Raw genomic sequence first — 144,179 nt, 5'->3', positions numbered from 1 at the left:
CTAAGTGTATATACACATATTGGTTCATTGTAGGTTTGTCTACGCCAGTTAGGAGTTGAAGGCAACTTAGTTGTCTATCCCTAGCAGAATGGATAGAAAAGTATTGTGATTGCTTGTGGTGGAATACTCTGTAAAAGTTAAAAGCAATGAACTAGATGGACATATAACATGAATAGAGGTTTCATGTATTGAGTTTTAAAATCAGTATTTAGATTTAAACGGATAGAATGCTAAAACACATTTATAGCAAAACACAATTAAAACATATAGGTTTAAAATAACACTGTATGTTTTTTGCAATATATGCATCCAAACTATAAAATAGATCACAACATATAAAAGGATTGTGAGGTGTGTGAATGTTGAGCAGAATAATTTATTTGTCTTGAGATGAGGGGTGGGAATGGATCCCAGTTTACAAAGTTTGGGAGGAATTTCTATAAAAATAATTAGGTGCTATTTATTTATTTGGTTATGTATTTGGGGGGATTTTTAAAAAATAGAATCAGTCTGATAGAACATTTCCAAAATAGTACAAAGAACTCCCATATCTGCAACCCTCCATTATCTAGAGTCCCCAAAATTCAGAATTTTACCATATTTGCTCTGTTATTCATTATTTCCTAATTTTGAATGCACGGCACACATCAACCCCTTAATACTTTAGTATGTGTTTCTTAGGAAGAGCACTCTCCCACATAACCACAATAAAAGCATCAATCTCAAGAAATTAACATTGATTTAATACTACCAGCTAATTTACAGATCCTGTTCAGATTTTGCTGATTTTCCCAACAATGGCTTTTATAGATCTAGAATCCAATACAAGATCTTTCATTGTATGTTGTCACAACTCTCTGGTCTCCTTCAATCAAGAAGAGTTCTCAGTCTTTCCTTGTTTTTCATAATCTTGACATTTTTGAAGAATATAGACATGTAGTCTTTAGAAAGTAGCTAAATTTGAGTTGCTCTGCTGTTTTGTCATGATCATACTCAAGATAGGCAACCATGGTAGGAACACTATAGAAGAGGTACTATGTTCTTCTCAGTGTATCATATCAAGAGGCACACTTGATAAATGTCAACTTATGTCATTTGATTTAAAGGTGTAGGCTAGCTTTCTCCATTACTAAATGATAATTATCAGCTGGCATTCTATTGATTTGAAGAGCTTAATATTCTAAACCATTAATTTATTTGTACATTTATTCATTTACTTATTCACATCACTAAGTTTTATGGGCTGAACTGTGGCCTCTCAAAAATTTATATGTCACAATCCTAACCCCTAGTACCTCAAAATGTGACTGTATTTGGAGACAGGATCTTTACAGAGATAAATTAAAATTAAGTCATTACAGTTGGCCATAATCCAATACGATTGATATTCCTATAAGAAGAGGAAATTTGGATACAGTCATACACAGAGGGAAGAACATGTGAAGATACAGGGAGAAGATGGCCTTCTACAAACAAAAGAGAGAGACCTGGAACAGATCCTTCACTCACCATCCTCAGAAGGAACCAACCATGTCGACACCTTGATCCTGGACCTCAAGCCTCCAGAACTTTGAGAAGATAAATTTATGTTTTTTAAGCTACCCAGTCTTTGGTATTTTGTTATGGCAGTTCTGACAAACTAATACACTAAAGATTCATGGAGAGCCAGCCCTGATGGCCTAGCAGTTAAAGTTTGACAAGCTCCACTTCAGTGGCCAAGGTTTAGTTCCTGGGCATGGAGCTACACTACTTGTCTATCAGTAGCCATGCTGTGGTAGGGGCTCACATAGAAGAACCAGAAGAACTTACAACTATATACAACTATGTAGTGGGGCTTTGACGGGGGAAAGAAAGGAGAGAAAAAAAAAAGAAGATTGGCAACAGATGTTAGCTTAGGGACAATCTTCCCCGGCAAAAAAAACCAAAAAGGTCTCATGGATTATATTATAATATGTTATTATTATTTATTTTAATCCTTAAATTATCTCAGATTTCATCAGCGATAGACTCTTAAAGCTGGCTTCTGTGTATTTTAGACATCTTCATTCATTGAATACTTTCTTAATTTGTGGCACAGTAAGAATCTGGGGCCCATTTTATACTTTTCTTGACTTGGCCCTAGAAATCCCAGTTCTTTCTAGTGAAGAGATTGTTCAGAAACCATGATCTAGGCACTGTGTTACTGGTATGTTGCTACTTCTAGGACCTCTTTGTAGATAGAGCAGCTAGGACACTTATTTGTGTATGTACATCATCATCATTTCTCTCTCTCTCTCCATACATACCCACACACACACACACACACACATATGTAAATATGTATATCTATACTTATTTAAATCATAATACTATTTTTGATCAGCAGCCTTCAAGATGATCTCCAATGATCCTGATGCAGGGTCGGTGAGCAGAGGGTCAAAAGAAAGATTTCTTAGACTCTCAAGATCTGGCAGTAGTGCTCTTTTATTTAGAGAATAGTGTGGAATAGCATGGGGACAGGACCCATGGGCAGGCAGAGCAGCTGCTGCTGCCCCTGCTGGCATGGGGACAGGACCCATGGGCAGGCAGAGCTGGTGCGTGGGGACAGGACCCACGGGCAGTCAGAGCTCCTGCTGCTGCTGCATGGGGACAGGTCCCATGGGCAGTCAGAGCTCCTGCTGCTGCCCTGAGTTGAGGGTTAGGGCTAATTTTATAAGGCATGGGTACGTGACTTATTTTTACTAGAAAAAAGAAAAGATGATGTAAAAGTCATTAAATGATTTCAGTGCAGATGGGGTCTGGTTATTGTGCGGTCATATAACTTTAGATACGAATCTGGCCATATAGATCGGCATGCAGGTGAGGATGCCCTGGGCTTCTCTCCCTGGGGCAGTCCTAATTCATACCATAAAAAAAAGTCCACTGGGTCATATAGTTTGGCATGTAGGCCAGGTCACCTTGGGCTTCTCTAGCTGGGGCAGCCTTAATCCACATCAATCCCACCTCATCTTGAGTCTTCACTCTCACCCTCTTGGCTCATTCTCTCTGGGGGAAGCCAGACCCAATGTCATCAGAAAGCCTTGTGCAGAGACCCACATCAATGAGCTTGGAAGTGGATTGCCTCATTCTCTAAGGGAGCATTCAGATGAGACTTTAGCCTGGACCAACAGCTTGAATGCAACCTCCTGAGAGACCTAGAGCCAGAGGCACCCAGCTAAGCTGTTATCAGATTCCTGAGCTCCAGGAACTGTGAAATAATAAATGCTCGTTGTTTTAAACCACAAAGTGTTGGGGTGATATTTTTATGCAGCCATAAATGACTAATATATCACTGATGGTATGGTCAACAGTTACCTCTTAATTGCAAATATCTAGTGCATTCTTATTGAATTTGAATGTTCTACAATATCATACGTAAGTGTTTAAACTTGGAATCATACGATAGATTGAATTTAAGCTCTGCCATTGACTTGCAAAGTTACCTTCTCTTTCTGTACCACAATTTGTTAATATGTTAAATAAGAATAATAATAGTAGTGAGTATCTCATAGTTTTTGTAACTATTAAGTGAGATAATACATGTAATGAATTTAAATACAATGTCTGAAAATTGCACAATAAATATTAGCTTTACTTGTCCCTGTTATTACTTCTTGTCTCTTGAGACTGTCTTCTCCTTTTGCTTCTATAACGTAACTTCTCCTTGGTTTCCTTCCTATCTCTGAGTAGCTAGTTGCATTTCTTTGAGATATTCCCCAGGAGGCTTTCCTTGTCCCTTTTAATTTGTCATTCAGAATAAACTCACCACCTATTGTCTCAACCTTAGATATTTCACAAGCACTTCAAAATTAACAATTCTACACCTGCAAATCTACTTGTTTCTCTATAATCTCCATCCTATTAAATAGCTTGGATATCTACTTGGCAAATCAAAGCCCAAAACTGAGTTTTAATTTAGTCCCTGTCAGTTAACCAAATATTTCAATTACCCATTATGTATGTAGTTCTAGAATTTAAAAAAGAAAAATAACGTGAATCTCATACCTTTGAGAAACGTACTGTGCGATGAGTATAGGGAGAGGTGTGAATCATGTGTTGAGGTGATTTCAGTATGCCATAATGCAGAATGGTTGGCAAGTAGCCAGAAATGAGGGTACAAAAGCTCCTGGTCCCAAGTGAAATATGACCTGGTCTACCTTTGTAATTTATTCAACAGAAAAACATTGGAAGATGTTAAGTATGTGATTTCAAAGATCTGATACAGCTTCACCTCTCTTTTAATCACAAATTAAAATTTTGCTAAGTCCCATTAAGAGTATTTTCTCTGTATTTTTGCAATCAGTCTTTCTCTCCATAACCATGGCTGCTTATTTACATTCACCTTTATCACTTACTGCTGGAATTATTGCAAGCATCTTCTAATTGGTTTTCATTTTTAAATTTACTCATTTTCCTACTTAAAACCTACTCAGGTTAAGATTCTAACTCCTTAGCTTGCCTCCCACAAGAGGAAGGCCTTTCATTATTATTCATCAGCTTACCTCTCAAGGTCCATCAACTACTTCACTCACACCAGCAGCATAGGCTTTGTCAACTGCAATGAACTGCAGATTTCCTGTAGGGGCCATACATTTCCATACTTTTGTGGTTACATATATTTTGATAGCTTTGCTTGGAATTTCACTTTCCTCACTCCATTTTCCTCTGCTGTTGCTCTTCAAGACCAGCTCCTGTATTACTCCCTTTCTCAGTAACCTCTAGTTTTTCTTAGGTGCTTCTTTTCCACACTTAAATAACATCCTTCCTGTTATGACAGTAATTGAAATAGTGCCTACCTTGTAAAATCTGGGTGTTTCAAGGAATATTAGGATTATCTATATTTATCTATTACTACTTAACTAATTACCCTGAAACATAGCAACTTACAATAACAAATATTTATAATTTCATAGTTTCTGTGGGTCAGGAATTCAGGAGCAGTTTAGCAAAAAGATTCAGGCTCAAGGTCTCCCACGAGGTTGCAGTCAAGATGTGGGTTTGGGCTGAATTTTCTGAAGGCATGATCTGAGCAAGAGGATTCCCTTGCAAGATAACTCACTCAATATCTTTTGAAAGGAAGCCTCAGTTCTGTCTATAGACAGAAAGGTGCAGTTCTTTGCCACATGGTCTTCTTCATCATGATAACTCAAATGTCCTCACTACATGGCTGTTGGCTTCTCCCAGAGCCAATACTCCAAGAGTGACCCCAAAATTTCAGTGTTTTCTCTGACATAGACTTTGAAGTCACAGTGCTTCATTTTTTCAATATCATATTGGTTACACAGATCATCCCTACCCTGGGTGAGATAGCACTATACAAGGTGTGAATACCAGGAGGTGAAGATCATTGTGGACTATCATGGAGGCCATAAAATTGAAAAATTTTAATATTATAGAAGATTATAGTAGTCATTTAATAATGCCTTAGAACCTCCTTAATTGTTCTATTTTAATTGTGGAAGTTTCCCTAAAAACTTTTGCCCTCAGGGAGATCCCAGTGTAAAACAAAGGGGAGTAATTTTAAACATTATTAAGATTTTTATGTGATATATGTGTATATACGTTTTACATATATTTCAGTTTTACACTGTATTTTAACTTATGAGTAATCATATACTTAATGAAAAACTTAATCTATCATGAAGAACAAAGTAATAAGAGGACGATATTTTCTTTCAAGCAGCTGTGTGACCTTGGATTATCTGTGGAACTTCATTGTGCTTCAGTTTTGTCACCACTCAAATGGATAATATGACTAATTGTCTTTACATCTCAAGAGACTACTGTGAGTGTAAAGACGATTACTGATGATCAACAGCAATGAAAAGTTACATGACTGTGAAAAGGTGAGGTGTCTTAAGTTATTTGCAAATATAGCTCATAAATGGTATTTGAATACGTGTAATTATTTAGCATACATTACATACAAATAATACCCAATATAGTCATTGTATAATGCTAATTTTGGATGACTTTTACCAAGGCACCTTCTTTTCCCACCAGATTAGCTCATCAAGGAGCTAGATTGACAATGCCACATGTAAAAACAATATGGATCTTCAAGTATCTTTTATTTTTATTCAAGCTCAATGCAGAAATGCAAGTGAAATGTGAAGACTGGAGATGTATATAAAGATTCTCATTTGCGTGTCTACAAGCCACAGTATTTTTTAACAGTCTTAAAATATTAGTCGTATTGATCTATTCTTGAATGCAAAATAGCAGACTAAAGAAGGCCATAAAGGTAATTCTTGGTTCTTAATAAAGCAAATATTCTATTTTTTCAAAGTTCAATTTATGAACATCCCTCCAAGAAAAAATAAAGTTACTGATTGATAATGTTTCAGGGAATCCACAACCCGGTTTTAACTTGGAACAGAGGCAGGTAGTTTTCAGAGAAGAACTGAAATCAGGCATACAAGCTACGTGCAACATCTTAGTCATATTTGCACTGTGGGCCTGGGTTGGATTTGTTCCTCTCTCTAAAGTCAGGTACCCATCTAGAAGGAAGGTTTGACTCTACAAATTATTGCTTCTACGAACTACTTTTGAATTTATTCCACAAAGTATGTAGTGACCTAACATTAAACATCATTTTTATTGATTTATCACTGGTAACTTAGTTTGTTCCCCCTTTAATTTTGTTTAGAGCAGAAAGTATGTAACCACTTGACTTACACAAAGGACTTGCCCTTACTTTGAGGCATTGTTGATTTAAGTCCCTGAAATTTGGGAGATTATTTTTTTAACTACTGTATAATCAGGCTTGATATGACTGATACAGAAATCGCAAAGCAGATGGGGATGTGGTCAAAAGAAAAATATAAAATCTGTGACCATCCATCACCCCAATAAAAGAATATTAACAGATCCTGAACATGGAGCTTGACGCCACGGCTGGTTAGGACTCGGAATTGTCTTTCTTGGACAATGGTGAGAAGAATTTCTGTTTAGAAATGAGAGTGAATTGAATATTTGGTAAACAGAGGAAGGAAGTCTAGTGGTTATTAATACTTCTGCAAGATACCCTACCTTCCCTTCCTAGCTAGACAGCAGGATTGGAATACCAGCTGGTTCAGACTAAGGTTTTACAGAGATAGAATCAATTCCCATCAATGTGTGTGTACTTGGTTTCAGAATTAAAAAAAAAAAAAAAAAAATTATTTGTAATAAGGCTGCTAATGAAGCCAACTTGCCTCAGTCATCTTTCTTCCTCTCCTTTAAATGGTGAAGTATTCAGGGTTCTTCTCTAGCCCTAATCTCATACTTTTAGTTCCCTGAGCGACCTTTTCTAATTTTTTGGCTTCAGCTTCAACTGTACTTTGGATGAATATTAAATTCCATCCTAGATTTCTCTAATAAATTTTAAACTCAACTATCCAATACCTAATAGACACTTCAAACCTGTTATTCCTCTAAGTTGAACTGATTATTGTTATCACTGCACATACAGTTGTATTCCCAAATTTACCTTCTCGTTGGTGGTCACTGAAGGTCAGAAACCATGGAATTCTTCTAGATTTTTTCTCTGTATCTAATTGCTCACCAAGTCATGCTAATTCTATTAACTAAGTAGCTCTAGATTGCATCCAGTTTTCTCCGCTCCCGCTATTACTTAATTATCTTAGGGCTCTGTCATCCACTGCAGTCCTTGATCCAAAGGACTCAAAATATTATTTGAGACAAAGAAGGAACATCAGTGATTATGATAAAATATAATTAATTCTGTAATAAAGGTTTGCAGGAAGTAATATTGAGAAAAGACATTGAAACCCACCTCACTTTGGGAGATTAGGAAACACTTCTAAGAGTATTTTGCTACTTTCGTTCAGTTCATCGGTATTTATGATGTGAATTCTCTATGACAGGTCATCCTTTCGTTTTGGACCGGGCAACTCTACTGTAGACTGGGATATAACTATGGACAAGGTCAGGCAGCATCTCTTAAATTCACTGAAGGAAAAGGTGGGAAATTATGATGTAGGTACAGTGTTGGAAAAAACATCACTCCCTGGCAGTGTAATAAGGTTGAATTGCAAAGCACGTATTGGAAACTGTGGAAGATAAATTTAGAAATGTTAATGTTGGACTAGATTGTGAAAGACCTTGTATACCTTGCAATACTTTTGGAACCTTGTCCTTATGACAAGAGAAACCCTAAGAAAAATAACCAGCTTCTAGAGAATGTTTTGTATGGGATGATAACTGAATCTTCCCTGTGTCCCAGCCCTCGGGAGCAAACAAATTTCTTTAGTTTGGTTTAAGGCAGGCTTTACCTTAAGATAACAGTTTAATGCATTTACTCAAAATGAAAATTATACAGTGAGATTAAACTAAAAAAAACCTCAACTGGAATAGGAGTGAGAGTGATACTCAATACAGATGAAAATATGCCTTAGGAGTGTTCTGAACATAGAAATAAGTAAAAAAAAAAAATGCTGGCTATAAGAATCCAGAGAATGGAGCAATGAAACACAACATTTTATCTATTGGATTTTTTATAGATAAAATAATCCTTTTATAACTTTTTATATTCTGTAAATTTTCCCAAATGCACATGCAATTTTTTATAATCAAGAATAATAAAGATACTAATAAATGTGTTTATGACTTCTCATAGACGTTCTGGGAAAACAAGTATCGGATAAAAAGTAAATCATTTCTTAGTAAACCTGACATATCTTAAGAAACAAACAGTTATATTAGAGTAAAATTTATGTACTCACGGCCTCCAACCCTCTCTACTGAGTTATGAGCTAGTAACTGGAATAATGCCACTAGTTGTTCAAATGTGGTAGGCTATTTGTCATGTTTTACTATTTTTTGTTAAATTAGGAGACTTCTAACAAACAATGGGTAGAGAAAGTCGGAAAAAAGAAACAAACCAAGGAAATACTAATATTGAATCTACATGATCTTGAAAAATTTGAGAATCTAACAACGCATTTCTAGGCAAGTCTCTTTGTCAGTAAAATAAATAAAAAGCTCAAAATTATTTGGCAAATCTAGTGAGTTTATACAGACACTGCAAATAAATAGCCAACATTATTTGCCAATCATTTTCCTTGAACAGACACTAAGAAGAAAAATTATAAAGATTTAAATGTATAAACATTTTTAAAATTATTCAAATTGATTCCTGTAATGAAACCAAGCTACTTGGCTGATTATTGGATGTTTAAATTTTAACTGTATGCTACACAAAAACCTGCACATGAATGTTTATAGCAACTTTATTCGCAATTGCAAAGCTTGGAAGCAACCAAGATGTCCTTCACTGGTGAATGGACAATAAACTGTGGTACTTCCAGGCACTGGAACGTTACTCGGCACTAAAGAGAAATGATCTATCAAGCCATACTGAGAAGGAAACATAAATGCATATTGCTAAGTGAAGGAAGCCAATCTGAAAATGCTACATACTGCATGATTTCAACTATATGACGTTCTGGAAAAGGCAAAACTATGAAGATATGGAAAAGATCAGTGGTTGCCAGGGGTTGGGGAGGGGAGGATCAATAGGTGGAGCACAGATGATTTTTAGAGTGAAAATACTCCACATGACACTATAATGATGGATACACATCATTTGTCAAAACCAATGAGCGAACTGTAAACTGTGAACTTTGAGTTATTAAGATGTGTCAGTGTAAGTCCATCAATTGTAACAAACGTGCCACTCTGGTGGGGGATGTTGATAACGGGGGCGGCTATGCGTGTGTGGGGGCAGGGAATATATGGGAATATCTCTGTACCTTCCCCTCAATTTTGCTGTGAACCTAAAACTGATCTAAAAAAATTGCTTTCATTAGAAAAACTTTTAATTGTATCAAGTACAAGTATTTTTTCTCAAATATTTTAATACTTTCTCATACTACCAGTAAAAATAAAATGCTAAATAACACCTGAAGTCTTTAAATTATTTAAATGTTATTTCTTTCTTACTTTACTTTGAGGATGAAAAAAATTTAGTCACTTTTTATTGAAGATGATTTAATATCTTAGGCCTGAAAAAAAGACAAAAGAAAGAAAAAGACAAAAGAAAAAGATAAAACTTGAAGCACATTTTAACCTTAAGTGTAATACTTTAATAAGACAATAGAAAGCTTTAAGCCACAGACCTCCTTGGAAGTATTGCATAGGTCCTGAGCATCTAGGAGAACAAAGCAAGATTCATCAGAGTCACATATTTCAAATTCAGCATTATGGTTTAAGAATTATCCTTTTGACACAAGGCTGAGGAAACAAGGTAGAGAAAGTCCCCAGGGATCAGCCCTTATTCAGCATGTGACAAGCCGGGAGAAAATACATTATATATGTAACTTTGTATTTGCACACACTATGTTGTACAGATCTAATTCTACCTGATGTGCCCCAAGATGAAAAAGCAAGTAAACAAAACACACACATACACACGCACACACTCACTCTCACTCACACATAAACACTAAACAAAAATAAGAGGAAAAGAGCCAAAGGATATCCTGAAATCCTTCATAATAGGATGGTTCTTGGTATTCCTTGTTTTCACTTACACCCTAGTGTCTTTTCAATTTTCCAGATAACAAACTCAGGCCTTTAAACTCTTCTTTTGTAAAGTAAAAATGTTCTGTTCCTATTGCTTTCGTTTCCCTCTGTCTCAAGAGACAACCAGAGAGATGGAAATATGAGTTTTTCATCTTTGATCCTTTCCTCCTTACAAAGAAAATGCACACAAAAAGTATACGATAAAAATTCTCCTTGTCAATAATAGCATTAAATAATGATCTTCCGTTAACTTGTTGTAAATGTGATATGTTTGATTTTGGTTTACATATTTATGTAATAAATTAGTGAGTGTATATTTTATATGTGATATGAATTTTAAGTGTTTTTAGGGTTGGTGATAATTGCTCATAGATAGAAAATGGATCGCATAAGGAATCATGAACCCAATATTCCTGTAAGCATGCATGTGCACGTGTGTGTGCACACACACTCACACACGGGAAAACAACCATTGGTTTATTTGGAGTTTCAACCATGAGTGCAGTGGTTGCCTTTCCTTATGCCTATGCCTCCCTGCCTGTATCTGATTGATTGAAAAAGAAAGTTAGGATTTGGCTAATTTGTTGGCATCCATGGCATCCTAGTTGTTAAGGGTGAAAAATTTAGTTAATTCAATATTTTGTTTCTGATTTCTTTTTTACCTTTTGTTTTTACCTTTTGTTGAGAAGTTCTTTGGCTTAGTGATTTAATCAAATAAAAATGAAAGCTAATGCTTATATAGCTATGATCTTAACCAATAAAATTGGGGGATTGGTAGAAAACGCCAACAAATATTTTCGGCTGATTTTCGTTCATTGGGTAGTATGAGTCGTTATGGCATTGTCGCCCTTATTTTATTGGCTCTTCACTTATTACTGCAGGACTCTAGCCTTCTGTCAAATCCTGCTTGGTTTCCGGGAATCAACAGAGGTTTAAATTTGCTCGTAAGAAGGTACACTTATTTCTCACCTGTTTACAGAGTGCTCTCTCTGATTAATAGAAATGCATCCTCATGGTTCTAATTTTGTTTAGTTATGGTGAAGAGGGGAAACACTTTCTGTTTTAGGTTGTCCTCATTTAAGAATGATTAAAGCTATACCGCCTTCTTCTTCACCATTTTAGAATTCCAATGGCAACTGCTTTCTCAGATCTTACTATGGATCCAACCATGGGCTCAGTGTCAAATTTGAATGCTAGATTCACCAGGTTGTGTTTAGAATCACTCCTTTTTGATGAGTACGTTTTTGTTATTCTGATAGATTTTCTACTTTACCTCTTTCTCTTAGGATGACTTTTCTAGATAGAAAAACGCAAAAGTGCTTCTGGTTGGCTTATTCTATAAATCCTCATGACAAGAATAGGCACTTTGAATTTGTTTTGGTGGACACAGCTGGAATTCTCTACCACATAGAGCAGGGGTGTTAGATTTCTTAAATAAAGATGATGATCATTCTTTGAAATAAATGTATGGCAATTTATCCTTCTTCACATATCTACTTTTTCCATTGGGAAATGCGGTCTCCCTCCTGAGTGTAACCAGAGCTGACTGGCTTTGTCTTACTATTTTCTACCTGTACTTAGTCTCACTTATATTTAATTTATGTCTCTGATAGTAGTGTGTATAATTTATAAGCATTATGAATATAATCCTAGCAAATAAACAAAAGAATGACTAAACACATTTCCTTAATTAATTTAGATAAGTCATATAATAGCTCAATTTACAAATAGATAACATGTTGTTAGTAAAAAGTAGATATATAATTAAAATACGATGATAGTATTGCTTGGGATTTAAACTTCAATGTATAAACATCTCTCATGATGCAATTAGGTTTTATCAGTGGTACGTCAGTAAATGTTTAATAACTGGTGTAGGGGAAGAAGAAATATTCCTCTACCCTTTTAGGTTCTTCTGGCTGGTCTAAGAATTAAATTGACAAGAGATAGAATAATAGGAGAAAATTAAACAAATTTAATAAAATGTATACACGGAAGAAACCAAGGAAAACTGAGTAATCCACCAAAATGGCCAAAGCCACCACCTTCAATACCATCTTCAACTAAAAACAAAGGAGGATGTTGGGGGTAGTAATTTGGGACATCAAAGGGGAGGAAGGCAATTCACCTGGAGATAGAAACGGAAATGTTTGGTAAACAAATGTTTGCCATGCCTCGCAAAGACAATGAGACATGGAGAGCACTTTGATCAAATGGGCTTTACTAAGTTGCTCCCTGTCTACCACACCTGGATCTTATTATACTATAGTTATCTATGGTATTAACTCTTTCCTGGAACAGGCCTTCTATCTTAAATTCTTGTAGGCAGTTAGAGAGTGAGGTCAAAGTTTTTTCCTGGGTCTTTTGTTCTTAAAAATAATCAAGCCAAACAGACACACTTTGGGGTAGCAAATTCGGCGGCCCTATACTGGCTTTTCAGGGAAAAAAATAAGCCCTGATTTATAACATTTGCCAATTTTCATGGTGTAAATACTCCCACAGGGACTAATTTCAAGCTACCAATATGACGTCACTTAACATGCAGTTGGGTAGAAATGTACAAAAGAACCACTCTCTCACACTAGTTGGTGCAAGCCAGTGTGAGCCTCCTGCAAAATATTATTGCTTGTTTTTGCATATCCTTCAATAGGTATTTGTAAAGTTTCCATTTCTGAGCTAATGTATTTTCAATTTTAAAATATAATTCAGTATATTTTAAAGGCCAGTATTTTATAATAGCCTTAAAATGTCAGTCACTAGGAGAAGCAGTTGCAGATAATAAAAATCTCATATCCTGGACATCAAAGGTAAATATTCCTTTACATTTAATAAGCAAAAATAATGATACAAAACTCTATGAGAAGCATAATGCGTATCATGATGGAAACACATGAATAGGGGTTTTCCTTAGAAAATCAGTCCCAAATATTTTCCTTAACACATTTAAGAATGGCCTAGATAACAATTACATTGCTTAGAAAAGAATTTAATATTGACCTCAGTTCATTTTACAAGAGAAAAGATTTACACTATGGTTACTGAAATCTTAAAAAGTTCCTTGTTCATGAAATTCTAGCTTCAAATTTTGCAAAATATACATATTTCAATTTTATGATTCAAGTACAATCTTTCAAATATTTCTGACAGAAGATCTATGATACACGAGATAAAGCAATAAACCAGAAACTTTTATTTCACAGCCTCTCACACTCACTTCCCTCAATAAGTCTGTCGCGTGAGGAGACATAATCGTATAGAACTTAAGGCTTCAAAGAAAGACTTCCAAAAAGTAATGCTGATTCACGCAGTTCCATGATAGGATCATAGTCTCTCAAGCTTAGAAAGGTCATAAATTTCATTTATTACATCTATTCATTTCATATTTAAATAAACGCAACAAACACATCTCTAGTTTAAAACACTTCTGTTGACTGGCAACTTTTATCCTATGTTTGGACAGTTTTGAATGTCATAAATGTCCACTTATTGTCTTCATTTTGTTCTTAACTTTATCCAATGGGGAAACACAAAACAATATCGTAATTCTAAATTCTTCAAATACTGTAAACAGCTTAACGTTGTTTAGTCTTTCTGTACCTATCTAAACCCAGTTTCTTCAGCCATAAATCACAAAAAAATACACTTGTATTCTTTTAATATCTTGATTACTTTCTTCTAAATGCTTTCTGATTTTTGATAGTATTTTTAGTGATTTATTTCCAGAACTGAAAATAATTTTCAAGATATAGTATTGCCACTGGAGACTAGAAAAGGACTTAGATCTTATCTATCATAGGCAATTTCTAGCAATTCTGCTCAAGAAAACTAATGGTCTGAAAAGTATAATTTAAACTTTCATAAAACAAATATACACACACACACACTTCACACATAGAACTTTATATTTGCAATTTTTGTGTCTAGGACAGCATGCACACCACACCCTTTTCTCTTGTAATTGGGACTTTCTAACAATGAAAATGGTAGAATCAAACCAAAGAGTAGTGGAAGCTAGGAACAGTAAAATAAGAAGAATGCAGTGATCTTTCCCCTAGATCCCTCTGGTTTTTCGATACGTTTTTCTCTCAGATATGAATCTTCTAAGATTCTTCCCAAAGAATGCCAAACACATTTTAAATGATAACAGCTATACCCATGACATCCTTTATGCAAAAAGTAAACAAATTGATGACTTCACCTTCTCTATCCTAGCTATCAATTTTACCACTTACTTATATACATGAAACTCTTTTGAATGGCTATCTATAATTTAGCAGAGATTATAAAACAGACTTACACAAAATACTGGTCATTGGTGTTACAGAATATAAATATCATATTTCAAAAGATCAGAATAACACCGTCCTCCTCTTTTCCTCTTTTTCTTTCCACACTTTGGCTATGCTCCTGAGAGGTCAGATAGCTGATGTGTGATCAAAGGGGCAAGGTCCTGCTTCTCTCTCTCTTGCCTGTCTCCCTTGGGATTCTTTACTATTAGACCCTTACTCTGTATATTTCTGTATTCTGTTTTCTATTTAGCTGTGAATATCTAAGTTCTACATATCTAGCTTCAATGCTGTTTAAATCAGACAGAATACTATAATATTTCCCTTATTTGTGGGTGTGAGTATGTATAAGGAAAATGGCTGTCTCCTTAATAAGACTATGTGGGAGATAATTCAAGAATCTTTGAAGATAATGATTGGAAACATCTTGTATTCTTTTCCTTACGTGAAGTTTTGTATTTAATATAAGGACAGTATTAAGTGTGAGTTTTCCATTCGTTAAATTAATAACACAGCTGTGAAACTAAAATTGTGAGATTTGCAAATCGTTGCTAAAAGATGTTAAATTTCCACAAATTCCAGGGTGTTTGATTACATTTTAAATCCAGGATTTCCTGAATGAAAAGTAACCCAAGTCATAGACCCATTACTTGTACCTGAGAGAAAGAGATCATGCACCTAACTTTACTCTTTCTTCAGTGCATCCTGGAAACTTCTTCCTGCTCTTTTGCCAGTTCTCAGCCAAAATTACATTAAAATACTCCTACGCAATTTTTACCATAAGTTAAATCATACAAGAAGTGACAGCAATGTTATTTCATATATTGATGCCACTCTGTGTAAAGATGAGAGCAAAAATGTAAAGATCAAAGTTTATTTTGATAAGAGCTTGTGGCTCAATTAACGGTACCAACTTTTTTTATGTTTTTAAAATTTTAACTCTGGACTTTTTTATTCATATTCTATTACTCTCTTGCAGTCCTGGTTAGCCAGTTCTCTACACTGACCCTGGATAGATGTCCTTTGAACACTGGGAGGTTCAAGGGGAAGGTTAGACACTAGAAGTTCAAAAAGACGTCAAAGAAATGATGTGCTGCTAATTAGCGTTGAATCTCATGCCTGCATTTCTCTTGGCCCTTTTTACCAGTTTTTATTCTTTGACTTTGGATACATTCTCCTTTCTGTCTTCTCTTTTTCCCTCTTTACTGCTATCCTGCCATATTGATTATAAGTGTTAGTTTCAATCATTTGTTTTCTGCATTCCTGGTGGTGATATATCTCACTGTGATTCATGTTAAGCTTCTACTGGCTGTATCTTCTGCCACAGGGCCCTTCTTTTGCTGACATACATGCACCAGTCATCTATTCTGATTTAAGATGAGTCAAAAGGTATTACCTACAGAAAGGAGCAGGAAAAATACCATGACTGCCATGCTTAGGTTGTTATATATAGTCATCATAATGTTTGTCTTGCTAATGTTTTAACTTTGTTCATATTTCAACATCTTTACAAAGATGTTAGGATCAATTAAAAGCAAGAGGGAGGATGTGAGACCATTAGGATGAATGGTATGTGCCAGCGTTCTTATTTTAACTTTGAATTATTTTATAGGCAAAAATTCAACAATTTTCATTGAAAGAATACCTAGTATGTCAGTTGAGTGTTTTATTGTACGTTGATGTTTTGAGACTTTATCCACAGTTTAATATATATGAGCCTAAAATAGCCTTTAGCTAGAAAAGAAATTAAGTGTGAAAAATTGCATTTGTAAACTGAAAACAAGAGTGAATATTCTTCCTTCTTTATTTGCAGGGAAGCACTGGTAAAAATGTGTACTTGAGATTTGCCCTCTGCCTTACATTTTTTCCATCATGATCTTTTAGCCTCAGTTGGATAATGTGGTATTTGTTACTAGGTAATTCAGCTGTTAGAATGTGCAATCTGGGGGTTTATTTGTTTTTCTTTCAACAGTTTAAACAACTCTATGTAGGTAATAGAATTACCTTTACTATCTCCTCACTAGTTTGAAACCTAAAAAAAGGATTTTATGCCATAATGGTAAAACGTGGTAAAGAAACCAATTCAAAAAGCCAAATGAGTTCTAACATGTGCTGAAAATATAATATTCTTCAAGCCAATGCAACTCAAGCAGACCATAATAACCTGTTGGGGTTAGAAAAGTTCACGCCCAAAACGGCTGATTTCCCTAGAGCCAATCAAAATGATGGAAACATTGGTGCAAAATCACAGCTGAGCAGGTTTAGTCCTCTCTTCACTAGCTACAGATGGCATGTAATTTAGGAATGCCCATTTGGTGAAATTTACCAGTTCCTCTAGAGATCACACATACGGGTTTGCATTTAAAAAGCAATTGCACCATGAATAGCTTTTTAAACAACAGATGTAAGTATTGACAGTAAAAGGATGTCCAAAATGCAAAGTGTCCACATACGAGAAAAGGGAGCTTATGTTATACTTTACAGCACTTTAAGTGGCCTTTTAACTTAAAAAAAAGACGGAAAATAATTATGAAATCAATGCATACAATGTTTGCCAACCCATGAATTAGATATAAGACTCTCTCTTCTCACTATGTTACTTTCCTGTGTTTGACTCCTTTTTTATACCTTCATATATTACAACCAAACTCTTAAATCCCCAAAGAATAGAGAAGAACCTTAAGAGAAAGTTGAGAACCATGAGGCAATGTGAGCTCTCGGCTTTTCAAAGCACTGTTTTCTGTTTTGTTGCTGTTTGTTTGATTGATTTCTTTAGGACGTTCACAATGAATCTGTGAAAACACCATCATCATTTAAAAAATGAATGCCACGTGTGTAAGCATACACAGAGGGGGATATTTGTGATTGCAGATGTGTGCACTAGTTAGTAGAGAGTTTTAGTTATAAGTCGTAAGGTTTCCAATTGCCTGTCCTTTATTGCTTCCTTTAAAGAAGGAAATTAATTGTGTGAAATTGCCTTGCTGGTAAAGTGGAACCAGATTGCAATGGCAGCACTGACCTAATCTAGCAGTAAAACAGGCAATCACTTCCTCAGTGAACACTCACAGAAATATTTGATGTCAGGAGTATGCAGGACCAAAGTTTCCCTGGAGAAACAAGCACGTAATTTCTATTCTTGCATTCAAAGGTAGTTCTGCTGTGGAATTCTCCTGTAGAGTACAAGATCTCGTTGTTTTTACTGAAGGATAAGGCTTTGCACCTCACAGCACAATCCCATATGGAAGGAAGCTCTAATTAAAAGGTTAGGTTTGGACATTAGGCTTTTGACACTGATTGTTTCTTGATTGAATAAAATACAATATTACTTTTTCTCTCATTCTCTGATGCAATGATGCACTGGAATACTAATAGCTATGCAAATGATGATATTAACAGGAAGATTCCATTTTTCTGGCTGCTTATGACTAGCATCAGGTGAAAAATTGTGGGAGATTGGATTGCTTTTGTTTAGAGGTGCAAAGAAGGGAAATTGGTACTATCCCAGGAAGCAAAGGAAAATGAAATTGCTTGTACAAAGGGATGAACAGATTCAGATTAGTACTCAAATATTTATGACGCCATTAAATGGGTGTACTGAGGATGCAGAATATGAAATGCCCATAAAGTACATATTCAAATAAGAGAACTGTTGTTATCATGCATCTTCTTCCATATTTGGCTTTATTTTTGTACTGAATATTTACAAAGAAACTACAACATTGCCCAAGCTATATTAAATTTGTGTATTAAATTAATTCAAGTGTTTTCTTATTTCACGGAATAGACTATATTAGAAGTATAAATGCTTGTATATATTACATATAGAACCATAAATGCAATTGATTGTTGTATTCCCACAGTGTTCTAACTGCTACTGTGCAGTTAGATAAAGAGCTCTGATTTTAGAAATTTACAATTTGAGAAAACAAAGAAACTACATAAGGCTTTCGCTTTGGATGCAAAATTATCAATTGTTTTCATTAGATATGTAATAGTTTATGTGTAATTTCCTGGATACAGGAATATGCGGTATAGTCAGTTTGGAATGAGGAGGGTGTCTGCAGAAAGGAAGACAAACTGAAATTCTTTCTAGGCATACAGGAAACTCCAGAGGTGAAACAGAACTAATTGCATGATTAGTGAGGCAGAAAGATGGCAGTGGGAACAGCTATGAGAGAGTTGCTCCATTGTGCCGCACATGCTGAAGGGGCTTTGTGGAGTATTTGAAGATCTCATTTTTTCCTATACTTCTGATTACTCTGGGCTCTCTCCATTGCCTACAGGCAGACTGCCAAAGCAGACCCTAAAGTGAATACATACATTTTTGGACTTTAGACTTCAAAAGTGACACATCAGGTATAGGAAAAGACAGAAGTTTCAAGAGTATCATTTCAGGTGCAGGAAAATACTAGGAAATGGTTGGAACAAATATTTGCTACCAATCTCCTTTTCTCTACTCTCTGCCCTGCACACAAACATAAGACACACATAGGTCATTTGAGAATCATTTCAAATAGAGAGAGAATTGAAAAGGACAGTGAAACAATGCAGGTAGGTGCTCGGGAGTATCCCTGAGAAGAGATCATGTGTCCATCCACCATGGTGAAGGGGTAACAGTGGCCTGGGAGAGTAGAGTATGAGAAGGCAGGTATAGGGCAGCCTCATGGCATCTCTCTGCTCCTTGAGGGAGAGAGAGGAGAGCCCTCTCTTTTTTCATGCCCGAATGTGGCCTGAACTAGCAGACCATGTCTTTTCAGCTGAGATAAGAAAACTATGAGGTGTTCAGACATCTGCCTCCCCACACCAGGTCACACAGATTTCTCAGAACCTAGATGACTTCCTAGGGAGAAGTTGGGAGGGTGTAGAGCTGTGATTGATCAAATTTGTCCTGAAACAACTGGGGAAACTCTCAAGCAATTCAATTTATCCTGAATTGGTGACATGAAGTTTTTTTATTACCAGGTAAAATGGCTCATTATAAAAATTTACTTCAATTAGAGAAAAAAAATAAAGCTAGATTTTTGCACATCTAAATACATGAATGAAGAATTCACACTGCTATGTAAATTAATCAGTAAATAAGGATTTTGGAAAATAGCTGTGGTTCCTAATTAAGGTTTTTTGTGGAAGTAAAATTGGTGTACATAAAGATAATTAGGGAACAATCCATGATGGCATATAAGTAGGTACTAAAGTGTGATACAGACCACTAGTGCTGTGGACATTTAGAAAAGAGAAGATTAGTGAAGATTGGAGAGGTCGCAAATGACTTTCTGGAATTTCTGAAAAAATGGTATAACCTGATAGAGAGAACATTTGAGGATGGAAGAGAGACTAAACTGTAATCGTCATGAGGAAAAAGGCCCTGCCTTCTACAAATACTATGTAGTCAATACTCAGTCTGACATATGGTAGACATTCAGTAAATATCGAATTATTGATTGATGCTAAAATATGATCACCATAAATTCAAAATACAATAATATTAGCCCTGAGTTTCTCAATGTCTATGCTGTGGACATTTTGGACCAGATAATTATTTGATGTGTGCAGCTGTCATGTGCATTGTTGCATATTTAGCACCACCTCTGGCCTCTATCCACTAGATGCAAGTAGCAACCCCTCTCCCTCAAGTCATGATGATCCAAAATGACATTGCCAAGTGTCCCTTCAGAGTCAAAATTGTCCCCCATTGAGAATTATTAGGTTGTCCTGACTACACCCTGAGAAGTAAATTAGGAAATGAGGTATGATAGGTAGCGTAACTGAATATATTTTTATAGATATAGGTTTACATGTTTTATTTGACCGAGTCATTGTTTTTTTCCCTTAATATGGCACCATTTATTGAGTTCATGGTCTGTCCAGGCATTATATTAAGTGCTTTACGGTCATTATTTAATATAAGAAATATATATTACTATCCTTATTTTGCAGACAATGAATTGCTAAAGGTTGCACAGTTAAGTTTGAACCTAAATCTGTCTGATTCAAAAGCTATGTTCAACATTAGGCTATACTGTTCCTCTATAGTGCTATAAGCTAATGGTATAGTCAGATTCTTAGATAATATATTTACACACATATGCATGCCTATCTGTAGACATATATATGATAAGTGGATGGATACGTACATACATTTATATACATACATAAACATATTTGCTCCATGTCTTATGACATAGAACACATTGATTACTTTGAAGATAAGATTATCTGGAATGAGATGTGTATTTCAATTATTACCTGAGCCAATATTAATCTTGCTTTATTCAATTTGAGTACAGTGTTGACTAACACTTCAATTAGTTCCACTTTGCTTAATTTCACACCCCATAAAAGTTAATGCCAGCTGTGTCTACACAGGCAAAGTGAAGATGAAGTGATTATGGCAAAATCCTAAGTAGGAAACACACATTCTGTTATTGAAAAAAGCTGGCCTGATAATCCTGATCTATTCAGATTGGCTTTCTACATTCAGGGCATAATATTAAAAGACAGAAAAATGTTAATTGACTCTTGGCAGACCTATTACGTGTTCTATTTACCTCAGTGAAAGAGAGGAGGATGAAATGAAGAGTATTTCCTACTCTGCTTTACAACTCATCTTGAAGTAACACAATTCTAAATCTCAATTTCACATGCAAAATACAGAGGCTTTGAGAAGTAAAATTTTGGGGCGGGCCTGGTTGAATTGTGTAATCCTGTTTTACTCCTGACATTTTCTTAAGCCAGATGGCTGTCAACTCCTCCAGTTACTTTACAGACTGCCTTCAAGTTCCTCAGGCCTCCAAGGTCAGACAAATTGAGTCTTTTGATGTAGTGACCACAGTACCCTTTGTTGTGTACATGGCACAATGGTCATTCACATTAGAAAGTAACAACCTGGTGCTGGGCATTGCAGCTCTCCAACTTGAGCTCAGAAGGCTCAGTTATGCAGTCTTCGAGTTCCTTTACTCCAGCTTTGTCCCTAGTCTGCAGTTTTGTCACTTAAAGCAGTGAATCTGATTGGAGTCTGTTCCAAAATCCAAAATTTGCCATCTTATTTACCATTTCCTCTTTTATTTGCCTGTTAGTCTAATCTTATCTTGCCTCTCCTTCGGTAGAGGTACGAACATAGCGTGGTTACGGGTATGACCTCCAAAGTTTCACGGGGTGGATTCAAACTGTGATTTCGTCCTTACCATTTGAATATCCTTGAGCAAGTTATGAAAGCTCTGAATGTCAGTTTTACTCATTGGAGTAATTAAAGTAACAATAATACATAACTACATAGGAATATCGTAAGGAATAAACAGCTGAAAAACAATACAGCACTTATGACAGTGCCTATTACATAGCCAGCCTTTACTTAGCATTTGCTATTTTATATTACATCATAATATTAGAGAAACAGAAGTTCTAGAGCAGAGATACACAGACAGCTGGAGGGTTGTGAGGACAAACATTTCATATTATAAGATTAATAGGCTTCAAGCACATACATCATCACGTCTGTTCTTTCTATTCCAAGAAATATGTGTGTGCAAAACCATTTTATAAACTTTAAATGCTATGAAAATTAACTCAAAAACACCAAAAATTTTCAATGCCCTGGAAAGCGTTAACACCTCATGTTCATTTTTAAATCACCACTTTAGTGGCATAAAGATACTTCCTTCAAGTTTCTTCAAATTCCTTGAAAAGATTTATTTTTTAGGGAAAGTGAATAATATAGGTATTTTGTTAAATAATAAACTGTTTTTATTTACCAAGTTATTTTCTTACTGAACTCACTGTTTCTCTAAAATTCCTTTATGAAGCAGAAATTCCAGCCCTTTTTGTCTTTGTACGAAAGTTCCCAAAGTTACTGGTTTCCGTAAAGAAGAAGGAGAAAATTTCTTATTCCTGAAATAACTACAAGAGGAGCTTTCATAGCACACGGGAATTCAGGTGTTGAGTAACTCCAAGCCGGGGTTTACAGTGACCACCCTTGTTTCTCATCTCCAGGTTTCTTGCTATCTGCTCTTTTTCCTCCCACTATGAAATTAGAAATTTTTGAGACGGAAAACTTCAAATAGTAGTGTATTAGACATTCATATCCCCAGAGTCAGTAATTAACATTTTATCTAATTTCCTTAATATCTATCTTGAATCTTTTAAAAATAAATTGCAGCCATCTTAACATTTAACCCTAAATACACATCAAATCCAAAACATAATCACATTGCTTTTTATTATGTTGTCTCTTTGGCCTCTTTTTGACAGAATGTGCTCACTAAATTTTCTTTTTTTTTAAGCAGGATATTGAATTTTAAAGAAACCAGGCCAATTACCTTTAAATATCCCATATTCTGAATTTGCCTGATCGTTTCCTTATAGTTTCTTTGAATCTATTCCTCTATCTCTGGAATTTTCTGTACAGTGAATGTTAGGTTTGAGATCTTGATTTAAATTAAAAACATTTTTTTTGGTAAGAATATATCATACATAATTCTGGGTCCTTTATATTACATGTATCAGGAGGCACATGACATCACATTGTCTCACTATTAGTGATGCTAAGTTTGATGGCTCAGTTAAGGCTAAGACCACAAGATCTCTGTTGAGAAGACTTTTTTCCCCCTCTGCAACTAGCAAATGATTATTTTTCTGACAATTTAATTGTGGAGATGAGAGTTCAGTTTTTGAATGTATTGAGTTTAAGATATCAGTTAGACATAGCAAGTAGAGATATCAAGCAAGGAGCTGGATATATGGAATTGGAATGTAGAGAGAGAGAGATCTAGGCTACAGCTGTAAATTTAGGAATCATTTGCACATTGACTAAAGCTGTGAGACCAGAGGAGACCACTAAAAGAATGCATATAGGGAGAGAAGTACTCCAAAGACTAAATTCTGAGGTGCTGTAGAATTGAGTTTATGGAGAAAAGTAGAAATCAGCAATGATACTGAAGGATCAATCAGTGTCAGAAAGAAAACCAAGAGAGTCTTGGAATCCAAGTAAAGAAATGTATCAATGAGAAAGGACAGAAGTGATCAACTACATGAAATGCTGCTAGTGTAATTGACCATTGTATTCAACAACCTGGAATTCAACTTTGGATTCTGCACCCTTGCCAAGAGCAGTGTCATGGGAATGAGAGAAGGGAGAAAAAGCCTAATTGGATTAGACTTCAGAGAGAATGAGAAGAGAAGATTTGGAGACAGAGTATAGACAATTTGTCCAAGGACTTTCATTGTAAATGGGAGGAGCAACAACAAAATATGCAATAACTGGTGGGGGAAGTAGGATCAGGAGAAATATGTTTGCGTGTGTGTATGTGTTTATAAATAACAACACATTTGTTTGCTAATTGCAGTGCTCAACAGAGAGCCAACCATTGATGATTCAGAAAAGAGTGACAAGAATCGCCTGGAGTGAAGTCCCTGAGAAGATAAAATTTGATGCAGAAATGATGGAATTGGTTTGCATGGGAGACCTGAGGGATCATCCATGGTGACAGTGAAGGAGGCAGAGTATGTGGGTACATATGCTATTTTCTCCTTCAATTGCTCCAATTTTCTCTTGAGGCAGGAAAAAACATCATGAAGTTTGCAAAAGTACTTTGATACCTGTAAAGAACTATTAAGGATATTATGATTTCTTATCAGGTCAATTGCCTTACCAATCCACTCTGTGTGTTACTCCATCACACATTATGTGTCTGATGGGTAGTTTCAAAAACCTTTCATGATCAACTTCAGTATGAAGTACAAACTCATAACAAAGCATTCAAGGTCATCCAAATCTAGCACAATTTGAATATTACATTCTAGTTCAACCTCCCACAGTCCATATTCCAATCACATAAATGTACTTCCTAATATAATAATCAATGAAATATCTTCCAAATAATCTATAACGTATCAGCCAAATTTGCCTTTGCTCTTAGTAGTCCCTTATCCTACAATTTTCTTCCTTCTTCCTACTCATTTAGTCTCATGTAGGTCTAGTTTGAATAGTACATCCTTTAATTCGTGAAGGGCTTCTCCAACCCCCTGCGTAGAATTCATCCAGACAAAGGGAACATATTCATGAGACAGCACATATTTCAAAACTGGGCCTTGGTTAGAATCTTGTGTGGATTAACTTGTCTAAGTTTCAGTTTTCTTACCCATTAAAAAAAGAGAGAGTGATAATAATATATAACAAAGCATTTATTTTTAAAATCAAATGGGGTAAAATATGTTAATTGAAACAGTGTCTCTCTCCACCTTCCTTAGTACTTCTGTATACAGTTGTTATATAGCTAAGATTCTCTTACGTTCATCATCTTTTTATTTTACATAGGATCTAACATATTTCCCTGAAGCTCAGCGTGAGTTTTTTGTTTGGAAATAACTTCAATTATAAAGGGATTACTTAATAATCAGCACTACCATTTAAAAAGAAATTACTATGAACCAGGCACTGCGTTGTATGTATATTATATCATAAAGATTATCAATTTTATCTGCATAATAACCTAATGAAGTAGGCATAATCATATGAATGAAAAACTGTAACTTAGATAATTTAAATAAATTGCTCAAGTTCACTCCATTTGCAAGAGCTTGAAGTAGATTTGCACATGTATCCCTCTGATTTCAAAGCCTGTGCTCTTAATAAATGATCTCTAATTATATCTCTTATATTTGAAGTGGAGAAACTTTTAGATGAGAATAAAATAAAAGAAATGAGCATTTTAGGACTTATCCCATAATGAATCTCAAATATATTCACTCTGCTTGTTTGCTTCTAGCCCAAGTGATGGAACTGGTGAAATAAATAAATATAGATATTCACATTGTTCAATATAGAGAGATAATACAAGCTCAATGTTTTTAAACTAATTCTACACATGAGATACGAAATTTAAAATGTGTGGAACAAACAGCGAACAACTCAGCACCCAAAATTCTATCTCACAAATGAGATCCAAGGGTATCCAGCCAGCAATGGCAAAGGTTATAATTCAATAGCAAATACAAGTATTTGGTAGAAACCCTCACTCAATGTAACACAATGCACTACTTTGGTATAAATATTTTTTTTTTTTCCTGAAATGTTCCCTTAGGGACGACCAGATCTGTTGTTCAAACACTGCCACCCACATCCATATGTATCGTCTTCCCTGCCAATGTTTTTCAGTTAGTTTTTACTTTGTTTTGTTGCTTTGCTTTTGGCCACCATGTAGACCTTAAACAGCCAAAATATATAGACACACATACATTATGAGATACATGTGGCACATATGACATAACTTCAGAAAAAGTAGTTTCAACAAAGTGTAATTGGGGAATGCTTGCCATACTCAGGACATTTGAATTCATTGCTAGTTACCAAGTTTCTTAGCAATATGAAGTAAGACCTTCTAGAATCTAGATAATTAATACAAATAACACATTTGGAAAACATGCCAAATTATCACTTCCTTTTGAAGGAATCACTTATTTCCTTGGAAAAATATCTGTCTTCTTGGAATAACTTTCACTCTAGTTTTAGCACATTGTTGTGGCAGTTTATTAAAACTTTGTGTGGGAGTCATACAGATTAGTCTATCTTATTTTGCTTTAACACTAGATATTTGTTAAAACAGAACAGATCATTATATCCATTCATCATCATTTGACTGTGAGGCTGCTGTAAGCCAAAAATAGTCAACACTTGTGGAATATATAATAATTGAGAGCAACAGTAAATTACATTTTAAGGGCTCATCAAGGTGAGAATGAGACACTTCAATGCCACTTCTTGCTTTCTTGTTAGGAACTTTGCCAAAATGAAGAAATATAAAGATTTGTTAAGCAGTGCCTAATTTCATTGACCTTTCCTCATTTAGAAGATCAACACTTCACCTCAACTCCTTCTCATCTTGTGGAGGTTCCCTGCATGGCGCTGATGTGCTTTTTTTCAACTGAATTGTGGATAAGGCTATAAACTCTGCTTATATTCATGAAATCAAATACAATTGCTAAAACTCGATCATGTGTTTCATTATGTTTCTATAGTACATTCTATTGTATCTCACAATTTAAGGCTTATATTCTGGAGAAAATATCATGAGGAATAGGATAAGGAGAACAAAAATAATTTGGACAAAAATAACCTCAGGATATTAAAATGACCACAATAAAAGATTCCTTCTATAACAGTTTCTCTCAGTTGGGACCCATATGTTCTCTAGGATATGCAGACATATCCTTGAATGTCAGAATATTTTCTACCAGAGTTTTCAAAGTATAGTGTTTCATTTTTAAAATCATAGAAAATTTTAGTTATTAAATTCAGACCTATATAACACTGTGTTTATTGCAGGAAATCATTCAGTGGGCTCATACTTTTTGACAGTAATCAATCATTCCAATAAGAAATTTCCTATTAATATAATTTTCTAAACAAGTCACAATTTTTCAGGCATCCAGGTTTTGTATGTGCTGCTTCCATTTCATAGAATTCCATTCTTTCCACCAATTTTTCCATCCATCCATTCACTGTAGAGACTTCTACTTAACCTTTAAAACAGCTAGGTAGTTACTTCCTGTGGTAACTCCTTTCATGAAGATGTTTGGGAGAATCAACTTATACATGCCTTGGACACAAAATTAATTCAGGTTACATTTCCCAGCCTGGTTCTTGACAGTTCTAAACCAAAACTACCATTAAACAAAGTGTCCCTAAGCACTGACAATATTGTGATGTACCACCTGCATTAGTTAGGGTTCTCCAGAGAAACAGAACCAATAGGAGATAGATGGATAGAGAGATAGATAGATAGATAGATAGATGATAGATATTATATGAAATTTACACACAAAATTAAACGTAGTACTCCTTCATATATAATTCAAAATAAAAATATCATAAAAACAGAACATATTTGTGAGGAGATCCAGTAATCATTTTACTCTCCCCATAATTAATTTAATCCTTTAAAAAATGTCAAATATGAAAATCACCATAAAACTTTCTCTTCATTTTTACACACAGCTTTGCTGATGTTCTTAACATGGCCATAGCCTGCTTACTTGGAGATCTAGTGTTGAATGTACCATGTACACCCCCAAATGATCTCACAAATGTGGACTTGTTGAATTTCCAAGTACTAAATATTAAGTTGTGAACTGCATGTCAAATTTAGCTGTTATTTCTTGAGATCTCTGAAATGAAACAGTAATGAGAACTGAACAAGCATAGTTTCCTGAGAAAAGCCTAAGCCAAGAAGCTGAAATGAGATAAAGAAAAACAGCAAAGAATCTAACATTTAATGAGAGCGAGCATATGGACTTTGTAGTAAACGACTCATGTTTTCAAAGTATTCAGCAGAGTCTATCGGTGGATATTTAAAAGTGCAATACCGTGCCGGCTCTGTTGTTCTCAGGTAAGGTCTGGAGCTCTGACTCTACTTGGTGATGCAACCCTCTCCTCCCCTCCCACAATGTTCAGAAATGCCTAAATGATTTTTGGTCAGCAGACCTGAGAGCATGGTAAGAATTAAAAGGGAATATTTAGAGAAATATTGCTTTTCTGAGATGGTCATTTTCTTTTTCTTGGAACTGGCCTTGCAGGCACATATACATTGATACATATATATTTTTAAAAGTCTAATTTGGTCTTAAAAGAAATTAAACTACTTTTATTGAGCAGAAACATTACTAAAAATATGTGTCTCTTAAACCCAAATTACATTTTATATTTTCAGAAGGTTATTTTTTAATACTTGATATACTTTTGTAAAATGCGATTGAAAGTGCATGGTTATATGACATTTTATATTTGGGTTAAAAAATCTTTCATTTAACTCTTCATTTTTATTTAAAGTGAGTCACGTATAAATTGCTCCGAAGTGAACTATTACCAAGATTTCTTCTTCCAGATTCCTAAAAGTTCAGATGTGTTAAAAATACAATAAAATTCTCATAGGGATTTTCTTTCTGCATAAGATTATAAGAATATTTTACTTTTCTTTGGAAAACACAATGGAACAGGTGTTAGGTTTCAGGATTTGGGGGAAATCAGAAATTAAGTTGCTTTTTCTAGATTAGGTACTGATTTTTTTAAAATAATGCTGACTTTGCCTATGGAAACTGCACTTAATCCTACGCCATTATTTTATATAGGCATTTAAAGGTGTTTTAATGAGCTTTGCAAGAAAAGGAAGCTAAACTCTAGCAATTTTTTCCTTAAATTTCCCCTCCCTTAGCATCTTTACTACTTATTTAAAAATAATTTTATTGACCTCCCAGAAAACTTACTAAGCTTTTTCTTTGGAGTTATTCTTTTTAAAGAATTCAAAATAAAGAACTATTTCCTTTTCTTCTGTTAAATTGTCTCTTCCTAACTGTTTTTACCCTCCCTCATTTTCCATTTTCCATTCTAAGCAAGTCTTTTCAAGTTCTTCTCACATTTGCCACCTCATTCATTTGTGATCCCCCTGTAATTTCCATGTGCTTAGTTTCACAGGTTGCGTATGCTACACAAAGCTGAAATAACGTATTGTCAAATGCTTAACGCGGTACTTTCAGTGGAACACAATTATAAGTGATTTTGAACATAATCTGAGGAAGGGCCAATTTGTTATTTTAAATCAGAAATAGTTGCGATGGTGATACATATTTTTCTAAAATTCCATTAAAACAATATTCTTTTCTACCCATTGATTTGACTTCGAAAGCAAATTCATATTTTTAACAACTGTCTGAGTTACATAACAGGACTCAATTACACCAGGTGGTATTGACTGATGTATTTAATAACGTGATAAAGATGCCAGCCATGACAGAATTGGTTAGTTTGATATTATGGCAAAATGCCATTTCTTCCACAATGTTGGCTAATAAAAAATATTGCTTACAATGTGGTGAGACCTGTCAGGTAAATTTATAGTATGCAAGAGTCATAAGCTCTCAAATATTTCTTTGGAGTTTGGCAGCGTGGGCAGCCTATAATGTGCTCTCTGTGTAAGAAACAACCAAATTGAAAGGAGGGTTAACTGGCTAGTAAGCAGTCCACGTTACAATGAATTAACTGGAAATATTTCATGTTGTGTATCCATCTATTATCTAGAATGTTCTTCTTTGGAGAGTTCTATATTTCCCATTCAATTTTTATGTTCCCTCGCAAGTTTCTCTGCTCTCACAATTCAGAGAGTCCGTTGAAGGGGAAATTAGCGGCTGTGATTCAGAATTCAGTGAGTCTAGCCCCTGCAGAAACTTGGCAGAGGATAGAATCAGTTCTTGGGATGCCAAATTTAGTGGCCGTGGGCCAGATCCTAATTTTGAATGCATGGCACATATCGCTTTGTGTCTCGATTAAGCCATGTCTGTGAATCCCATGCAAGCCCAGCAACAGATTTTATGCAACACATGTATTAGCGTTCAGCACATCGTAGATTGAATTCCGGCTTTAAACGTGTGACAGAAATTAATTATTTTACATTATAAATTCCACCTCTTTAAAAAAAAAATGAACAAGGAATTTCAATGGACTTTTTTAGTCCATGATTCCTTATTTAAAATTTAATAATACCAATTTTGGTCATTTCTTGTAAAGGCGTATTCAAGAAGAAAGAACTAATCTTACATAAGTGTAAAAATATGGCAGAGATAGCATAAGATTATTTTCCCCCTCCACTTCCTTCCTTCTTTAGTATGTGTTAGATAGAAATGTATTCATTAATTTGGATTTGCTCATAGGCTAATTCAGGAGTCTTATGGAAGACTAATAAAAATTATGGAGCAAAGAAAACTAAATATCAATGTATAAACCTGGGTTAAAAAGTTTTATTTGATTATCAATATTTCTACCTTATTTGAATCATACTGCTGTTTTATCCCCTGGGTACCTTACCAGAATGTTTTCTACGTTGGGAAGCTAAAGTTTTCTGCATATCTAAGCCCAGAAAAACGACCTTTTCCACGGAAGTAATTTTGGCATCGTTCTTGTTTGGAGTCATTTGTAAATATATATACATGTGTATTTTTAAGTGTAAAAAACATTTGAGTTGCTAATATAGATTTTTAAACATGAGAGTTGGAGCTATTGAGGGATAGAGAGGATTAATGTGCTGTCTTAATGTACTGAAGATGAAGTGTGCCAACTTTCTCTGTTTTCAGCCCAGATTAAAAAGACCAGGATGAATCATACACAGCTGGCTCTGTGAATTACAATAAAACATAAGATTCTTGTAAATGTATTATCTGAGAGCTCTACACAAGAGTCTTCTATCTAGGCTAATAATTGAAAAAAAAAATCAACTGATGTGTGAGAAACCCTGACGTTTTGTTCAGAGAAAAAGTCCATTAGTTAAATGATTGATTTTGTGCTTAATTTTTTTTCTCTACAGCATTTTATTTCCTTTCTGTGTTCCTTTTGAGTGTGTTTTATGCAACTCTGAGTATTTAGTCACCATTGGATACTTAGAAGAGAAAGGAGAGGAAAAGGCAACGACCAAATTAGAAACTCTTTTTGAATTGTTGGCTCTTATTCTAGCCAGTCTTCTTCTGAGTAGGAAATAATGTTGCTTGTTTGTAATTAAGGGGAAAAAAAAGATTTCAGTGTAAATTATATCGTTATTTTACAACATGCTTGCATTGGCCTAAGGGAAACACAAATTGAAACAGAAGAAACTTTTGAAGCACAGTAAAAAATCTTGTTTTCATCCAACACTGGTTTGACTTTGAGTGGATCTGGTCTAAATTGTGGGTACTGCGGTCATAGATAATGGAGATGAGATTGGGGAGGCCTGACATCTCTTAATTTATTTATTCTACCAGTGTAATGCTAGCCACCTCCTGTTTTTATTATACCAATTTAATGCCAGCCATTTCCTGTTTTCATTAGACCATTGTAACGCTAGCCTCCTACTGTTCTCATTAGTGCAGGACTGTGTAATGGCAGCCACCTCATGTTTTCATTATAACAGAGCTGTATGGTGCCAGCTGCCACTTGTTTAACTTTACTGAGAAGCATTTGACCATGGACTACATACTTCTACAAGCTGGTGGCAAAGAAGGGAAAGGCGTCGAGGGTTCTGGTGAATTAGTGGTAAGTGCATTAAGCGACTTATTAGATATTAATGTGCGAGGAACAGAGTTGCTGGTAATGGCTGGGAAACTACCGTAAACTGAGTAAACCCTTGAACTGTTTTGTTATTATTGTTGTTTTGTTGTATTTTGCTTTAGAATAATTTGTCTGACCAACTCCTTCAGTAAGATTTTGAATTATGTTTTATGGTTATGTGTGGATAGATTTGCCTTACTGAGAAAAGAGTCCATTTGCAATAATGGATAGCATTCATTGAGAGTTTATTGCGTGTCCAAACTATATCTAACCTGTTTATGTATTATCTCATTTATTCCTTATAATTGCCTTAGATGATATTTACTCTTATTCATATTTTACAGATGGAGAAATTGAAGTGTATAGTAGTTACATAATGCAGGGGCTGGCAAATTTCCTCTGTACAGGGCCAGGTAGTGAAGATTTTCTGCTTTGTGGGCCGTATACTTTGTCCTAACTCCTCAACTCCGCTGTTAGATTGGAAAACAGCCATAGACAATATGTAAATGAATTACTGTGGCTAGCTTCCAACGAATCTTTATTTACAAAAGTAGGCTGGGGTTTGGATTTCGTCCAAAGGCCACAGTTTGCCCACTCCTGCTATAAGGTCACATAGCTAGAAGGGTGGGGGGTGAGAGTCACAGCTCTAATGGAGGGAATTCAGCTATGCAGCCTATGACTGTAACCACTATCCTTTATGTCTCCGTAACTTTGGAAATACTTCCAATTCCATTTATTTGGGAACTTTTAATGTACAATGCTTAAAGTTTTCAAAGACAAAAATGACTTTGCTTAAGTATGTGCTTTTAAATTCTTTTCTGTTTTATTCTTTATATTTTCATAGTTCTGCCTCTAATGCTTTTACTTACGAAGCATCTCAGAATTCCTTTGAACAATAACATAAATATGAAATTTATTATTGAAAATAAAAGGAGTATTTGCTTACGGATTAAAAAAGAAAACTTTCAAATATGTTTTGACCTGCATTTTCTTTTCTTTGTGTTAAAACGTTACGGAATAAAACTTTTTAAAAAATCCAGCACTTCGTCACCTCAGATTGCTGTATTATTAACTTTACCAAATAGGGTAATTGACAGATGTGTGTACGTTTGTTGAAATGATTAAAAGCTGTTGAGAATTGTAACCTGTCAGTGTTCCCTGGGAAACGAAGTCATATCCATCTGTTAGGGGGCTCTCTAAAGGACTGTAATGAGTCACCTTTAAAATGGCAGCTGTCACCCTAGGATTTGAACCTTGAAGCATGAAAAAAAGTGCATATATCTATAAGGATGCATGTGCTTCAACCAAAAGGGAAAACATATCCCCAAATTTCACGTTCTTGATCACAGAAGGAGGTCAGAAAACAATGCTGTGTTATCTATAATGGGCATTTATAGTGGGCACCACCGTCTGTCTGAGGCCAATAAGCGTCAGGCAAGCAGGGGTGATGTTGAAGTTTGGTGAGACATTCTATGTCTGCCTGTAACTTTTCCCTTGTCTTTAACATTTCTCAAAATGAATATACCCACACAATGAACTTTGTATGGCTCAGCACCACCCGTGGAAATTACCTTCGCTGAACTTCAACAGTAAAGACACAAAAAGAGATTGAAACAGAAAGGCACTGCATTTATTAGTGGTGAGGGGAGAAAGCATCAGAGTCTTTCATGCCCTTTCCCGGTAACCAGGTTCAGTGTTGCCAAATGGGGATGGGTAGGTGAGAAGTTTCTTATATTCATTCTCTTCTTTAACTGTTTCTATTTTCTTCCTTAGTTTTGATGTTTTATCTAAAATAGGGCAGGTGGACTCATAACATTTGCTGCGAAATAAAATGCAAATTCCACTATGCAAATAGGCCATTAGGAAGTAAATTAGCTTGAACCATAGTGGTATTTTAGCAATTATATTGCTTTTTAATATAGAAAGATTCAGCATAAATAAAACCCAGCATGTTTGTGTCTGTGCTGGGGAGGTGACTGAGTGCCCGCTGGAAGACGAGCGTCCAAGGCTGAGGCTGTGGTTTTCTTTTTGCCTCTCGAGTTCATTTCAAAGTGTTCCTGGTCTGTTGGTAACACCAGCATTCACTTCAGTGTATAATAACTTTATTTTTCACATGCTTAGTGCATATTTAGTCAAGTTATACTAAATAAAATCTCACATGTCGATTGGCTATGGTAATCACTATTTATATTAATTAGCCTGTTAATGTGCAGACTTTCAACTTTGCCACTGGAGTTCCTGTCACCCTTTTAACACATTACCATTATTATTTTTAAACCAGAGTCATTTCAAGTTCAAATTCATAAAATGTGCACTGGAACCACCCACCCTGCATTACAGATGGGTAAAACAGAATGTGTCAAGAGAAATAAAACTTTTAAGAAACCATTTGCACTCACCTTCCCCTCACCTCATTTAGAAAGTGAATCTGACATTTTTTGGCATTCCACATATTACTTTGAAAGAATTAAAATCTGTATTTATGGTAGAAAGATGCCTAAGAGATCAATAGAGACATTCATTCTACAGCATCTAGGCATATTTATGGTCACTTAGCTTCTGCTTGAATGTTGCCATTCCTTGATCTGTCCCCTCCCCACCATCATCACCTTTTCTCTCTGGCCCCCACGAACTCCCGATGTCATGGTAGAGACAGAGTCCTCATACACCTTAAGGACAGGTGACTCGAGGTTGGAGGATAAGTTGATCACGCCAATTGACCTGTAAGGCAAAGTAGGCTAGACCCTCAAGATAGTCCCAGAGGCAGACTCTTTTCCCTCCCTTTATAGGCATGGAATTTTGTTTTCCCTGCCCTTCTTAGGGAATCAACTTTAGACTGCTTCGGGAGGCGTAAACAGCCAACCCAAGCAACACCTTTCTCTTTCATTTGATGGAGAGTCTTCTGTTACATGTGTTATTGGTACTGATTAGAGTTTGAGATAATATTCTCAGCTGCAGGGAGACACTGGCCCTGGCCCTGCCAATCTCCAGAGCAGAATATACCCACAAAAGTTGGAGATAAATTCTTATGCAAGGTAGTTAAGAAGAATTGCTAAGACTCCTCTTGAAACTCTGGAAGAAAATATGTCAATCCATTTAATATTCAGTGCCCATTATGCAAAGCCCAATGTTGTTCACTCCTCTTTGCTTAACTACATCCTTTTTCCCTAAGGCAGGATTTCTCAATCCCGAGCATTACTGACAGTTTTGACAACATAAATCTTTGTCGGGGGTGAGGAAGGCAATACTGTGCATTGCAGGATGTTTAGTAGCTACTAGATGCCAGTAGCAATCCAACTTCCCCATCTCTTGACAACCAAAATCGTTCCTAGATACTACCAAACATCCTCGCGGGGCGAAATTGCCCCCAGTTGGCAACCACTAATCTTAGGTTATTATTCCCTATTTCAGTGCCTAAATAATGAATAATTATAAGCCCCTCTACTGAGATGCATAGAACATTAAGGAAGCACTAAGATAGGACACCTATATCAGTCTGGGAGTTCCTGGGACAGTGGACATCGACAAAAAATTCTTAGGCATGGGGTTATTCTGCCTAACAGAATTCACACAGCAGATACTAGGAGATGCTGGAGAATCTGAGAATGCTAAAAAGCTACTTTTCCAGGGATGAAAATCATCCCCACTCTTGATCTTCGCCTTTCTCCTCTGTCTCTCTTTGCTTCCTAAAGCTTCAAACATGATTGCGGATTTCAAAGGAAGAATTATTTCTGGGAAGTGGGAAACATATACATAAATACTCTGCTGAGGGCTTGAAGCTGAGAATTGCAAGATTCAGCAAAGTTGGCACTGCCTCTAGATAGTTGGATCCGACCCAAGAACAAGGTGCTATTAGGCAGCATCTTATGAAGAATGGATCACCAGGCAGCAGCAAGCTGTCCTAGTGTTATTTTCCTGAATTCACATTCAGCTTGGCAAGACTTTCACAGAGCTCTCCCAGCTAGTGAGCCTAAGTCAGGTGTCCTCGAGTGTGTTCTTAAGCTCGGCATTGAACTAACCCACCTTTCCAACCCTTTCTAACTTTCTAATCAGAAAATACTGTGACTTCATTGAAATATTTTTGCACACACTGCCTCTCTCTTCTTCCGGAATGCATTTCCTGTAGATCTCCACTGCCAAAATCCTGTCCCACCTTAAATGTTCAATTCAAAAGCTGCCTTTTCCAAGAAGCTATTACTGATTCCCTCCCCAGCTTCTCATTTCCTCAGCTGAAAGTACTTGCTCTCTCTATTGTTTTTTTTTTTGCCCATTGCAGCTTGTATTTCTGTCACAGTACCAACTACAAACTGTATTTGTGTAAATATCTTCATTTCCCAATATATGTTAAATTCTATAGAGACAGAGACTGCATTTTATTAATATCTGTGTGCTCCATTCTATTCAAAAACACACTATATGCTCCACAAATTAGTGTTGAATTGAATTGGGACGTCACATTCTCAGGAACGAAAATCACCAGAGAAGCCAGGGTTGACCCTTCATTTATTTCTTTCCTCCCCTGGATTATGAACAGAGAGTAAATTTGAGTAGTTATCTAAAATGAAAGAAATGTTAAAATATGTATAATAGTTGAATTTTAGAGGTGTTTGGGGGAAAAACGCAGATTGAGAAATCATAAGCACATAATTTCAGCGGTAAGGATCTTTTCTTATCTTTAATCAAAGCCAAACATTTCATATGATGAGATATTAAAATGAAGATTTCTTAACGTATAGAAATTAGTAAAGACAGAGTAAGATGATCCACTTTCTATTACTTTTGCAACCTTTCAATGAAGTAGCTAGGCATTTACACAAAGATTTTAAAGAAGATCCTGCATCTTAACCTATTTACCTCTGTTACATTTTATTATGCATTTTGTCCATTTTAACACTCCATGTAGGTTACATCTGAAAAATACTGTTAGTTTTCCTATAACTAAAAAAAAAAGTTTGGACATTTTCCACCTGATGCCATTGAACATATGTATATATATTTATATATATAAACATATTTAATGGAATAATAGATTAAAAAGACTACATAATAGGTCATATTGAGAGAAAATTATGAAATGAAGATGCAAATAAGAGCATAGTCACATGCAAGGCCGTAGACAATTATAGGATGTTTAATACTACAAGCAGATATAGACGAAAATCTGATTTTAAAGGGGGAAGGATAAAATAAAAGTTCAAAAATCTTATCTCAAAGCAAATTATTATATTGATGACATAGTCTTTCAACTGAAATGGTAAAGGAAAATAATATCAAAATCTGATTTCATATTGCTAAAGAGGTAGTACTGAGATATTCAGGAGTCATATAACAAATAAACGAATAGCATGTCCAATCTATTTGAATTTAGATTCCCAAAACACAAAATAGCTAATTAGTGTTAAAAGGACATTAAAATTTACTTCTGGGCCTCTTGAGAATAAAGCTGGTTTTCTGTAAGTTGTAAAGAGAGATACTAAACAATGTTTTAGTATTCAGCTAGAATCAGAGCCACTTCCTTTTTGATTAATCAGTCTGAAAATGACTTTGACAGCAATTGCAATCTCTCTTTTTCCTCTGATCACTGAAGAAGCCAATAATATGTTATCTAACACGGATGAGGCAAGCCATATATAAAAAATGTGTTGCTCGTCCCTTAGCTATATTGCTACTGCTTAACTTCCCTCTCTCCTTTATTTTGTGATCCTGGTTGTCGAATATTTGACTCTCATTCCCTCAGATGTGTATATTAATCCATATGTATGGATGTAATATTTCAATGTCTCTTCAATATTGCTAGACTTTATGTAATTATTTCTAAGAAGCCAATTTGTAATCCTATTAATTTAGTATATGCAAAACTTCATGATCTAAAAGAATTCAGTAAAGCCTTTATGATTGCTTCCAGGTGAGGATATACCAAGTTCATGGACAAAACTAATGTTCCATAGCATCCTTTTAGAATATTTTGGAGTACACACCATCAATGTTGTGAAACATTTTTATAGATGGCAATAAAAAGTTGAGAGCACTCAAGAGAGCCACGGTTCTTATGACGTCTTTTCACTTTCTTGGAGACTATAAATCCTATTCTCTGCTTTTCAAATTATTCAATACTGCTATGAACTATTAATACAGAGACAATCTAAATTATATGATGTGACTGTCAATATAAAGGGAAAGCCCTATTACTGGCATTATTTAATTTTTTCAGATGATAAATTTAAGATACTAGAGAGGCAAGATATTAAATAGGGTGAAATTGTAGAATTCACAAAATCTGAAACAAGCAGAGGAACTGGACTTTTACTTTAAGTGTTGGCTTAAGGCTTCCTAGTTAATTGACGTTGGATAAGTCCATTTTCCTCTTTGAGCTTCAGAATTCTTAATTCTATGATGTCTGTAAATTTGTGAAAGTGCTCTATAAATTAGAAAATTCTCTACAAACAGAAATTATCAGTATTAATTTAGGTTTGTGTAATTATTCTTTTAGTCAGCCTTCCTGATGCTGTAAACCCCTAAGGAAGTAAGCAGAATCTTGATATCAGCAACACTGAACACACACTATGTTTCAAAGAAAATACAGTGATAATCTGTATAAGGTGAACAAAAAGACGCTTCCAAATTTGGCTCTGTTTGTTTTTGAACAATCTTTGAAAAATACTGTGAAATAATTTGAGTAATATAACTTCAGGGAACCAAATTTTTAAATATAAATCATAATCAAAATTTAGATTATTAAAATGCTATAGATATTAATGTGTATAAGAAAAAAAGAGTGGAACAAATAATAAGTTGTTCCTCTCAAAGTGAAATATTTCATCTGTAAGATAAAAAGTACAAGACCTATCTTGAACTAATGGGTGATAAATCAACCTGTGTAATATACAGTTTATAAAAATTCACTGAAATCTTCCCTCCCTGATTCAATCCTTGCATGTAACATACTCATTATTGATGAGGATTTTAGGCTGGTTAATTTTAAAACTGCAGATGAGAAGAAGGCTCTGAGGACTGGAGTTTGCTTGCCCTTTGTTGGGAAACATTTACATTTGTAAGGGAAACCTCCATCTGTAAAGATGCCTCCCTCTCTGTGCCGGGAAGAAGGCGGATGGCCTCATCTCTAGAAACTCTTAATTAATGCCAGAGGCAAGAACTTAAGTTGTTTATTGCCTGGCAACTTCATGTAACTGACCCCTCCCCCCAAAATTCTCCTTTGTCTTTGGCTGAGGATAATATTTATATGGTGGCTTCTGCCATTTACTCAATCCGGTTTGATTCTTATCTAAAAGTTGTGGGACTGCCCAATGGCCTGACCCTACCGGCACTGAGACCATTTTAACTTTTTTACATATTCTTTCCTTTGTCTTGTAAAGAGATAACTCATGTACCTATGCCTTAAATTTAGCCCTACTCTCCATCCATGTTGGCAGCAGAAGCGGCAACAGCAGCAGCTCCTCCTGCCCGTGGGTCCTGTCCCCATGCAGCAGCTCTGACTGCCCATAGGTCCTGTCCCCATGCTATTCCACACTATTCTCTAAATAAAAGAGCACTACTGCCAGATCTTGAGAGTCCAAGAAATCTTTCTTTCAACTCCTCGGCTCACTGACCCCACATCATTTCTGATCTAAAATAGTTTGAAAAAACTAAGTTATCTTTTGATAATTTTTTCTGATATGTTAAAAGGGGGAAATGGTAAAAGAAGCCACATTCTCTTTTAAAAATACTAAGAATTAATCCTTAATGTACAGTGGGTTGTCCAGCATTAGTAGTGTCTAAAATGAACAGAAGATGATGTATTTCCTTGGTAACCATGCGCAACCATCTCCAAAGGCACTTTATAGAGTTTGAAGATGGTCCATTGACTTGCTGATCTATCTCTATGTGCCATATTGATGCAATAGTGACCTTTAAGAATTTGTTATCTTCATATCCTACAAAGAATGTTCCCTACGATCGTCAAATAATTGTATCTTATGGGCATAGCTTCTTTAAAAAAACATAATTTGAGGGTCTTTAATAGTTCGTTGACATGGGGTAAGCCTGTAATATATCTCCCATCACGATTTCCTCCTAATTGCAGCATGGCTAGGTAAAGCTCTTCTTTTGAATGGCTCATTGCTCCCTCAACCCTGGTCAGATGGTTCAGGTGAGTCAATTAACAGGTTGGTCTACTCTCACACTTGACAGCAGTGAATGGCATGGTAGGCATATGGTTTTTCCTATTTTTTTTTTTTCCTTTAGATTGGCACCTGAGCTAACAACTGTTACCAATCTGTTTTTTTGTTGTTTCTGCTTTTTCTCCCCAAACTCCCCCAGTACATAGTTGTATACTTTAGTTGTGGGTCCTTCCAGCTGTGGCATGTGGGACGCTGCCTCAATGTGGCCTGACGAGCGGTGCCATGTCCACGCCCAGGATCCGAACCAGCAAAACCCTGGGCCGCCGCAGTAGAGCATGCGAACTTAACTACTTGGCCACAGGGCAGGCACCAGGCTGGCTTTTCCTATTCTTAAAAGTGAAATTATTTTCATTATGAAAAGGTAATAGTGTCAAGGCAACATAAAGCCATTTCCTATGTTAGCAAACATCACCTAGGTGCAAATTATAAGTACCTTGAAGGCAAAATGTACTTGGCTTAGTTTTTTGTACCTTAAGATCCTTGTACAGCACCTGACACTTAAGTGGTGCTCAGTGAAAAAGAAACAGACAAGTTTACAAATCAATGAGTGAAAGAATGAATAGACAAGCTATTTAGCCTATCCCAATAGGTCTCGCCCATAAAGATCTTCTTAACTATGAGAAAACAAAGCACTCTTCTTGATATATGTTATTCTGTCAGAAGAACAGTAAAGTCAAAAAAAGAAACTTAAATGGGTAGAATATCATGTTGGTTTGTAATTTAGGAGATGCCACTCACTGAGGGTGAGATGGCAGAAATGTGGGATGTGTGGAGTAACTGAGGAAAAATGCAAACAACCAAATCCAGTTTATAAAGAGGAATGTGTATCAGAACTTACCTATTTGTTTCTCCCACCAGACTGTGACCCAGGTACCATTTCTTGTTTACTGCTTACTCCTGGGGCATAGTAGCCCAGGGCAAACACACAGTGGGAATTCAGTAGATGTTTGTTGAATGAGCGGAAAGAGAGGCTCATTATTTTAAGATGCCATGATAAACATGCATTTACTTTAAAATGCCATTTATAAATATGCGTTTTCATCAGTCATGTAAGATTATGAAGGGGCTTATAAAAATTACTTTTCTTCAGTCTTTAGGATCTTGTACCAAATTGTCTTCAAGCCAATTGCAAATATTAAAAGCCACAAGTATCATTAGGTTATGATTCCATGGTGATTATTTGACTAGCCCACCTATGTAATCTATCCAAAAGATAAATTATTAAAGATAATTCTTAAATACATTTTTTAAAAATCTTACTTTACAGGCAAACAAATAACTAGCAAAAATTGTTGTGATGCCACAGTTGCTTTCTAAAATAATTATGATCAGGGTCCCTGTACGCAGTGTGTAACACATCACTTGTCTGTTAATGAATTCAAGGGAAGGCAACACCACTATTAGTAATAGCTTTTTATTCGGAGTCCTCATTTTCCAGATAGGTCACATTAAACACAGCCATTAAACAATAGCGTTGAGATAAATCCATACAATGTATGCTGCTTTTGTTGTTGTTGTCCTTGTTCACCAATCTCTTGGTGCAGCTAAGAACCTTATGGAGCGATGGGGCTGATAAATGGGAACAGCAAACCGGCAAAACACTGGGGCCAGGAAAGTCAGACTTTAATCAGGTCTCTTTCAATTATGTTTCGAATCAACACATCTTGATAGCCAAAACTCTCATTTGAATTAATGCTCTGATAAATGCTGTCTGTTGTCAAAAGAATATAATTAGACAATAACGAGTGGGCATATATTATGCCAGACCTCAGTCTACTTGTTGACCTCAGCAACTTCTACTCCATTAGGCAACAAACAGCTTTTAACCTGGTTCTAATCAAGCATACTGCTCTATTACTACATACTGCACTATTGACTATTTTTTATGGTGTCATTTTTTAAATTGAGCAGTGCCTAGATCCTTTAAAGGGAAGTCATGTTTTACAAGATCTCAGCTAATTTAGGAAAACAAAACAAGTCAATTTCCCAACCAGGAATTCAATTAATTTATGGAGCAGTGAGCCAATCTTTGTATATTGCCTGCAATAAGGAGAAGTATGTGAGGTTAAGAAATAATGTGAAAGCGTTCTTTGAAATTGCATGATATGTCTTGGAAATGTTTACTTTGGCATAGGTATAACTAACACTGATTCTCACTACTTTTAACTTTGATGAAAAGATCTTACATCATTTACATTTAATGAAAAGACTGTTTTGTTACTGATTTCTTTTTATTTCATCAGTAAACAATTTTTAGAGCTTTGACTTTCTTAAGAAAATTTCTATAAATTCTTTTCCTGTGCTTGACTTCAGTTATTTAAGGACCTAAAAGGCAAAGTATTATCAGACTATTCATTTTGAATGTGTGGGATTTTTCTGAGGGGTTAGTATTTGGAGGATGTGAATTAAGACAATTTTTTCACATTCTGAATTATGCTGAAACCCCTTGAAAGATCACTGTTTGATCATGTATCTCCCTGGAGAGCAAGTTGCTCCCCAAAGGGGTGATTTTGGCATCTCATAGACTTCCATGGAAGCCAAGCACCAGAGGTCTATGATAAAGGCAGTTGCCAGCCAAACGAATAAAAGCGAGATTCCCTCAACTCAACAATAAAAGCTTAGAGTCCTGACTGCTGAATTACCACCAACTTGTAAATAAATAATCTCTACTAAATACAGATAATGTGTTAAACAGCTAACACTAGTAAATCACTGGTGACAGAGAGCCTAAAGGTAAATCCCTCACACATTGGCACAACCAATTCTGAAAATCTTATAGTGTTTTAATATCTTTAGACACATATAACAAATTGAACAACTGGTTACTCAGCGTTAAGAATGTTTTAAAGAATAAACCCTACTCTCTTGATTGATTTCATTTACATACTGCCTTAGATTTTTACTAAGTGGCTAGTCTAGTAAGAGAGAGGCAACACTTGGTAAGACTAAATGGAAATCAGTTTTCCATCAAATTTCAGCCAACAAGCTAAATCAACCTGTAGTCTCCTGGCAAAAAGTAACATCATATAACAGAGACAACACATTTCAGTTACATAAATTGTCCAAAATATAGAGAGTCAATTAGCTTTCACATGTACAAGATCCCTTCTTTTCTAATTTAAACATTTACGAATAATAAAAACCACGAGTAGAGCTTTGGAAAGGCTGTTACTAGGAACCAAATACAGTTCTCAAGAGAATAAGGCTGCTGGGAGGTGTCCACTCTTCCCTTTCGAAGCAGTTTTGCCAACGAGGTACAGTCTAAAATCTGGACGGCATTTGACGGAAATATTTTCAGTTGAATTTTTTGAGGTTTAAAATTACAAAACTTAATTCAGTTCAATATTTGTTTTTGCTTTTGTTTGTGTTTTTAATATACAGATTTTATGACATTTATGCTGTTTCTACACTGGCGTGGTGGCCAGAAAAGAAGGCACAGAATTCTCCACCAGTTTGCAAATAATGCGTTTTTCTACTCCAGTGCACAAACAGCCTTTATTTAACTCAGCACCACATTTTCTAAGGTATGGGCTGGAAACTGTTTGTCATGAAGCTGTAAAATGCCAAAAATTTTAAACTCTGAAGGAAAATGTCAATCAAGGCGTTTTCCCATCTGCTGTTACTTCTGCAAGTGCTAATTTTATTTTTTCCAACTCCTGAAATTTGAGGTTTCCTAGCCTCATATGGAAGAAAGTTTGAAATGTGCTAAATGTCACAAGAAAAGGTGCGACCAAATGAAGGAATAGAAGGTGTATTGTTCTCAAAGGACACCAATAAAAAGAAGCAGAAAAGCATTGAGAAAAAGGAAAAACATTTTAAGACCCAGACCTCTTGAAAAACACTACACAGTGTAAGTAACCAATGCTGGTACCATACATGCATTAAAGCATTTTTCATGGTTTTGAAATAGAATGGGAACACGCATCTTGAACCACTGAAGATACTTTTGAGAACCAATCAACAGTATGATATCTACCTAGGCAGAAGCTGTATGTTATTGAGAAAACATGAAAAAGTTTCAGGTATTGGTACAAATGTAATTCTTGTGATTTAGCATGACTTTAATAAAAGCTTCTACAAGGACTTGCACATAACCCTGACTGACGGATGTATTTTTTGACCTTTCAGTTAGCTCCATCAGCTCACTCAAACACATTTTGAACAGATTATGTACTGTAGTACTTGGTAGACTATACATTAAACAAGAGACTCTGCTCTGAGGCACTGCTTCCCACACTCCATGGGGAAAAGGAAGCAGGAAAAAACAAAACTCATAGAGTTCGACAGCTACTGAGGCAACACTTGCCATTTACAATATAAGCCCAAATATTTTTGCAACACAACTATATATTAATTTAATAAAATACACAATATAGCTCTTATACACTTAACAATTTGGCTCATATGCACTGAATCTGCAATAAATCAATAAAAATATGTCATTTGATGTAAACACGTTGAATCTTCTTACACTTGCACATTTAAATGGTCATGTGATTTGTGTATGTCTAAGACATTTTCACTTTCCTGAGCTATTTTAGTGTCCACCAATGAATAAAACATATTAATCATGTTAATTTTCTCTGAATATTATCACTCAATGGCAACTATTTTTCAGAACTTTCCTGGGTCAGATTTAAAACATAGCCATCATTATTTATATGTTTGTTGGACACTAAAATGCTTAAAGAGACATTTTAAACCTTTAAATTTTCTTCTCCTTTCATGAAGTGAATTAGTCTATGTGTGTGCAGGACAAAATGGACTATATCTTTTTACACTTAACTTTTATACGACATGAGGTGTCTTACAAATGACCAAGTTTTTAAGATTTTTTTCGACTAATGATATGGAATGTTCTTTGTGTTTATATGTGTGGCAGGTAACTTTATACAGAAATGTTTACCACAAATATGTGTTAATGTTTGGTGTAGCTTGGACTACTGCAAGGTCTTTTTGGGACTTTCAGTAGAAGCCTATGATGACTGCTAGAAATCCACCACAGATCACAAATTATGACCCTGCTTTGTATGGGGTTTATAGGTAAACAGTTAAGTCAGCATAAATCACGGAGGACAGTCTTAAAGTGATCAGAAATACTTCAATTCTCACACCGCATACCTTCCTAACAGATTGTCAAAAGGTAACTCGCCTCCTCATTCTTGCCTCCTGTTTCTTCTCCCTTTTTTCTTCTCTCTTTTTCTGTTCTCTTTGAGCATTGTTATTTCTGTTCTAATATAAGGTTGGTCAAAACAAAACCATTGTTATCTCTGAAAAAGAAACAGCAGTGAAAAGAACATACTTGTGGGCACTTCAGATGTTCACTAAAAGCCTTAAAGCAGCATTGGTCTTTCTTCCTCCCTGTAAAATGGGTTGTCACCAGGAGGGATCATTTTTAAATCAACAGAAGAGACAAGAAAATGCCAATGCCTTTTTTTTTGTTTTTGTTTTTCACTTTCTCACAGCCACAGGGTCGTTTCCCCGGCAGTCCTGCAAAAGCTTATCAATTTCTCTCACGACTTCCTCTGCATCCACCGACTCTCTGCCCAGATCCCTGTTGGGGTGGTCAAGCTGCTCAAGAACAGCACCCATCTCACTGGAATCCCGGCTGGCTCTAGAATGCACATCTGCGAAGACCCTTGCCATCTGATCCGAAGCCATGAAGGAAGGGTCTCTTGGTTGCTTACTAGGCGACAGATACTGACTGTCATTGGGCAAGTACTGGCTACTTGCTTCAGCCAGGGCTCCAGCTTTTGCCTCGCAACCATCCAGAGAGCCTTTTGTTGAGGTGCAAGGCTCAATGCACGCCTTGGTTGGGCTGCTTGATGCTGAGGGGACCTCTTGGAGGAGAGGGCTCAGGGCACGTTTGGCTTTTAAATAAGGTTTAACATTGGCAATGAGAATAGTGTGCTCTCGCTTGTCTTTTCCAAATGTACAAAAAGTCTTTTTCCCAGTGGGATTCACAGTTTCATAAGTCTCAGTCTCGACATTAGCTTCAACTGTGGGTACAAAGAGATTTGTGCGGTAATCTGCATTTTCAGCTTGATTGGCTGCAGGGAACTGTGGCATCCAACACCTGTCAGAATGACCAAGCACTCGGCATTCATCTGTGCAATTAACACACTCTTCTGGTTCTGCAAAACAAAAGAGAAAACAGCAAATCCAATCATTAGAGTTGCCTTTAAATTTCTACCAAGGCTGCAATCAGCTCTCAGTGGGCTTACTTGACCTCTGGTCTCTTAATTAAAAAGGAAAAGAAAACAATAATTAAAACATTTCAGGACGGTTGCATAAACCTGCTGTTTGAGACAATGGTTTTATTTAAGTCTATCCTCTAGATATTAACGAATTCCCATAGCCTGGGAAAAAGTAAAAAGTGGCCATTAGAGAATCATTCTCAGTAGAATAGAACATCACTGTAAGCTAATCTCCTGGGGATATCAGTTTGTCTTTGTTCCGTATAACTCATCCTGGAAACGGTGAATTTCAAAAAGGATTATCAGGATTAATTTTTCAAATCAAATAACAGGGCAAAACTGGATTGCAAACTTCCATAACAAGTCCTAAGCTGCCTTTTTTTTTTTTTCATGTTTTAGCCCTATTTTGCTTGTAATTGTTATTTTGGTGATAGTCATAAAATAAAAGGTTTCCTTTAAAAGCCTGCTTTTCCTACGGAGAGTAGCAAATGGAATTTTCTATCAGAATGTGTTATGAATAAGCTTGTCAAAAAGTGCACATTCCTATTTTATTAGATATGCGTATGGATCATGTAATCAGTTTTCTTCACTTCAGCTTTTTGTTTTTGGTGTAAGTAGGTGAAAATGGATTTAGTCAACAGATACAGTTGAGAATGAATGACAAATCATGGATTCCTATTTTTAAAGATAATGCTTTCTGTGAGAATTTTTGCTTCTCTTCTTTGTCAATAGGCATATAGAGAATCTAAATAAAGCATTCTTTAATGATCCCTATTTCAAAGATGCTGAACAGGAAAATATGAAAGAAAATTCCTTCATTGTGACAACAGCTGCATACTTCCATGACCCTAATATTTTAAACTATAACTTTGAACTACATCTTCCCAGTTGTCCCTTCATCTACAAATGGTTGTTCCCCTTATGTGTAACAATCCTTTTTAAATCAGAGACTCTTTTTTTTTTTCAGCAGAGGATATTTACAATTTACATCTATGTGATGGGAATAGAATTCCCTGCACATTTAGGAACACTTGGGATTGCCTCTTAATTGATGCAAGAGGATCTCTACAAATTCATAGTGTCCTGTGCAAGGAAAAAAGTCCATGTGAAAGATATTTAAAATAGAAAGCAGTAAATTTTAACAGTAGTGATAAATTTATACTGCTACTTTTTAAAATCATATATAAAGTCTGAATTTATATATAAAACATATAAATAATTCCTTATCCAAAAGGAAAAAATAAACAACAATCTATTTTGTCTCAAAAGATTTTAGGATAAAATAATTTCGTACGAGACTAAAAGGTTTTAGAAAGGAATCAAAATGACGTCTTGACAGAATAAAAAGACTGTGGCGTGTATCAGTCACACTTGTGAAATGTTAAAAAAATATTTAGGTAATTTGCCTCTATTTTAATTTTGTCATGTTTTTAAAAATTTATTTACCTATGAGTGAATGAAATATGTTAAGTTTATCATGTAATGCAGGCAAGAATGCTGAAATGTGCTCTCAAAGCTAGGCATATAAAATTTTCGAAGAAGTCTTCCTGTACGGATTTAAAGTACAGCAGAGATTAAAAAACCAAAAGGATATCAGAAAAGTTTAATATCAGGTATCTCTCTTCTTTGCCTATTCTGAATGGGAATCATAAATATTACCTCTGTATCTGTGTCAGTAAGTGTTAGAAAAAGATAATATGTATCATTTTATTCAATCAATTTTATCTTTCAAAAAGACAGTAGAAAACGTTACTATCTATTTCACTTGGTAATAACTTTTTTATCTTATAGGCTTGTGATTTTTAAAAAATTCGTTTACAACCCATACACTCAGTTTGAAATACAGCAACACAGTTTTATATTCCAATATTGACTGGCCTTCCATTTCAGCAATTTGGATAGACTAGCATTGAATAAATTCAATCTGAATTGAAGAAGAGAGTGAAAGAGAGAGAATAATGCAGATGTATGAATGTGTAAATCGACCTCGAATTTGAAACCATCAACATAAAATGATTGTTTGCACTTCAAGGCTGAAAATCTGCAGCTTTTTATTTGACTTCTTTATGTCACATCCTAGGGAGCAAATTTTGAGTATTGATTATGATACATTATAAGCTGTTCACCTAGCGATTAGACTGTAATTTTGACGGCAGCAGTTCACACACAGCGAAGAAAATCGAATGACACTTTTGTACTAGAAGCACAAACTGTGAGCATAAAGTGACCTATAGCTGCCAAGGGTCAAATAAAGATTTATGGGAGAGTGGAATTATTTCTGAAGTAACATAAATAAATAGATAAATCAGTAGGCACATGAAAGAGATATAGGTAGGATATAATGAATGACTAGCTAGACAAAAAAAAAAAATAGACAAAATGAAAAAAAAGAAGAAAAAAGAAGGAAGAAGGAAAGCTAAGTGAAAGGAGAGAGGTAATCAGGAAGCGAGGAGGGAGAGGAGAGGGTTTTAAGAAAAGGGGAATTGTATTGGCAGGCTTTCTGCCATGTGTACCTCCTAGTATATACGTTTTTAAATCCCCTCAATAAAATAAGGGTCTATAATAAAGAATAATAGTGTGGAGTATTTTCTCAAGCCCTAGAGATATAGAGGTAGATAAATCAAACTTCTTTCTGTACCTCAGGGAAAACGGATCCCTGAAAAGATATGTTAAAGTGTAAGCTATAGAAATTAAAAAGTAGCAAATTATATAAACAGCCACTATTTGCATAGATTACACATTTGTATCCGAAACCAAATTCAGAAACCCTGCACAGAAGAAATCAAAGCAAAAATAATTGATCCAACATTCATTTTTTTTCTTCTGGACCAATCTGGGATAACAAAGAATTTATTTACCATAATTTTCATCCTTGCCTCAATATAATATGATTATCCTTTCACAGAATGCACCCTTTGCCAAGAAAGATGGTATAATCCAAATGGTGTGAAAATGAGAGAAACTGAGAGATGAGCATGTTTATGTTGCAAAGAGAAAACAATTCTAAAGTCCAGCAGCTGGAATTCAGGGCAGTTCAGCCTATAGGGAAAGCTCATAGTGTTTAATTTTTAAATGCATGATTCCCTGAAGGATCAGGTGACAATCAGATAAATTTAAATACTTGTTTAGTATTAAGAATCATTTTCTATCCTCCTATAGTCACATCTATTATACAAGCTCCCAAAGGGAGGGATCTAAACACAGTCATCTTCATCAGCTAAATTTTGCATCTTAATTTATGTGATAATTTTTGCAAAAGATATAAAGTCATTCAAATGATGATCGTACTTGCAGTTCAGCTGCACCACAAACCATACACACACGTGTATAGATCTTTATTTGTATATGTGTGAGTGACAAAATTGAGCTTTCTCCAAGTGTAGTTGAAATGAAATTTAAGAACTTAAATGCTTATCCAATGCATTCCTGAAAACTAAATATTAGTAACTGTCATAAGAGAAATAAAGTGAATCAATAAAATACACAGGAAAGTTCTAGATTCATAATATTTGGGATAACATAAATACATATAAATACATATAAACATATTTTTATATATAATGTACATGTATATGTATAAATCTTTTTATTTACAATCTCCAACAAACAACATTTCAATCTTTCCCTTTGCCCTACTACTGTGAGTGTGAAATCTATGCTTGGATCAACAAATTGACTACCTCCGATTTTAGAACTTTATATAATTCACATTGATTTAGACATAAAGATTTCTGAAACCTGCATATTCATATTGGCTGACATATCTGAAAGCTCCCTCTCCCTTTTTTTAACCTAGACTAAGCAGTTTAATAACTTAATCTTAGAAATATTAAGCAAGTAATCGTTTTGTGCCAAAATATACCTTCAAAGGAGCTGTCACTGTGGAAGTTACATCCAGGTGAGGAAAAAATATTTAGTTAAAATATCAAGTAATCTGCCCTTAAACTATTGAATTTTAGCCATCTTCCACAAAGATTACCTTAACTTAATGTTTACAAAGTGATTTTAATGTAATGTTACTATATATCCTTAGGAGTGCCAAGTCATTTCAATGATGGGTAAAAGGTGCCAACAATTACTATTTGTAAGATTAAAATTTGAAGCCAAAACACTTTGTAAACCAGCAAGGATTAACAAAAATTAAGGGGCCTCTGTTGAACATAGTTGTTTTGAGAAAGGTCAGAGAAAAAACTCCTCGCGTGTTATGACTCAGTGGTGCTCACTGTAGAGGAATCATGTTGAGGAAACAGGCCATAAAATTTCTTACTTCAGAGTAAATCAACCTCTGTATTCTAATCTGTCTCATTCTCAAGCAGGAAATATCACAAAGGAAGCAGTCAAACTTATTTGCCCATCTTCAAAGCACTACACCATGCCATCCAAAGAAAGATACTTGGCAACTAATTTGTTACCACTTAGGGAAATATTAGAAAACATGAAAGGATTTCCTCGCCTTAGTTTCAAATTTGCCTGCTGCCTCCAGAACCCACATATTTGTACATCTGAAAACATGCATATAGTTTCTAGAATAAGAGTTTCAGATACACATCTGATTTAATTTTTTATAATGAAGAAATAAATGTCTGTGTCTTAGAAATTTGAAAACCAAAATCTCTAAATCCGGGCATCACTGGGAGGTTCTGAAGTGCTGTGGCCATGGGGGAAGGATATCTAGGAGTTTTCTCTGCGTTATGACTGTCAACAAAATGGTTTTATTTCTGCTTGTAAACAGCTTTAAACAGGAATAGCACTCTTCTATTGGTGCCGTGGTTGCTACTGTTTCTAACAGCATCTTAAAATTAGAGTTGTTTCCAAGTAGACAACTCTATAAATGGAAGTCCACTTTTTATTTGTTCTCATTTTTCTTTTTTATTTCTAATTTACCTTCTTTCACTAACATAAGCTTTCATAACACCTAATTAGTTGTCTGGAAAAGGAGAGAGCAGACACCCATCTCTATTTATGGCTGGCACAAGTGTTCTGCAGAATAACTCTACAGAATTTAAACTAGGCACCCATCACAGATTATCTACCAGCAAACAATGACAAGCAAGACCTTAGACTGGCAGTTCATGTTTACCAGTTTTCTACTGAAAGGTTTTAATGGTGTAACCACAACTTCCTTTTACTGTCTTTTTTTTTCTTCAGCACACACACACTATTTCACACGTGCATACATACTTCTCTATCAGCACAGTAAATAACTTATCCAAATATATTCTAAAATATCACAGAAAAATATCAATACTAAAATAGAAATCTCATCAGAACCCAGTCTAACAAACCTCTAACAAAACTTTTCTTTCAGTAAATTGACATAATTTGCAACATCCTGTGAAGTGACACTTTTCTAACATAAATGGTTCTTTCTTTTTTGGGGTGATATTGATTATTATTCATTCACTTCCCTTTACCATCCTATAAACGCCTTACACTTGTTATGATAGGGGGAGTCATTCCATGTAAATGGCACCTTATATTCATTCAAATTATTTCCATTTATGATTTCTATGTCCCATTTACTACCATAATAGTTAAAAATAAATTTTCTGATTTCACTCTATCTGACTATGAGAGAGAGAAAAATTTCACTTTCATTATTATTTCTGGAGACAGTGTTGGAAAGTTATCTCAAAACTTTTTTCCTTGTGTCAGAATAAAAAAGAAAGGAACATTCTTTTACAATTACAATTATTAGAATTTTACCACATGCTTTTTTTTTCTGCTAGTGTTCACATAATTGCCAGGCTTAATTTTAGCAAAATTTTTAATAAGCTTGGTGCATCTCTTAAGCAGGGAAAAGCAAAGAAAAATGTGGCATCAGAGAACTACTCACTTTATTTTAGCTAAATGATCTTTCATCTACTGCATTGTATTTCCCATGTTTCTTAACTGTGCACGGGGATCTATGTTAGTTTACTAGTCAAGTAACTGATATACACATACACAGATGTGAAATGTGTTTTTGCTTCTTTTATTTTTCAGTGTAAGGCGGATCATGTATCTGGTTACCATATGCTCATTTGCTCATTTCAGGAGGATGCCCATTCACATAGTGATATAATGATAAAACACTAAGTATAGAACTCCAGGAACTTAAATTATTTCCTAATAATTGGCATAAGAATCAGAATTTAGAAACGTAGTTCACATAATAAAACTACTATGACAGAAATGTGTGTATTTTTAAGTGGATGCACTGCCAATCTGTTTTCCAGATTTTACCTCCATTGCGAAATGCCATCCTATCTGCTTTTGATAGGCAGAGAGCATAGTTTGAAGGGAAGTTATTACAATATTGTCAAATAGTCAAACCGTGACAGCTTTGAAGTACCGGTCTTGTACTATGCACCTGCATCGCACAATGCTTCTGCGTGTATTGCCACAGCTGCATTCAGACACCAGAAACCACTGGCCTGTATCGTTTTCAACTGAATCCAATTGCAGCTGGGTATCTAGAGTGCTTGGAGCATCTGCACTTACCATTCAGTGCACCGGCACACCTTCAGTGATGGTTTTAAGTGGTTGTGACCCTTTGGACATACTAGCATGTCTACCAGAGTGAACTTTCTGGCATATATGTTAGAAACACGTAGAGAATGCTCTGAAATGAAGAAAACTTAAATGGAAATTCATGTTAAAGAACGTAATGCTCTGGCATGAAGAAAACTTAAATTAAATGGAAACTCATGTTAAAGAATGGAAGCAAAAGGATATGAAGAAATTTGATATGGAAGTACCAGGAGCATAAAAAAATGAAAATCTAAACCATGCATTAGGAATCTATGGCACAGATATAACTGTGTCCCATGGCACACTGCTCTGAGATGAACATTCAAAATTTAGCTGACTCCCTGCCCCAATTCTGTACTGTAGGCACAGTCATCCCCTGGGGCAGCAGCAGATGCTTGGAAGTGAAGGCACAGATAAATAGGACCATCTCTTTCTTAACAGGTACCCTGAGGAGAGCCGGCTCTGTAGCTTGATAATATACTAATGGAACAGGGTTTGTATTTTTTGTGTGAGTGTGAGAAAAAAACTCTAACAGAACCTTTCAAGAAAAAAAATACAACTCAAATGTCCCACCAGAGTAAAGACAGCTCAAATTCAGTGGGTGCATTAGATGCATAGATGTGTGTAGTTTAGCAGTTAGTTTAAAGGATTTATACTCAATCATTCATAAGGTAAGAATGAGTTAAACATCAACTTCGTGCCTAGGCATTGGAAGTTTTCCAGCAAAGGAATCTGGAATAAAATGTTGTAGAACAGGTGTTATGTCAAGTAAAGGTTTGTGGTAAATCAACCTATGTCTATCTGCCTCTAAAATTCTCCAGTCTGGAAGACTACATCTCCTCACCAAGGACTTTACACCTTGATTGGAAACTAGACACTAGATTTGAAATCATCATAGGGGAAATGATGTTAATCAATTACATTTTGAATCATGTCATATGAATGTCAAGCAACAGATACAGAGCGAAAAGTGTAGACTGTAATACTGTGAAGGGCTCTGTACAAGGGTGGTGCTTAATGTGCAATTCAAAGGTTGATCAGGGTTTCAACAGATACTGGAGAGCAAGGAGAAGGAGATCCTGGTGAAGAGATTAAAAAATGAAACAATCACCACACAGGAGCGTTCATTTCACAGAGTAGTAAGAGCCCAGCTTTAAAAGTCAAAGGATGTATGTTGCAATGCCAAAAAGTAAAACAATTATGTAGAGGAAATTGGCTAGGTTTTAAAAGAGAATGAATGGAAAAGCTCCTAATAAAAGACCAAATTTAATGTAGCAGGCAATAGAGCACTAATATAGGTATTTGAGCAGTTTATTGTATGTCTCAGAAGATTCTTGAAATATTTAGGTGCTTTATTGCAAAAGTATTGGATGACATGTATGAACATGGGGGCACAGGGCAAGTACTATTCAAGTCAGCATCATTTGTGGAAACAGATATCTAGAATTTTGGCTCTAACCAGGCTATCTCCATCAGAGCACAATAGGCTTTGGCATGATTCAATGGCATAGTCATTCAGACCCCAAAGCAATGGTACTCTGCTTGCATCTCATCTCACTCCAAACCTAGAGAAATGTATGATGATTCAACTGGTATTTGATATGAACTGTGTAAACCCTGCATTTTATAACTCTGCATTAGAAAAATATTTCTTGCTACATCTACTTTATCTCTCTTCCCTCTTTCTCTAATTTGTTATTATTAATAACCAATCATAAGACTGCATATGATCACATACTTGAAAGATTAAAGGATTTCTTTAGAAGATCAGAAAAGAGAAAGTTTGGAAGAAAGAAGATCTTTATAGATATCTAGGAGAGAGGTAATAAATACTCCCACAAGACAAGGAGAATGGCCACAGATAAGGTAAATGTGGAATCTCAGAAACCTTTCAAATTTGATTCTGGATATTCAAGAATAAATAATGAAAGAAAATTCCTGAAAATTTTCTCCCAAACAAGCATTTCTATTTTGGATCAAGATAATACCACCATTTTCCCATTGAATTATATATCCTAGCCTTGCTGGCTAATTCTTATTGTCTTTTAACTGTTTGCCTCATTGAGATCCTTATATTCTTTGAGGATCAAGATATCGATACCATGGTGTATTCTTTCATGTTCTGTTCCTTCAGTACACAGAACACAATACTCACACTTCTGAATTTGAACAGAATGCTGTCACTGACGTAAAGAAAGATTAAATTTAAAAGGTATCAAATATTATTGGTAATCTATAATAGGAGCGACTATGCCTCACAAATTACTCAAACCAAAACCATTCCTTTTTCAGGCTTTAATGTCAGTTTTCAGAATGATCGCAGGACCTAAACAAAGTTATTCCTAATAGTTCTCTTTTGCTATGAGATACACAGACTTTAAAGTAACATCAGATCTGTCTGTTAAATATCATGTTTATATAAAAATCCAAAGTTCTCTATTTATTATTGAGGGTACGATTTTAAATAAGATAAGTAAATCCTGTCTGACAGACATCCACTGAAACATGGAGGTCAGAATATATTCCCCTAGGGAATTTTTTAAACCAGTGACTCTGTTACTGAAATTATAGCTTATATTTAAATAATCACCTCTTTATAATTTTAAATTATGGAAAACAGTGAGTATCCTGAAAACCTACATCTCAGCATCTACAAGTCTCTTTCTTCTCTCCTAGGTTTCTCCTTTTGTCCTCTTTTGATTCTATGGCATTCAAATGTGCCAGTTTCACTTTTGTGTTAAGTTGGTTCCCTCTGTGTCTTACACTTTAACAGCTATCATCAAAATGTGAAGTAACTAATAAGCCCTTGTAATTTTAGAGTCTTCAAAGGGTTAATACAGCTTCTAAAGGAACCTGATTTATATGCAGTGAGAAACCTATGCTGTGGCATGCAATAGTTAGTAAAAGCTGTTTGGTTTACAAGGACAAATTTAAAATTCTAACAACTTAAATAATACTGTGAATTTCAGACCCAAGACTATTTAAATATGCTACTCTTCTTCATCTTTAGAGAGGATGTTTTCCTCATGCTTTTATTACCTTTGTAAGCTAACCTCATCTCTGATAATAACACCATTTTTTGATGACATGGATGAATACATAGAAAATTGAAGTCATCCTCCTAGCAAAGTGGTAATCCTGTAAGAAAGGTCAATGAAAACATGCCTATTAAGCCAAACTCCTTGTAAGAAGCAAGCAAGATAGTCTTATTAGTGTTTTCCTCTCCTGCCTGCTATCTGATGTCTACTAGGATATATATCTATTTACTAGTTTAAATCCTGCTGTTCATCTTGTTTCTAGCACTTGTTTGTGTTCAATTGCTAGAGACAAGTAAACAGAATCGGGTGTCATTTTTAGCATTCTCAGAAAACAGAGTTAATTCAGATGCAACTAATCCTCTCCTGCTTATTATTTAGTAATCATGCCTGTCAATAGGATTTGGGAGTCCCAGAAGATAGATTTTTATGAAAGATTTTAATATTTTTATGTTTTTAATGACATTCTAGTCTCCAAAAGCTATTCATTAAATTCATAGAACTCTACTCTAGAGATAGAGCTAAAGTTTCAATTAAGTTACCTGAAATTAGATGGACACGGTTCCAAAAGAACAGATGGGTGCCTTGCTTAGATCAGTATTTTTAAAAATATGATGTTTTTAAAGAAAAAAGTAATACAAAAGATGTTTTCTTTTAAGATTTAAAGCAGTGGTGAATATATTTGAAACTATCCTTCTCCATAAAGGATTTCTACAAAAATTATTTATATTATAAAAATTAAAAAATTAACTGAAACTAAATATCCTCAATGTGCATGCATGCACACACATGAATTACAATAAGTATATATTTTCACCAAAATTGTTTCCTGTGAAATGAAGTCTCTGAGAGAACTATTAAAATTGACGGTATCCCGAATGTAACTTTAGAACAAAATACAGGCCCTTTGAACCAAAACATTTTGGCCTTGATCTTACTAAAGCAACATCTCCTATCACCCAGCTGCTAATACCATCACTATTATTGCTACTATTAGTCTACTATTATAGATAATTTAAAAATATATAAAGAGTAAGAAAGGAAAGATAATTGACATTTTAAAGAAAATCTGTTCTTGGAATTACTTCTCTAAAACCATTCTGTTCTTCTACCATTTAGTGAGCTGTAAGTTTATTGGAAGCTGATGTTTTTTATCTTGTATGATTGGGTCATCGCAAGAACAAAATTTTAAGCAAAATCAATACACTCAATATCCATGTTCTAGAGTAAATGTACAGAAGTGTTTCTTATAATGGATTTTACTGGCAATGGCAAGCCATTTTTCTAGTAACAGCTTTAATATTTTGTAATCATTAAAACACACTGAAGCAATGAATAAATTGGGAAAAGAGGTCAGTAAACTCACATACAGAAAGATAGGGGATGAGGCCCTCTGAATCATTCTGGTTTGTAGTCAAATTGAAGGCCAAAATGCTATTGGAGAAGGCTATCCTTGAATCAGAGCAAAGATAAAAATGTGGTTTTAAAGGCTATGAAAATCTTTCCATACATAATGCCTTATATACATCAAAAGGTGTCTACAGTAGTGTTTTAAATACTTTCTTATCTTGGAGAGTACTTTCTGTGATTTAATTGATAACCAGCTATACCTGGAGCAAGGAACAGATCATAAAAGTGAAACATATTCCCCATGAGTAATAATAACAGAAAAATAAATATAAATATATGAGAATTTGTCTTATTTTCAGACTTGTAATCTAAATCTAATCTAAAAAGAAATTCATATTGACATCACAGGGAGAATTCACTGAGACAGTCTTTTTTTAATTCAAGCATGCTACATTTGAGTTTTTCCCTTTAAAAACATGTCTGCTCGATCTTAGAAGGAAGCAATCCTTTGTACTGGCTAAGCTATTTTTGAGGAACTGCCTGACAATTTAGAGGGTCATTACTGAAAAAGGTTATAATCTGAACTACTCAGTTTGGTGTTCAAAGTCCTCCATAATCTGTTTCCAATAAATTCTTTAGGCAATTCTGTCATTAAAGAAAAAATAAACTTAAATTCTAACAACTAGTCAAATTTGTACACTTTCTTTTACAGCAAATCTCTTTGTAATCTTTCAGAAAATAGTAGCATAACTGAATCCTAAAATTCCTTTAGAATGTTGTGATTACTTAAGTCAATTACAGAATGTGGAACCTGCTACTGGGCACATATTTGGGATCACAAAGAGTCTTCTCAAAGGAGAGAACAACTTGAATTTGAGAAAGTGTCTCTTTAACCTTAAATTTTTAGATAACATCTAATTTTTTAGATTCAGACAAGTTTTTTTTCCTTGATCTAAAATTATTCAGTTTTGGGGCTGGCCCCGTGGCCGAGTGGTTAAGTTTGCACGCTCCACTGCAGGCAGCCCAGTGTTTCGTTGGTTCGAATCCTGGGCGCGGACATGGCACTGCTCATCAAACCACGTTGAGGCAGCGTCCCACATGCCACAGCTAGAAGGACCCACAAAGAAGAATATACACCTATGTACCGGGGAGCTTTGGGGAGAAAAAGGAAAAAAAAAGTCTTTAAAATTATCCAGTTTTAAAATACATGTTCCACCCAGAAATGGAATGGAAATTAACTATTTAATTTGACAAATTTCAAATAAAATGTTTACTTTAATGTTTATTCATTGAATTGATAAAAACATACATGACCACAAGAGAAAATTATCCAGCTAGTTATTACTGTAAATATTGTCCTTGTGGTAACCATTATTGCAAAATGGAAAAATTATTAAGTTAAGAGTACTTGGGAAAGAGAACTGTCTTATCTATTGGATATGGTTGCTTTATTATTAAAAACATATGTATTTGCACATAATTTTGCCTAAAATACCAGATATAAATGATGTGTTGTGAGATTAGGCATTTATTTAAAAAGTATACAGTCTAACATATATAACTCATTGATTTACATATTACCCAGAAAGATAAGTGTTGTATCTTTGTGAATCATATATTTGGGAGATAGTGGTTTAAACAAAAAGAAAAAGATACAGTTACTTTTTTCTAACATACAAATAAACTTATTATATTACATATAATAATTCTAGTATAATAGTCAAAGAAATATATATGTACAAAAATAGAAAAAGATTATATTTAGTAAGCCCCAATAACTGAGTTCTAAATTCAAGAGTTTTATTGTAGCATATACATCAATGGAAAATATTCACAAGCTTCACCATCTTGATACTTTAAGTGAAGAAAATATAAGTTTTGAAATGATAACATCAAACCTGTCAGATAAAACTATCAACCAAAAAGTACAATTAAAAAGCAGGCGTGCATATCCTTACATATGCACCCTTTGTACACATGATAAAAAATCACATTCCTATTCCAGATAGAAATGAATGGAAGGAGGCTTGCCTAAGGGCGAAAATCTTCTAGAACCATTTAGTAAATGTAACAATAAAGGCCTGATCCACCTAACGACAGCTTCTGGTTTTCCCGGTGCTCAATCACAGCTCGCGGATTGCTCTGTGTTTCAGCTTGTTAGACGGCCATGGTCAAGCACAGGTGTGTAAAAGCACACACATGTGCACCCACCAGCTAGCGTGCGCGTGCACATGAGCGGAAAATGGATGGCAGACCAAGAGAGATTTTTAAGAACACATAAAATAATGTATAGAAATTTACATTCTGAAAGCTAAAATGCTTTATTGGTATAAATGTGATCCTTGAATTTAACTTTTACAGAATTGAAAAACAAAACTCTCATTCTCAATTCTTTATACTATAATGATTGTGAAATCACAAGTATTTAAGGGTAAACAGGAATATTTTAGATAAATGTGTGTGTGTGTGCGTGTGTGTGTGTATGCACGCAGACGTGCTTTCAAACTTCCTATTTCACCCACTAAAATGAGGGAAGAGTCTAACTTTCCTAACTCTAATGCCATTTATTTAAGGCCTTTGCTCGCATTTTCTGCATTTACAATTTCCATTCATTTCCATACAGAAAATAATGCAACCTCTTCTCTTTCTCTAGCATGAATAAAGCAATACAAATAAATATAACAGTGACTGTTAGATTGCTATAACACACATGTATATTTTTCAAGCACAGCAACAACCTGATACAATAATTTTCTCCCCTGGTTTATTTCCCTTATGTAGAGATTAGACTACTCAGAAACCAGAGATTAAATTACTCAGAAACCAATCAAATCTCTCAAAAGCATTCAAATGACTCAAAGACTTGGACTATATGTAATCCGAACGTAGAAAAACATAATGTAATGAGCTAAAATTTCACCTGGGACAGATTCTCCTTCCTGCTTTTCACATAATCTGTTCCGTTATTTCCAATTTTAATGTGTTTTCCCAGATTATCTGAGTCACATACTTAGAGCATACATAGAGATTAAAATATGCGGGCAAAATTTATCAAGTTCAGGGGATTTTAACATTGAGCTTCACTAGCTGTTGTAATTTATATGAATTTGGCTCTGCTCTGCCTTTAAGAATCTATATTAGGGAGATATGTAAAGATTGCACAAAGTAATGTGTAAAGAAACCTTTAATATATTTCCACAAAATAACACTTATCTAATATGGAGTGTAATTGCCTGTTCAAAAAGAAAGAAGAATTTGGGGATCCGGTTTCTCAGGGGAAACACAGTTCTTCAGGTTGTAACATTGAAGCAGCTTACACTGCACCCACAACTAACATCCAAGGAAAAGAATCAGTCCTTTTTTCTGTACCAGCCCACTTTTAGTCCATCAGTTTCTTCCTTCACATTTTCTATATTATCTCCAAAGTGAAATTAGTGTAAGTGCTAGATTTTTTATATTAAATAGTTCAGATTTGGACCACTTAAACTTACCTAAGAATAATAAATATGAAAAATTCTGCTATAAATAAATATTTAGATTCTCTTTTCAGCCCTTAACACTACACAACTTTTCCTGAAATGCTAATAGTACCAATGCAGATATAATAGGATAAGTTACTTATTTACTATGCTATTTTCCTTGAAATAAATAAAGCCTACAAGTTCCGCACATATAGATGTATGTATGTATATGTATATATACTATATAACATTTATGTGTGTATAGTCTTATGAGTGCCATCATCTAACAAGTAAAATTCGGATCACAGAGAAGAAAGCTAGCAGATGAAGAAATTGCTCACCTGGAGGAAGCTGATCAACAGCCTGAAGTCTACTTGTGATGGTGTGTAGGGTGAGGATAGCAAAGGAAAGCAAAGTCGGGAATGCTTGAAAAATAAAATATTTTTAGTTAACAAATAGAAAAAGCAAGTGGGTAAAAAGGGCCAATTGAATCAAGAATCCTTCTCTATTGATTTCAAAGTTAAGCCTAAAATTACTTGGATTGACAAGTCCCTAGAAGATACGGTCATTGGTATTTCCCCAGATACATAAGACTTAGTCTTATTGGAAGAAAATTATTTTTTGGAGTACTTCAGTTTAGCTGAGATAGAACAGAGCAAAGTTACTATATGAATGCCTGGGTCAATGGGAAAAATACTCTCGTGATAACGGTGGATTTACTTAACCTAAATAAAATAGATACTTTTCTGCAATAGTGAGTAGGTAGAAGATGTGAACAAGCAGGCCACCAAGATTAAACTTGCAAACTGTCTATTTTTTTAATATCCCTAGAGGGCAAGGTTTTAACAAAAATTTTTACTGCATCTTAACGTTAGTTACGCAATGTGTATTGTCTGGAACTTGAAACAGCACAATAGTTGTAATTTAGCTCTTTACTCAGTCATCTAGAAACCTTCAATTTTTAAAAGCGCATTGACTTTAGTAATGAGAAAAATACATATATATATTTCTGTAACAATTTCTACTCTTTTTTTCATCTGATGTGAAACATTTATGTAATATGAAATTAAGAAAATGCTGTCCTTTTTGTTTTTGTTTTCCTTTTTATGAACTACTAATTTAGGGATACTATGGATGTGTATAATTGATCAATTTCTTAGACTACACAAAAGGGAGGATTTTGTTTGTATTAATGTTATTGAAATGTACAGTGAATATAAGAAATCGATTGTCTGAAAGTCGTGCGAAAAATATACCTGTCAGTGAGCAAAAGTAGCTTTAATTTTTAAATAGTCTCATTTTCTTATTTTCCATCTTTATTCAACATCTGTTGTTTGCCCCTCCCCTGGAATGTAATTATGCAGGATTCCAATGTAAAACGGGTTGAGTAGTTAATAACAGGCAGCTCAAACATTTTTTTCCACACTGTTGCCCTCCAGATGTTTCTTTCATTTTTTTTCTTTTTTCCCCTGGCTTCGTGTTTAATTTGTGTATGTTTCTTTCCTATTCTTAAAGTACCTTCCTACAACAGATGGAAACACCTGAAAATAAGTCTGCCTCATGCACATGTTTAAATGATGCCTATTGTGATATTTAACACAGTAAAGGGAATACAGAATATACAGAATATTTGTTTAGGGGAAGGAAAATAATTAATCTGTAAGTCATCTTGTTATTATGTTCAATTTAAAATTCTGAAGAGACAATCTACTGCTTGCCAAAGACATATGAAGAAAAGTTTATAGTCTACAACCTTCATTTGTTCTTATTTTGTTAACAGATTCATTTGCCTTTTTTGCATTTGACATAATTTTCTTAAATTTTCAGTGCCACTAGATATCGTACTTTTTTTTATTCACTGACCATTTTACACATAAAAGGCACTTTACATTCACTTGATAATAATCCAAACTCAGTAAACAGTACGTGACATATTTTAGACATATTGAAAATATGTCATATATTTTTTAAATAATATAATCAGAGTCACACCAGGTATAGAACGCCTTTATTCAGAAAAATATACCTCATCCAAAGAAGAAAGAACAGATATACGCTGTGCACTAGGTTGGATACTGTCCCCTCAATATTCATGTCCACCCGGAACATCAAATAGGACCTTATTTGGAAATAGGGTCCTTGCAAATGTAATTACTTAAGATGAGGTCATACTGGATTAGAGTGGTCCCTAATCCAAATTCTGATGCCCTTATAGGAAGAGAAAACTGAGACACAGACAGTCGCACAGAAAGAAAGCCATGTGAAGATGGAATGAGAGATTGGAGTGTTGTGTCTAGGATTGCTGGGAATTACCAGAAGCTAGCCAGAAGCAAGAATGAATCTTCCCCTAGAGCCATCAGAGAGCATGGCCCTGCCCATACCTTGGTTTTGGACTTCTAGCCTCCAGAACTGCAAGAGAATAAATTTCTGTTATTTTTAAGCCACTTAGTTTATGGCATTCTGTTATGGCAGCCCTAGGAAGCCAATACTGATTTTGGAACCAGGAAGTAATGTGCTGCTGTAACAAATACTTAAAAATGTGGAAGTGACGTTGGAATTGGGTAATGAGTAGAAACTGGAAGAGTTTTGAGACACTTGATTAAAAAAAGCCTAGATTGCCATGAGGAGACTACTGGAAGAAATATGAACATGAAAGGTGATTCTGATGAGGGTTCAGAAAGAAGTGAGGAGAGCTGTAGAGAAAGCTTCTATCATCTTAGAGGATACATATATGGTTATATCATCATGAATAGAAGGTGGGTAGAAGTAAATGGTAAAGGTGTTTCTCATGAGGCCTCAGATGGAAATGTTACTGGACACTGGAAAGAATCATTATTATAAAGTGGCAGAAAACTTGGCCAAAGTGTTGTGTGGAAAGTAGAACTTTTAAGCAATAAACTTGGATATTTAGCTGAAGAGAGTTCCAAGCAAAGTGTGGTAGGTGTGGCCTGGTTTCTCTTTGCCAGTTATAGTAAAACATGAGAGGAAAGAGATTAATTAAGGAATGAACTTTTAAGCAAAAAAGAACTAGGTTGATTTGGAAAGTTTTCTGCCTATCCAATTAGTATGCTCTGGAAACACAGATAAGAGTGTGGCTGGACAGTCATTTGCTGTAGAGATTAGCCATGTGATTTATGGATCCAATCAATCATCTCAAGACAAGTCAGGATTGGAGAAGTGGTTATTGAGGATGGATCTGTGGAGGACAGTCTTGTCTAATGGTATGGATCCCCTCAGCAGCCACAGAAGACAAAGTTTCTGAGAATTTTACGCTAGCAGAACCACTGTCAACTTGGACTGAAAGAGACAAGAAAGGGGACAAATGAAGGGAAAATGACTCCAAGGGTACAGTCACAGATACAGGGACCCAGAAGAATGGGAGACTTCCCCAGAGGGTCAAGAGGACTTAAAGGCAGAGCATTAAGACACAGAGGATTATTTTCAGGCCTTGAAACTTAGTGGAATTTGCCCTGCTGCATTACCAACTTCCTTTAGACTAGTAACCTCTTCGTTCCTTCCATTTTCTCCCTTTCAGAATGAAATGTCCATCCTATGCCTTTTCCACCATTGTATTTTGGAAGCAGGTAATTTATTTTCTAGTTTGATAGGCCTGTGAAAGGAAAGGAATGGTGCCCCTGGATGGACCATACCCAGAGTCTCACCCACACCTGGTGCTGATGCTGAGATTTGGGACTTTCTGAGTTAGTATTTAGACGAGATTTGGAACTTAGAGTTCATGTTGGAAAAGGTTAAGACATTTGGATGATGTTGGGAGGGGATGAATGGATTTTATAAATGGGACAACTGTGAATTTAGAGGGGGCCAGAGGGTAGACTAAGTTGAATAGTGTCCCCCCAAAATTTGTTCACCCAGAAAATCAGAATATGACAACAGAAATAGAGTCTGCAGATTTAATTATTTAGGATGAAGCCAGTTAAGCTAATATTAGGATGGGTCCTAATCCCATGACTGGTGTCCTTATAAGAAGAGAAACAAGAGACACAGGGAGAGTCATTCAAGAGAACACCATGTGACCTTGGAGCAGAGATGAGAGTGATGTGTCTGGGATTGCTGGCAACCTCCAGAAGCTAGGAAGAGGTGAGGAAGGATTCTTTCCTAGAGCTGTGAGAGAGCAGGGCCCTGCCGATACCTTCATTTTGGACTTCTAGTCTCCAGAACTGTGAGACAACAAATTTCTTCTGTTTTAAGCCCCCCGGTGAGTTCTATCTTGTTACAGTAGCCCTAGGAAACTAATACAGACTGTCAAGAAAGACTTTAAAAATATAGATACCCAGAATACAAAAAAATGGCTGTTGAGAATGACAACGGGGCCAATTAAAAAGTAGAGTCTAGAAAAGTAAAACAAGATTGATTGATATAACTAAATTAAAATGTTGTCTTCTATAGGATGGTTCATAAATAAACTAAATTTGGCATAAGAGATAAGTACATATGCCAGTAACATTGATGCCGCTGAGTATAAGACTGAAGTGAAATCAGCCAGGAAAAAGGTGTGTGTGTGCATATGCGTGTGTAAGATTGTTCCACATCTTACCAAATACTTTGAAATTGAATATTTCCTTAAAATGCCTGAAAATGAATAGTTCTTTGTGCTTTATTTTCTAAGATTTCTAAGGCTTCTCTTTTCAGTTCATATGACTTGATTTTTATGTATACTAATCACGTTTTTGGTACCATCTGCGCAGCAACTTTTACTTAAAATCTCCATGTCTATTAGAGGACTATTAAATAAAATGTATGACTGTAGGTATGCACGCATATGTGCATGAGTATTTGGATTAAAATAAAAAAAGAGATAGTCCTTTGTAAGTAAAAAACATATCTCCCTATTTGTGAATACGGCTTCAAATCACCCACGTTTTTAGGAAACTTACTATGGATAGTATGGAAAAGTGATTCAAATTCACATATACTCAGAATTATCTCAATGCATATACTAATAAATTTTTCTACTTCTTTCAAAAATGAATACATAAACATTAAAATATTCAATTTTTATGTATTTATTGGGAGGCATTTGACTACATTTTTTATTTAAATGGAAGAAATAAGGCAGAAATATATTTCCTTTAAGAAATACAATGCTAAATTTCACCAAAATATACTGTACATTAGCAATAGTTACATGCGTTATTAGCGAAGACATTTCTTTTTAAGTTAATATAGTACGCGCCCAGTGTGTTTCTCTTGGGTTTTATGTCCCAATTTATTAATATTAAATCATCTTTTTTTCTGTAAGACACTCGCTTTAGTCTGTTTAGGCTTCTGTAACAAACTACCATAGACTGGGTGCTTATAAACAACAGAAATGTATTGCTCACAGTTCTGGAGGCTGGGGAAAAGTCCAAGATCAAGGCACCCGCAGATGCAGCATCTGGAGAGGACCCGCTTCCTGATTCACGGAAGGCTGCTTTGACCCTGTGTTCTCACATGGTGAAAGGAGGCCTCTTTTATTAGAGAACTAATCCCACTCGTGAGGGCTCCACTCTCATGGCCTAAGCACCTCCCAAAGGCCCCACCTCCCAATACCATCACATTGGGGATCAGGTTTCAACACACGAATTTTGGATGGACACACAAGCATTTGGTCTACAGCAGCCCTCTACTTCATGAAAGAAAAGAAATGTGGGGGGAGGGGAGAAGACCAAATGCCACATAGATCTAAAAAGAAATTGAGCCAAATCTCAGATCTAGTCTGTTGTGGAACTACCTAAGAATGAAAAGAAAAAAAAAAAAAACCCTGCTACATTCTATATATGTGTATATATAGAGAGAGACATACATATATGTTAGTGAGTATTCACGTGCCCTTTCCAAGTGCAAAGCCTAAGAATCAATCCTTCCATGTTATATAATATGTCTCACAGTAATTGAATCTAACAGTGTGTAAAAACTGACATCAGTATCTCACACACAAATGCAAGAAAATATCTCACTGTTTTGTGATATTGTCCACGTGATGTTATTTCAGTTTCTTTACACGAAAAATCAATGCATACTTTATTGTAACATAGCAAATTACCCCTGGTCACTTTGTTTCAAATAGTGTCTTCTAAGTACCATACTGACATCTTAGATTTCAGTGGGTTCTGAGCAGAGATTTGAAGCACCGAGCCAGGTTTTACAATAGGGAACAGCTATTAAATTAATTTTTTCCTGATATTTGGCTCTCAATCATTAGGCTGACCCAGAAAAATAATGTAAAACTAGATTTTAAAAACTAATTTACCACAACTAGAAGGACCTGCAACTAAGATATACAACTATGTACAGGGGGGTTTGAGGAGATAAAGCAGAAAAAAAATAAAAAAGAAGATTGGCAACAGTTGTTAGCTCAGGTGCCAATCTTTAAAAAAAAAAGCTAATTTATATTATCAGAACTATAATCAAAGAGGAAAAATGCTCCATACATTTTGGGTTTTCTGCAAAATTTCTGCTCACTACCATACTGCTTTAGTGAGCAGATTTTGTAATGTGTAATGCCTACCAAAAAGTCACAAGGCCACAATAAGCCATCTAATCAACATTATCCTTGATGATGGTTACAGAGAAGAGGGAAATCATTTAATCCATATGACTTTGATGTCAAAACAAAATGGCACACTGACAGGTGCAGGCCAGGTTGTGATTAAATTTCAGAGATTACAAACCCGGGTAGCTGAATTCTCGTTCATTTTAGTCTTGAAATCAAAGGACAGGTATTGAAGAGTATTAAAATATCCAACTAAGACAGAAACAGATCTTATCCGAAAATTTCTCTGTAAATTTCTCTAACAAAACAGTAACAATGACAGTAAAAAGAAAGACGAGTCAACATTCTTATTATGACAGAAAGCAAACATCACTAGTACATTTCCATGCAATCAAAAATACTGAGCTTATTCCACAATTACAAATGAGCTATGTTCTGAAAGTTTATTCATTATACTGACTCTGGGAATTCAAAATATATTGTACTACATGTAAAAGTCATGGAGATTCATAGTTTAGTTTACAAAAACCTACTGAACATATGGAGTGGCTGAACTATAGTACTATGAATATCAACTCTGACATTAATTTGAAGTCCTAGCAACAGGGAACAATAAAGATAATAGGAAGTGGAGGAGGTACAGCTAGTTCCTTGCTTCCCAGACACAAGGGACTGTATGAAGACATACGGAATAAGAGTTTGTTTCACTCCAACCTCCTTTGCTCTCCCTTCCTTCTCTTCCATCCACTTAACACTCTCCCATCCCTAAATTTATTAGACTTCCTTTATTTTCCCAATTGGCCAATTTTCCCTTGGCTAATTTACTCTCCTTGTAAGTTCACTATGCCTCCAAATCACCTATAGACTTTTCCTCCTTCAAGAAAACTTTACTTCGTGCCAAGCTGTTCACATCTGGTGTATGCTATGCCTAAAAGCAAGCTCATTGAATATATCTAAACTCATCTGACTTAATAAACCCATACCACTCTCAAAATTTAAAGAAAAATAAGGCACCTTTTATGAACTTTTTAAGAAACTTCTTGGCCAAAGAGACCATGTCTTTACAAATTTGGGAACATTAATAAAACAAGTTTGTCTCATTTGTGAAATTTTAATAGAAGTAAACTGGTGATATGAAAACATAAGACAGAACACACAAATACACATGTGCACCTGCACACACACATACGTAGAGACTTTTGCAGAGGCACAGAAAGGCCAGTGTCATGTGGCAGCCTGTCAGCATCCCTAGCTGTGCCTGCTTCTAATAGCAGCTTCCTTTTCTCACTTTTCGAAGGCACAGTCAGCAGCAGGGGTTCAGAATGTGGCAAAGACAGTGAGGAAGGGAGAGTGCCCTGCATATGTGGGTCATTTATAAGTCAGAGACTGCCTGTGCTGCTCCCTACGGCTGCATATTATACTGCCGAGCTCTTGGTGTCAATGTGGATACCAAGTCAGTTTGAATACGGAGCCTCGTGCAAAGGAAAGCCATTCATTTTGGGATTCTACGTTTTAGCATCACAAAGCAAAACATAAAGGTATTCTTGTTTTTAATATGGTCATATAATACTTCTCACACCAAATTTAAGCACATAATGAGTAATACACATAATCACTTGGGGGTGGTATTAATCTACAGTTGAGGTGAAAAGGTCATAAATATATGATTCTTTCCCTCTAGGTCATTTTTGTAGTGAATGGAGACAGAATTCCAGGGCCGTTGAAGATCTATTTCTACGTTTCTCTAACAGGAATGTGTGTTTGAGATACACAAAACCAAAAATAGATAAGACATGTTTTTCTGAAGAATAAAATTACTAGACAGAAAATAATTTAAATCATTAATTCTCTGTTAAAGCAAATATTATTACAAAACAGAAAGCAAAACATGGGTATTACCAGCAGTCCTCAGAAGACTCATTAGTATTCATTATTTATCCTCTGCCTTCAGGGATCCTTTCATGGAAAATCTGAGAAATACCAGAAAGATAAGGGGCTTTGACCTGTGTCACATGCAAATTAGAAGCAGATTGGAAGTCAGAACCACATATATCTATTTTTCTTTTTTCTTTTTCTTTTGGTGAGGAAGATTGGGCCTGAGTTACCAACATCTGTTGCCAATCTCCCTCTTTTTTTTTTTTCCTCCCCATGTCTACCATACAGCTTCTTTTCCACCCTCCATTTCTACAGTTTATGTAACAAAAATCAGGGAATCAAAAGAGATACAGTAATACTGTGACAAGGTAATTTGATAAACTACAAAAAGTGATGCTAGCTTTTGTCTTTCTTTGAGTTTTTAAATAAAGTAAATTCCATTTTTAACAATTGTTTTCTGCCTGATCTCAATAGTGGAAGAGAATGAAGAGGAAGATTTATTTTTAGTTTGGCCTTCTCTTCATTATTTACCTATGGTTCCTTGACATTCTAAGAAATAGTGACACACAAAAAAATTATATCTCATTTAACTCTTAGTTGAACATTGTGGGAAGCACCCTATTTCTAGAATGGCTTGGCCTTCGCTTTTCTTAGAGCCTAGTTCAGGTGTCCATGTGTATGAGTGACTGCTCAGACAAAGAATGATAGTTATATTAATAAATTTGTTTTGTATTTTCCAAATGTAATTGGACAACATCAACATAACTCCAAATAGAAGAAAGCAAATATTCATGCCTGCAATCAAGCCACCTCTTCAGTCAAGTATATCCATCTAACCTTCTTTCCTTGCAACTGTTGTTTATATGCATAAACAATCTTCGAATAGTTTGAATCTCAAAGGAGATGCACTTGTGTGTGATAATTTACATTTTAGGGGTGAGAGGGAGTCTAGATAATACAGGAGTCTATGTAATAAAATGTCTTTATATTCCAGGTAAGAAAATTGAAGTTCAAAATAGTTAGTGGCAGACTAAAATTATTCTCCTAATCCTAAATACAGTTCTCTTCCCACACTACATCCATATATTTTTCTTTTCTTTTCTTTTGTCTGGTGAGGAAGATTGGCCCTGAGTTAACATCTGTTGCCAATCTTCCTCTTTTTTTTTTTTCTCCCCAAAGCCCGAGTACACAGCTGTATATCCTTACTGTAAGTCATTCTAGTTCACTATGTGGGACACCACCACAGCATGGCTTGATGAGCAGCATGTAGGTCTGTGCCCAGGGTCTGAACCAGGGAACCCCAATCCACAGAAGTGGAGCATGCGAACTTAACCTCTATGGCACCAGGCCAGCCCTCATATATATTTTTCTTTCTATGATGTTTTGTTGTAGTCACCCATAACACAGTGGCCATATAATGTATTGTCCAAAGAAGGGTGTTTTTGAAAGAGATAGGAGCCACTATTGATAATTATGCCTGGACAAACAGTGTAGGCAGAGACTTTTCTGAGCAAACCACGACTAATGATAATCTACACAGAAAGTAAAGAAAGACCAAGGTTAGCAATCTTTGATTTGTTCTGAAAAGGCCATTTAAAAAACAAAACAAGTAAGGGGCCAGCCCAGCGGCACAGCAGTTAAGTGCTCATGTTCCCCTTCTGGGGCCTGGGGTTCACTGGTTCAGATCCCAGGTGTGGACATGGCACCATGTGGCAAGCCATGCTGTGGTAGGCGTCCCACATATAAAAGTACAGGAAGATGGGCATGGATGTTAGCTCAGGGCTAGTCTCTCTCAGAAAAAAGAGGAAGATTGGCAAATGTTACCTCAGGACTAATCTTCCTCCAAAAAAAATAAATAAATAAAACAAGTAAAGGTTTCATTTTGGATCAATAATCATAAAACTTTAGTAGAAAATAATATGAATTTTTATCCTTTAAATTTGGAAAACAATTTCATATTTACTGACTGAATTAAAAGATGTTTCATCTATGTACATAGAAAAATGCAGTAGAAAAATCTTTATTGTTTTTGTTAGAAACCAGAGACACCACCATGAACAAAAATAGGGGACTGTTAGGGAAATCCATATAAAATATTAAGCTAATCAAAGCCCTTTAAACCAAATTAAGAGTTACAAAATAGTAACAAAAACATGCCTTGTAAAAAATCTAATAGATAAAGCAGCTAGTAAAGAACAACACACAAAAATAGAAGAAGGATAAAAAAGCACTAGATCCAGAATGAAAATGCAAATATGCAAAGAGATTACGTGAATTAATCATACAAAACCGAAGGGAGAAATATGACGTGCAAATTCGATGAAGGGATCCTGGTGGTGCTCACTTGAGCAATCAAAGAATGAAAGATCAATAATTAAAATTAGAAAGATAGCTGAGAGAATAGTCTGTTAAAAATTCAGGAAATGAATAGAAAAGAACTTTCACCTTTTTTTAAATTTAAGGAAGAAACAACCCAGAGATGTGAATTATTTCATACACACACACAAACTTTAAAAACACAAATCAATGAAACATAACTAAATATAGACCTTCTAATATCTCTTTTGACACAACATCAATGCCTACAAGGGAATGCACACATCACAGTAATACAAGCTGAAACCATTCAGATGTACCATGGCTAGTAATTATCTAGGACACTAAAAGTTCCAGGCAAAAGTTAATCTAATAAATCTGCCATTATCTCTAATACTTCAACTGTGTGCCTAGAGCTAAACAGTTGTCAAAATGGAGATCTGTTTACATAGAACTGAATCAGAGTGGGGGAAAACAAGATGTCAAGGCTTGTCTAATAATTTTTGTTTCCTTTCAGTTGTTGGTGTGAAATAGTTAGCTGACCTATTTTATTCTGACTTTCCACAAGGTGCCAAAGATCGCCTATTTTCTCTCATAAATATATGCTACATAACATGAGGGTGACTGCTCACTCGAATTCTTTAGATCTTAAAGCCAGCTTTGGCAGTGTTTAGGGCCATTCTACAAGACAACATCTCTGATTATTATATCTCTACGACCTGAATGAATCAACCTCAGAGGAAAAGACAATATGTTGGAATATTTTTTGAGGGAGTCATATTATTCAATGACTTCTGTAAAATAGGTAAATTCATTTCACTAGATAGTGCTCAAAATTAGTAATTGAAATTGTGAAAAACATGATACGCTGCTCTTTAGTGTTTTCTGTAACGTGGGCATGAATAGTTGCCTGAACTCTATAATCACCCCCTGTTTCTCAGGAAGGTTAGGAGAGAGCAGTATGATCTTTATAAACCACTGAAGCCCAATATTTGAACCCTGATGTTTCTTCAAAACTGTGACTATGCACGTATCTGCTCTGTAGCCTCAATTTCTCTATCAGGCCAACAAGAAAAGTTTGCTCCTGTGAATATCTCCAGCAATGGTTCTTAGAGTAATCATATGAATGGAGACTTTTGTTATTTAAAAAAATAAACAAAAGAAAACTAAAAAACCCTCTTCTCCTCTTATATGTATCCCTCTATATATTCTTTCTGTAGTTATATTAAAAAATGCAATCGGTTCAATCAATTCAGACATTTTATAGGTCTACAACGGCACAAAATATATCAAGTCAAGGTAAAAATCCACTTGATGAAATCTCCGTGTACACTGTTACACCAAAATATACATTTTACTACCTTATCCAAGTTATGGATGCTTACTGTCATTGAATTTTGATGCTCCACCACTATGACTTGGTTATCTATGAAAGGAACTAAAGAACATGTAGGATACTAAAGTATATTGTAATATATTTGAAAGAATGATGGAAACCAAAGTAGAATTATGATTTATTCTATTTCATATAATAAAGATAATTTCAACTCATTTAATGTGAAGTACACTAGACTTAGAGTCTTGGCTCTGTTTTGTTTCTGACCTTTCCAACTTTATTTGTAGCCTTAAAAAAAAGTCGCCCTTTGTTTTAAGATGTAGGATGAGGATGCTCAACATATAGATGCTGTGTTTTAGTTCATTGTTAGTATTCTACAATCTTTAAAAAAACTTCTAGAATATTTGAATTTGACTCTACATACAAAGTGTACAAAGACAAGCATTCTTATCCAAGCATTATGATCTGGTAACAGGTGGTTCACAGATCACGTTTTGTAGAAACATGCTATATTAAACCTAAATCACAGATAACATGATAACAGAGCCATTCATTCATGTTGGATATAAGAGACAGTTGGCTTCTTAACATCTTTTTCCCTATTTTGCTTATTTGGCAAGATCTTCGCTTTTTTTTTCTATGTGAGTTGTATATAGTGGATGTTAAACATATTAAAATAAATCTAAAAGGCTAGCTTAAAAAAACTAATGTCTCTTCAGGAATAAAGAAAGTCATCTTAGATTTCTAGCATGAAATGCATGCAAAAATTTGCTAAATCACTCTTCCGCAACATGGCTAATATGCATAAAAATCATTTTATTTTGTGAATAAATAAGGACTACTTTGTATAGTCTTGAAGGTCTAGAAAGAGTAGAAAACCAGGCTGAATTCATGGGGTTTTCAACTTAATGAAAACAAGTGCATGCAGCTCAATGGAGAGAGGGGCATCTGAAAACGTACGCAGGTGCCTAAATGAATAGAAGACTGTCTCCATAAAAGATGGAGCCCCTACCATAGAAAAAGCAAATGGCTGCTCTAAAAATGTAAAGTTTTAACGATAAATAAATAAATAAATGATAAAAGACAGAAAAAACCACACAAATGATTCCACTTGATGTATTTCCTAATGATTTCTTCAAGTCTACTTAAAAATCCAAAAAAAATTTAAGAATTATTTAAAACAAATCAAGTGGGCAATTATCAGTTTGTTGAGAGTGTCAATCAACTGTGGACGTGGGAGGAATTTAAGCAGATGAAAGCACTGCCAACCTTCATATTATAGACTCCTTTCTTCTACTAACACAGATAAAATCTTTCGCAGTTTCACTGCCATTTAGAAGGAAAAATGGTTTTTCCCTCACTGTGATTTCAATTTATAATTCTTTTCTAAATTCTATTGTTAGTACTCAAAATGTGTAAAATCCTATACCTTGCTTGAAAAAGAGAATGACTAACTTTCTTTATCCAGTGTAAATGACAAAAATAAATTTTAACCTCACTATTAATGCTTTGAACTATGTAATATATTTTGCTGGATACAGTATGAGATAGAATTAATCAATTCTAAGGCATTTAAAAACAATCCAATTATTTTCCTCATTTTTTTGTTTGCAAAAATTTTATATCTGTATTTTTCCTTTACTAAAATATCTGTTTGAAATAACATTGACATTTTCTACCAATATTCTATTTTAATGTATTTCTCTATTCATTGAATATGGTTTTCTTTCTTAAAAAGTTAGGGCTAACTACAATTAGTTTATATGAAACTGTAAATCCTCTTTTTTGAAGATTTATAAAATAAGAAGAATTTGGCTGTTTAAAACTAAAGATTTAAATAATTTTATACCAACTGCAGTTTTCTTTTTGTATTCTAGAAGCAAGATAGTATTTTCATAAAATGCTGTCAGTTGAAACTTAAAAGTAACTGGTTTGGAATATCAAGGTAATAGTTAGAAAAAACTATAAAGATCAACCTTTTACTCCTATTTCTTGTTAAAAACAATCATTATTATAATATCATATGTGTATAGAGTTACAGAGTTTACACATTGTGTTTACATATATCAACACACCTGAACTTCATTTCTAAAGAAGATGAGGCAGGTGTTACTAGTTCTGGATTTCAAAAGAGGATCTTGAAAGCCAGACTTAAAGGGACAAGTGGCAAAAATAAACCAGAACCCAGGTCTTCTGCATCATGTCTACTTCTACAGGAAACAAGATACCTTAGACAGAGTAGACAGCGCACAAGAATAATTGCTGAGCCATAATCTAAAATACAGAGGTTTTTATCTGTGAGGACAGTGAGGATGTAAAAGACGGGATACAGAGTAGAGATGTGGTAAATGGCAGACGTGTATTCTACTGCACTCGTCCATCACTGTTAAATTTGGCCAAATTGTCCTCTCCAAAATTAACTTTATTTCAGAAAAGCTTAGTTTTTTGGGGAAAAATGATAATCAGCAGACTATAATTTAGAAATGGATTGATTTTCATTGAAATAATGGAATTAATACAATTTCTGCTGAAAATATAATTTACCTTTAGAAACAAATCTTTTCCCTTCCTTCTTCTCCCTCCTCCACTTTTCCTCTCTCTCTCTCTCACTCTTCTTCCTACCTCCCTTCCTCCCTTCCTTCTTTCTAATTTGTAATCTCAATTTTATCTTGTATGTTTTGACATGAAAGCCCTGTTTCTGGCAGCATCTCAAAACCAAGGACTTAAGCTAGAATTGCTAAATAAGAGGCAATAATTTACCAACAAACTAAACTTGATCATGTCCCTCCTTCTTGAGAGCTGCTTAATTTTTTAAGATGTAAATTATCAGCACACTTGGAGCCACTGTTTTATACCAGATAGTTTACAATAGAAAAAAAGCAACTCAACTTTCCCTTCTTCCCCATACACTTGATTTTAATGTATTTGGAAAAGAAAAACATAGTTGATTTCATTTCATGCAGGCAGTGGGAAACTTTTGTAAAAATTATCTTCAATTGGACAATAAAACTTTCACTTACTGGACAAAAAAATGTGTCCTACTTAGCAGGTACGCTAAGTAGCAACTGAGTGGTTAATAAAATACAAAACACTAAAGTCTCAGTAGCACAAAAGGCCAATATCTTTCTACTCCTCACCAGGGAATGACAAAAACATCCTGACCCAGGTCTTTGGACACACAGGAGTTGCCATCCTGATTCAGATCCTTGATTAATATACTCTAGAATGATACATCTGGCAATGGCCTACATAGGATCTCTCTCAGGACTGGGGAAAAAATAGACTCTATTAAAATGGAACAATTATACTACCATATACTACGACCGTTTTTTGGTCTGCAGTGAAATAAAACAAAACAAAACAAAATTAAATTTTTTAAAATAATCAAGTGCTGATCTCAAGACAAGAGACTTCACTTCAGGATGGTGTAAAAGAAAAGATAACACTTACCCTCATATAGTTTATTTTAGAGACTGAAACTAGTATTAAGTGTGTTTATTCAAAAAGAAATGAATTCATACGGACTTCATTTTGAAGGTTAAAAATTTGCCTCTAACTTCTGAATTCGCTAATGCTTCTTAACACTTTTCCTAATACTGAACATGCTCTTCCACAGGATAAAGCCGTGCATGCAAGAGGAAGACTGAACCGGAGGCTGGTCCTTCATTCTCATTGAAACCTTTTCACATTTATTACTTACTGGATTCTAACAATTGCTCTCTATGGTAAGTATGTAAGCCATTGTTGACATAATTTTACAGATAAAAAGGTAGCTATTATAAGGCAGTAATCACAGTGTGTTCCAAAAATACTGCAGAGATAACCCCTCTCCAACGGGTATTTTTAACAAACGTCTTTGGCTGACAAAGCAAAGCATAAGAGTCATACACTTGAATGAGTTTACCTACTTCTAGCTTTCAAATCTTGATAACTGAGTCAAGATTCAAATTTTGTCACATTAAGTTAGGACTGATTTCATTCTGCATCTAACTTGATCCAGAAAGAAAAGATGAAACTCAGCTATAACACATCCAAGATGTGCTGCCATCAATTATCTGGACCTTCCTGATATGCCATTCTTTACATGGTTTGCCTAAAAAAAATATTTCAATGAAAGTTGTAATATGATCCCTAAAATTTATGTATCTACAGTTTGAAACTTGGAAGTATTCTTACAAACTCCTGTGACTTTAATGGTCTCCGAAGATGTAACTTGAATTGTTATAAAAAGAATATAGAACACGAAACTCTAAAGACAGTTTTTAGATTTTCTCCTTAAATCAGAGATTTATAAAACTGTGTTAGTATTTTTCTAACAATATGTACACCCTCCAAAGACAATAAGAGATGATAAAATGTGAGAAGAGTAACATAAAAAGATTTATATAATTAAGAAAACTACCATTTGACTGCAGTGAAGTGCTGTGTAATAATTTAACCCTTCTTTGAAAAGCTATTTCTATGTAGCTGAAAATTAAAAAATAAAGCATCATCAATGTTGAATTATTGTACCCCCACTCTAATATTTGAAACAATATTATCCAAATGATTTTAAGCAATTTGATTTCATTCACCATTGCCAAATAAAATAAATAGGATCCACTTCCACTCTGATCTACCTGTCATTCCTCTAATAATATGCTGAAACTTTAAAAAATAAAATAGGAAAAAGCAACGCAAAAATTTTTAGTAGATCTGAATCTCGAAATTTAAGTATTATTTGAGAAAATATGTTTTCTCTCCTAACTCCCTGATATACCCAATAAAAGTAAGTGAACATAGCAGGTTCCTTTTTTAAAATTTATACTTCAAATACCATTTCAATTCACAATGAGTTATGTTGAAATAGAGAAAAATGTTGCTCTGCATTCAAGTGTTCACCTTTACTACTTCAAGAACACCAGCTGCTTTGGTATTTGAAAATTGTGGAAACATCTTAAATGGAAGTCCTGACAACAGGCACTTCCCTTCAGAGGAGGAGTCAGGAACTGTAACCTCCAACGCGAGCTGTGTCATGGTCTCTTTGGCTGTGGGAAAGCTGAAAAATTCCAATATCTCTTTTCTTCAACTGAAGCAATTCTTAAAGCTCTTAAAATTTCATTTATTTATTTATGTGAGAAATGGACCTAAAATAATGTGATTAGAAAGGAAGTTGATATAAACTCAAAGGCTGTATCATATAGATCATCTTACTGCCAAATATATGTTTGTTTTTTAAGTGAAATGGTTATTTTGGAAAATGAGATTTACTCTTACAGATTGAACTGGAAAAATTAAACAAATTTTCCTCCTCTTTGAAAAGGGTGGCTTGAAAAGGGGCTTAAAAAAGAAAAGAAAATAGAAAGAAAGAAAGAAAAGCAGGGTCGGCGCCAGTGGCCTAGTGGTTAAATTTGGCACACTCCACTTCGGCAGCCCGGAGTTCGGTTCCCAGGCACAGATCTATACCACTCATCAGTGGTCATGCTGTGGCAGTGACTCACAAAACAGAGGAAGATTCGCAACAGATGTTAGCTCAGGGAAAATCTTCCTCAGCAAAAAAAGAAAAAAGAAAGAAAGTAAAATAATAATCTAAAATAAGTGAATGAGATTATATTAGTTCATCTAATATTGCCACTTTTGGAAGTGTGTTCTAATCACGGATATGAAATGCATACAACACTTCAGAATTCCCAGATGTAACTCTTTTATATTAAATAAAATATCTGACTTACTATACAAGTAGCTGAACTAGTTTATGGCACATCTTAACTCATTTTAATAAAAGGCTTTGAAAATCTTATTTCAATGTAAATAAGATTGCCAAATATAAGCCTAGTTAACCTCAAAACATATTACAATATTAAGAAACTAAAAAGTAAACTAATACAGATATAATTAACTCTTGATAAACCAAGAGAGCAGCTAAAGTAAACTTCCACTGATGTATGGAAGTGAAGTCTGCCAGTATGCTTCCTGGACATGGCTGAGAAATGGAGAGATTTTCATTTACTTATCCATAAATTGCAGACAATTTAGTAATAAGCATAGAACTGTTATTCAAAGCATCAAAATGCTAAATACCAAGGTCTGGATACCAGAAAATAAAGGACAAAAAGAAATGGTAAGAGAAAATTTTATCAGTCTGCACCATGAAACATTATCAAGTTGAAATTATCTTCCCAAATTTTATAGGCCTTTTAACTTCCTGTTCTCACTGGCATTTATTAAACCATAAGTCACCTTAAATTGGTTTACTTGTATTAAAATTTAATAAGCTCCAGTATACATTCAAAATAGAAAGACATAGTCTGTTATGCATTCAAATATAGGTTTCCCTTTAATTCAAAAATAAATTACCTTTATTACTTGGCATAATACTAATATGTTTATTGACTCAGGAAAAGGCAAAATATGTAAGAATGATATGCTTTCATTTTGGCAGCAAGTAAAATTATTCTAGATAGGCCATTTTATCTATGAATTAAATTTAAATAATTTTCTTTCTCATAGATTCCCTTTCAAACTACACATTTCCACTTCTAAATACTCAAGGGAGACGCGTAAAGCTATTTTTAAAGCTATTAAACTTTTAATTGATGTGTACACATACTACATCTACGAGTAACAAAAATAGCTTGCATTCTCTTTAAAAATTAAAATGCAAATGTTAAAAGCTTTAACAGTAAAAAATAACCACAGAGGAGCCAAATAGAACAATGCTAATTTTTACTTTTCACTTTTTATCTCTTCATTATACTTACATTTTGGTTTTCCTGCATAATAACTCTTTATTCCATTTATTTAAAAAATCCCTATATATTAGGCTGACCATAGGTTCAGATTTGCCCTGAAAAATCTGTTTCAATGAAAGTATTAAAAGTGTCCCTGTCACCCTAAAGAATGAGTCATTTTGGAAAATAAATCATATGGTCTTTTTACTAAATACTCTCATTAAGTGCTATTAAAATGGTTATGAATTAATGAGTGAATGAAATTTACGTAAAATGACCAAAAAGTTTGCTTCATTTCTGTATTTTTTTCACTTAATAGAATTTTGGCTGAAGCAATTAAATAATTGTCCATAATTTCTTCATATTCAACTTTGGGAAATACTTTTGATAAATTAATTTGTAAATAGTAGCCAAGGAAATATTAACTTACCATACATCCAATCACCAGGAGTAGGTGAAAAAAATATATTGCAAACATTTTTCAGAAGATGTAATTTTTAACTCAAATGCATGTAACTTAAATGCTTGCAGAATGATTCTGCAAAAATGTTGACGCTGCATTTTAAAATCACAAGGGATATCATTTTCAAACTTTATATAGTTACACTATTAAATGAAGGGCATATAATATAGCTGGTTACAGTAATGCAATTAGTGAACATGCTGTGGTTAGACTATTTTGAATATTGTACCTGGCACAATGTAAAGAGTACACAATTTACACATCACAGACCATCACACATAAATGATACTATAAAGGATTTGTGTTATGGTTCATGCATCTTTTTTCTTCCCATGAAAAATTTCAGTTTTATTCAGAAGTCATGCTCTCTGATCATAGCTACACACTAAATACATTATTTCACCTAGGAAAAATCCATGATTTTGCATTCAGTGTCAGTTGCATAATTTGATAAAACAAGGTATATTCTTTTGTGCATATTATGGTAATAATTTTAGGTTTTCTGAACTGCTGTGTCTAAAAACCAAACTCCCTTATTTCATCAAATGATCTCTTTATGCTCTAATTGAATAAAAACCTTTGAACGCAATCTCCTAAACTCTTTATTACATTAAACTGATATTATAGCAACTCTTAAAATTAATTTGTGAAAACATTTTAGCCCAAGTAATGTCAACAATATAATAAAAACCCAGCATGAATATGGCTAGGGTGCTGATCTAAAAATTAGAATAATTATTTTTTCATACATGATTTCTGAAACCTAATTAAATATGAAATGTGAAAAACCAATTATATTTCCTTCTTAAGAATATTTCTATGTGAACAGTATGGATATTAGGCTGGTTTTCCATGTGAAAAGTTTGAGTAATCTAGAGCCTATTAACTTTATTTTAAATTCCTTTGCAGTTTTAGCTTTTATCAAGAAGCTTTAAAAACATTCATATTCTTTGAAACAGTAATTGTGCCCCTAGGATTGCCTTTTAAGGAAACAGTAAGATACATTATTGTAAAAGGTATCTTCAAGAGTATATTGTCTGTAAAAGTAATTAGAATATCCTATTATTTATCAAAATAATTTTAAAATATGTGAACATATGTATTATATATAATTTTCCCAAAATAGTAGCATGCTTCTATAAAAAATTGTTCAATCCACAATTTTGAATACTGAGTTGAATAAGACTATCGTTTTTGAAGAAATTTAGGGATCAGAGACTTGCTTAAGATATAATGCAAAGTGTTAAGGGAAGTGCCCAAATTATATATTTGAGATAAATCCAATTGTGATATATGTATATCTATATATACACACAAACGTATACCGTATACACATACACAGATACATTCAAAGACACTTAATGAGGAAACATGCAAACATGTTTACAAAAGTCATCTCTAGGCAGGTTTGATTACAATCCATAATTCCCACAAAAGTTTGGTGTTTACTGTAAGAGATCCCCATTTAGATGATTCTTTGAATATAAGCATCATCAGTTAGACAGTAACTAGAAACTGAGTTCTTTCCGTTTTCTATGACTATATGGTCATCTGCCACCCTTCTGCCTTCCCCATCTGACACCTACTTCAACTCAAACTCACCTCCTCTGCCCCAGCCATGCTGGATTTTGTGCTTTTTATTCAACATGCCAGACAAGCAGGGACTGCACTGGTCATTTTCTTTGTTTGGAACTGTCTTCCCCCGGGAGCTACCTGGCTCTGCTTCCTCACTACCTTCAGGCTGTCCTCCCTCATTACCACCTAGTGTTGACGAGAATGCCATATTCTCCATAAGGACTCCTGTCTCCACTGTCTACAGTGTATCTGGCTTATTGTAGGCACTTAGTAAAAAAATGTTAAGTGAATGAACTATTTCTCAGAAATATTTTTAATTATTAATATATCATCATCATCCTTATCACCAGCAACAGTAGGACTGTTGAACATTTGGAACAGCACAAATGAATTCTCTCTCTAATAAATTCTCAGTTATTGACATTACCTATGCAAACTTAATCATAGCTTTCTCTATACAGAGAAAATAATTGGTAGAATTCTAGTAGAGGCTGCCAAATCAGTCTTACAATGGCAAAACTTTTCAGTTTCCATATATCTGCATATATAGGGCATTAAAAGGTGGTAAGGCATATTAGGGATAACCTAATTTGGTCCTTCCACTTATGGATAAGGCATTTAAGACTCAGGAAGTTGAGGTCGTAGTCAAAGACGTAGAAATGCAACTGGTATTACTACTGAGCCAGTACTAGAACTGAGCCTACTAATTCCTGATCTAACATGCCTTACAATGATGTGGAAAGTTTTGACTTCTTCTGTGTATTTCATAATAGATTAAAGCAATTTTATTTGATATATGGCATTTCTGCAAATACTCATGCAATCACAGCTGATACTTCCCTGCCAATATGTATTTGTAAAGACAAAAACAAAAACAAGTCTTGCATTAAGGAGAAAGAACAGTCTCAGATATAATAGTCATTAACCTTGCTTTTTTCTGACCAAAAAAATTTTTCGATTGCATTAGTATGTGTTGATTAGTATAAAAATGGATATTTTATTTCACTTGCTATATACAAACATAATTTGTCCCAAAGAATTTTTAAATGCACTATCTAACTATCCGAAGAGAAAAGCCCGTAACCTCGAAAGATTTCAGAGACAATAGGATGTGGGGTAGGGCATGATTAGATTAAGCTTTTTCAACGGAGGAAAAATTCCCAAAGATATTTGTAACTCATTGCCCTATGAGTAATCTAAAGGAACAGCCTCTGTCCACAGTTTATCCTGCCCAAATACTTTCACAGGATTCCAACCATCCTGAAAATATTTGCACCTGATGGGGGAAAATAATCTATCATGTTCCAGGACTTTGCTCCCCTGAGAGAGATTCCCCCACAGCTTGAGGCTTAGACAACCCTGATAGTGGGGTACGATACAACAGCTCATGGTCATCACTGGAGAATTTGTGGTATCCATCCTCTCATGTGAACAAAAGTTCCAGTATTCTTTCCAGGTTTTCAAGGGCAAATTTGAGGTCAAATGTATACATCTTTTAACCATTTTAATCATAAAATTATGTCACATTTTGCTGAATCCAAACGAAAAGCAGTATACAGATCAACACTGGATGTGAGTCCCTTATCTCCTCCCTCCCTGACCACGAAGAACTACTTCATAGCTATTCTTTCAATAATGTAATTTTAGGTTTTTTTTAAATGAAGTTTTTTTTTTTAATAAGAATGACCCTAAAGAGTCAGTCAAGTCTATAAAATGCAAATTCAAATCCAATTAAGATTGTGTTGAATCTAATAGGTATTTCTAATTAGAACACTTCAAAATGCATACAAAAACATTCTAGGAACTTCCATTGACATCAAGGGGACTGTTCCACACAATAGGAATAAGTTTCAGTTCTCTCTCTCAAGTTATTACTGGTGTTTTGTGGCTCACTTTCAACTTCGATAATTCCAGCCATTTACCACTCTTTATAAGTTTCAGAAGTAATTTATTTTCCACTTGTGAAATACAGAACATAAAATTACTTTTAATAATAAAAAGTAGAAATGTAAATGAGAATAAAATAAAAGTTAACTACCTAAAATTTCATTTTATCAAATGAATTTTGGAATTGTAGCAATGTGCCATTTTTAGACTTCTATTATAACCATTAATTAATATTGTGAATACATATTAAAGATTACTGATTAAGTGATAGTCTGGCAGCTGGAAATTTTCCTATTTTACTCCTAATTCTTAGCTTATGCATTAAGAGGGAGTGGCTCACTATAGATTTACGAGAAAAATATTAATATTTCAAATAAGACACAATCGTTATAACAAAAATATTGTGAAATAGACCAGTAACATTCTAGGCTCAAAAATTCCAAACATTCCTTCTTCACTGCTCTAGAGGTTTCAAATTATTTAACCATAGGACATTCCTGGAGGAAATGATTAACTCAACTGGCCATGGGAACTCAAATATATCTTCTTTTATCCTATCTAATTTAACACCATCGGCAAATGTAGTTTCTAAGTCTAAAATTATATATTACTTTCCCATTGTATGTCCAGTACATTATGTTATAAATCTCTTTCCTAAATCACCCAGACTTTGTTTCTCCAATAGACTCCATATCCAATAAATTGCCAAATACTTTTAGTTACTTCTTTGTACTGTGTCAAATCTTTATCTTTCCATTCACACTGACCACTACATGAATTCTGGTCTTTATCACTTTATATGGAAGTTATTGAATCAAATTTGTGTCCTTGGTGCCACTTTTCCCTTCCTACAATTTGTCTGTGCAGTCACAGAAAAAGTTTCTCTAAATGGCCGCATTAATTATGTTATACTCTTGCCCAGACATTTTCTTTTTTTTGGGGTGGGGGGAGATTAGCCCTGAGCTAACTGCTGCCAATCCTCCTCTTTTTGCTGAGGAAGGCTGGCCCTGAGCTAACATCCATGCCCATCTTCCTCTGCTTTATACGTGGGATGCCCACCACAGCATAGCGTGCCAAGCGGTGCCGTGTTGGCAACCTGGATCCAAACGAGCAGACGGGCTGTCAAAGTGGAACGTGCGCACTTAACCACTGCACCACGGGGCCTTCCCTGTGCCCATTTTCAATAGCTTCTTACTGATCATTAAAAAGGCACAAATTCTTAGTTCAACATCTAAGCTTCCGTACAATTTGGTCTCCTCAATTTCTTTTCTGCCAAAGTTAAGAATTTGTAAAATAAACTTATAAATTTTAGAATAGGTTTAGATTTACAGAAAAATTGAGAAGATACTACAGAGAGTTCCATGTACCTCACACCCAGTTGTCCCTAACATCTTACATTCATATGGTACATTTGCCATAATTAATGAATCAATATTAATACATCGTTCTTAACTAATGTCCATACTTCATTCACATTTCCTTAGTTTTCGCATTATTTGTGTCCTTTTTCTGTTCAAGGATTCCATGTAGGATATCATTCCTCAGTATTTTTATCTATATGAAGGGGGTAAAAATTCCATCCTACAACTTTCACAGCTGCAGATAAGAGAAATTTTTACCTCACCAAATTTTTAAAGTTAACTCTCATGTATTCATTGATTTTTACAGGGTAGATCTAAACTGTGTCTTTCAGACTGTACGCTTCACTAACAAAAAGTCAGATTAGATATTGTTCTGAGAGTTTTGAATAACACAAACACCTACTAAGGATAAACTGCAAGAGATCAGGACGTGGGTTTGTTTTGTACATAATTTCATTCCTTAGTGCCTTAAACAGTGTCTGGCACAAATAAATGTTGAATCATTTAATGCAAACCATATTTGAGAACATGAGAAATGATGTATACCACTTTGAAGCATCAGCAATGCTTTATATATCAGTATAATTATTCCTGGGTATATCTGTTATCTAGTCCAACATTTTTAATAGATATTGCACTAAATTAAGAGCATAAACATAATTAAAGGGATACTTATAGTACTAAGGGAACAAACTACTTTTAATCTCCCCCAAATAAATTAGAAGCAAATCATAGATAACATACTAATTACTATCTATCACATCTATTCATCTTTGAAGATTTTAATAAGGATTTATATGGCAACATACTATTGAATCAATTTGAATTTCAGTACATCTTTGAATCAAAACAAAATTGAAATCTGGCTTCTTTTTAAAGTAATTCTTGATGCAGATAGGTCCCCAGATAGAATTAATGACCATGCTGTACTATTAAAGTTAATTTGAGTAGTTTAACATTATTGAACTGTTATGAGAGAAAAATTGGTTACATCTGAAGAAAAGGATAGCCTATCACTCAAGCATTGGGGGTATTAACAAATGTATCCAGAGTGTCCAAACAAACTGATGATATGTAAGTAATAAATATACTGAATGAATGTACATATTTATATTCTTAACACATAGTTCCAAAAACTACTAGGCAAAATACATAACGTCTAATCATAAAAACATATTAATCACAACCTAAAACAAATAACTAGCCCTATGACTTTTAAAAAGCTGCTTCTTCCATTCTTTTCAGCATTCAAAATTTTTTAAATGATGGTTAATAAATATTGCCATGTGAATACAAAAGTAATTAGGTTGTTAATGGATTTCAAATACTCTTGTGCTAATATACCTATGAGAAAATAGATTATTATATATTGTTTATACTGTTGTAATTGCAAGGACAAGTCTCTAGTAACCTGGTATAATTTCCAGGCATAATTACAATAAATTTGAGAAGTTAAAGATATTCTGGTAGACGTAGGCTAAATGTAACGAAAAAAACTTTTAAACCTTTCCCATTCAAATTTTGAAGATAACCATATGTTTATATGGTTTATACACATAAACTCCTGTATGTTTTCATACATATATGTGTGAGTATAAAACAGAAGATAAGTTAAGTAATCAAACAGAGAATGTCAAAGTTATATCTCATAAAGACAAATCTAATAGGAGGTGTATTTCCTAACCTATGGAATTTCAAGTAGCCTAGTTTTTTAAAATCTCAATATTCTGCAGAAGAGGGAGCAGAAACATAGCATTGGTATCTTCAATAATATGTAAGGAAGAAATCTGGGAAACCTTGGTTTCTAGAGAGTTGTTTCTTTAATCTTTATTACTTTAAAAATATGTTCTTCTTAAAGTATGAACTCAAGGGGATCTCACACTATCCTGGGAAGAGGTCCCCTTGTCCTTGTCTTTAGAAATTATTCAATAAATGACTACTTTCCTGCTATTCCTTTTCTTAGTGTTGCGTATTAACCCTTATTGACAAAGCTTTGATTTTCACCACATCTCTAACACTTTAGATGGACATCTAAATCAATGATTTTCAAAATCAGTGCACGTATATGGCCAACTGTATCGGTATTTCACAAATAAATGAGCACCATATTCTGGGTATGCAAACCTAATTATTTTATTGAAAATGTGGGTTCTGGGTCTAGTAATATGAAGGACCACTTCTGAGCCCTGTGGAATCTTTACCTGCCTCCCCTAAGGTTCTACATTGCATTTACTCACAAGATAAGTTTCCATTTTACTGACTTGTCTCCTGTGTTTCATAATAGAAATTTGCTTTACTGTCTTCCTGAATGTATCAGTTTATCCACTTGCTCCAATTTTTGTATATACTTTACAGTCCAATATTAGTAATTGACATTCCAAAGCTAATCCAAATTTTTCCATTTTTCTCTCAACATTACAGCATATTCTGAGTGTCTGCAGTCATATATTGGAAGTAGATTGTACTCACTTTTTGAATTATTATTTCTCTTTTCACCCATTCCTATTGCACCATGTACTTTCTCTGCATATTGCTTTCACCAGCTAATACTATTCAATAGCTCAACAATATTGTTAACACCTGATGGAAGCTTTAAATATTGAAAAATTTGATGTTTGTTTCTTACTCCCTACCAAGATGTTAAGATCTTTATTTTTCAACTATTGTCATCCCAATGACTCCCTCTTATTTTCACTATCACCTAGACTGGTTAGAACTTTGCTATTTCCCACGTGGGCTATTGCCACTGTAAAATAATGAAAAGGCCTATGAAATTATAATCAGATACCCTAGGCTACAATTTTGGCTCAGCCACATAAAAACTCGATGACATCCTTGGTCATTTCTTCTACTCAGAATGGAAATGGCAACATACGTCTTATAAAATTATTGAAATTTGTGTACATTAAATGAGATAATTTAAGTAAATGTGCATAATTCAGTTCTTTGAAGTCATTCAGGGTTTGTTGGATTAGTTTCTAATGACAACAGACCTGGCCTCCCTAAAGATGAATTCAATATCATATCATTTACCAGATCAAGAGCCTTTAATTTCACCCAATAACTTCAAGTTCTCTAAAATCTCCTCCTGAATCTCTGGTTTTAATCCTTGATACTCCCCTCCCCACTTTTTCTTAACTAAACATTAGGAATACATTGGAGAATAAGAGAAATATCTCCTTCGCATATGGAGCATGCAGACTACTGAGGGAGTGAAATTAGTGCAAAAAAGGTCCCACCACTAGAAGCCTCTTGAGAAAGAAAAGAAGAAACTGAAAGAAGACTTCAGTGACTGACAGGTGGTGAGCAAGAAGGAGAGCGACACAAGCGCAGGACTTAAAGGCCAAGGTTAAAAGTCCAGATCTTTTTTTGTATTACTCTGTGGAGGCCACTAAAGGGTTTTAATTGGAGTGAAATGATTAAATTCACACCTCAAACAAGATATCAAGGGAAGCAGGTGACCACCTACCTAGGAGGGTGTTGTGGTGAGAAAGAGAGGTGGCCTTCAGTGCGTCAAATATGGGAGGTAAGGGAATGAATTAACTTCAAGTAAAACTGGCTGGTGGTAACAGTAGAACTTACTGATACACGCTGGGATGAGGAGGAGAAAGGAAATAAGAGAAGTTCCTGTGTTCTGACTGAAGTGACTAGGTAGAGGGTAGTACCTTTTACTGGGATTAGAAGGGAGCTGGATGGGAAGGATTTGAGAAAGTGCTGGTAGGTTAGGGATGGAGGGGAAAAAATGAGGTAAATGGCATATATTCAAAATTTTTTGCTTCATTTTAATTGTCCAAAAATGTTGATCAAATGCCTGGAGAACTGTGAAACGCCTTAAGAATACATATGAACTACAGCATTTTACAAATTGTAGATTACAAATAAAGTGGAGTTCAATTTGTGTATGTGACTTAGATATCTCTGAGTGGTCTGTCATAGTTCTAAAAGTAACACTAATGCTAGAGCTTAATGCATACAGTATTTAAAAAACAAAGTAATTTTATCTATTGCTCAAAAATAGCAGAAATATCATCTGTCAAACTAAAGAGGCAATAAAAGGGGAGATGGAACATATATCTGGAACTGTCTTGTTATACGCTGTTTTGACCTGTGATTACATATTACTAAGCTGGCCCACATTCATAAAGGCGACTCTTAGGAGCATATGGAAATTAAATTATTTTCCAAATGGTTTCAATGTACTTAACATGGAAAATTTTGTGCTTTTTGCTCATTAATAAGATTGACTAGGGTTAACTACAGAATCTGTAGCAATGAAATAAAGGTTATTCTGGGTAAAGGCAATTAGTCTGTATAAGGACCAAAAAACAATAGTCTTAGTACTAGATGCTGCTGCAGAGCGAGTCAAAATAATGATAATAATAATAAAATCATGGCATGTGGTACTTCAGAACCCTTCATAACTCTACACACTTAGGCATAAAGAATCAGATTCAACTCTACTTTCAAAAGTAAGATACCCTATTTTCACCTTGGAAATATTAGTATAACTACCCTGTGAACTCTCCTTTGCACATTATTATTGAAGACTATAAATATGCAAAAAGGACAAGAGTGGAAACAGCACAGACATAGCATCAGACAGACAATTGCTCCATTTCTAAGGGCATCAACCATGGGCACGTTACTTCGGTTCCCTGATGCTCAGGTTTTTCACCTGTTAGAGGAGATAAAAGCCATCTCACCAGCTTGCCATGAGACAAATTTGTTTAAAAGTACTTCACACAGTGCTTGACATATAGTAGATGTTCAATAAATGTTTTCTTTTCCTTTTCAATTCCCTGTTAATACTAACTGATCTTTTGTTATCTGATTAAATAAATTCACATAGTTTGTCATATATTTACAATTTTTTAATGGTTTTGTTAGGATTTATATTTAAGGTAGTGTTGTCAGCTCTGCTGACATAAAAATGAAAGTGAAAATCAACTTTGATCAATTGTAAACTTATAAGTATAAATAGTACTTTGATTTGAGTAATCTTTCTTCTGAGTTATATTTATTGCTCAGAATGATTTCAGTAAAAACTCTTGGGCATGGAAATTAAATTTCATGACATTATGATATACAAAAATTAGAAAATATTAAACACACTCCTGCACTTTTAAAACTTGATAAATGATCAGTTTGGTCATTGAGCTCCCTTCATTTCCAACCCTACTATGGTCTATTACTAATTGATCATTATAAAACAAAAATCTGATCAATAACTCCACTCAAAATAAAGTTTTTAATGTCCTATAGAATCAGATTCAAATTCCTTAGTAGGGCATTCAAGGTATTTCATAATCTGACTCTAATCCATTCATTTGGTCCAATTTCTCTCCATTATAACTCTACACCTAGTATTCCAATAAAAATATCTCTACTCATTTGCCACTTGTGGATTATACCATGACTTGCCACATCTATTGTCCCAGCTTCGAATATTTCAATTCACTCTGTATCTTGCAGTCCTACTCTACTTTCAAGACCCTATTAGAAACATATCTAATTTGTGAAGTAGCTCCCTATTCACTTCTCTAGCAGAATTAATTTTATGTATCCATATATCACAATATTTAACTAATTGAATTACAGCTGGATGGATAGAGGATTGATATCCTCAAAGACTAAACACCTTGAAGGCAGAATGTCATACACATGGGTTCTGAAATAATATTTATTAAATTAACTTATCTATGTATTAATTAATGGCAATGAGATCTGCTCCCAAGCAAGAGTCACAACATAACTCCAGGACTGAAAAAACAAAAAAATTATCAGATATATTTACTTAAGATTTAATCTATTGTCTATGGTTTCCCACAGTGTGGAGTAGGGCTTCTGTACATCACAAAGTCATTCTGTGTATATTAAAATTTTCTAAAGTTTTCTTGCCAACTTTCTCTTAAATATCTTTAAAAATATTAGCTTGTAAGGGTAAAAGGTCAGATGTCTATATAAAGGATATTATGTAATAAACACAGTAATTAAAATTAGGAAGGAAATGACTCAGGACAGAAACAAAATAAAACAATTTCATCCCTTAATATGAATTTTCAAAACCTCAAAGAAAATAAAATCCAGGGCAGACAAATCAATCTCCATGAAATATGTATCTTGTTTCAAAAATATACCCTGTATTGAGGTGAGGGTGCATTTGTTATCTGTCTGCAAATCCTAAAAGTACTACTCAAAATGAGCTTATGATGTGATTAAACATTTAAACGTCCCAGGATTACTTTTCATCTTCCCAAGGTAAATATTTATCACGTTAAAAGTATTATGAGGATGATAGGCAATTTTGTCTACATTTGGTCTGAAGCAAGACCCCCAACTGCACATTTATATTATGATTTAAAAAGAAACTGAATTAAAAAATTTATCTTGATGGTAGATAATATCTTTTTCACTATTTTATTACTGGAATCATCATCAGTATAACTGGCTGTCAAGAATTTAAGGAAGCAAAAGTCCTAACATGCAAATTAAGTCCTTATCCATAATTTTGAAATCTAAAATAATTTCAAATCTGGAAGTTATGCTGTTACTCATTCAGTGGTTAACAACTGACTTGAATTGACATGGGCTATTTATATTATTCATTTATTCCATTTAGTGTGAATATTCAGACTTTTTACTACAAAATTGTTAATGTGTTTGATTGTGAGTATTGGCCCAGATCCCAGTGGGGATGTTATATAATATGTGGTATATGTATTACATCACCTTTCCAAAATCTGAAACATTCTTGATTCTAGAAAATATCTGGACTGTAGGCCTACACATCAAAATATCAGCTTTCAAAAATTCATGCAAGCTATGAAGTTGAAAAGTATAGGAAGAGTTAATATGAATATGTTAACATATTTGGGTTGGTATATCATAGGTTCCTATTTCTTGATTTTTAACAATTACAAATATAAAATAACGGCCATATTTGTTTTTGACAGATGTGCACTTTACTATAGACTATCTTGGTAATTTCCTAAGCTGTCTGGCTTTTCACAAATATGAGTGTCATTTATGTAAGTCCTTATGTGAAAATAAGGAGATTGATGACTTTTCCCTTGCAGTTTATAGAGAAGATTGGAGTCACCTTTTACGAGCTCCCTATAATTATTTCCCCTTTACCTCCACATTGTTGTTTATCTTTTCAAATTTATTTCTCCTTTCTTTCCTTTACAGAAAAGGAGTTCATCTTTACTTTAAAGTTAGTGTCCCCATCATGCTCCAATGAATATCCTCTATCTAGTCCAATCCTTCAATAATTCCTTCTAATTGGATTATTTGCCTCAGCATATTGATATTCATTACCTTGAATAATTAAACCATTTCCATCCATAATACTATCTTCCTTAGCAACTTTTTCCCTTTCTTTCTCTTATTCCATTATCTGATAATCTTCTTGAAAGAACAGGGAAATGCTGTCTCCAATTCCTTACCATACCTCCATGGTACATCCTTTCGAAATCTCTTTTCTTTTTTCATTACTCCATCAAAACTCCTCTCATGGAAATCAAGAGTGACTTGTCAGTTATCAGATGGCATAGGCATTCCTTGAGTCTCATTTTCTTGGATTTCTCTAAGGAATCAACACGTTTCTTCTTGTCTATCTTTGACTACTGTGACACTCTGGCTTGCTACTTACTCCCTTCCTTAGTGACCACTTCTTTCCTGTTTTCACCGGTATCTCTTCTTCTTGATTTTGTCCATTCTCCTCTGGACACATTTGAATTATTTATTAACCCCTCTATATTACTTACACTTTCCACATCCCATGAGTGTGATTGTGTATTTGCTGTGTTTCTTCTAACTCTCAAAGTAAAGACTTTGTTCACTCCTTAAGTCCTAGCTCAAATTTCAAGTCTTCCTTGAATAATTCAGTATTCTATCCCTCCTTCTGAAACTCTCAGACCCTTTTATTTATACCTAATCAATAGTACATTATTTTGTACATTTTATTATATTTTTAGACTATAAGTTCGGTGGAAATGGGTTTCATGGGTCTCAAGAGGGTTTACTTGAGAATTTCATCTTCATTAGAATGTAAGTTCCATGTGAGCAGAAATATTTGTATCTCTTTCTACTCAATCCTCAAAACTTGGAGAAGTGCCTGGCACATACCAGAAACTCAACAAATACGTATTGAACAAATAGTCAACATAGCACCTAAGATAGTCCCATATACATAATAGATACCATGCAAAAAGTTACTGGATTACATTAAAAATTAAAAATATATGATTCCAAGTGAAGGTTTCTTCCTTCAAAATAGTGAGCTTTGGAAGTTATACATATATGCCAGTGATGACAGATCACATATCTGGGACTGTCCTCAGAACTAGTTTGTGAACCATAAAGTAAAACCAGTTCAGTATCATTGTTTTTAAAACAAAACCCCATTATCTAGCTTTACGTAATGAATTGATTTAATTTGGCTCTCATTTACATTCGTTGGAAATGAAATCTAAAAACTAGGCGTCAGTCAAATAACTCATCTAGGGGGTCTCCAGATTTTGGATTATGACAAAACATACTGAATATGTTTCTCGGCAGGTTGAACAATTATTAAACTTTTCCCCTTCTCAATTTCTAAAGGCTATGGTTTGCACGATTCTATCCTGGACCTTATTCTATTTTTTTCCCCAAGAATCTTTCTCACCAAGTTACTTTAATTTAACTATGATCCTATGTCACTGGCTTCTAAATTTATACCTCCTGACCTCTCCTCTCATTACCAAACTCTAATTTTCAGTTGCCTCTTCTGAAACTCATTTAACTCTTCTTTTTGCTTCCCAAATGTTTTCCGATGACGATCTCACCTTGTCTTTACCACTTTAGCAAACTGAACTCAGTTACCCAAGTCACAATCCTAAGATGCATTATGACACTAACTTTTATACTACCTCACTGTTTTCTGAATGTTCTCTCAAAGATGTGGTTAACTGAAATTTTTCCCCCTAGCATCTTTGAATGGTAGAGTTTATTAAGTCAATTCTACTACACAAATAAGCACTGGTCATTTAGAAAAAATGTTATAAGTTTCAAACATTTATGTGTTAATTTAATATATGTGGTACATATCACATAAAAAACTTACTTAAAGGCATTAAATAATTCAAGTGATATCCCATTTACTTGGGCATCAAATGATTATTTTCCTTTAGAAACTCTACATCAAAATCGATTTGAAATGAATACCAAGCAATTGATTATAATCATAAAAGTATAGTATATACTAAAAGAAGTTTTTAATCTTTCACTTTGTTCCATTTCTGCTACCTCTTTACTGCTCTGGGCTTCATTTTGCCCTGCTTTGGATTACTTCCCCAGTTACCTAATGGTATCTTCATCTCCCGAGGCATTGTTATATAAATCATCTCTTTAAAATGAAATTGTTACCTCCTGAAACTTCTAGGGCTCCCTATCAGTCATCCCATCATTGGGCTTCTACTCACATCCCCAGTCCCGGACCTGCCATTTCTAGTCCCACACGTCACTACTTACATGCATCTAACAGCAACTTGCCATGCATAGCTTCATTTCATCTGTGTTTCTGAGAGTGCCTTGTCATCTTCCCTCCCCCAATTTCACTCTGCCAAGTAAACTAAACATTTTCTGAAGGGTCAACTCAGGTGTTTTCTCCAGGAATTTTCTTTAATCCCCCAAATGTGGGCTGAGTATTCATTCTCATGACTCCATTAATACTCAGGACATCTCTCTCACTGCACCAACCTCATAGTTTTTATGTCAAATTCTCTTACTATAAGGTGAGCTCCTTGAGGACCCAGTCTGTGCTTTAGCTCATCTTTGTATCCCTGACACAGTCGTTTATTGAAAGAAAAAATAAGTGATTCAATAAACGATAAATGAAAATCTCTCCTGGAACCACCATTCCTTAGTGCACCAAGAAGTATCAGGGACCACAGTTAGGAGAGCTGTAGGTATGGTGCCCAGGTTGAAGAGATATATACATTCTTGTTCTTGGTGACAAATAACATTGTAGCATCAATGTCCAACCTCTGGAATAATACATTTTATTGACCTTTTGGAGCTTTTATTAAATATATATAAAATATATGAATATATGAAATATTTATTCAATATATACGAAAGAATAAAGAATGAAGCTCCCAAGTATGGCTGCTGACATCTTCAGATTAATAAAGAAATAAAGTGTGATGACAAATTTGAAGTATCTGTGTGGAGACTCTGAGGTCACTATTAGTTACAGGAATGGCATTGAAATATGGAAAGAACTCTAGACAGAAAATTATAAGCCTGGAACTAGTACTACCTCTGCCACTGACTTGAAGACTCTACAGAAGTCACTTAATCTATTTTCTTACCTAGAAAATAAGGGAGTTATACTTCAAGGATTCTTTTTTACCCTAATGTTTTGTAGTACGGCTTTCAAAAGAACAGAGAACCTGCAATATTAGAACATGTTATTAGAGTGAAAGATTGGAAAATTTCTAGAAGTTTCATACTCATTAACAGTATTTTCGTATAGTTCTTAATTAACAGGTCAGCTGATAACCGTTCTTGATTTTCATAGTTTATGGGCATACTCCTACTTTCATAGAATTGTATGGAATATCAGTATAGAATTTTACTTATGAAAGTGAAAAAAAATATTGTCATTATAAAAAACTGCAAAAAGTAAAATCCTCTGGTTTTTTGAGAGTATTTGAGAGATACAATAATTCTAAGGCTGGGGAGGGTGCCGCTGCTACCAAGTATGAAGCAAAGTAAGTTTCAAAAGGTTGCAAAATACTGTCCCAACATTCCCTAATTGGAATATTTTAGCAAAAGTCATTGCTGTGCTTACCAAAAGCAAGAGAATCTCAAAATCACATTGAGACTATAGTAAATCATGCAACACTTGTTAGGGAGGCTTTACGACGAGCAACAAATGTGAGGGTGATAAAATCTCTCTATTTTCATGATACCAGCTGCTGGATTCTTGAAGCAGATGTTTGCATATGAGGAAAAGAGATGTCACTGAAACCTTTAAAGTTAGGTGAACTGAGGGACAGTTGCAAAGTTTGATAAGCAAAAATAAACTGAAGCTGCTCAGAGTTTGGGAATATTTTATCCAGTAATATGTAAAACCAGATGAATTCTGAAAGTTCTAAAAGATAGCACAGGAGAGTGGGGAAATTGATATTAAGGTGCTTGCAGATACACATACTCTAATAAAAACAGGGCTTGAAAGTAATATGAATTCTTGGTTAATAATATAGTCTTTTAAATGCCATGAACGAGAATCGTAAAGAAGCAGTGCTTTTAAAAATTTGTAAATGATTTCTTCCTGGCATTAAATATCCAACAATTCTTCCCCATGTCCCCATATATGGCAGTAATTTTCCATTTCCTTCCCAAGACAAATTTACTATTAATAAGTTTATAGCAGCATGTCTTTTAAAAATTACTTTCAGACATTGCCAGATGGTTGCTGAGAGAACGGACATAGACATCACCTTCGCGCTCTCGCTTATGTAGAAGTGGACTTGCTGTTGCCTGTTATGGGAGGGTCTGGGAGAAGGCACTGCTTGAATGGAAGGGTCTTAACTGCAGTCACCATAATGCAGAATAGAAAACAGAATGGAAGCTTGAGAATATAAACATACTATCCTGGTACTTTTCCATTCAGGGTCAGTTCTAGGGGAAATTGCAAAGTAGGTCAAGTTTGTGTTCAGCCTCCTAACCCTCTTTCTCAATAAGCTCCTCCCAATTCCTGAATGTGTGGTTCCTCCCTCACTCCACTGAACAAGAACCTCGACCTCTCTTCCCCCATTTGCCTGCTACTGCTTTTTAACAATAGCTCCTTCACAGTCAAGTATAGAGTGTGAAAACCTTAAACTGTTTCCTTTCCAGACATAATTAGAAATGTGGTGAAACCACAGTCATTGAGCAGTGACTTAGGGATGCTGATTTGAAGGAATGGGGCTTAGAGCCTCGCCATACCTGGAAATCATGTAACAAATATTGTAGTCATTTAAACTAGCCTAATCCTGTTTTGAATATGGGGCCCACAAGCAAAATTCAAGCACTGACTTAACGCAAAAAAGGAACAAAACAAAATTCATCAGTTTTAGTTTTTGAGGTTTTCTAGAATCTCCTCTTGGAAGAGGGAAGGCAGCTCTTAAAAATGTAGTTTAGGTTTAAAACTGAATTTACCGGAGCAAATCTGGCTTACTTGGTATTTCTATTATTCTCAAGTTTCTTTTTATTAGATTTTAATCAAAGATTCCATAGTGAAATGTTTTGAACCCAGAACGTAACTTAAGAAGTCAGATTTTCTAGCAGTAGCGAGAGGAACGGGGAGGCACAGAAATGAATAGACAAAAAAAGAGAGAGATTATAAAGCAATTAAATAAAATGAGAAAGAATTTGAATGGAGCAATTCCTGAGGGTCAGAAAAGTCCTGGAATCCAGTCACAGGGGAAGAGACCCACAGCTGGCCACCCAACAGGGGTGTCAGATGCCATGACGGTGACGCTTCTAGCGCAATCCTGGCACGGGTGTCAACACAAAAGGTACAATGCTATTCCATTCACTTCAGGCTTTGATTCAAGAACTTGGTTTCAGTCAATTATAAAGATATCAGAAGACTGATTATCCTTGGAAAATTGATGACAGTCACTGAGTTATCCATAATGAGCTCAGAGAAATCACCAGTCAGCATTGACGAAAACTGCACATTTATTATTTGGGAATCAATAGAGAGTACTGAATTTTAGCGAAAGCTTATTAAATCTTTTTAAGGAAGAAACAGCTATTGCTAACAATCCAAATACTTTACAGGGCTTCTAGTGGACAGAAATTCAAAGGTGTAGTACTTCCTTAAAGAAGTCAAAGTGTGAATAATATTCTGAAACCTAAGAAGTAAGTAAACTTAAAAAAATTTTTGGAAGAGTTTTTATTCTTTATAAAATTGTTTGTGACTCCTCTTTAAAGAATAACATTATATGTACTTTTATTAGTTCTTGATATAAATCAGTTTTTCTTCTTCCAAAATATGAAATCAGCAAAATAAGATCAAGTATATTTTTGTCAATTTCCTGTGTCATTTTCTGATAAACAGTGGTTTATTAAATAGAAATATATTTATTTGCCTTTCTAATTAAGTAATTTGCTACTGTGGTACCATATAAATTCGAAAACATTTGGATTGTTTTATCTATCTACCTATTTACCTACAACATTTCATGAAAGGAGTATGGAGAAAATCTAACTGACAAATAGAGAGGCAGGGCACAAAAATGCAATCAAATAGAAAGAAATTAAGTACATTCTATGAGATGGTTTTTTTAATCACGCCAAGGGAAAGTAAAATAACCTCTTTCTATTAGACGGTTTATTAACATAAAATTCCTTAAAGCTATCTTCAGCTGCAGTGCCGCACATCATACCTTCAATTAACTACTGAACACTTCCAAATATTTTAGCTAAAATAATGGGCAACACATACTAGAGCTGTATGTTTGGGATAATTAAACTGATGGTAGCAAAACTACACAAACAGCAGGAGCAGAATAAGAGGAAAAAATCTGACTGCACAAAAAAGAAGGAAAAAAGTGACATTTGAGCTAATAAAATAAAATTTCAAAAGGCTTAAGTCATCTGCAAAAGAAAATTATTATTAGCATGGAGATTTCCATTGAAAAATGTGAAGATTTTCTTTTAATCATTTGAATTTCTAAAGAAATATTTCAATGTGGAGATAGAACATTACTTTTTTAATAGAAATGATTTAAACAAGGAAAGAAGCCAGTGAGAATAATAGAAAAAAATGTTAAATATACTAGGCTACTGATTTTTCTGTTTTAAAAGATTGGCACCTGAGCTAACAACTGTCGCCAATCTTTTTTTTTCTCCTGCTTTTTCTCCCTAAATCTCCCCAGTACATAGTTGTATATCTTAGTTGCGGGTCCTTCTAGTTGTAGCATGTGGGACGCCGCCTCAGCATGGCTTAATGAGCAGTGCCATGTCTGCACCCAGGATCTGAACCGGTGAAACCCTGGGCCACCGAAGTGGATAGAGCGAACTTAACCACTCAGCCATCGGGCCACCCCTAGGCTACTGACTTTCAATTGAAATCTGTTAAGGTATTATTACAAATTTTTAAGAAAAGAAAAATTCTGATAAATATATTTCTTTTTGTTTAGCTTTTAGTTTCTTTCTTTTAAGAGAAAATTTTGCTTTTTGGGAGATTTTTAAAGGTATTAAAAATTAAGGGTTAATATTTAAAATCTGACATGAGATAATTGTTTGAATACAGCTGTCATCATCTTTCATCTGTAAAGAAAATTATTCTTTATAGTTGTGCATTGCATTAAGTTGGCATGGCCTCCCATGATGTTTTTCAAATAAATTAACAGAGTACATTGACCAAGACAATGGCTGATTGCTTCTTCAAACATTTTAAAATTATTTCTGAGTAAACCATTCATTACGTGAATAGTATAAAGCATTGCGTAAGAGGTCAGGCTGTGATGGCCTGTTATTTTATTGCTAACTCTGCCTTCACTAATTAAAGCTGCAGAATGTTTAGGAAGTTTCTTAACATCTATTAAATGTGAAAGCAACAATACTTACCTATCTATAAATGCAATGAAAACTACATAGGATAATAAATTTTAAGTACTGAATAATTCATTCAATGCATATGACCTATTTTGATGTTCTCCCTCGAAGTTTGCTTACATGAACTCAGGTTTTAACTTACTCTTCAATGTTTATTTGATGTCTAAGTCACAGCAATGCATCAGAATGCCTATTTGAGTAAACTCTTCCACTTGGAGACAAAGTTTTATAGAAACGACACAAGTTTTGGCCATCTCTAGACCTAGGATAAAACTCCAGCCTGCTGTGCAAGTTAATACATTTCCCATAAATTCAGTCTTCTTATATGTAAGATAAAAATGATAACTGTTTTAGTTTTGCAGATTAAATAAGCTAATGTTGAAATGAAGCCAGCACAGTTTATGGTAAGTAGTTAGAACTCAGTAAGTGCTAGTCTGCTCCTCTGAATCTAGATAGATAGATATTAACATGGATACATAGATAGAAGAAAGAAAAGAAGGAAGAGAAAAAAAGGCAAAAAAGGTGATATAGATGATAGAGAGAGAAACATAGATAGGAGATAGATACAGAGATAGATAGGGAGACAGAGAGATGACAGATAGAGGTTATTGAGAGAGGAGAGATGAGAGACAGAAACAGAGAGAGACCTCCTATTTCTATCAGTTACATATAGTTTCTTGAAGGGAGGCTCCAAGTGAAATTTATTTTTGATGTTTCTGAAGAATCTAACTTTCCTTACATACTGAAAGCAGTTAGTAATTTATCAAATAAATGAATTAAGGAATCAAACCAATAGATCAATCAATCAATGAAATACTATTTTAGCTTATCCCTCTAAATCATGTTTTAAAGCAGAAGTCAGTCTCTCTTCTATATAATTCATGGATTACGTAAGTGTGGCTTCCAGATTCACAATAACTTTCCCATAAGGATGTGTGAAAACTATACGTTTTACAGGAGACATTTCTATTGGCATTCTCACTTTTAGACTAGTAAGTATTTTATGTGGAATATTAATTAAAATACTGTATGTGCCAAATATTTGTTCTTTTAAGAATAGCCACCTTTCTAAGATAGTATTTTTTTATATCAAAATTGAAAAAACAGCTTTTCAGTATAAATTTCATTTTATGACATAAATGAAACCACTTCCTTTTTCTATAGAGGTCTTTGTTCATTTCCATCAAATACAATGCTCAATTAGTGGATGGAAAGAAATTAAAGAGTTAATGTGAGCAGCAGATTATTATTTTTTTAATTAACAAAGTTTCTCATGAAAATATGACAATAAATGCAAACTCTTTACTTACTCTATACAGCTTTACAAATAGTAGCCAATGAATTACCTGTCAATCACTGTCAACACACACGTAGATGAGTCTGTGTTAGGCTATGAATTCACATAGCAAGAGCCAACAACCTATTATTTAAAATGTGTCTAAAAGATTCATATATCATAATATCACGTAGTCAAAACCCATCAAGACAATTCAAGTCACTTCAGGTAAACATTCAAATTTGCAGGAGTTGTGAATATTAGATAAATATTCAAATAGCTTTTGTTAAAAATAATTTAAAAAACAATATCCCATTGTTACACAGAATGTTACTATGGTATATCTGGCAGTTGTTACTTAGAAAAGAAGACATTTTGGGAAGTCAACCTTAAAATAAATCCGGCATAATTATATTCAGTGCAGAAATATTGATACATATGTAATACTGAATATGTATATTTATTTCTATATTGAATGTATACATATGTGTGTATGGGTATACATATTTGTACTGAAATCTCAACATGATTAGAGAAATTAATAAGCATTATATCTGCTGAGATATAAGTGATAGGACAGACTTACTAGAGGTAAAAATTTACTTTCCATGAGTCATCAATCAATAAATGACTCAGAAGAATAAATGACTATGTTTATGTAGTTTAAATGTAATTTCTCATTAAAAAACCTGAAACTATAAATATTAAATATTTTTAAATACTATTAATATTTTGCAAACTAATATTAAGCAATATAATATGCATTTATAGTTCTGAAATCTGATTTATACAATAGTTATTTTTATTTTTTGTAATTGGACATAAAAAAAAACCTATTCACAATGTCTAAGGCTTACACATAAGAGTAGCTTAATTCTCTTTGGGTGAAGTGTTAGCAAATATTCTGTTGTGTTTGAAACAATAAAAATATCAAAATTAATAAAAAGTCATATCAAATGAATAAATTGAAGGCAGACTTTTAGAAAAAAAATCATGTATTTATTAAAGTATTTCATTTTTATCTCTATCTGGGTAAATAAGTTCAAGTTTATTTGATATCCACGAAGACTTAGATGTAAATCAAAAGAAGCAGCCAAAACTCTGGCTTAGCTGTTATTTGACTCTTGAAAACCTACTTTGAAGCTAAAATTCACGCTAAAAATAAAGCAACATTGCTAAGAGCTATAAAATTCCAGTCAAGTTTTTATTTCACCTAAAAGTGTTGAAATTACTAATTTTAATTCTGTAAATTAGTATATTAAGATGTGCATATCTAATATATGACTTATTTTCCTTGTTAATATAATGCAAAATAGGAAAGGTTAGGAAATGTCCATAAAGATAAAAACAATATAATGACTTTGGTCAAGTTCTCATTTCAAGAATGTTACAGACTAATATCCATGGCCTTCCTTTTTCTGTTGTTACAGAAGCATCGAATAGTTGCTTTTTGTCTGGGACAACCTCAGGATTTGCTATTTCTTTTGATATATTATCAATAGTCCATTCCACTATGATAACCTGCAACTCTAGAACTAACAGGTTGATAACGACTGCTTAAGCTTTACACTTTGTAAGCATCGGAAGGCTTCACTCACCTTGTTCAAGTGGTTGGCTTTTAGTTGAAGTAGTTTTCATCTTGAGTGCCTCCCTAACAGACATGTCACAGCAGGAGCCTTTGTTAGTGTCTTGGTCACTGTCAGCCTGATCACTGTCCCCGTGCCCACTGTCTCTCAGGCTGGCTCTTTCTGGGTCCTTAAACGTGGAACTACTGAAATACATATAAAGAAAAAGAAGAGAAAGTGTTGTCTCTACAAGTTTGAATCTGAAGTGTAGTCTCTTGCAAAGCAATTTTGACACGAATGCAAATGGGGAAGCTGAGAAAGTTATTTAATAGGCCTTACCTTTGAACAAACTGCTGCCTGCTGCCCATGTAATTGGGCTCTGCGGGAAAATTGTCTGTCTGCGAAAGAGAAGGAAAAAATACGTATAGTTGTACACTGGACAAATCTCCTGCAGAGCAACAAGATTTCCTAGTGGAAAAATGATTAATAATTCAAAAATTCCCTTAATCTTCAGATTTGTACATTTTAATTAAATTGGAAATTGCTGACATGTAATTATGTACTCAGAACAATTAAATGATTCCGGTCCACAAATTACCTGTTAAAGTAAACAATGAGCCTGTCATAACTGGCATTCTCTGTTAGTACCAGGATGGATAACACTGTCTGTGTTGTTTCATTACTCAGATACCAACATTTAATATTTGTGGGAGGAGTGGAAAAATGACCTAATTTCTCCATATTAAAAGTGTGAATTATTTAATAATACTCATTTTTAAACATAATTACATCATCTGCTGGGATTCCATGCCCTCCTTGAAAGAATATCATTTAAAGTCATCCACTCTTCAATTAAGAGATACAGGGCCTTGCCTTCAAATTTTGCCAATAACAAATACAAGCATGATGCGTATGGTTGAACTCATCTCTATGATTCATTCTCATCTACATCCCTACTGTGGAAAGTGTACTCAAATAATACAAAGGAAAGAGTTATTCAAAACAAAGCAAAGTAAAATGTTACTTTAAACACTGAGAGCAAAGACATGGAGAACCTAGGCTTGTTTTTGTGGTTGTTTTTACTGCTTTCCAAACTGTCGTGGAGGTCTGCCAAAAAGAACTGAGTTCTCCTTGTATCATGGAACAGAGTCTTTTGGGAGAAAGAGACTAGATCTTTCATAGATCTCCCTATACTGTACATTCATACACGTTACTGCTTCTTGCAGCTGACCCAGCGACAAAGGTTCTCCTGTTTTCGGCATCACATCATATCACACCATTGTGCTCTGAAGCAGCTATGGGTTTCTACAAGATCATCCAGCATGCAAGTATGAGTGACACAGGAGCATGCAATTCACGAAGCAGAGGGCCCAAGGTAAGGCTTAATGTAGAGCAATGTGTTTTCTTTACAAACAAGGCTAATTTGAACTAACAGTACTCTTTTTTTCTTCCCATATAATAATTTAAATTATTTGCCTTTTGGAACTATTACTGAAAAAAAAAAAAAAAGCATGTTAAGAGTAATAGCTTAAAGTATTATCTAAGTTTCACCGTCTGTTAGAAGTTTGGGAACAGAAAAACCCTCACAAATTTCTTAATCCGTAATCTTTTTGCTGTTGTTCAAATGCGCTTTATCAAATTAAATGCAAAGATAAAGGTAAACAAGGTAGATTCATTTCTGACTCCTAATCCTCTTAAACTAGTAGTTGGTAACAGACATTTGCCATTAACATGTTGTAATAGTTTCTAGATTTTGTGAAGCACCTTAATTTTTGTTTCCATAATAACAAATTACCAATTTTTAAGGATAACTTGATCTTCTGGTAAAAATAATACTAGTAACCAACACCAAGGGCAAAAATATTTGCAAAAGAAGTTTGCTAATTGTCAAAACTGTAATTATTTAGAAACTCCACATTTTAATTTAATAAAATCTAGGTCACTTTTTGAGTTGGTCAAAAACATGTATCCACGCCACTATTGCTATCAGTTGAAAGCTAAGCATGAGAGTATCTTAGAACACTTCAGAAAAACAGAATCCTGGGTGTTAAGCAGAGAGTAAAATGTAAAGTGGAAGTGGAAACTCTAGTTAGAAAATATAGGTGCTATTATAAGTAGTCTTGTGATTTTAATGGCTTTAATTGGGAGGAACCTCATCCGATGTGGATCTCTATTCAGTTAGACACAGAGAGACAGATTGGCGAAATTTTTCTTCACCTGTTCTAATAGGGACAGTCTTTAAAAATGTTAGCATATTATTAAAGTTCTAAGCGATTCTAATACAATAAGAGACTTAAGAAGTAAAATACATTTTTCCATTGACTGAAGAGCTTTTTTTAAATTATACGCGTGTATGTGTGTGCGTGTGTGTGTGTGTGTGTGTGCGTGTATCAGAGAGTTAGATGAACACTGGGCAATGGTATTGATACCAAATATTGTTTTGATGAAAATAGAAAAACAAGAGGAAGGTAGAAAAGAAGGGATTTTGGAAGGGAAAGAAAGAGAAGAAAAACCAAAGCAGGGAGAGAGGCAAGGGAAAAATAGAAGGAAGAGAGAAACAAAAAGATATACGAAGGAGGAGGAATGAGGGTGGAAAGAGGGAAAAAGAAATGTAAAAAAAGAAAGAAGTTGGTTTATTATTGTAAATTTCACAAAATACAATTTTAAAAGTTTGCAACTTAATCAGTAGTAGAGAATCAGAAGTTTACTAATAATGTCTGCATTCATTCATTAAAATAGGTAGGAATGTGAGAGATTGTGTTTGCACTTGTAATTACCATAATGAAATAGTCATTTGGCCTTTAACAAACATATAACTAATTCACTATAAAAATCACACTGGTTTTAATATAGAAAATAACATTTTCAATATCCAGGCTCCAAGGGTGTCTGAAAACTCATTTAAAATAATCTGAATAAAAATAACAGTATTTGCATAGAAAAATGAAAAATTGAGAAAAAAAAGCCATATGTATCACAGTATCATTTAATTTAGAAGTAGAAGAGCTTTCAGATATTTTCCAACACTGTTTTATAAAAATTGAGTTCTACCTTGTATATTTATAAATCTTAACTTTTAAGTCTAAGAAGAAAGTAAAATTTGAAGTCAGACACTTGTAGTTTTTTGGGTCTCAGCAGAGTAATAAAATGTGAATATTTACAACTCTTGAAAATTTTATCTTCTTCCATACAAACTGATTACTAGAAAGTGTTCCCCTCAAACTCAATTTGAATCAGTGACTTTTAACTATTATTTTCTTGTTTATTATTTTAAAAAGTGTAGCCGGAATTGGTGGGCTGTTACAGAAAAGTTCTAAAGTAGATACTTTAGATATGAAGATCTTTTTGATCTATTCCAAAGTCAGGAATAAAAAGACAAAAGTTTTGGTGTTTTATAAGTGATTATTTGCTCATAAAAAAACAGATCAGAACTAACTTATAAGACTGAGTGTGCTCTCCTAGTTTTATTTTTTTGTTTCTGGTTATTTTGTTTGATGAAGATAGAAATTTAGATATTCTTTACTTTCCTTTGTACAGAAAACATGAAGAAATAAACAAGTAATAAAGTAAACAAATGCACAAATTAGATAAAGTCTGCACGATATGAATGGTTTCTTTGATTATTTGCTTTTATGCATTTTCTCTACTAGTGCTCAGCAAATTGTAGCAAATTTATAAAAGATATTCAAAACCAGAATTTTTATCAGCAGTGGTCAATAATAAACTATTCCTAAGATACACTATCTTCTACAATTTGCTCATGCTATTAGAACTCTAAAAAACAAATCACGGGGCCAGCCCAGTGGGGTAGTGGTTAAGTTCCCGTGCTCTGCTTCAGGAGCCCAGGGTTTACAGGTTCAGATCCTAGGCGTGGACCTACACACTGCTCATCAAGCCATGCTGTGGCCACATCCCACCTACAAAATAGAGGAAGATTGGCACAGATGTTAACTCAGGGCCAATCTTCCTCTCCAAAAAAATAAAAATCATGACTTAAAAAACAAGCCTCTCTGAGAAAGACCAAAAGAAAACACCTACCGAAACTGAATGATGTCAGCCGAAATTGGGAAAGCTCTTTATTTGTGGAAGTAGATTAATTTAATATGACCACTTATATGTGCTCAAAGAAGTTAATTGAAAATGGATAGTAAAAGTGGGTCAAAATAGATGTTTTTACCACTAAAATATTAAAAACAGAAATTTTAAAAATATATCAAGCATGTGACAAAATTCAATTTCAATATTATTAATGATAAAAATTCTCAGCAAAATAGGAACAGAAGGAAACTTCCTCAACTTTAGCGAAGGGTGCCTACCAAAAAAAACCTTATAACTAACATCATATTACTGGTGAAAGATTAAAAACTTTCACCCTAGCCTTCACCTCTTCCATTCACCATTGTACTGAAGTCCTAGTAAGTTCAATAAGGCAGGAAAAACAAATAAAGGATACACAAATTGGAAACAAAGAGAAAAAAATTTTCACAATGTTATTGTATTCACAGATAACATTATTGTTTAGGAAGAAAATAAGAAAGAATCAAAACAAACAAAAACAAACAAACAACACTTTCAAGAACTAATTAATAAGTTAAGCAAAGCTGTCACATTCAAGGTCACCATACAAAAATCAATCATCTCTTTATATTCTAGCAATGAACTATTGGAAACCAAAATTTCAAAATTCAATACATTTATAAAAGTTCCCCAAAATCAAGTACTTATCAAATAAATATTTTTAAAAAACACATACAGAATCTGTATGCTGAACATTACAAAAACTGATGAAATAAATCAAAGACGACCTACATAGATGGGGAGATATATCATCTTTACAGACTGGAAGACACAAAATGGAAAAGATGTTAATGCTCCTCAAATAATCTATACATGTAACATAATTCCATTCATATTAATAGCACAATTTTCTGTAGATATAAACAATAGGATCCTCAAATTCATATGGAAAATATAATAGCCAAAATAATTTTGAAAAAGAAGAATAAAGTGAACAAATTACACCATCCTATTTTAAGAGTTACTATGAAGCTACACCAATCAAGATAGTGTAGTGTGTCAATGGAAAAGACACATAGATCAACGAAACAGAAGAGACTGTTCAGAAGCAGCCCACACAAATATGGCCAATTCATTTTTGACAAAGTTTCAAAAAGGCAATTCCACCGATAATTAAAAAATTAAAAGTTGAAATGAAATTCAACCTCCACCTCACATTTTATTAAAAAAAACAAAACAAAGTGGATCATAGATCTAAATGTAAAACATAAAACTGCAAAACTTTACAAGAAAACCAAGCAGAAAATATTTGTGACCTAGTGTTAGAGTTCTTAGACATGATACCAAAAGCATGATTTGCAGGGGAAAAAAAGATGCAAAATGACCCAGCAATTTGGTATTTACTTTAAAGAAATCAAAACTATGCTTACACAAAATTTGTACATGAATAGTTACAGGAGCTCTCTTTGCCAAAACTGGAATCACCCAGATGTCTTTCAACAGGTGAATAGGAAGACCATGGTTCATATACACAATGGGAAATTTAGCAATAAATAAACGAACTATTGATATCACAAATTGGATGAATCTCAAAAGCATTATGTTGAGTGAAAGAAACTAGTCTCAGAAAATTGCAAACTGTATAATTCCATTGATAGGACTTCTCAAAAAAAGCAAAAACTATTATGATGAAGAACAGATCAGTGGTTGCCAGGGGTTAAAGTTGCCTATGGAGATACAGCATGAGGAAGATTTTCGGGGGACAGAACTGTTTAGTATCCTGATTGTGGTGGGGTCTCATGAAGCTATACACGAACAAAACACACAGAACTCTAAACTGAAAAAATGTTCATTTTACTGTGTGCTAATAAAAAGTAATTCTAAAAATATATCTACAGTGATCATCTGCATCTCATAGATGCTGAGGATTCTTCTGTCTCATTGAGAATTATAAAAATACAAGTTCTTTTACTAAATATTCTCAATAAAGAGTTTTTCTGAACTTTGACTTTTAAAGGTATACTCTGCCAACTTTTAAAATCCACGTATAAATCCCATATTCATTTGGACAGACTACAAATTGATTTGGGATATAAAGATGCATTTAGCCACACTAGCAAACCCAAGCAACAGCCCTATAAGACTGTCACCTTAAATATTTAAATATGAATTCTTTAGCTCAATTTTCATTTCTTTCAAATTTGTTTTTCTTGTGTGCAGTTCCTGTTTACCCAACTACAAAAAAAAAAGTACTTTAAAGAAAGATTTAAGACTGCATTTATGGCAAAGAGTAGCTTTTCCTTTCAATGCAGGAAACAAACATGGCTTTATCGTGAAAAACTGAGATCCATCCTCAGAAATGATGAGTTTTTGAACTTAGAAAATGCCTCTTAAAATCAATTTTGCATTTGGAAGCAAATGAATAGAAAACCTTTGTAAAGACGCTAAAGAAATTTAGTATGAAATGATTAGCATCTAAGATGTACCAAAGCTAGGCAAAATATTGTACAAAGTGTACACAAAATAATTTTACAACTTTGGTGTAAAACTAGGATAACATTACCTAAAATGTGTGCTTTTATGTTTTATATGAGATGATATATGAAATTTTCTTAGTTATATAACACAATTCCTGTTATAACTTTTTTATTATTTAAAATCCTACACGCAGCACTGTAATGATCATGAAATAATGATAATTGGATGAAAGTCTGGTAAATTTTAAAGCAAGACTTAGGTATCTAGAAAAATGAGACAACTGTAGGATGAGAAAAATTAAAACCTCATTATTTTGAGTCTTATTTCAAATAAATTTCTAAGAAAAAATATCAGAATGCTATTCTTCAAATGTATCCCTGAAAAAGGAAGAGAGAAGAATAACGTGAGCATTAGGAAACTGGATTCTATGATTAGTTTTCACCATCAGAGGTACTATTTAAGTAAATGTTGCTCAACACCTTGGTGCTAATTTGCCAGTATTATCCTATATTTCCCAATATAGAGTCATGGGACAGTCAGGAAATTTCCAATGGAGAGAACAATTTTGACAAACCAAACAGCTCTTTGCATTTCCAGAATCTTTCATGTGGAAACACAAGAGGCAATGGTTTATAAATTGCTGGCATTCTTGATATTCTTTTGCCTTTCTATGTCAGTTTCTTCACCAAAGAGGAGACCTTTGGGACAGAGGCCCAATAGGTAAATTCATTCCATAAATACACATTTAGCTCAGACCATAAGCAATATAAAAAAATCCAGCATTCGACAATGTAAAATTCACAATATCTGAGATCTAATCAGGAATTACAAGGCATGCAATAAACCAGGAAATATAACTCATATGTAGGAGAAAAATCAATCAATAGAAACAGATCTAGGCAAGAAACAAATGACAGAATTAACCAATAAGGACCTTTAAAATCTATTAGAATATTAAAAGTATGGTCAAGAATGTAAAAGCATGGCCCTGAGCATAAGTGCCTCCTTAAATTTTGAGCCCTAAGTACCTCCTTGTCTCATCTTAATCTCGCGCCTGAAGGACAGAAATAGATGATATAAAAAAGACCCAAATGGAACTTCTAAAAATGAAAACCACAATATTTGAAATTAACAATACACTAGATATAACTGACAGCAGATTAGAAACTGAGGAAGAAAAGATGCAACATTTTGCACCAGGTTCTAGAAGCATTTGCCTCAATAATTATACATAATATTAAATCTATTTTTTGCATTTATCTATATAAACTTTATATGTTTGTGTCAACATTGTCTTCATAAATTTGTAATATACTAGAGAGTAAAGACAAGTATGTCAAATGCCAAGAGGATCTCCCAAAAGTTGCAATACAAATATGAAGAAAGTTTAATTCTAGAGGTATTTATCTAGAATAGGAATTATTAAAAAAAAAATGAAAGTACGTCTTCAACTCTTTAAAGTCATCATTAAGAGAGCAACTTAACTCTCACAGACTAATTTGGGGTTGGATGTTTACTTATGGTATTAAATCATATCATTATAGCTTCAGTTATACTTAGATGATCATTCCTAATCCAGGAGTACAGGGGAGTGGAATTTTGAAAATTCCTTTGAATTAGGAACACAAGGTTGATTGCACATATGGATGCTATTGGTTGAAAACAAAATAAATTGAACTTTTCCCTTAATTCAAAGTGACTGCTTTTCACAGTGATAACGAGTATTCTCTTTGCAGCAGATTGAACACAATGGAGTGTTAAGACACAAATAATTCACTTTAGCCTTTTCATACCGACATTGCTTCTGATAGTTTTGCCTTCAACAGAATATATGGTGTGGTTCTTTGTACATTGCTGAAGTAGGCAACAGCATTTTAAGCCACTACTTATAAAGTTATCTGACAGCACCTATGGCTTTGGAATTTTTAAAGTGCATGAAGTATGGCAATAACTGTAGTTATCAGCGATTTTCACAATAATACATTTTACACAAGTATAGTGTGGTTGACATTTGTGTTTTGTTACTAAAGGCATAATAAAACCAAGAGAAGTTTGTACCACATTTAGAAAAACTAGCATTATTATAAATTAAAAATGGGAGAAAAAGGACAGTCACATCTTGTAAGTTAGAATTTTAAGTCTACTGCTCAATTAGGATGATTTAGATGATTTTTTTAAAGTGATGTGGCTGTATAGTAAAACTTCTTGCAAATATTAACTCTTTTATAAGTGAAACTGATAACTTCAATAATAAATTCTGTGCTAGAATTTAATTATGTAATTTATGAATCTTGAAGAATATCATCTTTGACAAGAGAGAAGAAAATCGAGATAATCAAAAGGTAAGATGAGTGATAATTGTTATCTATGAAAGCATGCAAAATAGAGAAGGCTGCACATTCTTTTTATGTATTTCTGAAGCTTGGGGCCCAGAGGTCACTAAGGTGCCACTGAATGCTAGATGTGCTTTCTCATTGGCAATGGCACAGCATTACACCACGAGTTCATGTCTTAGGAAAAAATCCACATTTACTTCAGCGTTGCTAATTTTGACATCCCCCAATTAACCCATTCTCTTTGGTACAGTCAGCCTCTCCATCTCAACTCTATCCAATACCCAGTCTTCCCTTTTTCTTCCAGTGGTGATGGTGGCGAAGGGAGTTTGGAGTTGTTTGCTTTCCTGTTTTTTGCTCTCTCTCAACCAGACATTCCATCTTAGGAGACTTCTCTGCTTTCCTCCTATCATGTTCCTTCTCCATCTCTATTAAGAATACTGAAGGATCTTCCCACTGGAAGGAATACCTAAAATGGGATCCCCTGCAATCAGCCCTCCAAGATGAAGAACTCAACACTCATATACAGCCAATGAAAACTCATTACAAGCCTGAACTTCTAGAATTCTCGACACATGAACAGAAGGATAGAACAAGGAAGGAGACAAATTGGTGACACATTATTTTATTTATTACCACTATGAATGCTGAGTCTTCTGCAAGATACTTTTCCTTAAAATCTTATTTTATTAATTTTTAGGAACTTGGTAATAAGCAAAAGGAAATTTTTACAAATTGAATTATGTAGATTCAAACCAGTTCTTAGTCTAATGTATTTAGCTAATATAGACATGCTTTGAAACTACACTGCACTGAATCTAAATGTATGTAAATAGCGTCATTGTGCACACTGTGCTAGGAGATTTGGAGTATGCTGTCTTATATTAGGATCTGCAAAACAGTAGTATTGATACTCATGATTCATTCTTCTGAATTGCCCTAGGATACACAGTAGTGTTATTGTCCACATCTTACTTTTTTTAACAGAGAAACTGCAGCTAAGTGACTTTCATAAAGTTGCCCATTACAGACTCAATTCATTGTAGAACAACAACACTTGCCAGAGACAGCCGGCACCAGTCAGTTGCTGTGCTGCCTCTCTGAGAAACAGGGAAAAATAATGATCCATCTCAATACTTTTAGAAATAAGTTAATGAGAAATGAATGTAACTTGCCTTGAAAATGCTTTTAAAAATTGTTACATACTATGCAAAAATAGTACTGCTATCACCTCTAATAAAAAGAGAGCTCTTTGAAAGTCTGCACTTTCACCTTTCTATATTTCCATGTAAATCATTTTAATATGCTGAACATTACATATAACACCAATAACTAGATTTTTCCTAGACCTAAACTACAGTTTAATAATAATGGCCATTTATTATCAAATATTCTAATGCATACAGCGGGCTTAACTACATGTTTACTTACTATCATTATAGTCACATAAATTGTACAAATAGGCACTTCTGAACACTTACTTTTTAAAGTGTAAAAGAAATTTAAAATATTACATTTAATCAACCATTATGTAAGATTCCCAAACAAATAACTAATTTAAAAGGTGAACTGAATTGCATGTCTGTTATTCATTTGATAAGCAAAGTTTTCGACAACACACTAAAATTAAAAATATCATGAATGTAATAATTTTGGTAAACATAATTCACCAGACTTGCTCCTCAAAATATTAAACTGTCAATCAGAAGATAGTGTCAACTATTATTTCGATAATAGGTTATATTTTGCAAATGAGAGAAAAACTTATCAACAAGGTCAGTTTCGTGTCTGATTTTGCATCAGCTTTTCAAGTTATCACCTGCATGGATGCATTCCAGTTTCTAACAGAAGGAAAGAAAAATAGGAGGCATTCAAGGTGAAATTGAATGAGGCAACACCTTTCTAATTTTTTCCTTCCTCTAACTCTTGATAGGCCTAGAGAATTTTTGACTCTTTATAATTATAATCAATAATTCAGCCAACTGCTAATCAACCAATATATTTTACAAGAAATTAGTAAATACTTTGGGAGAATTTTTAAGTCCTCAACTTTTTGCATGGATTTCAAAGATAATTTACTAACCCCTTCCAAAAAGCAAAACTTACATAAAAATTTAAATTTCCAAAAAAATGTGCCCATTGGATTTTAATTTTTAGTTTGAAAACACAAGAGTAAGTTGAGAGTACAACTATGGAAATTCAGGCAATAACATACATGTAATTTAGAAAACTTGTCCTCAGAAATACTATTACAAAGGAAAAGGCATTCCTAAATTTGAGGAAAAATTAATTATTAATCAAACATGAGTTTTAGTTCACTAGACTATTTATCATTTTCTCTCTGAAACACAAGAGTGAGTATCACATTTAAAATGTATGATTCAATGGAAAGAGTCTATTTTCGGTTGGTGCTCATACCTGAAATTAAAATAAAGCTAAGTATCTTTACTAATATTAACATATTTTTAATTAAACATTAGCACAAAATGAAATGAAGTATCTCTAATCTTTATCAGATTTTCACTTAAGACCTAATTCAAACATCCCCAGCTCTTCCTTTGCTTGAAGACTCTAATTCCAAGAATTTTTTTCTTCTAGTGAAAGAAGCAATCTTACCTAGACAACCACTTCATGAAACAATAGGTCTGTATTCTTCTAGTTTTGAAACAACATTTTGATTTTGTTAGAAACTTTTTATAATGTACATGGTGTAATTTTTTTAGAAACACACAAATGGTAAAAAGTTAAGAAATATTGTTAACAATATTTAACTATATTATTAAGAATATTATTAATGTATTAACATATTAAAATATTAGCAATATTTAACTATATTATTAACTATATACCTAATAGTAAGGCATTAGTAATGCCTTACCACAGTGGTTGGTAAACTCTGGCCCATGACCCACTATCTATTTTTGAAAATAAGGTTTTATTGGAACTCAGCCATGCCCTTTCATTTATCTGTTATTTATGGCTGCTTTCATGCTTCAATGGCAGAGTTGAGTAGTTATGACTGAAATCATATGGCCCACAAGCTGTAAAATATTTACTATCTGGCCCTTAATAGAAAAAGTTTCAGGCTCCTGGCTTAAAAGGATTGCCTCAGCTCTTAATTATATAATTAAAATTTTTACTGTACTCAATCCTGTAGATAAAATACTAATAGGGCATTTTCATATATGCACTATGCTTACCTAGGTTATAGTTTAGGGAAAAAAATCACAAATCATTTTCATCCTCTGTAGGACACAGATTTGCCTCACAGAGTATGCATTTGGAAGGCGCCTGATTGAAAAATTGTTCACATTTTTATAAGTGGATTTCAGTGTTAGGTGATTTGTGGCATGTTTACATTCAATTTCAAACTCTTAAAACTGTGGAAACAGCACCATCATGGCAACACCTGAAAACAAAATGCACTTAGACGCATGAAGTTTCCTGAAGTGTATTACAAGTTCCTCTAGAGTGTACTTAGAAGAAGAGTAAGTAACCCATTCTTTGCCAGAGGAAAGTATTCTTCGGTTCTTGGTCCTTTGTCTCCTTTGCTTCCTTGTACATTTCACAGGGTTATCTCATCACTATATTTCAACCCTTCTAAATTTCCTTTAAACCAGCGGGGGCCATTATAATTATTTCTAATACATGGATGGAGAATTTGAGGCCTGTGGAATTAATGAAAGGCTAGCTGGAGGTTGCAATATGACGAAGAAATATAAACAAGTTTCATTTGACTAAAAATTTTGGCACTCTTTTAAATAAAAAAACCTGCAAGTACTATATAATTCATCTCGCTTTTGTGTGTATTGTGCTTTTCTTTCTATTTTATTCTATTTACCATTGTCTGCTGTATTCTACAGATTTATTATTTTTATTTTAATAACGCTTGCTCATCAGTGCTCCCTCCAGAGTTCTAATACCAGGTCATACCTCCTTAAATAGTTTTGTTCCTATAACTGTTCAGCTCTGAATTAGATCAAACACAGATAAAAGCAATTAGGTCTACTGAACAATTTTGATTAGAATAAAAGGATCAAAGCCAGGTCTATGATCATATCTGAGAATCCCTGGCTGCTTCTGGAGTCTCCAAAATTTAGAAATATTTTCACTATATTATATAAGACCAAACTAGAGAATCTCTTGAAACTACTGCTGGTTCCTCATTTGAAAGACTTTGTGGCAATGTGTTATACATAATTCCAGCAGAAGTTTTGATGATTAATATGTAGAGGTCTTGGAGAATTCTCTTCCAAATTGATGTAAAGTCTAGGAACTCAGTGCAGTACTTCATAACAGAAGTATTCACGTGATAAGATGTTCTCGGACTCCACAGATAATTCAACATACATGCATGTCGAACATGATATCGCTGGTATAGGAGCAACACCCTTAAATTTCTCTATTCCTAGCTAGCTGTATACACTTGGGTAGCATTTCTGAGCTTCAATTTTCTCACATGAAAAGAAGTGCAAATGAAATCAAATGCTATCACATGTCTCTAACTTTCTAGTATTCGTTGCCCTACAATAGTTCTTTGTGAAAACTTCTTTGCAGTTTCTACCTGGTGTGAGGTTTCTTTTCCTACAAGCTCTTCCTGCATAAAAACCACAGTTCTTAAGGAAGACAACATCTTTCCATTTCAGAGTTCATTTTGGTAGTTTAAGAAGTTTAACATATCTGGAAACCAATTTTTGCAAGAAAGTCTATCAACAATTGGTCTTTTTTTAAAAGGTCTACTTAACATTAAGACAAAAGTGGCCAATCCTGGTTTAGAGACGTCAAAATGGAAATTTTCAAGAAAACAAATTAGCATTCCAGTAAAATTACTTTTTTAATAATTTTAAGTACACTGGAATAAAACTGTACTCTCGTACAATTGCTAGCATTTAGGCCAATCAAAATATTGTTTTTACAGAGAATATGTCTGCATATCGGTGCTCTAAAGTTTAATTGCTTCAGAATGTTTTATGTCATTTCCTGTTAACAACAATAATAATACGTGTTAATATTCATTCAGCATTTAGTATCGATCAGTCTTGAATGCATAATCATATTTCATCTTTACTTCCTAAGACACCCCTATGAATAGCAAATATTATTACACCTGATAAGAAAGAAAAAGAAAACAGTTAAACAACTTTCTCTGGACTGAAAAGCTAATTTGTTTTTTAAACGAAGAACAGTGGGAATAAAATCTCAGTGTAAAGAATCTGTCCATCAGAGAGTAACTGATTAAATGAATATATCCATTAAATTGACCCAGAATTCCACAATTGTTAAGATAATATGATACTATATCATTGACATGGAAAGATGTCTTTGATATATTTATATAATTTTAAGCAAAAAGCAGCTTAATTTATTATGTTTAGTATATACCACTTTTTGTAAAAAATCTAGTGAGCTCATGCACACATGCCCATATGGAGTGGGAAGATACACAGGTTCACAATCCCTTATTCTAAACCCTTGCATCCAGACATGTTTTGTAATCCCAGCTCTTTCATATTTCAGAATGATATTTTTTTGTATATGTCATGTATTACTCATGCCAGCAGGGACTGGTACAACACCTCAAAATTGAACATATTGATGTTTCTTCAGTAAAAAATGTTAATATTAACACTAAGTGGAACAAATAAAGATTAAAAATAGCTTTAAATCAGTTCAGATCTGAGTCCTTTAGATTTTGTAATTAGAAAAGGGATAGTGGATCCGAACCACAAAAAATTTAGCAATAGCTACCTCTGAGTACCAGATTATGAGCATTTACCACTTTCTAAACGCAAATTCCCCTAATTTCAGTCCACAAGTACATAATGAGTTCTATACACCAGGCACTGTTTTAGATATGGTTTTTCAGTAGCATATTTTCAGTTAGTAAGAATTTCTCTTAAAATTAGGCAAAAAATGCAGTCATTTAATTTTGAAAAAAATGAAAAAGAAATTCAAAGACATATACTGGAAAACAACTTGAAGTTATTTTAGTGCAAAAATTTAGATTTTTGCATATCAGAGTTGTGCAATAGTTGTTTTCCCCATGAATGAAGTCTCTTCTAGGGAAACTATTGACTTTCTAAACATCAAACAGGAAAGGAGTAACTGCCCTGCAGTCAGATGTAGCCAATTCATCCCTGGAGGCTGACTACAAATTGCCAGTTCAATGATAGAGTAGTTGAAATCCAAAGGCACTAGCGGAGCAGTGCCTGAATCTCAGCTCCACAAGTCTAGAGACACAGTGTCAGTGGAGCAGCTCCATCTTTGGAATATCTGCATGGAACAAAAAAAACCAAGGGTCCAAAAATCTCAAATATTTAAATCTCAATTGTCCTTGAAGAACTCTTCCTTACAGATTACCTAATTCTATGCTTTTTAAAAAATATTATGTCTTCTTATTGGTGCATTAGACACATTTTGTCTAAATATAAAACACAAAGTAAATAATTTTCCCCAAAAAGAAATGAAAAAGCAAGATTGTTCTCTTTGCTGATAGTCTCCTTTCTCTTTCCTTCTTCTCAAAACAGGGAATCAGGTTATCATATATAGTTTGAAAAACAGGTTTTTCCTCCCTCTGAAGGAGCATGAGTTTATTCAAGCAGAGTCAGGTAGTTTATAAAAGCTATTCACTTAATTTAAAAAAGTCAAAGTATAAAGCTCTTGCCTTAGTCTAATGTGATTTAAAGATCCTGATATCCTTTTTCTTGAGAGGACAGAACATCACAAATCTGAAACGGAGCACCTCGTAGCACAGCGCATAAATAACTCAAGCTGAAAGCATAACAATAAGTTCTCCGTCTATTATTGCAGGACCAATAAATAAGCATAATGAAAATCATGACACATTATTACATTACTCTGTATTGCCTCTATTCATTAAAAAAAAAAGATGAGTGCATTTGAAATAATTTCACATGTCAAATGACAGTAAGCCTTGCAGTTGAAATGATGCTGAAAGGAATATTTGTAAAGGGCAGATGTATAGTCTTATGTGGCTTATATCAAGATTACGATAGAAGTAGGAAGATCTGAGCAGTAACTGCTTTGCACCAAAATGGTAGTAGCATAGTATCCAAAACATTTACATCATTCACCTGTGCCATGTGTGTTCGGGAATTATGAAGTGAATAAAAGCACATTAAAAAGCTTTAGAACAAGCTTCTGTGTCAATTAGCACTTGGATAGGTTCTACTTTTTCAGTTTCCCTGTTGATTTAATATACTAGATTATATTAACAGCACTCACTTGTAAACAGGGAAGATCTGAATCCTATTAATGGAGATATGCTGCCAAAATAATCAGCTTCATACTTAACAAGTTTCCAAGTATTTGGAAAAGCTGTGAAATGGGATTATAAGGTTAAGCTGTGTACATCTGGCTCATCACTATATAAATATTTCAGAAATTTGATCTTGTAGGCTGAAGAAACAGCTGTCTAATCATGACTCTTTTCCAGCTTATATGAACTTTAGTGAGGAGAGCAGTACACAAATGCTGACAAGAGATCATGATCAATTTACATAATGCACTTCTTATATTAAGCGTATAATTTTATCATATATCACCCTCATAAATGAAGACATAAGAAACATTTTAGGAAGGTTCTGTGGTATCACACTCATAGTGACAAAAGGGGTTGGGGGAGATGCCAAAATTTTTGAAATTCAGAGCAACCACCTGATACTAAATACTGCTTTTTTCTTACGCCATGGTATGTAATTTTAGTGCAATTGGGATGTTGTAAGTATAAATGTAGTGTAATATGGACCCGGAGAATAATTAATGAGAAGCAGGAGTTCGTGCATAAAGTGACAGTAAAAAGTTCAGCAGTCCCTCTAATTAATCGAAACCTTAATGAAGTCGAACATTAGTTGCTTTAACCAGATCCAGCATTATATAACTATGCTGACTCTTTGTCAAATATACACCAGTCCATTAAGCCTGATTTTATTTTTTCAAATTTTGTTCAAAAAGGTAATTGGGTTAAAAATGTACTGAATATAGCTCTTATCAAATTAACTTCAAATGTCCAACTTGAAAACATAGATTTTGAAACTATGGTCCAAAATGGCAGGTAAAGGCCAATGAATTGAGTTTCCAGTTATATTTCCTGGGAGCAGATGGGTGCAATGAAACCTAATGATTGAATTTTAAATGCTTTCATGCACGTTTTATCTGTTTCCCAACATGTTGATTCTACCTTAATGCTCTAACAAGATAATAGGTTTATCACAATTAACCAACTGAAATGATATCTCCATTTTCCAATTATTCATATCATATTACCTGGGGATATTGAATCAGAGCTCCTTTCTTTCTCCCACTCCTAGTGCCTTTCCATTACCATCCCACACTTCCACCAAATAAAACCCAAACTATAATATCATTAAATAACAGATGTGTCTTGGAGATTTGATTTCTCTAGTTAAATGATGAGTATTTAAAATAAAGTTTACTTTCACCGAGCCTCAACGGAAAACTTCAAAAGAAAATAATTTTAAGGAATATGTTGACTAAGTTTCACTGTAAATTTCCTTTCCTTACATTATGAACTGATATGTTAGTCTATTTCTCTGACCTGCATAAGTATAAACATATAAAGAAGGTTTATTAGGAGGTAAAAATATTAAACTTTCTACTTTCAGGAGTGGCAGATGGAAGGTTTTATCTCTACTATATCTCAGTAGTGCATACTCTTGCCCGGACAACAGGAAGAGGGAATCCTATGGAGAGGTTTACTTTATAGCTTTTATATAAGAGAAAAATCAACATTTTACCTCTTAAAATATATACTCAAGTCTAGATTAAAGGAAATCCAAGAAGCTTTTATTTTAATAATCAAAAGTTTCTTGTCTATTAAATGCATTCTAATAATGCTAAACATAATACTATTCAATCCAATCCATTTCAGAACCATCCCACCACTATATAGGTCCAGCATATAAAATCAGCTACATGAATCTCGGGTCCAAATGAAGAAAGAGGTAAAGATAAAACTGGTGATAAACACCACCATGGTCTCATCAACATATATATCCAAATGTTTAAAAAATACTTACATTAGATATAAATATACAAGGTTCTTAATGTATCTCTGTAAAAATATATTTTCAAATGGATATCACAGAAAAGAGACCAGATGGCAAGGATAAGGAGAAACTAATTAGAACAAGTTAAAACAAAACGCAAATAATTCCTTTCCTTTGCTTCCCTTCAATTATGTGTTTTGAGACTTTTCAAATAAGCAATTTTTTAAAGTTTTTAAATAATGAAATATGTTTTTAGATTATATGGTTTTATGTGAAGACTAACATAAATGAATGAAAACGTGTATTTGCAAAACATTCACATTTTTTGCGAACATTGTTTGGAAGTCATATTTCCAGTAGATTTCTAAACTGTATTTTTTAAAAGAAAGCATGTATGACAGTTCAAGAAGGAGCACATTCAGAAAAATGAGTAAAATTCGGCAGATTATGGAATCTTACAGGCCCAGCTTCTGATCGACTGTCTGAGAGAATTTCTGCTCCCAGTACTTAGGCCTCTTGGACGACATGAAACCAAGACCTAGCTAAGCATCCCACCTGGCCAGAGCAGCACTGATTGCTATGTGCCTTCTTTCCCCAAATGCCAAATATTCCAGCGTAAATTTACAGAAGGGCTTGAACTATAATGTTTAGATAATTGTGGATATAAATGTCCCCTTTGCGAACTTATTATTTGTGATCTTATCTTACGTAATATTTAACACTATCAGTTTAATCTTTCAGAAAGTCTTTCTCTGCTTTATGAATGTTAACTGACAGTGAATCCTAAACTTCTTAAATTTATATTCTATGCTCTTTTTTAGTATTTTTTCCTTCATTTTGTATCCCAGCCTCTCTGGCAAATGGGGACAATTAAATTTTTAATACAGTTTGAAAGCTTATTCTCCTTGAAGCTTTTATTCTATCAAAGCTCTGTCTTGTTAGATATGGATTTTGCAATTAAAATTTAAAATTCAAATAAATAGTAATTAAGTCACGGGATAGCTTAAAAGTAGTAAATTATTTCAGTTAAGAGCTTTTTAAATTATTTCATTATTTATTAATTGAATGAATGATTAGGAGTGGAACAACTCTGCAGGTCGTAGATTATTTTAAATAACAACACTGAAATGGGCAACACACTGTTTATATGAATGTTTTCTTATGTTTCCTCAATATGTGCATGAAAATTTCATACCACCTACACAAGATAAATTCTGAAATTTTAAGAAAAACTTTGTAAGTTTGTTTATTATTATTACCTGCATTTGCTAATCGCCCATGGTGATTTTCTTTTCCCATTATCAGATGGCAAATTGTTGGTACCAAAGTGATTAAATCATAAAATTATACATCAACAAATACAAATAAATGTAATCCTAAAATTATTATTTATGATTTATCTATAATTTCATTTCATTAGAAAAATCATATGGAAAGAAATTATTTACATTTTATGGAGAGTCTTCATTAATATAAATATCTTAAATGTAATTAATCTATAGAAAAAGGATCACATTAGTTTCTTAATAATTTACTAGAGCTTTGTGATCTTTAAAGGTTTAACAAACATAGATAACATCTGAATTGCATAGTTTCAATACTTTATAAACTATACCAACAAATGGGACAAAAGATGGGAGATATGCTCTTACCAACACTATTTTCTCTTGCCATACTGTATATATATTTATGCATTTAAATACATGTGTGTGTATATATATATAAACAAATTCTGTGAAAGCTTGACATTCATAATTTGAACCTTGTTCACCTGTTTTTTTCCATGAACTTGTAATATTATCAATAGAGTTGTATAGGAATTTTCTTTGTAGTTATTAAAAAGGTAACAACTATAAATAAAAATTATCAAAATATGCCACCTTCAAATAAATTATTTACCAGCAGGTCATTATTTCAGTATGTTTATATAAATAATAACTTAGACTTTGTCCTTAGTAATTTCTAGGTTTGAATCCAAGCTACAGCTCATATCTGAACACTGATCAGATCCAATTACAAAGAATTCATATACTTTTAAGTGCCTACTATGTACTAGAAACCGTGCAGGATTCTCTCAACTATAGTGACAAACAAGATGGATGTGGTTCCTGTCCTCAAATGTTCTGCTATCTAGACCTCTTTGTGACAAATTACCTTTACTAATAAAGAGTTACAACCCTGATCCATAGGTTTAAAACTGTTCATATTTAATAACATTCACTAATTTGTGAGTAGATCAATTAGATCTTGGTTAAAAATGGAGTTTACACACCACAACCAAAAGAAGGAATGAATAGAAATTGATAGAGTGTTCAGTCTCCTTAGCCATCCAGTCTCAATATCTGTATTATGGCTCTTTAAAATTCTTATGCATTAAGTAGCTTTAGAATCAAGCATAGAATAAAAATACTTCCATTGATTTCTGCTGATTAGATATTATTTCACAGTTGAAAAGACTGCACTTTTCTTTTCACCTGCTGGTCTAAGTCCTGCTCTCTCAACACTGCCAATGGGCTTACTACCATCTAATTCAAACTTAACCAGGCAACAGAGGAGCATGTTGGAAAATATTATCCGCTCCTTTGCTGACATGTTACATGTCAACTTTTCGCCTAAGGCAAAATTTAATGGCTGACTTGTGGATCTTCATTTCTAGAGATTTACTATGGAAACACTGACATAACCTTTAACCAGAGCAAACAGAGCCACTCTAATAAGCAGGTGACACCAAACCTAAAAATGCACGAGGAACAGAAAGATCCTGGCAGGAATTAATCTGCCATTTTCACACATCTGCCCAAGGGAGGTATTGTAATTGCAAAAATTTACTCTAAGACTGCTGAGACTCATAGTAATTATGTTTCTTTTTTTTTTTAATAGAAATAGCCACAGGTGGTAACAAATTGGGTTTTGAGATGGGGAACTGGGCATGCATTCTAACCCAAATTACTATGTAATTGTCTTGATTATAAAAAAAATCGTGGAACGCCTATTGCTCAAAATCAAAAAAAAAAAGTCTCCTTAAATGTATTCCTTCTTTTAGTTTTTCTCCACTTAGGGAGATTGCTTCATTTGTTGGTTTTGGCACATCTGACATTAGGGCTACACTATAGAATAGGCTTTTGCCAATAACCCTTACAAATTCCTGTGAGTGGGATTTGTTTAATAGGATAGTTCTCTTATTTCCTGCCTTATTATCATCTAGGCATAAATAGTAGCTTTCCTAGAATGTCAGGATTTGGAAATTTAGCTAATAATTACTACTATGCTGCATCTGCAAACACTAAAAGTGCAAGGCTATTGACTTTTTTTCAATCTATGCATTGTATTAAAAAGTTTGCTATTTTCCATATGTATACATCTGCCGCAATGATCCTCCATTTTACCCCACACTTAAGTCCATGCATTAGCACCAACACACTTTCATTGTTTTTTATAATTACAAACTCACGACAGGCAAACGATGCTGAGTAAGAGTCAATGTGTTTCACTAAACTTTTTTTTAATCAGGAAATTCTGATTTAATCAACCAAGAATAAAATAAGAGACTAAGCATTGGTTTAAAACTAAGGAGAAAAAATCATTAAGGCAACAGGAGGTTCCACAAAGCTTAAAATAAGAAGAAAAAAATAATCAAGTGTCTTGCCTTGAACCTATGTAAACGCAAGTTTGTATGTAACCTTTAATTCTATCTTGATACTGATAATAAAGATAATTGATTTCTCTTTTGTTTTGCATGATTTGTAACTCCTCTTATTCACATTCTTAATGCAAATAAGTTGATTTGGGATAAACTATTTTAAAATAGATGCAAAAGCAAAATCTAAAGCAAGAATTTTGTCCCCCAAGAAGACACTACAATAGAATTCGTCAATATTTACACAATATTCTGCTTTTCACTGACAGAACTATAGAAATCAAAGCAAGTTATTTTTCAAGTTGTTCAGAAAGCTTTCATGACAAATATTTACAAAAAGATGCATCATTAAGCAATTATTAGATTTTAGCTGGAAAATATCCCTTTTTGAAACTAATTCTTTCTTTTTCCAAAATACTAAGTGATAACACTTTCTCTTAGTACATTTTGCTAAGATTTTAAGCTTATTATTTCTCAAACATTCTAATTTCTTTCTGTCATCTCATCTACTGAAATGGGGACATGAGTAAAAAGCGAATATTGGCCACTTTACACTGTGGGGAGATAATCCTTCTCATGGTAATCATGGGTGAATTACTTTTAAAATGTCAGTTCTGCTTATGCAATTGCTCTGGTGAAATAGCAAAAAATCCACTGAATATTCAGTCATAAAATAATCTCAGTATACTCTGATAAAATACGCTGTGTGAAAAGTAAAATGAACAGCTTTGAGCAAAGGTATTTATGTTTCAGTCTGTGAATAGAAAAGGAATATTCTATCTTAACAGTAAAAACTATAGTTTTAAGTTTCGAAACTGATGAAAGTGTTTGTACCACAAATAAATAAAAATTTAAGATAGTCTATAATTGGCTTATAAAAATAAGAGGTATTTAGACCCCTGTGACCATTTTTGCCTACATTAAAATACTTTTTGCATTTCTACTGTATAAAATTAAGCTATTGGAATTGAGAGGATATACTTGTATATTTCAATTTGAGTTTTATTGAATTGGAGCACATGAAAATTCTAGGTATAAGTATAATCCCATCATTGCTTAGCAATGATTATTAAGGATTCAGGTAGAATTACCATAAAGAAGTATACCAATTGATGTCTTGTGCTTAAATTACATTTTTTAAAATTTATCACCAAAAGAAGCTGAAGAAAATATATCTAAAGCACCGTAGTTGTTGGGAAGAAATTAGTTATTTAGCCACATTGTAAATTAAATCTGTTATTTAAACATACATATGCTACCAAATAGCATTAGAACGTTTCTGAATATAAAGGCATTATCTACATTATGTATTAATATAATTTACAAACATGTACCAATTGTCTCTTAAAAGCAGTGTATATCTACAGAACAATTCTGAATGTATAGCTTTGAAAACTTGAAATAGAGTTTTAATGCTCTTGCTTTCAAATTCCACAAAGGCTGCTTTTAGCTGATAAAGAGAGTAAACAAGAAATTGTCCTTTATATGCTCCCTTTAATGTGTTCCATTAATTAAAAATCAATCAAAAACATTACAAGTTTAAAAAATAATAAATATTGTTCCAGAACCAAACAGAAGCTTGTACGATTGTATTTATCTTTACCTTGTCCATTTTTCATCCAATATGGTTCATGACTATATTATTGAATAGAAACATGAAGAAAATAACACAGGTCTTTAAATTTTTCAAAATGACTGAAACAAAATGCATTTCTAATACTATTAAATTATTTTAATATATTCCATTCCTCTAATCAGCCCAAAGTCTATTTATGTAGATTAGTTACATCTAAAGTCTCATTTATCCAACCTGTATTTATCCTTTGATCACAAAGCTTGTTAACTTAAATGGTCTTTTATTGTTATGATTCGTTTTCCCATAATTATGCTGTTTAACTACCTTATTTTTTGAATAAATATATGCAAACGTGCCAATCATCTTCAGCACAGTTATGCTAGATGCTCAATGAACTGTATGAGCCATTTCACCACAATAAAACTGCCTGGAATAGATCCAGGGCAAGGCCTACAAATACCAGTAATCAGGATGTCACTAGGACCAGAGCAGATAAATAGAAGCACGTCACATGTATATCAATAGATTCTCTCAGACGCTGTCTGAAACCAATTTTACAATCTATCAGTGGAAGAACTTGGTGCATACAAGGGAAAGATGCCACCCACACAGCCACAATTTTGTATCTGTATTTTGTTACGAATCTTTTTTTTTGGCTTTCCCTTAAAAATATTGAACTCATACTTCTGCAGTAGCAACGAAGCACAAGCAAGCTTCTGCTTAGTCACAGCAGGAAATGTTGATGTCATTAAGGACTTCTTTATTGCAGATAATTTATTTCAGCAGACCAAAGGATAGCAATATATCACTGTCAAAGCTGGTGGTGAAAGCTATGACTAACTGTAAAATACTGTGTGCCATTGAAGGAAATTCCTGTCAACGTCTCCTTTACTAAAATAGGTTGACAATAGATTAGTGTAGGTCTGATGAACTTTAAAAGTGTTTTGTAGGTGGGTGGCAGAAGTCATTCTATCTTCAAATTGATACTTCAAAATGAAGTTTATGCTTTTCTCTAACAAATATACAGTCATTGGTTGAAGGAATTCAGTACAAAAAAAAAAAAAAAAACCTTCCTAAAATATGACTTTAAGACAAGGCCCTGTGGGATTTATTAAACAGAAGTATCACTGAAGGGAATACATTCTGCAGCAATGACTAATATCATAATTAGCAGGTGCATTTGTAAGAATTTACCCACTATTGAGTGTATTGCAAGACTTCTCAGCGTAAGGGAGTTAAGTTTTACTTCCTAACTGGCATGAGCCCAGTTCCAGTGGCCTCATCTTCCTCCTGTTGTTTCATCATCAGGCTCACAGCATATAACCTCACAAAGTCTCTAGCTATCCCACCATCCTCCCAAAAGAACCAGAAAAAGATGAGATTTTTTTTTCTCTTAATCTGCATAAACTCCAACCTATTGTCTACTGAAGGCCAACTGTTCCTTAACTTTTTCTCTGCTCTAGAATGACCAGCTCTACTCTAAGGAACTTCAAAATGTTTGAAGTTTTAAAACAGTAAAGACATCAAGTTTTAACATATTTTCAGAGAAATATAAAGGATTGAGTCCATCCTTAAAAAAAGGAGAATTGCCTTTGAATTAAAAAAGTATAAAAATGGGCAAATATTTGTGCTTAAGTATACATGTATTATACTGAAAATATAAAGACATATGTACATGTATACATATAATTTAATTTTGCCAAGAAGTTTTATTGTTCACATTTTCATAAATATAAGCAGAACCAACCTTCACTGCAATAAATGCACGTAAACCTTTATTAACCTTAAAAAACATAAAATATTTTCTTAATTTACAACTTTTATTTTATAGATATATTTCTATTGCATTATACTACATAAGCAGAAATACAGCGAAAAATTTGAAACCTAACAATTATAGTGAAACATGATAATGTATAACTGTTACATTGTTAAATAGTATTAAGTATTTATCTAGAGATTGTGAAAGTTTTTTTCATTTAAAATATGTATATTTCTTAGTCCTTTAATAGAGATAATATTTGGGATTATTTTAAGAATAATTAATTTATTTTAACCTCATATATAAATACGTGTCTATGTACTGTAAAAAAGTGAATAATACATATTACAACATCAACTTTATAGAGAAAAGTTTCTGGAAAATATACTATTTTAATTTTTTGTATTTTAGATTACTTTTTGGCCTGGCTTGATCAGTATAGTCACAGGCGATAGATGTTTTAGAACATGTAAAATTTTTTTTGACTAAAAAATATGTTGAAGCAGTTGAGATAGAAATTTTAGGGCACACTTTTCTATGATTTGATATTTTTCACAATCACACACAGCCTTAAAAAACGTGAAGATGCAGAGAATAAAATTCCAAAATCCTCCATGTAGACTTTACATGATATTTATTGCAATTATAAAACTCACTCATAGAACTCAAGGAAAATTATAGAATTCACTCATAGAACTCAAGGAAAATTATAGAATTCACTCATAGAACTCAAGGAAAATTATAGAAGTCAAGTAAAATAAAAAATTATCTTACTCTTACATTTTTAAAAGACTGATGAATTATCATGTCAGAGTAAGGATGATTAAGTATCACCTATATGGTCCTTGGGAAATTCTATTGAAAAATAAAAACTAATAGATAAAGAAGTTATTACTGTATGAGTAGCTATATCAACTAATATTAAAAATAAGATTTTCAGGTTTCTAGGTCATATAGTTAAAATTATACTTTTTGTGTTTTCATTTATTGTAAAATAGAGAATGCACACAGATTTACATCGGGGTTGAGATTTTCATGAGTGTACACAAAACTAAGGATGAAAGTAACAATATGTTAAGAATGATGATAATAATTTGGATTTTAAACTCTTCTCCAAGGAAACTCAAAACACCTCAATGACTGACTATCTTCTTAAGTTTATTTGTACTACTTTTAATACGTGGTAAAACACACAAAAAAGTTTTATGACTGTGAACTTACGTTAATTTAAAGAAGAAATTAATCTTTCTACCTTTTAAAAACCTTTAATAAAAAGACAGGTGGACAAGACACTCCCTTTCTACTCTGCCCACCGTACGTCTATAAATAGAGATGTAGATAAAATTTACGGAAACGAATGCATGTAACGTGTCAAACGGTGCTGTCATAGAATAACATTGCAGAAAAATATCTGCAAAATTATAAACGAAGAAAGAAACTGTTCACATACTTTGTGTTTGTTCCTGAAAGCACTAACATACTAGAGTGTGAAGTTTTGAAGACCGTGATCTTGGGAGCTCGTCTGAGTCTCTATCGTCAAGACTCTTGTACTAGAGAAGTGGAAATAAAGGCAAACAGGGCATAACGTTGCCAGTAGAGACATACTTTTTCTTTCACCTTTTCATTTTAAAATACTGAGTTTAATGTCTATACTCTGATACTTTAGCCTTCTATGCATCAGTCTTACTTTTATATATTTTGGATTAACTGTTAGTGTTTACCATATGTTTAACTCCCTTTTATTGAAAAGGCCATGCACATACATCAAAAGGATTTTCTCTTCCAGTATAAAGAGTTTAAAGTGAATCCTAATGTGAATCTTTTAAAATTGAACTGTAAAACACTGTGAAAGAATGCATTTCTTTAAAATTTTATTTTAGTACATCTTATCTGCTGGCTCAATATATTTTCTTCTGTGACAGAATATTAAAATGACTTGTGATAGTGCCACAAAAAAATCTAAAAACACAGATGTTCAATCAAAACTGAAAATTCTTCCACCAGTGAGAAGTCCCCAGACTCCTCGCCTCTTCTCAGTCAGGCTACGTTGAAAACACCTGTTAAGAAGTTACCCTGAGACTTAACAAATAATTCTCGAGAAGCCACGATTAGCAGTTACTCATGACAACTAGTAATGATCTCTACTTGATTTTAGATTCTCACATTAACATATGAAACAATTCACATGGAAATTGCTCTTATGAAAAGTGCTTTTATAAATTTTTACAACAATCTATTTGCCTTACCTCCCACAAAAGCTGCTCCTATTTTTCAAAATCAGTTTCACAGCTTTAAAATGAATAAAATATTTTATTATAACAATGCTGCGTTATGATTCACACTACTGACGATGTGTTAATCACTAGTCTATTGTTTAAAAACTTCATAGACTGACTTTACTTCTGCTAAGGAACTTGAAGAAGACCCGAAATAAAATCTCTCCTCACAAACCACTGTTTCTACATGATTGTTCTGTATCCATATTCAGTAGAAATACTTTTATGCCCCAAGAACCTACAGATCTTTACTTTAAAATTTTAGACGCTGTGACCCACACAAAATCTTTTGATACTTAAACAATTCTTAATTTAAACTGAAATATGAGTCTTATAAATCCTGAAGTTTCTAAATTTCATATCAACACTCTTTCCCAGTGTATCTCAAAACAATTATGAAATTCTTTTCATTCCATCAATAGAAATATGCTGTGCACCTTTTAAATAGCATGGAAGATGCTGGACTATAAAGGTAAACCAGACCTAGGAGCTGCTGGTCGAAGTGTACTCTGTGGAGTATAATACTTCCTTCAGAAATACACGTGAGATTAATAGTATTTCCTAAACAGGCTGTGTTAAATACACACAGTAATAAACGCACTTGAAACAACATTATGGGATACCTACACATTTTAATTTAAGCATGTCACTTCAACACAAAGTGTTTGCAGCATACATAAAATGAAAGAAAAAAGGAAGGTCACTGCAGTTAATTTACCGGGTACTCCATAACAGGTATTGAGAAAAACCTGGTACATTTAAAAGGAAATTAACATATTAGGAATTTACAAAGTACCCCTCATAGGATTGCAAAAACTCAATTAAAAAAAAAAAGAGCCTGCTTTAACAGTTTATACTGAGGCTATTTCCAGGGTAGGAGCAATATGGGAAATTGAGCCATTTTGGAAAAAAATTCAGGAACTTTAACTTTTTCTGTGTCTTTATAGCATGGATTAAGATTGTAGAAGAAAAGAGAATAACAGGTAGTTTGTCCTTTGTTTTTTGTCTAAACTATTTCTCTCTCTCTCTTTCTTCCTGGGTGAGTGTGCGTGATTTGCTTTAGCTCAAATTTTACTGCTAATGAGAGGAATCACCATCACCATCATCATCAACATTCCCTGAGCAATGACCAGCTTCAAGAACAGATGGTGTAAAAACAGTATATGCACCCCTGTCCCTCAAAGCCTTCTGGATACTTCCATCCAAAATTGTTCCTCACTAAACTGACTAAGGAATCAGGCTTACTGAGAATTCTACTGCACCAACTTAATTTTTACTGGATCCTGAATAAGAATTCAACTCATAGCACTTGAAGTGGAAGATTAAGCATTAACCCTCTGTGATACTATTTAATTGTCAATGCTATAAAATATAAGAAAGGTGTATAACATGCATATTTATAAAATGCCTGCAAAAGATCTATTAATACATATTTTCACGTATTTCCCTCTAAAGAGACTGATTATCATAAATACCAGTTTTACGAGTCACAGAAAGACTTCCACGGAAACCACAATTTTTCTAAGGGAGGAATTTCTTGTTCAGTTTTATATAGACATCAAACAAAATCCTGATTACTGGTATAGAGTCAACACTGTAAAAAGTGGTGTTTAATACAACAGTTGATACTTTAATATTCAGTAGCACCAAGTACAAGAGTCTGGTTTACCAGGACATATACTATCATATGAAAATATGTTTTGCTAAGTTTTAGTATTTGTTACACTCATGTTAGAAAGGATAAGATAAGATTTTGAAATTTTACTACTCCATTTTAATAATAAAAACCTTACCGAGTCTAGTGTCATTAAAAGGTATTTGCTTTTCCAAGCATAAAATTATGAACAAATTATTTTCATCTGCCCCAAACTAATCTTCCTCCCGAAGTGTCACTTTTAGTTAAACTTAATTTTGAATTTCAAGTACTGCTCATCCAGAGTAATTTGTAGCAACATGAATTCATAATAAACAAGAATTAAGTTTTCCTGTGACACAACTCAGTAGTGGATTAAAGAAACGAGGCAGTGACTAGACATAATATGGTCACTTGCAGTCGTTAGAATCTATGCCCATGCTGGGTCAGTTGGTTTTTTCATATATCAATAACTTTGAAATATACTATCTAATATATATTAAATATCACTTAGATATACTAAAAATATGCAGTATGCAAACTAAATGCATCCTGGAATTCTTTCCGGCACAAATGCCTTTAGTGCAACTTTGCCTCCTGTTTTCAACAGCACAAAATGAGTGTGTGACCCTCTGGTGTTCTCTGTTCTTTCTTCAATGACTCCAAGAAACAGATCAGGAAAACCACAGGACAAAATGAATATAAGCTTTTCATAGACAGTTACTAGTCATTATCCAGAGCCTACATTTATTCAAACTTTTGAAAGATCTTCAGAGCACAATTCACATTTCCAAAGCTTAAGCCACACTAATGCATTATGCTGCAATTCCAGCTGAAGAATAAATGAGATTCATGTCTTTTAAAACACTTCTTAAATATAAAGCTGACTTTTTTGAGTGGTGAAAACTTCGTTCAAATTGATTCAGGCTCTGGAGTTCTGACTGGTTGCTATGTTGTACTTCAAGTAGTTAATTTCTCAATATTTGGGTATACATTTTTTCATTTTTGGCATCAGGGTTTTCTAAATGGAATTAAAAACTTTGAGTGAATTAACCGAACAAATTTTTTTTCCACTCTGGATATCCTTTGTTATGAAAGGAAATGCAGACCCACAAATAAAAATGAAGTAAAATAAACTATGAATACTGAACATTGCTAACATTTTTAAACCTATAAAAATAAACTTTAAAAATGCAACAAAAGTAAGACATTTACATCTTGTAGATTTTGTACTATTTATATGGGAGGGGTTATGTATAGAATATGTGGTACACCCATTGGCAAACTGTAAACCATTTGCATTAAAAAAATTTTCCCCTCTCACTGCTGTTGGTCCTGTGGCTTGTCCTGTTCCAAAGGTTTCAGGACAGCTCCCAAACCAGCAATAAAGTGAAGTCTCAGTTATGCTAAAAGTCTCCTACCTGAATTATGGACATCCGAGTAGCGGGGGTCTCGCTCGCATTAGTCCCTTGTCCAGTGAAGCTAGTGTGGCAGCCCGCGTGCCCCTGAGGGACAGTCAGGTTGTTGGAGGCCGGTTTGAGATACATCACCTCCGACCGGGGCGAGCTGAGGGGCAGGCGGGTCTGGTAGTCGAAGTACATGGGGGAGGTGGCCAGGGAGGGGCTGCTCACCACGTTCATGACGTTCATGGCGTTCCTCTCTTCCACCTCGCTCTGCACCAGCATGATATCATTTTTGTTGATCTTCTTCTTCTTGCCCTTGCCCCCACCCAGCTGAGGGTGGCTATACTCCGCGATGCGGCAGTTGTAGGTGCGGATCTCCTTGTTCTCGCGCTTGCACTTGACGGCGATGGTGATCATGGCCGCTAGGAGGATGATGGAGATAGTGCTCAGAGTCACGATGAGCGGCAGCGACATGTCCCAGTGGTGCTGCTCGCCGTTCACCCGGGGAACCCCCTCGGGCAAGGAGCCGCTCACCGAGCGGATGATGAGCTTGGCCACCGCGGACAGGGTGGGCTTGCCATGGTCAGTCACCTTCACTACCAGCTCCACTACAGGCGTCACGTCCTCCCAGAAGGGGTGCAGGGTGCGGATCTCGCCGCTGGATGGATCGATTTCAAACAGGTGGTCGTCGTTTCCGTCTACGATCTCATAGGTGAGGCGCCCGCTCTCGCCGAAGTCGCTATCTAGGGCGCGCACGGTGCTTACCAGGTAGCCCAAGCCAGCATTGCGCGGTACCTGAAGTTCAGCCGTATCGTTCTGCAGAGTGGGCAGCACGATCACCGGAGCGTTGTCATTCACGTCTAGCACTGTCACCCTCACAGTGGCATTGCTCTCCAAGTGCGCGGGCGCCCCGGAGTCCTTAGCAAGCACCTTGAACTCAAAAGCCTTGGTCTGCTCGTAGTTAAAGGAGCGCAGGGCGTAGATGGCCCCGTTGGTGGGGTTCACAGACACATAGGTGTAGATGGACACGTCGCCGATGTGCGAGGGCAGGATAGAGTAGGACACTGTGCCGTTTTGGCCCAGATCGGGGTCCTGGGCGAGCACCGAGCCCAGGTACTCTCCTGGGATGTTGTTCTCGTGCACCTGCAGCACGTAGAGTCCCTTGGTGAAACGAGGCGGGTTGTCGTTCTCGTCCAGAATCTTGACGGCGAACGATTTGGTGGAGTTGAGTGGAGGTGAGCCCCCGTCCCGCGCCACGATTGTCACGTTGTACTCATCCTGTGTCTCGCGGTCCAGCGGGCGGTCAGTCACGACCGTGTAGAAGTTGTCATAGTTCTCCTCAAGCTTGAAGGGCACAGAGCCTCCTGATCCGCCCAGACCGCCGCCGCCGGTGCCCCCTCCGCCCAGGACCCGGCACTGCAGCTGCCCGTTCTTGCCGGAGTCGCGGTCAGTGACCCGCACCAGGGCGATGACGGTACCGGGCGGGGCGGCCTCGCTCAGCGCCCCCTGGCGCACGGAGACGAAACCGATGGACGGCGCGTTATCGTTGCGGTCGATGAGCTTGACAGTGACCTTGCAGTGGGCAGGGATGGGGTTGGGTCCTAGGTCTCGGGCCTGCACATCGATCTCCAGCATCCCATTCTCCTCATAGTCCAGATTGCCCTTGACACGGATCAGGCCTGTCTTGGGGTCGATGGAGAAGAGCTCCCGCACGCGGTCGGGCACATAGCTGCTGAAAGAGTAGAGCACTTCGCCATTGGGACCCTCGTCGGCGTCGGTGGCATTCAAATCAATGACCACGGTGCCCAGCGGGGCGTTCTCGGGCAGCTCCACCAGGTAGGAGGGCGCCTCGAAGACCGGGCTGTTGTCGTTGGAGTCAATCACCTTCACGTTGATCTGCACGGTGGCCGAGCGCGGCGGCTCGCCGCCATCCAGGGCCGTCAGCACGAGAGTGTGATGGTTCTGCTGCTCGCGGTCCAGCGCCTTCTGGATAACCAGCTCTGGGAACTTAGTGCCGTCGCCGCGGGACTTGACGTCCAGCGCGAAGAGGCCGTGGTCGTCGCGCGTGAGCAGATAGGTGCGGAGCCCGTTCTCGCCGGCGTCGGGGTCATGAGCACTGGTGAGAGGGAAGCGGGTGCCAGGAGCCGCGTTTTCCGAGATGTCCATCTCAATCTGGTCTGAGGGGAAGGAGGGTGCATTGTCGTTAATGTCCTGGATCTCCACCTTGATCATGCAGATCTCCTTGTCGTTGGCGAACACCTCGAGGGACAGCTGGCACTTGGCGTTGTGGCGGCACAGGGACTCGCGGTCGATGCGCTGCTTGGTGTAGAGGAGCCCGCTGTCGGCGTCCACGTCCAGCAGGTGCGGCGCCGAGTTCTCCAGAACCCGGTAGCTACCCGACTTGCTGCGCCCGCCGCCGCCACTGCCGCCGCGCTCTGCGGGTGGAAGCCCTGGCTGCAGTCGAGCATCCTTGCCGATGTTGCCGATCACCGTGCCGGCCCCTTGCTCCTCCGGCACGGAGTAGTTTAGGTTTTTGAGCGTCAGGGCAGGGGCCCATAGGAGGAAACAGCAACAGATGGAAAGGTACATCCCAGACCAGTGGGGTGGGGACAAGAGCAGCCGGACTGGAGGGGCGAGCGGATGGGTGCGCGCCAGCCTGGAGCCCGGGCGCAGGGTGCGCGCGACGCGAGCTACAAGTCTGTGGGTCCTTCCTTCCCTCTGCTCCCGGGATGCGGCACCGGGCGGTCTCTCCTTATTCCGCTCAAGTTCCCCGAACCTGTTGATCTACAGCATCCGCACTGGGCGAGAAGCAGCGGCGCAGCGGAGCCGCAGGGGCACGGAGCAAGGCGGCGGCTCCCTGCGGCTGGGGGCGAGCCCGGGGCTTTGTCTCTCCCGCCGGGACTTCGGGTGACTCAAACTTGAGCGATGAGGCCGGGGATAAGAAGGAAATCGCGTCTGGGAGGGATGATAATGAGCTAAAGAATCCGTGGGTTTTCTCCACTCCCGCTAGGGCGCTGCAAATCTACTCCCGCCGGTAGCCTCCCGATTACTCTTCACATTGGGTGGGGGAGGGAGCGGGGAGGTGTGTCTCCAGGCAGATCGGAAAGTGAAATCCTTACTTGTTTCTCGTCTCCTGTGATGAAATTGATGGGGATGAGGAGCAACGAAGAGAGAGTCAGATAGCTTTTGAAGCTTTCCCGGAGCCTTGTGAAATGTCTGCTCGCTTCGCGGGCTGGTCTGTTTTCAGGCAGTGTTTTGCTGCATTTAGAGATCTAATCTCGCATTGCTGGCTGAGGCAGCGGCGGCGGCGGACTGCATCTCCCAGCCAAGCGTATTTTTTTTTCTCTCCTTTCCGAGCAGCCAAAGGGAGGGGAGGAAATGCAGCGCAAAGAACTAGTGTCCCGATTTGTAGTTTCCTCCCTCCGCCAGGCTCCTCCCTCTCTTCCTCGGAAAAGGCTCTCCCCCGAAGTCAAGAAAGCTACAGCCGGATCAGCGTTTGTGGTGTGTCTACCGGGAGGGGGGAAATGTATAGCTAGATCTCCGCCTCTGCTCGTAGAACACACACTCTGTGAATTCTCTACGCCAAGCCGCCGCTACCATCCCATTCTCTCCCCGAAAGCAGAGACTTTTCTCGATGCAGTTCAATTCCAGTTTGCTTTTCTTCCCGGGCGAAAGGAAATCAACAGGCAACTCATGGTTGGATGTGCAGATTTGAAGGGGGAGGGGGAGGCGGAATAAAAAGGAAGGGGGAGCCACCCTCCCAGTCCTCGCACACACACTCTCCCTGTCTCTCGCTAGAAGGGAAACAGTCTCTGCATTCACAGGGCTAGGCTGTCAAGTGCCTCTCTTTTCTTTCTATTCAGCATCTCCTTCCAATGGCCCTGCCTCCCAGTCCTCTTCATCTAGAAAGGAAAACCTTGGCGAGGAATAAAAGTGGTGAATATTTGAAGCGAATAAAGTGAGGGGTGTTTTTTTTTTTCCTTCAATTTTTTTTAAAGTAGGAGTGGGCTGGATAAAAGAAACACATCAAGGTTTGGCGCGATGCATTCTGCAGTCTCGCTCTCACAGTCTCTCTGGGCGACTCGGGGAGGGCAGGGGGCGAAGAGCTGCGGCCTCGGCGGTCCAGCTAGGGGCACCCACCTCGGGGAGCTACCTCCGAGGGGATGTTAGGCACAGGTCTGTCTACACGTTATTTCGGGTTCTCCAGGCGCCTCGGCATACGGGAATGACACATCCAGAAATGCAGGTGTTCCGATCTGCCCGATGAGTCAGAAGCAGCGGAACGAATCGTATTCACTCTCGCCTCATGGTCCTCCCTTCACAGACATTAGTTGCGGCTTCTTCCTAACGCTTTCTCTGACTCACTCTCTAGAAAGAAAAGCCAGATTCACGTTTTGGAGAAAAAGAAAAAGCAAGAGAAAGGGAGGGAGGGAAAGAGGAAGGTGAAGCTGAATCCAGTAGCACTTTACTCTACCTCTTTCTGCCGGAGTCCGAGGGTCTGGAAAACAAGGCGTCTGTTTTGCTAGGTGTATTTATTTATTTATTTTTTTAAAAAAACCTTTCCTTTTGGTTTAGGCGTGAGGAGCCCCCAAATCTTTCAGAGTCTTGGAAAACAAGGAAAAAAATCAGGATTCCGGGGACTGTTCACAGCTTAGCCCCGCATCACAGTTCACGATTTTCCTCTCAATGTTCTCTATTCACAAAGTCTAGCACCGGTGTGCATAGTTAATTGTGCAGTCCGTTGTGGAGGTTTTTTTTTTTTTTTTTTTTTTTTTCTCCTTTTCTGTCACGGGTGGTCTCTTTCAGTCTGCTGCTAGTCAGGATCAGCTCACAGCCTGCGAAAGACGTGCGGATTTCAAGGTAAATAAATCCATCTCCGCAAGCAAAACATCCGAGGAAATGAAAGGTGAAAATTCAATTCAACAGTTGGAGTAGCGTCTCCCCAGCCGCCCTCCGCCGCTGCCGCATCCGCCGGGCTCTCAGTCCCTGCTCTCTCCCCAGCGCCTCTTGCTGACTGACTCTATTCACCTCACGCCGCCGCTTAAACATTGATACTGATTCCCTGCCAGCCAATCGGCGTGAGGAACAAGGCCCTGCCTCTTCAGCCTGCGCCCAATGGGAGAAGGAGAAGAAACTGGCGGGGGCGGAGCCATAAGCCCCAGCGCTTCAGAGTCATTGATTAGATCAGTTAGATGGGAGACCAGCCGGGCTAGCTGAACCCAGCGCTCCGCTGTGGCGGCTGCGCCCAGAGCCTCGCCGCCGGGCTCCCGAGTCTTTAACTACTGGGAGGCGCTCCTCCGTCGTAATCCTCTGGAAAAAAGAGGATTAAAAGAAAAAAAAGTTTGACAGCGATTTAATTTATTTTTTTGTCCGATGTACACAGGAACGGAATTGCAACATGCTTGCAGAATAATTTAGCTGCAGTCTTCCTGATGGGTTCTGCATACACACACACACACACACACGCACACACAGAGGCACCATACACAGCCATGCCAAGGGAGGCGCAGATCTTCTGCTTGCGCTTGGACTCGTCTGAATGAGGTGCAGAGGGACGTGCGTATGTATTCATGTGTAGGCTGTGTGTGGGGGGGAGGAGGGCTCGGGGATGGGGGGGGCGGTGTGTGATGTGTATTTCAGTGAGTGTGTGTGAATGCGAGGGCGCTCGCGCGCCCGCTTCTGCCCGCGCTGGTGCAGACACACCGAGAGCAACAGCAATCAATACGTAACTTTCTTTATCCTCTGAGAGAAATCAGCTGACCCCAGGCACCCATGCAAGGAAAGTCACTTGATTATGAAAGTGTTTCAGAAGAAAAGCAGAAGCCCAGTGAAAGAGCAGCCGGGTCTCCCCAGAGGAAAAGCGCCTCTCCGTTAAGGAGAAAGGCTCACTGTCAATTCAAGTTTTGTAGCCTGTTAAAACTCAAATCTGGCTAAGTAATACTTAGGGCTCTACCCCTTCCAGTGACCCGCATCTCAGCCCAGATTCAAGGTAAAACAGACATCCACCGACCCACACACGACAGTTTTGGTGTTTTGTTCACCTCGATCTTGCTATTAAAGTTTCATATGGCAATTTGAATTTTATCTCCTTAATACCGAGTAAGTGTTGATAACCATATTGCCAAAGCTCCTATGCGTAGAAGCTGAACCGAAAACGTGAAGGTAGATCGATGAGAGATCTGTCAAGATTCATGTTTTGTAAGCAACACCACGACCACCACTACACACACACACACAAGCGCGCGCGCACACACACGTACACACACACACACAGAGGCTCTTAATTCATTTACCTCTCCAACTTCAGTTCCTAATCTCAGAGATTCTTTCTTCCCAAACTATTATCACAAACATCCACAAGCTGGGACTGGTTTGCTCGTGATCCAGCTGTCGTTCTGGGAAAGAGTTAAGAACAAAAAAGACAACCGAAGTATTGAAATAGAAAAGGTGAGTGTTTTGATTGCTGGAGTATTGATAGCAATTCATAAATACTAAAGTTAAGCTGCCATTTATAAATTGTGAATGACTAACGTACAAGTCTGTAACACGAATCATACAGGATTCAAAGAAAATCAAATCCAGACCAATTACAAGAAAGTTTTGATGATTGTTGGTGGGATAATTGCTTAAAGATTCAGGTAAAGGAGCTACGTATTTCCCGGAGGATTCAATGAGATAACCTATGGTCTGAATTTGCAGTCTCATCTGGATCCAAAATTCACCACTCCCTTAAGAGACTATCTTTAACAGTTCAAAAGCTCAAAGAGGAGCTCTTTACAGCCAGACTTTCAAATCCTAAAATGTCTTTGTATTTTCTGAAGAGGTAGTTTGTCACGCATATATACCTTTGCTGAACAAGGGAGCCAGAGCTTTGCAGAAATCTGGGTTGTTAGTGCTGAGTGGGCGCCTAACCTCCCTGCCTTGGGAAACCTCACCTTTACACCTCTTTGAAGTTAGTACCCCTGTCCTAACACAGGTACCTTGGAAGCTGAGGCTGCGAGGCTTTAAAAGCAGCAGCTAACTTAATTAAAGAGTAGTGATTACACACTCATTTTTTAATCCTTGCCTTTGAAATACGACAAATCTATGGTTATTTTGCATTGCCTGCTAATTCAAGGAAAGTTATAAAATGTCCTTACTTGAAGTTTATGATAAAGCAAAAACAAGAGAATGAGAAAATGCCAAGGAAAGGGTAATATGGTTTACTGATTAGCCCTAATAAGGCTGTTATGCACTGAGGGGAGGAACACAATGTCTAAGAGAACAGCGATAGGAAATGCATCTTCATAGACATCAATTTTCCCACCACCCCTCTGGAGTAAGTATGTCACACCTCCCCCTCGTGTGTAGAAAGAGAACCACCATGCTTCTGGTAAATACCACAGGAAGTCTGCCAAAAGGAGCAAAATAGAACTGTATCAGATATTTTATCCATATATTATTTAATTTGTAGTATGTATTGATTTCTGTTGTTAAAGATTGACACATACCAAAAGTAATTAATTTTCATCGTATGTCTTATCCCTATTTTATTTTTAAAGGAAATAGAATCAACTAATATTTCCAATTGTGTGGCTTCCCTTTAGCCAGACACAATTTTTTAAACTATAATCACTCCTACTTTTTAACCATCTTATAAGTTCTATATTTTTTCCACCAATATTCTTTTCTATTTAGCACATAGTTACTGAGGAATTTCTTTTTAGCCATGCTTAAAATATTGAGCTCAATTTTTTAAAAAATAGATGATATAAGTATGGTTAAATAGTTCAAAAATCCTGTTGGTTTTTATACCATGGTAGGCTACAAACATATGAGACCTAGTTGAGGAATCTAGAAGAGAGTAGTGTTGTACATAATTTAAGATATCTACAATCTCACATTTCTCAAGAAGAGACTGGTTGATAATCACTATTTATAATTACAAATGATAGTCTCAACCTTAAACAAGATTATATTATTCCTTTTTTATTATATAGATATTGAACATCCAAAGGTCTTCTGTGATTTAACCAAAATATATATGTGTGCACACTCATTGAGAAAAAGTACTTGGAAAGACTTGCATAAACATAACGTTATTTAATTAATACGATGCTATGCTAGTCCAAGTGAGTTGTAAAATAAGTTGATCATTATGTTGGGATAGCTTCAACAGAGGAATATTAAGGTCTGTTTTTATAGACTGATAAAGACTGATTAATACTACCACATTAAATTAATAACTGAATTAGTATCATTATTATTAAGGAATAATCCTAAAGATGCTTTTTTTGTGAAATTTTATGCTATTTAAGTTACTTAATTTTGCCTCTGAGAAACTCTTTAAAATTCATATTTACTACAATATACAAAAACTACATTCAGAGTTCTGAATGTTTATTCATGCAGCTGTAATGGCAGCGCTTACACTAGTCTTCAAAAGCTTGTCCTGCTTGCCGTATTCTTGAGTTCAATAAAGTACAGTGCTTAAGAGAAATTTTTGACACTGATATTTTCAACGCAATCAGTATTTATACAAATGAAAAATTCTCTCTCCACTATCTCCTTCTCTGTCATTTTTATCATTATTTCACTACCTGGTTTCATACATTTTTGTTAGCAGAGAATTTTCAAAAATAAATTTAACAACTAAACTATTTTAGATATAATAAGTATCAGAGGTTTCTATGTCATATTTAAACCCTAAAAGGAATGATAGTATTTCATTTGCAGCTGGTTCTCCTAATTCCCACTGCCTTCACAGATATTTGTGGCTCACCTCTAACACACAGCTATTGGCCATTTGCTGACTTTTCATCAAAGCCTCACCCTTTAACATGGCAAATTCACACTACTAATAGGACCATCACTAAAACATACCTTTCTCCATTGTGATAAATATGAATTGTAATAAAGGAAATTACAATTTTCAAGCTCAGGGGAAATGTTTTATAATTTTAAAAGTTTTTAAGAACTCAATCTCTCCTACATAACAACAAAATAAGAAAAAGTGTGAGGCCAGCCCAGTGACGCAGCAGTTAAGTGCGCAGGTTCCACTTCCTCGGCCGGGGTTTGCTGGTTCGGATCCCGGGTGCTGACATGGCACCGCTTGGCAAGCTATGCTGTGGTAGGCGTCCCACATATAAAGTAGAGGAAGATGGGCATGGATGTTAGCTCAGGGCCAGTCTTCTTCAGTAAAAAGAGGAGGATTGGCAGCAGTTAACTCAGGGCTAATCTTCCTCAAACAAAAGAGAAAAAAGAAAAGAAAAAGTGTAAAATATTTCGATGAAGAAACAGCATTTTAAATTGAGCGTTAATTTTTTCTAATTTTTATTAAAATTATCAAATCTTGCTTTTGGAAAAATGTCAGGAAATAATATAAACTTTCTTCTAAATTGTATGTATGTTATGTTACTGTATGATAATATATACATCCATGTAATGTATGTATGTGCTTTCCTCCCACACATAGCAAGTATGTTCCCAATGAACAGTGGAAAACAAAGTTACAGGATTAACCCCACAAAAATAAGCAAGTGCTATTAATTTGAAATTCACACATAAATGAAATGAATTTCCAACTGGTGTCCATGTATTTTACACATACTCCTAAGTATGTAAGTCAGAAGGAAATATCATAAATTAGTTACCAATGATCAACCTTTGAACAGTGACGTATGTTTCAGTATGTTTATTTTAAAGTATTGAGACAAATTAAAAGGTAAATTAAGATTTTTATATTTAATTTTAACAATTGAAGGTTATTTGGTGTGATTTAAATAAATTGTGTTGTGTGTAGAGTACCTGAGAGAGAGAGACCATATAGAAACAATAATTGTCAGATGAAAAAATGTATCTTACACTATATCCAATGTATTAATTAGCATATATTAAAAAAAGGTGAGTTGGATTACATTGTGCAAAATGTAATTCTGAGAAAAATTGTCTTGAGCTTCATGAATTCCAAATGACATATTTATGTCTTCTGCTGACTTACCCAGAAATAAAAGGGTTTAATTAATAATGAAACCTCAACTCTCCTGCCCCCATTAAGGAATTACATGCTAGCTCCCCCTTGTGGTCACTTTGACAATAAAGAGAGATTCAGGAATTTGTTTTGGAAATTTCCTTCTTAAGAAAATTAGGTTTGTTCAATATTTGTATACTACTTTTTAAAACAAATGAAAAGCTTATGAATGAAATAGTTAATTTATAGCTGTGTCTGCTAGATCACTAAGATAAAGTGGCTGAAGCTGTAAACAAAGATATCAAGTATTTCACGCATGATGCAGAAATCCCATTAATTCTTATAGTTAAACATGTTAGGACAATTCTAAAGCTGTGAGACCAGCCCTAGGAGGGAACCTGGGAAATTTGATTCAGTAGGTGGCACTCTTTCCTCAGAGTCAGTTTTGCTATGATGACCTGAAATGTTTCAAAGAGCTGTGTCACTGGAGGTCCTGCCTTTCAGGTGAGGCAAAACCCAAAAGCTTATAATCACTTATGGTTATAACAGGTCACACGTTTCTTTCCATTATTCTGAGATATTTAAATGTCCTGTTATATAGCTATCGCAGGCAGATCAATGAGAAGACTATACGGGAAGTACACTGAGCTCTTTAGAAAGCAAATAAGTACTCTACAAATCCTCTGCGTTTTGATTATCATCATAATCATTAACCCTCCCAAGCCTCAGTGACAAGGTCTTACTCAGATAATTATGTTCTACTTATGTAAATTCCTCTTTTCAGTGAGCTAGGCATATTATTTCCTCTTATCTTATAAAAATTCAGAGCAGTTTAATAGAAAACCAAGTGCTGTTAAACAGCTATTGTCTGTCACCCTGGAAATAGCACACTTTTGTTTTATGTAAAGCACCTTTGTTTACTTTATTCCCCCAAACATATATAAACAAGGACACATCCAATAAAATTATCTCTGTTATTGCTCAAGTGATGTTTTTGAAATCATGTTAAATGTTAAATAGAGGGAGTCACCGGAATGAATCATCTTTAAAATTACCATGACTGGATTGATTTGTGGAGCTACTGAAACCTAATTTCTAACCTCAGACTCTTAGAGAGTGTCCACAGCTTTCTGAATCAGTGCCACCTGTTTCTAGAAAAGATGAGAGCGTAATATGCAGCAAAAAGGCCATGGTCACTTACAAATTGCCAATGCTAAAATAGAAATGTAATGATTTGTAATATTTTAATTAAATATTGAAGAACTTCAATCCAACTTTGGTAGTAAATGAGTGAGCTATCCTGATTTCTAACCAAAAGTAGTCACTGTAGTATAACTTTGATAGGTGACAACATAAATATGGTATTAAAAGAATTTAGATTCTTGAGTACTTATTTATATATTGGCCAACTCATCTTAGAACAACACAGATTAAATTCTGAAACATATTGGCTATGATAATTAGATGAGTTGGGATGATCTATTTTCCCCTTCTAACTGATGTGTTTGGAGCATAGGAATCAAATGAAAGCATAAAAAGGAAGAACTTAAAATTTATTGCACTGCTCAGCCATTTATGCAAATATAAATTAACAATGTTCTGAAGGTATATCAATAAGGAACAGTGGTAATTAAACTCTTTTGTGACAAGGATCCTTTCAAGAATCTGCTAAACGCTACAGAACCCCCTTCCAATAAATTTGATGGTAATTTATAAATTCAGTTTGTACAAACATTTTCATGAACACTTGTAGGAATTGTATATACTTGATTAGCATACTCATTGTGTACAAGCACTGAAGTAACTGTTTCATAAAATGATAAAAAAGCAGCTTTGCTCGGCTAACGTTAAATTTTTAAGAGGTGAGATGAATTTGTGTGATGCACTGCGCTAGATGAGATATATTTGAAAAGTTCATTTTTTTTAAAGAAAAAGGTTCCTGTGCTTTGATCGGAAGCTTCATTTGCAGTGGGAAGCTTAATTGATTATAACTATCGGGATACAAGTG

The 144,179-nt window shown here is 35.0% G+C and overlaps 1 protein-coding gene across 9 annotated transcripts; it reads right to left on the bottom strand.

The window, feature by feature from the left end:
• Positions 1-41,468: 41,468 nt before the first annotated feature.
• On the bottom strand, positions 41,469-137,243 carry PCDH17 (protocadherin 17). Of its 9 annotated transcripts, none has more exons than XM_070240320.1 (5): positions 136,697-137,239; positions 132,241-136,590; positions 102,418-102,476; positions 102,112-102,284; positions 41,469-46,204 (listed from the first exon to the last, which is right to left on the bottom strand). In XM_070240320.1, exons 2-5 carry the CDS (start codon positions 134,809-134,811, stop codon positions 45,522-45,524), a joined length of 3,486 nt encoding a protein of 1,161 aa, XP_070096421.1. In that variant the 5' UTR covers positions 134,812-136,590; positions 136,697-137,239; the 3' UTR covers positions 41,469-45,521. The 9 variants fall into 9 exon arrangements, with proteins under 9 accessions (XP_070096421.1, XP_023477435.1, XP_023477437.1 ...); XM_023621667.2 differs by adding an exon at positions 60,968-61,051 and having other exon boundaries at positions 132,241-137,238; XM_023621669.2 differs by adding an exon at positions 60,968-61,051 and having other exon boundaries at positions 102,112-102,281; positions 132,241-137,238.
• Between the last annotated feature and the right edge of the window lie 6,936 nt (positions 137,244-144,179).

Source organism: Equus caballus, chromosome 17, assembly GCF_041296265.1.
Source record: "Equus caballus isolate H_3958 breed thoroughbred chromosome 17, TB-T2T, whole genome shotgun sequence".
Classification (NCBI taxonomy): Eukaryota; Metazoa; Chordata; class Mammalia; order Perissodactyla; family Equidae; genus Equus; species Equus caballus.
Note: the sequence above shows the minus strand (reverse complement) of the source record. Positions and strands in the feature narration are given on the sequence as shown.

Bases quoted from the DNA above. Each gene is read 5' to 3' on its own strand.
- PCDH17 (XM_023621667.2), bottom strand. From the start codon at position 134,811: ATGTACCTTTCCATCTGTTGCTGTTTCCTCCTATGGGCCCCTGCCCTG. The intron at 102,477-132,240 runs GTAGGAGACTTT...TCTCTTTCGCAG, and splicing joins CTCGGATGTCCATAATTCAG to ACAGACAATTTTCCCGCAGA. The intron at 46,205-60,967 runs GTGAGCAATTTC...TTTGTTTTGCAG, and splicing joins TGTTGATCAGCTTCCTCCAG to AACCAGAAGAGTGTGTTAAT.